Below are 125,637 nucleotides of genomic sequence, written 5' to 3'. Positions count from 1 at the left end.
TGGATTCCTTACTCGCAGGGGAGGTGACTGTCCTGACCCTGGAGGCCACAGCTTGGGCCGGACACACAGGAGCCTCCACCAGCTGTCACTTGAAGGGAGATACTTACCCCCTAGGGAGCAGGGCTGATTTCCAATTGCCCTCGCCAAGGGCCAATGGAGTCCCCACCTCCCCTTCCCACTACTCTTTCACCCCTGATGACATGGTCCTGTGTCTGGGAGGCCCTCACCAGGCAGCACCAAACTCCAGGGAATAGCAGAGCCGCCTGCCAGCCTGCCCTTCCCTGTGGCCTTCCAGAAGGAAGCTCGAGACACAGTATCCCCTGGAGCCATGTGGGCTCTGACTGGTGCCCAGTGAGGCCGACAGTCCCGGCCATGTGGTCACTACCTGGCCACTGGCCAAGCCTGTCTCACCCCTTGGGCAGCCTACCCACCACCCACCTCCCAGCAGGAGCAGTGACAGGGGCAGCTCTCCACGTCCAGGCCTCCACAGCTGACCGGAGGGTGACATGGAGCCGTCACAAGGGCATGACCCCGGGTGCCCAGGAAGGCTGAAGACAGCTCTGGGCCCTGTCTGGGCAGGCTGCGGCCTCAACAGCAGCCCTCAGAGAGGTGATGCCTAAGTGTCTCTGCCTCACCTGGGGATGGCAAAACACCTTCAAGTCGCTGAGCGGCTCCTCGCTGCCTCGGGTAAGGGAGAGGAGCCGGCATGTTATGGGAGGCATGGATGGGCTGGGGCTGGGAACTGCCTCCCCTTGCTCTGCTCTGTCCCAGGCCCCCAATTCCGTGGCAGGTGCCTCGGGACGAATCCCGACTTGGGCTGGTCTGAGGCCCCCTGATCTGTGTCACCCTCAGCTCTGAGGCCCCCTCTTGGCACCGCACTGTGACCGCTGTGCTGGGGACTCAGGAAGGCCAGGGCAGGCACTGGGTCCAGGGCAGGCAGGAGAAAGACTCCCCGGGGGCCCACTGACGTTCATGCTATGGATGGGAACGGTTTTAACATACTGTGGCCTCTGAAAGGGGCAGAAGCCTGTCCCTGTGTGCTTCTCCCGCTGGCCTCAGGCGATGCGACTGCCCTCCCTCCCTGACTGAACTGCAGCCGCAAACCTCCTACAAGCCAGCAGTGCCCAGACTGAGGGGACAGAGAGCGGAGCCCGGACGAGGAGCCGTCCCTGTCACATTTGGCCTGCCCCGCTCCCAAACCCTGGGCCGCCTCCAAACTCTCAGCCCCGCCGAGGACCCGCTCCCAAGCCCCGCGCCAACTCCTAACGCCGAGGACCTGCTCCCAAGCCCCTCGCCAGCTCCCAACGCCGAGGACCCGCTCCCAAGCCCTGAGCCAGCTCCTAACGCCGAGGACCTGCTCCCAAGCCCCGCGCCAGCTCCGAATGCCAAGGGGGCAGAACCCTGTCCCCTCCCGGTTGAACCCAGGCCTCCCGCTGCTGCCGCTCCCAGGAGGGCTGTCAGAGGAAGCCCAAGACCCCCTCCTCAGGACTCTCTCTGTCCCTGCACACAATTCTGGAGGAAGCAAGCATGTCCCCACGAGGTCCCCTCATGGAGGCCACAGGAGAGCTGACAGCCACAGGCCAGCATCCAGGTGAAGGTGCGGCCTCAGCTTTCCTCATGGGCCCAGCCGCCTCTCGGGTGACCTGGTGTCTGGGAGGGTCTGCCCAGGGGAAGACTCCAGAACGAACCTCAGCAAAGTGGGGAACTCAGGTCCGTCAGAGCTCAGCAGACCCTGCCACGGTGGGAGGAGACCTCAGGCACGGAGCAACACCCCTGCTCCATTTTTCTTAACAAAGCCCTAGGTAGAGCCAAGTGTCTGCAACCCTGAGACCCGTGGGGGCTGTCCCAGTGAAAGTGGGGAGGCCGGGTCCCCTCCTACGGCCACACGAGGGAAGTGGGCCGAAGCCCCTCATATTGGGTCGTGGGGGTGTGCACAGCGCCGGAGCCAGAGGGCCACCCGCTCTGACCACAGAGGCCGCGGGAGCTCGGATGTGGACCCACCACTCTTAGGCAGAGTCCTGGAAGCCTGGGTCTCCCTCCCACCCTGGAGTACATACACCAGGGCCTGACAGCGAGGCACAAAGCCAGATAGGGCTCGCCCTGGAGGAGCTGGGGCTCCTGCCCTGCGGGGTCCAGGCCCGTCGCAGACTTGCAGCAGCATGCCCTTGTTTTCACATTATGCAACAGCATGGGGAGCATGAACCCTGCCCCCCAGAAAGCGCATCCAGGTCTCAGGGACCAGGGAACTTCTCCGTTAGAAAGGGGTCAGGTGCGAATGGAGATCCCCTGGCCCCAGGCTGGGCCCCCAAGAAACTGCGGATAATTCTTATACCTGGATCTCAGGAGCCACGACCAGCATTTTGGGCACTCCGAGGCGGCGGCAGCAGGGTGTGGTTCGCAAGACTCAGCCCAGGCCTTTCCAGAACTACAGGTGTGCGCGGCGGGGGCTGCCTCCAATAAGGGGCTTCCCAGCTGCAACTCCTCTACCCCGGGGCCCAGGACACCTGCCGCAGCAGCCTGACCCTCCCAGGATCCTCTGGGTGTGTCTGGGTGGTGCCTTAGGATTCCTCTAATTTGGGGCCACCTGGTTTTAGGCTCCTGAGGCCCTAGGGAAGGAGGCAGAAGCCACTGCTCCTGTTTCATACATGAAAAGAGATATTCAGAAAACCTGCCCCAAATCCCCTGCTAACAAGGGGCAAACCGGGCTGACATTCCACCGCGTGGTCCAGCCGGGGCACCTACTTGGCAGCCCACCTGGAAAACCCCAGAGGCCTCCATGGGGGGCCCCTAACACTGCCCAGGATGTGATGCAGGAAGGAGGAACGTGGGGAGGGAGGGCGCCCTCAGCTACAGTCAGCCTCCTCCGATCCGAAACACCTGGGAGGACCCCGCCCCATCGATGGATGGCCTGAAAAAGCAGTCTCCGGTATTGCTGCCTCCGCCGCCCTTCCTTCTGTAACCATATCCCCAGGGTTCTCCGCTCTCTCAACTCACTCTAGGAAAAAGTGGCCTAAATTCACTCAGCCCAAGGCATCACAATGTCAAAGACACTTTGGTATTTTGACAAAAATAGCCTAAGGAATGCATCTCTAATTATCAGTGGGTTCTCGGGCGCAAGTAGAGATACTTTTGAGAAGGAGTCTCCCAGGTTCAAGCAATTCTCCTGCCTCAGCCTCTCGAGTAGCTGGGATTACAGGCACGCGCCATCACGCCTGGCTAATTTTTTATCTTTAGTAGAGGCAGGGTTCCACTACGTTGGCCAGGCTGGTCTTGAACTCCTGACCTCAAGCGATCCGCCCAGCTTGGCCTCCCAAAGTGCTGGGATTACAGGCGTGAGCCACTGCGGCTGGCTGGAGATCCATTTTTGCAGGGCAAGGGGAGACTCCACATGGCACCCACTCAGAGCCTGGGCCTTGGCAGGTGGAAGCCCCCCCGGACCCTCCGACGTGCAGTCCTGGTCTTGGCCGCGGTTTGGGCTCTTCCCGTGGAGGATGGCATGCTGAACCCGGAGCCGCTGCAGCCCCTGGTGCAGCCCCATCATGTGGGTTTCCCAGAGTCTCTGGAGAGGAGCGGCTGTGGCGCCAGCCCCAGGAAACGGGAGTGGCACCCACGCCGTGCTTTTCTCAGAACCCTCAGTACACCTGCTGTGGGTTTGTGGGGACCGGGGTGTGTTCTGCATGGACGGCAGTGGCCTGTTTCCACGAGCCCCTCGAATCAGGGACAAGCCAGGGCCTGTGGCCTCATCCTGGTCTGGACGCTGGGTCTCCTGGGCCGCTGGATCAAGGGGCCACAACCTGGGGTGCCGAACACAACAGGAGTCTAAGTGTCTCCAGCTCAGGAGGAAGTCCAGCACCCAGGTGTGGGCGGGCTGTGCCATGGGGCGGGGGTGGGGGCCGGGGGCGGCTGCAGCAGCCTGGTGCTTCTTGGCTGGCTCCTGTGGTCAACACACAAGTCCTCTGCACCTGCACGTCACCCTCCCCCTGCGCTCTGAATCCAAGCTTCCTCTTTTTATCAGAGCATCAGTCCTTGGATTAGGGCCCACCCTAATGGCCTGACCTTGATTTGATGGCACCTATGAAGACTCTATTTTCAATAAGGCCCTATGCCCAGAGGTTGGGGGGACCCCAGCATCTTTTAGGGGGACACAGTTCAATCTACAGGGGTGTAGATACATGGTGCCGTCCGTCAGCGCGCTGTCAATGCTGTCCCTGGCATTTCTGCAGGCACTGGGGCTCCAAGGACCCTGCTGATGTGGTAACCCAGGGTGCAGGCCACAGAGAAAGCACCTTCACGAAGGGCCTGTGGAACCCGCTGCTGGCCTGCATCTGGAAGGGACGCCAAGTCCCTCTCCCCCAGGGGTCCCCTCTCCTATGTCTCCCACCCCAGGTCCCCCTGTCCCAGGCCCGCCCCTGTTCGCAGGAGCCCTGGACAGTGCTCAACTGGGTCCCAGTAGTGATGCGGCCCCAGCCCCTTGTCCGGCAGGCATTGCTCCCTTTGTGGCTGGACGAGAGAACACACTCAGTGGGCCTGAGTTCCTCCTTCCCTCAGCTGCAGAGCGTGGCCCCACAGCCTCCCCACTGCCTGCCTCGAGGAAGGTGTCAGCTCCCTCACACGGCAGGTGGGAATCTCAAAGGACCCTGGCAGAGAGCGGACGGCAGAGCTGGAACTGAGCTCAGGTATCCGACTCTGCAGGACGATGCTGGGGACCCCACAGATCCCTCTCCTGGCGCCGGGAACTTACCCGCTGATGCCCAGCCTCCGTGTCACCTCAGAGCAGCTACTGCGACTTCCCACACGCATACGCCCATGGACACACGCACAAACACGCCTGTGGCCTGCAGACTCACATGCACGCTGCCTCGCTGCTTGATGGCTCAATTCTCACCTCATCTGCCGCAGGCCCAAGAGCCCCCTCAGCACCGGTCACTCTCCCTGGCCTATGCTGAGACATTGTACATTTTCATGTGTCTTATGGGTGGTGTGGGCAGGGACTGTTCTAACAGGCAGCACAGCCAAGCCCGCAGCCTGGGCACCGGGAGGACACCACGCTCAACTGCCCATGTCAGTGGCCAGAGATGAGCACTTAGGGGCGTCTCTCCCACCCGGCAGCCTGGGCTCCCCACACTCCCTGCACTTCCTTTAATCAGACCATTCAGGCGTTTGCTCCTGAACCTGCAGTGACCACTCCCCATTCCCTGTGCGTACGGCCCGTTGCCACACACTCTCTTCTCTCTGCCTGACCCTTCACTTCTGCCTTGTGGGATCTGGGGATGGAGGATGGCCGTCCCCACTCCCGGCGCCCTCCCTGCCCATGATCTGTGAGTAGTAAGTCTTTGAACGTGTTTCCTACTGCGGTGGGGACTGAATTTGCACCTTCCACAACGAAGAACCAGGGGCTGCCCAGGCTGGGTTTTCTCGGGGTCGTGGGGGACACAGGGCAGGCTCCCAGCACCAGAGCGATGGTCAGGCAGGCATAACCTGGATGTGAATCAGACACGAGCCACGGGGCGTCTGCCAGTGTGAGCAAGTTTCCTGGAGGGACTCATGGTAGCATGTCAGACAACTAGGCATTAGGCCATCTGCCAGGCAAAAGACATCCCAGGAAAGGCACACGGCAAATACCACGTCCATCCCCTTCATCCCCCAAGAGCACAGGGCTGCCAGCCACCTGGCACTGGCACTGGCACTGGCACTGAAAACCAGTTTTGCTGGGGGCTCTGTCTGCCTCTCAGGACCCCCATATCACACAGGATGTGTCCACCGAACCCCACCTTAAGAACCACCCTTCCTGGCCAGGTGCGGTGGCTCACGCCTGTAATCCCAACACTTTGGGAGGCCGAGGCAGGTGGATCACCTGAAGTCAGGAGTTGGAGACCAGCCTGGTCAACATGGTGAAATCTTGTCTCTACTAAAAAATACAAAAATTAGCCCGGCATGGTGGCACATGCCTGTAATCCCAGCTACTTCGGAGGCTGACGCAGGAGAATCGCTTGAGCCCAGGAGGTGGAGGTTGCGGTGAGCCAAGATCATGCCACTGCACTCCAGTCTGGGCGACAGAGTGAGACTCCGTCTCAAAAATAAAAAAAAAAAGAACCACCCTCCCCCTGAGAATCCGGCCCTCAGACGGTGGTGTGAGCAGCCATAAACAGTAGTGAGTTCCCCTTCATGGAGGGGGACCAAGCACACAGTGACGCCCGGTCTGGCTGGACGTGGAGATTTCAAGCACTGGGTTCACGTTTCCACGGGCCCATGACCTTGGGCCGCATGGGATTGTCCCGAGTCAGGACGTCGGCCTCGATGAACTGCCTCTGCTCCTGCAGAAGGGGCCACCTCTCTGAGTCCGAGGACAACCAAGGCCCAGCTGCCAGGCTCTCCTTTGAGGGCCTGGGTCTTCACCTGAGTGTCTCCACTCGAGACAGACAGGGCCTACGTGCCCCCAGAGCATGGGGCAGGGCCTCTAGAAAGGCCACGCTGTCTGCAAGCTCCTGCTTCTCTTCCATCCAGTTCAACAAGCCCTGCTGAACCCCCAGCACGCACCTGACCACAGGCGGGCATTGCGCAGGTAGCAACGGCTGAGCCCCTCGTGCTCTAGCTCTCAAGGAGTGTGTTCTGATTTGGAGTGAGCGTTTCCAAGGTTTGGGTCATAAAGCCCTATCAATAAAAAACGAGCAGTGGCTCCTGCCTGTAATCCCAGCACTTTGGGAGGCTGAGGCGGGCGAATCACTTGACATCAGGAGTTCAAGACCAGCCTAGCCAACATGGTGAAACCCAGTCTCTAGTAAAAATACAAAAATTAGCTGGGCATGGTGGTGCCCACCTGTAATCCCAGCTACTTGGGAGGCTGAGGCAGGAGAATTGCTTGAACCCAGGAGGCGGAGGTTAGAGTGAGACTCTGTCTCAAAACGACAGTCAATGGTGACAGAGATGTGTACCTTGATGGATACCCGTGTGCACATGTCCAGGCACTATGGTTATATTCACTGGAAAACCAGAAAAGCAGGAAGACATATGCATAGGAAGGATGAAAATGTCAACATAAATGGAACTGTAACGTTTCTGCCCTGACCAGCAGTTCCTGGGGTGGGCTCCCCACTGGAAAACCGCTCTTGGGTGTCAGATGGAGGCAGATGGGAGGGGCCAGGCTGCCGGGCCCAGCACAAGTCATCATCCCGATGTCCTAGATGTCCAGGGAAGGGGGCAAGGACCTGGGCCGCCTGCTGCAGTTCAAGAGGGCGGGACTAGCAGGCAATGGGCCATGGGTTTCCCACCGCAGGGGCACGTAAGTTTAACCCCCAAAGCCAAGCTGCCAGCAATGAGGAACGGAGGACACGGAAAGGGTGGAGACGGCCGCGCTCCCCCAATCCCCATCCCCAAGGCTGTACATGTGGGAAGGGGGACGCTGATGTTTCCCTCTGTGGGGCCTTCTTGGGTCCAGCCTGGACACTGCCCTGTACGTCACAGCTGAAGAGTGAGTGTGCAGCTGACTTGACTGTCCCTGAGGGGCAAGTTGTTGCGGCAGCCCTAGGACCCCACCCCAAAGGTGCTCGCAGGCTCTCTGGGGCGTTCCCAGGATGAGATCAGCCATTCTCCACGGGAGGGCTACAGCAGCCCTGAGTAACACCAGGCTCTAGTTGGGATTACGAGATAAGCTTGCTGGGGCTTGGCGGGTGGCCACACAACGGGTAGGTGGGTGGGGAGGGACGGTGTGGGTGGAGGCTTGGCTCAGGTATCTGCAAGCGTTATCTGTGTCTGCAAGGGAGAGAGAGAAGGAAGAGAGGTTATAAATAGAACCCTTTCCAGGCGAGGAACAGGTGAATAAGCAGAAGGCAGGCATGTGTCCTCTGAAATCCACACTCCCAGCAGGGTGGTGCCAGGCTGTGGTTGCAGGAGAGGCGGGCACCTTCTTCCAGGGACGCCCCCACCGGTCCTTCCACTCCCCTCACCAAGTGGCAGACAAGCTGGAGTATGGCTGGGTCCCAATCCTACTGTGTCCTAATCTCTCACAGCCTTGATCTTCTTCTTCTTTTTTTTTTTTTTAATTTTTTGAGACAGGGTCTTGCTCTGTTATCCAGACTGGAGTGCAGTGGGGTCATCATAGCTCACAGCAGCCTCCACCTCCTGGAGGCTAGTGCAACAAGCAATCCTCCCTCCTCAGCCTCCTGAGTAGCTGGGACTGAAGATGGGTTTAATTAGCCTGGCTAATTAAAACAATGTTTTTTTTTGTAGATACGGGGTCTCATCTTGTTTTTCAGGCTGGTCTCAAACTCCTGGGCTCAAGCAGTCCTCTTGTCTCAGCCTCCCACAGTGCTGGGATTACAGGCGTGAGCTGCTGAGCCCAGCCTCACAGCCTTGGTTTTTTTCATTGGCAAAGTGGGGCTGATACTAGCCCAGCTTTTCACACCCTGGATGTGGGATGTGGGATGTGGGACGCTGGTGTGACATGGCCTTCTGCCCTGCTGTCTGTCCCTCAGAGCTTCCATGGACTCACCACCCCCCACCTTCCTCACCCCCGGCCCACAGAGGGCAAAGGCCACCCAGCTCTGAGGTGGAAGCCCTGCCAGGGAGGCAGGCCAGCGGCACAGCCAGGGACACCCTATGTGCACGCCAGCCCAGAGACGGCCCCACCTGGCCCCCAACGTTATGAAGTGTCCATGTCAAAAGAGGCCCAGACACTGGACACAGCGGCTCCCAGCTCTTTAAGGCCCTGAGGGTTCTACAGGACCACAAAGGAGGGAAACGGCTTGCCCAGGTCACACGTGCAGATGTTGCAGAATTCATCATTCGCCCGTTTTATTAAATTTCCCATAACCATGTCCAATCCCCTGGGAATTCCAGGCCAAGTCCTCTGTCTCCCAAAAAAGAGCTTTCTGGGAGCAGTGGGCAAACTCCTAAAGTGCTGTTTTCAGGGGAGAAATCTTCGGAGACTGCGGCCCATGCAAAAAGGGCCACTCTCTCCAGGGCATCGGTCCCAAGCTTGTTCCAGGGCACTTACTGTGGGCCACTGCTCAGGTTGTCTAGTAGACCCAACTTCCGATTTTTTAAGCCTTCCTCCACCAATCCTGTCGGGCAAGGGAACCATCGTGGCTGAGATAGCGTGGGGGGGAAAAAGAACGAGGGCCGCGCAACCATAAGTATGCAACACTTTATCAAAAACAAAATGTTCATCCAAACAGGGGGCTCACCCGATGCCTATCTTACTGTGTTAGTTGGTTCTCAGCTCGGTTTACCCTCAGCTTTGAACTCTGCCCTTTCACTCACGGCGAGTGGGTGGCCAGGCCCGAGGGGTCGGTGTGTGACTCGGCGGCGCGCGCGCCAGAGAAGTCCCGTGGGGAGGACACCGGCGGCCACGCGCTCCCTGCCCCGCCCCGCCCGCGCACCTGTCCTGGGCGTGTTGCCCGCGACCCCGCCTCGCCCTCAGCTCCGCCCCCCTGGCCCCGCCCCACCCCTGCCGGGCGCTGGTTGGCGGAGGCGGTGCGCTATGCTAATGAGCCTGACCCCTTCCGCACCTGCCCGGGCCGGGCGCTGCCCGCAAGCGCCGGCGGACTTAGCAGTCCGGACCCAGGCGCGCCCCTCCCGCCCCAGCCCACCCCGGCCTGCCGCCCGGGAGGAGAACATGCCGCGCTCCTTCCTGGTGAAAACGCACTCCAGCCACAGGGTCCCCAACTACCGGCGGCTGGAGACGCAGAGAGGTACTGACTACCCGATCCCCGAGCCCCTGCTGGGACTCGACCCTGCGGGGCGGGAGAGAGAGAGAGGCCCCTGGGAGCGGGGGCTGGGGGAACACCTGTTCCAGGTGGGAGAAGAAAGAGCCAGCGCCTCTGCGCAGCGGCTGCGGCTGCAGGGAGGTAGGTGGCCCACGGGCGCCTCCACTGCAGGGCGGGCGGGATTCTCTCCCCACTTGGAGAAGTTTTCTAAGTTTTCTAAGCTCCCAAGTCTCCCTGGAACTCACCCCTTATATACAGCCGCCCGTCCCAACCACTACAGCCCCAGCCAAATGGACCCCGGAGTCATCTTCCCGGCACACACGTTTGGGAGGGGTCGCGGGGTGGTGGAAGGGAGGGAGGGAGGGCCGTCTAGGGCGGCCCGGCTCAGGGACCCCCGGAGCATGCTGACTGGGGGTGTAAGCACAGGGGATGGTGAGAAGGACACATGGGCTCTTTCTGGTGCAAAGGCACTGCTCCTCCTGCATTCAGTTCAGGTGAGCCTCCTCCCGTGGTCTCCCTCCCTCCCCCACCTCCCCTCACCCCAGAAGCCCTCCCGCTCACCCCGGTAGGCTTGCCTGGGCAGGCTGGGCTAAAGGGCTGCAATCCTCCACACACCGGCTAGGCTGGGGAGATGGGTGCCCAGCAACCGAGCTGCCCGTTCATTCCCACTGCCTGCTAGGCTTAAAGACACGAGAGAAGAGGACTCTGTCCTTCAGAGGACAGCCTGCCACGCGGGCAGTGAGAGCCGTCCCCACCTGGCTTGGCAGCTTCTTGGGACAAAGACCCACGGAGGGGTGCCAGCGGACGCAGTGGTCCGGACTCACGCTCTGTGGCCCGTGGGGGAGAGCAGGAAGGGCACTGCTGGGGCTAGGGGCCCCAGCAACACCCCCAAGAGGCCTTTATCCCAGCTCAAAACCCAGAGTTGGGGGTAGGGGGGGATCCCACCTGGACCCACACCCGAGGCCCAGGCTGCCACCAGGGGGTGCCAGCTAGGACCATGCTTTTAAAATGTGCATTTTGAAATCAGTTTCATGAGTCGCCACCAGCAATTTTGTAAAATAAAATAGAGCAGGAACTGTTGGAGTGCCTGGCTCAAGGTGAAGAACACTGGCTTCACTTAAGTGTATGTGGATGCGAATGTAACCACAGATATGATGGAAAACGGAATTTACACGGGTCATAGTTGCAAGTTTCAAAGTATTGCTTAGGGTCCATCCGAGTGTGCAAATCTGGGTAGCTGTGCTGAGCCCAGCGGAAAACTGTCGTGAGTAGCTCTGCTGCCCCGCAGTGCTCTCTGCTTCCCGCCCCTGCTCCCCTCCTCACTGTAGCCCCAGCTGCCTGGCTTTCTGACAGCCGGGGGCCCTGACGACTTTCTGCCAAGATGTTACCCCAGGATAGACCTCAGGTGCTGGGATTTGGGGCCCCTCAATCTCTCCTTTTAAATAAGTGGCTCCTATGGCTCCCCAGGGAACCCCTGAAGCCAGCGAGGTACTTAACAGTCTCTTCAGCTGCGTGTGGTGGCTCACGCCTGTAATCTCAGAACTTTGGGAGGCTGAGGTGGACAGATCACCTGAGGTCAGGAGTTCGAAACCAGCCTGGCCAACGTGGCGAAACCCTGTGCCTACTAAAAATACAGAAATTACCCGGGTGTGCTGGCGGGTGCCTGTAATCCCAGATACTGAGGAGGCTGAGGTAGGAGAATCGCCTGAACTCAGGAGATGGAGGGTGCAGTCAGCCACGATGGCGCCCCTGCACTCCAACCTGGGCAACAGAGCAAGACTCCGTCTCAAAACAAAACAAAACAGTCTCTTCTCCCCAGGATCTGGACCGCAGCGTGAATAAAAAAGCAAGCAAAACCCAGAGAGTATGGGAAAAGCATTTAAAATCCCAGCAGAAACACATGGTCAGCCTGACGGGGCAAGACTGTCTCTTGCCCCATCCTGCCTCTGGGCTCAGCCGCTGGGCCCACAAACAGGGTCCTGGCTCTGTGACAATGCCTGGAGGCAGAAAGGTGGCCATGTCTTAGAGACGGAGACAAGAAATGGTGACTTTCTCCTGCAGAGAGGCCCCAGCAAAGCCGGGAAACCCAGGGCTCCCCCAATGCTGTCTCCCCGGAACTCTCTTGGATGCTGTCTCTTATCCTGTCATTGCCCTCACTTCTGGATGGACAGAAACCTGATGACTCTGTCATCAGGAAAACTGAGGGTGGGAGAAGGTCAGGTCAGGAGACAGTGGCAGATGGGAGGCACTCCTTTGAATCCCCTATTCCTCCTCATCCTCACAGCACTTATTATTGTCTATTGTTTTCAGTCCTACTGGGTGTCAGCATCTCATTAGGATTGCGATTTGGGCTTCCCTGACGGTAATGGCATTGAGCATCTTTGCCTGTGTTCATTAGTCATTTGTGTATCGTCTTTGGAAAACTAGTTATTCAAATCCCTTGCCCAGGCCGCCTGCGGGAGCTCACGCTTGTAATCCAGCACTTTGGGAGGCTGAGGTGGGCAGATCACTTGAGGCCAGAGTTTGAGACCAGTCTGGCCAAGGTGGCAAAAACCCGTGTCTACTAAACATACAAAAATTAGCTGGGCATGGTGGCAGGTGCCTGTAATCCCAGCTATCAGGAGGCTGAGGCAGGAGAATTGTTTGAACCTGGGAGGCGGAGGTTGCAATGAGCTGAGATCGTGCCATTGCACTCCAGCCTGGGTGACAAGAGTGAGACTCCATCTCAAAAAATAAATAAATAAATAAATAAAATAAAAATAAAAGTAAAAAATAAAAATAAAGGGCCAGGCACGGTGGCTCATGCCTGTAATCCCAGTACTTTGGGAGGCTGAGGCAGGCGGATCACAAGGCCAACAGTTCGAGACCAGCCTGGCCAACATGGTAAAACCCTGTCTCTACTAAGAATACAAAAACAAGCCAGGTGTGGTGGCACATGCCTGTAATCCCAGCTACTCGGGAGGCTGAGGCAGGAGAATTGCTTGAACCAGGGAGGCAGAGGTTGCAATGAGCCTAGATCACGCCATTGCACTCCAGCCTGGGTGACAGAGCAAGACTTCATCTGGGGAAAAAAAAAATTAATCAGGCATGATGGTGCACACCTGTAATCCCAGCTACTTGGGAGGCTGAGGCAGGAGAATCATTTCGACCTGGGAGGTGGAGGTTGCAGGTTGCAGTGAGCTGAATTCACGCCACTGCACTCCAGCCTGGGCGACAGAGCGAGACTCTGTCTCAAAAAAAAAAAAAAAGGCGGGGGGGCCAGGTGCGGTGGCTCATGCCTGTAATCCCAGCACTTTGGGAGGCCGAGGCAGGTGGATCACGAGGTCAGGAGGTCGAGACCATCCTGGCTAACACAGTGAAATCCTGTCTCTACTAGAAAAATACAAAAAAATTAGCCAGGCGTGGTGGCGGGTGCCTGTACTCCCAGCTACGCAGAAGGCTGAGGCAGGAGAATCGCTTGAACCCAGGAGGTGGAGGTTGCAGTGAGCCAAGATCGCGCCACTGCACTCCAGCCTGGAGACAGAGCGAGACTCCGTCTCTAAAAAAAAAAAAAAAAAAAAAACCCTTGCCCATATTAAAATTCGATTATTTGTCTTTTTATTGTTGACTTGCTAACATCCTTTATATGTTCTAGTGTTCTAGATGCTACTCCTGATCAGAAGTCTGATTTGCAAATATTTTGTCCTATTCTATGCGTTGTCTCTCTCTACCCAAAGCCTCAGCACGGAGATAGAAACAGAGCCAGAGATCCATTTTAACACATATAGAGTAAGAAAGCAATTGAGGGCTGTTGGGAGATTTTGGCTTTGGGGAAATACGGAGTTTAACTCTTACCTGCAGACTAACCTGTTTATCTGGGGGCTGCTGCCCTTAAGCGGATCAACCATGTGGTGTGCGGTGTGCCAGCCCCCAAAAACAGGAACCACCATCCTGGGAAGGAGCCCAGCCAGAGGTAATTCTGAAAGCCCAGGCCAGAGCACCCCAGCCATGTGGCTCGGCTGTGTTCAAAGCACAGCAGAGTGGGCACTGGTCAGCGGCCAGGGAGGCTTCTGAGCTCACTGCCTCATTATCCACAAAAGGAGATGCTCGAGGGGTGATTGTGGGGTGACTGGAGGGTGATTAGTTATGAGTGGGCTGATTTTACAGTCAGCCGGCACCTTGCTGCCAAGCGTCTGACTGATGGCTGCTGCGTGGGCGCCTGGAGGATGCCGGCCCAGGCTGGGACTTCTCCAGAGGTGGGTGGGGCTCACCAGAGGGGCCCGCCCAGCCGAGGCATAAAGGGCCCTCCTTTACCCACGAGGCCTGTTTCATGTTCCTGAACACGAAGGGTCCCGTCAGATGTTTCTTTGTGTTTAAAGAGGAAGTGAGATTCGCTCTCTAGACCGCGGGGCCTTCTTGTTCTAAATGACTCCACTCCTGGCCACGCCGTCACTTCCCTGCACAGCACCGCCAGCTCCCTTGCAAGCTGGGTCTGCACGCAGGCTCCCGGCTACACCTCCAACGCTAGGCTGCTGATGGGCTGTGACTGGGTCCATGAATCGGAGTTGGAAACACAAAGTGCAGGGGATTCAGTCTTCATCTTTCTATTCTCTCCCCTCCACCCCTCTAGAAATCAATGGTGCCTGCTCTGCCTGTGGGGGACTGGTGGTGCCCCTCCTCCCCCAAGACAAGGAGGCCCCTTCTGTGCCCAGCGACCTTTCCCAGCCCTGGGACCGCTCCTCAGCCGTCGCCTGCATCTCCCTGCCCCTCCTGCCACGGATCGAGGAAGCTCTGGGGGCCTCTGGGCCGGACGCCTTGGAAGTCAGCCGGGTTGACCCTCGGGCCAGCCGGGCCGCCATTGTACCCCTCAAAGACAGCCTGAACCACCTCAACCTGCCCCCACTGCTGGTGCTGCCCACACGGTGGTCCCCGATCCTGGGCCCAGACCGGCACGGGGCTCCAGAAAAACTGCTTGGGGCGGAGCGGAAGCCCCGAGCCCCCGGCGGCTTTGAGTGCTTCCACTGCCACAAACCCTACCACACGCTGGCCGGGCTGGCCAGGCACCGGCAGCTGCACTGCCACCTGCAGGTGGGGCGCGTCTTCACCTGCAAGTACTGCGACAAGGAATACACCAGCCTGGGCGCCCTCAAGATGCACATCCGCACCCACACGCTGCCCTGCACCTGTAAGATCTGTGGCAAGGCCTTCTCCAGGCCCTGGCTACTGCAGGGCCATGTCCGCACCCACACAGGTAGGACAGGGTGAAGGTCTGCAAGGACGGTCTGGGCTGGGGGAAGAGAGTGGGCTGTGGGAGTTAGAAAAGGAGGAGGCATGATTTTATAAACAATAGCATGGGCATTCACATTCACCTTCTGCCTCTTGACTTACCTGTACAAAGTCCCACAGACTAGAGGCCAGGAGTCCAAAATCCAGGTGTCAGCAGGGGCCAGTGCAGGAGCCACACCTGTAATCCCAGCACTTTGGGAGATTGAGGCGGGAGGATCACTTCAGGCCAGGGGTTCAAAACCAGCCTGGCCAACAAGCAAGACCCCGTCTCTACTAAAAATTGAAACAGCTGAGTGTGGTGGCACGTGCTGGTAGGCCCAGCTACTTAGGAGGCTGAGGCAGGAGGATCACTTGAGCCCAGGAGGTTGAGGCTGCAGTGAGCTGTGGTCATGCCACTGCGCTCCAGCCTGAGCAACAGAATGAGACCCCCAACTCAAAACAAAACAAAAAAACCGACCAGGCATGGAGGCTCACGCCTATAATCCCAGCATTTTAGGAGGCGAAGGTAGGTGGATCACCTGAGGTCATGAGTTCGAGACCAGCCTGGCCAACATATGAAAGTCTGTCTCTACTAAAAATACAAAAATTAACCGGACGTGGCAGTGCACACCTGTAATTCCAGCTATTTGGGAGACTGAGGCAGGAGAATCACTTGAACCCAGGACATGGAGGTTGCATTGAGCCAAGATGGCGCCACTGCACTCCAGCCTGGTGACAGAGTGAGACTCTGTCTCAAAAAAAAAAAAAAAAAAAAAAATCTAAAACATAATGCCATTAAAGTACAAAAGTGGCCTACTCTTCCCAAGAGCCAGCCAGCAGCCTCTGCCCGGGCTTTCTGTCAACCTCAGTGTGCAAAGAATAAAAACAGAAAGGAAGAAAGGGCTGCAGGAATAAGCTTCAGTCTCCACATCAGGCCCAGAGGTTCACACTTTTTTTTTTTTGTCTGAGGCAGGGTCTCACTCTATTGCTCAGGCTGGAGTGCAGTGGTTTGATCGCAGCTTACTGCAGCTTCGACTGCCTGGGTTCAAGTGATTCTTCTGCCTCAGCCTCCTGAGTAGCTGGGACCACAGACATGCATCACCATGCCCAGCCAATTTTTAAATTATTTGTAGAAATGGGGGTCTCGCTATGTTGCCCAGGCTGGTCTTGAACTTCTGGGCTCAATCTGTCTTCTCACCTTGGCCTCCCAAAGTGCTGAGATTACAGGCATGAGCCACTGTGCCCAGCTAGTTCACACTTTTTCTTTCTTTTTTTTTTGAGACGGAGTCTCACTCTTTTGCCCAGGCCGGACTGCAGTGGCTCTATCTCGGCTCACTGCAAGCTCTGCCTCCCAGGTTCACGCCATTCTCCTGCCTCAGCCTCCCGAGTAGCTGGGACTACAGGCACCTGCCACCACGCCCGGCCAATTTTTTGTATTTTTAGTAGAGATGGGGTTTCACTTTGTTAGCCAGGATGGTCTCGATCTCCTGACCTTGTGATCCACCCGCCTCGGCCTCCCAAAGTGCTGGGATTACAGGGGTGAGCCACCACGCCTGACCTGCTAGTTCACACTTTTTCTAACTGGAGGTTCCTGACCCCCTAAGTCATGACTCTTGTGACTGGGACCTTCTGAGTTACACCTGGGTGCAGGCCAGAGGGAAGGCCTTTTCCAGGTCTCTGGGAAATCCTTTCTGGTTTTTCTGAACTCTTTGATGACAACCCCCCCCCCACACCCCCTTTCTATGACAAAGGGCCCTGGGGCTTGGTGCCCTCAGCCTGGGAGTGAGGAGTGTGGGGAGGCCCTGCAGGAGGCTAGCCTGGGCAGGAGCATGTCCAGTGTCCCACCAGCAGGAATGCAGGTGCTCTGGGCCCCTCAGGGGCTACAGGCTGCGGTCTCTCAGGACTCTATGGGGCTACAGGAATGAACAAATGATTCCCAGTCACCCTTCGCTTTACAGGTGTTGGGCCAAGGTCCCAACAGGACTTTGTCCAGATCCCCTGTTGTCCTGACGGGAGGTGGTTCCTAAATTCTGCCTCCTCAAGGTCCACAGCTCCGCCCCTGCTCTGGATTCTGCTGGAGCTGGCCAGACCCCCCACTTGCCTGTCGTGGCCAGAAACAGCTGCCAGAGGCTCCCAGTGCTCCCCCGTCCTCTCCCCGTGGCCAAGGCCCCCGGGAGGGCTATCGCGGCAACACTAGGAGATCTAGCACCTGTGGCTGCCTGTGCTCCTGAGAGGCGCTTCAGGTGATGTGTCTCGCCCAGGTGTGGCGTGCCACCCCGTCCCCACACAGCTCAGCCTTGGGTGCTCGGGCTGTGAGCATTTGTGGGGAAGGGATGGGAGTATCCATTGATGGTCAGGGTGGGTGCTTTAGCCTTCAGGCCATCTTCCATGGTGTCACTGGCCCCCTTCTTCCTCCCACAGGGGAGAAGCCCTATGCCTGCTCGCATTGCAGCAGGGCCTTTGCTGACCGCTCCAACCTTCGGGCCCATCTGCAAACGCACTCAGACACCAAGAAGTACCAGTGCCAGCGCTGCGCCAAGACCTTCTCACGCATGTCTCTCCTGGCACGGCACGAGGAGTCTGGCTGCTGCCCGGGCCCCTGAGAGGCACGTGGTCGGCGCAGGTAGGAGGGATGGGCCTCACCCCGAGAGCTGGTGTCCCTCCTGCCGCCAGAGGAGCCGGGAGTCTGAGAGGGCAGGGCCTGGCCTCACACTTGGTGCATACTCCATATCCGTGTCCAATCAGAACCAAAGAAGTCCAGCAGGGCCACTGGGCTGGAGGACACTCACCCAGGCCTCTCACCCCGTGGAGCCCCCTCAGAGGAGACTCCTCTCCCAGGCAAGACTTTCATCAGAACAAGAGCCATGGTTCCATTTCAACATGGTCAGGTCTCTGGGTCTACCCTTCCAAGAGTCAGAGCCTTGGGGAGATGGCCACCAGCGTGGCCCAGCACTGCCGCCTGACGGCTCGCAATGCTGCCTAGTTCCCTTGCGGCAGAAATGAACGGTTCTGACTTACAGTGAGCACGGCCCTGTGGTCCTTCCTCAGTAGGCACAACTACCTCTCAGCCGGCCCCCGCCAGCCTTTGGTTTGGGGTCTGGAACAAGCTGTCCCATGTCACACGTCTATGCACACGTGCACACACACTCCAACATGTACACACACGTGCCCTCCCCACCTCACTAGACTTTCCGGAAGATGGGGCAGTACTGGGAGAGCCCAAGATTGCTGGCTCGGGTGTGTTGGGATGAGGCGGAGTACCTCTGGGATTTGTCCTGCTCAGAGCCTCAGGGGGCTGGGGTCTCAGGGCACTCAGCTTCCCAGGCAAGAATAGCTGTGGGGTAATAAATGGTCTCTGCACACCTGCATGTTCCTTTCTTCGAAGCTTTGAGTCTTGGCCAATCCCCTGGTTCTGTGGAGGAGGTGGGACTTGGAAAAACTCCCTGAGACAGCAGGATTCGGGGATCGCCTGGGGCCTTTAGCCACCAAGTAGGCAGGAGACTCTGGGTCAGGGCCTGCCACTGTGAAAAACTCTTCTGAGAGGTGGGGACTCTGCCATCGGGTGAGCAGGGGCGCCGTCGTGGTCAGAAGCCAGTGCAGGAGTGGGAGGGCATCCCATGGCACAGAGGAATGGCCGAGAGGCTCCGGCATATGCCAGGTAGAGGGCCGAGACCGCAGCTGGGGGCAGTGAGTCCTCCCTGCTGCCTGGTCAGAAGAGAGGACTCAGGCCTCCTGCTACAGCCCTCAAGCGCTGCGAGGGTCTGACATGATCACTGCCATTTTGCAGAAGATCTGGGCCTCTGTCCACCCGTGGTATCTGGGGCATCCGTGGAGTCCCAGACCCTTGCCCTGCTCTGCTGAGACACTGTGCCAAACAGACACGGTTGCCTACGCTCAAGACCCCCCTCCCTGGAGTCCTGCTCCCACCATCCAGTGGGGTGGTGGCATTTCCTTCTTAAACGTGGCCTCTTCTCACTGCCCAGCTGTTGGGCGGCCGCCCACTGGGCTGGTCCTCCTCTTCCCGGCATGTCTCAACCTCTCCAGCTCAACCCCAGGGGCAGCGTCCAGGAAGGAGCAAGAAGGCCCCTCCTAGTCCAACACCTTCGCTGACAAGGACGGTGGAAGGGAGGTTTCTGGGAGGGGACGCCTGTTCCTCAGGAGGGCTGGCCCACTGTCAGCTGCTCTGCTTCTGGCTCCAGCCAGGAAGACATCATTGTCCTGGTCCTGGAATGGAGCCACATGGAAAGCGGCGAGGGCTCCCCTTGCTCCCAGAGCCCGCTGAGCCTCCCGTCCATCCGTCTGTCCATGAGAATATTCAGGAAGGCTCACAGGAACCACACAGGAAGCATCTTGTTGCTCAGCCACTTGGCTGCTCCAGTCCCAACCCGGGCAGCGGGAGCCCCACTTGGGCAGCCCCGCCTGCAGATCAGCCTGGCTAACACCTGCCGGGTGCTGATGGGCCCTTGTGCAGATGGCTTGACGACACCTATTTGAGGAGCCTTGGGGACATCCCAGACGAAACTTGACCTAGACCTTGGACTCCGCTGGATCAAAGGTGACCTTGAGTAAACAGACTCCCCGGGAGAGCCTGGGCTCCAGCCGCTACCAGCCTCCATGTGAGCTGGTGGAGTGAAGACTCTGAGAAAGCCTCTCTCGCATTCCCGGACCGGGACCACTGCCTCCCCTATAGGGATTGGCCGTCCCCAGAGAGGGAGGCACCCACTCAGCAGCCATAACAAAGGACCTCAGCCTGAGTGGCTGAAACAACTGAGTTTTATTCTCCCCCAGTCCTGGAGGCTGGAAGTCCCAGATCCAGGTGTCAGCAGGGCTGGTTCCTTTGGAGGCTGTGAGGGCGGGGCTGTTCCAGGCTTTCTTGTGGCTTTGGGAGTCGCGGGCAAGCCTTGGCTTCCCGTGGCGTCTCCCTGTTGTGTGTGTGTTTCTGTCTCTCCTCTTCTTATGAGGACACAGTCATGTTGCCCTGCTCCAGGAGGCCCCCATCTTAACTCATCACATCTGCAAAGCCTCTATTTCCAAATATGGTCACATGGGGAGGGCCCGAGAATTAGGACTTCAACATACAGAATTGGGGGATGCGATTCCACCTAAACAGCCAGTGAGAACACGGGGCTTTGCCAAGAGTTGCCTTGAGGGTCCTTGCACTCAATGCTGAGGAGAGGGGAGCCTCACCCCCTTCTTTTGTCCCTTGGTTTACAAAGGATCATGAGGGCCGGGCGTGGGGGTTCACACCTGTAATCCCAGCCCTGTGGGAGGCCAAGGCGGGTGGAACACTTGAGCCCAGGAGTTTGAGACCAGCCTGGGCAACGTGGCAAAACTCTGTCTCTACTAAAAATATTTAAAAATGAGCTGGGTATGGAGGCACACCCCTGTAGTCTGAGCTATTCAGGAGGCTGAGGCAGGAGGATTGCTTGTGCCCAGGAGGTGGAGGTTGCAGTGAGCCAAGATCATACCACTGCACTCAGCCTGGGCAACAGACCGAGACCCTGTGTGAAAACAAAAACACACACAAAGGATCACGGGGGACAGCTGATCTTAACCAATGAGGTTTACTGGAAGCATCTCTTTCAAAGGTTACATCCAAGTCACCTTCCCCAGTGGCCATGGCTGTTCCCTGACCCATCTCCTCTCCCTCATCCCCACTGGGGCAAAGGCAGGGGACAGGCCAGCACCCGGGTCTTGAGGAGGAGTAGGGCTAGGAGCCTGTCCTCCAGGGCCCCCTCCCTCCCGACTATCTCCCAGAGCTCTTGCCTCCTCTGCTTCACAGTCAGGCTGCCAGGGGTGAGGGTCTCCAATGGCCTGGAGAAAGCCAAGAGCTCCAACCACACTTTCTGTTAAGTCTCGGCATCTCACAGGAGGGCTTTTTTTTTTTTTTTTTTTTGTAGCATCCAGATCCCTAAAGGAAGCTGTATTGTAAGTTGTGTTCTATTTCTGGGTCCCAATATCTAAATGAGGCGATTGCACCTGTTGGGAATGAAGGACAGGAATTTCACAAGCCGAAAATAAAGCTGAATGTTTTCCCTTCTGTCTCAGCCCATGGAAAATGCTCTTATATTTATATCTGGGCGGGCAGGGGCTGGGAGGGAGAGGACGGGTTGGCAGAGAGAGGGGCAGAGTAAAGGCAGGGCACCTGCCAGGGGCCTGGGGTGTAAAGAATGGAGGAGCCACTCCACTTACGGCAGGTCTGGCCCAAGTCAGAGGCAGCGAGGGCGGCTAGCCCCACCCAGAACACCCCCAGCCACTGCCCACCAGCCCCGCCCTTCACTGCTGGCCTCTCCTCGTTCTGCCTGACCATGCCCAGGTTAACCTGGTTACTTACAATCTGGGCTTCTGGAGCCCTATCCAATACCTGCAGCTTGAGCACCAGGAAGGGGGCGTCTCAGCCTTGCTCACAGTCTCCGGGGGCTCAGGGCCGAGCGAGCTCTTCCCCCCAGGACTCAGGCCTTCCTTTCCCCACCCAAATCTTCACTCATCACGTCCACTCTCCTCCCTCTTCCAGGGGCACTGTCAGAGTCTTTCTTCCGGGTGGGAGGCGGGGCAAGGATGGACAGGAGGCTGCAGGACCTGAGCACATTGGAAGCGGGTGTTTCAGTGACGGCTCGATGATGTCTGGGTGAGGGTGGAAGCCTAGGAAATCCCTGAGGATCCTGGACAAGAGGAAGAGGGTGTCCCGAGCTCTGAAAGGCGGGGGCTGCACCCTCCTCACAGCAGGAAAAGTCCCCTGATGACCTCTCCCCTGATAGCACACGGCAGGCGTCAGACAGGACCCACACCAGGGTGTGCAGGAAGGAAAATTAGTGGGGCCCTGCGTGCCTCTCGCTGTCCTCTGACTCATAGTGTAAAAGCAAAGAGGACGCCTGGCCTCCTAGAAACAGCAGGCCTCTGGGTGACCGGGTCCCTCTCTCCACTCCCCGTTGAAAGAAACTTATCCCGAACGCCAAAAGGCGCGAAGGTTATTGCCTTCGTGTCCAAGAGCCCAGAGCATCCTATAAATATCATTTCGGCCCAGAATAATCAAGGGGGTTCTCTAGGTGTTTGAAAATAGCCTGCTTGCTACTATCTATATTCAGAGAACCCACTCCTGGCCTCCACTCACGTGGCTAAGTATAGCTCCCTGGCAGAGTTCAATGGAACAAAAGCTTCCAGGCGTACACGACCTCGTGGATGGTAGAACATTCCCAGAAGAGCGCCTCAGCTGCCACGACTCAGAGGAGCTCAGAGAAAGGCTGGCGCTGACCTGGTCACCTCCCATCTCCCAGTCTTGAGCTGGATAAATCTGTGGACCTCTCAGCAAACAAGAGGCATTCTTGCCAGACCCAGGAGCAAGGTGCTCTGATGCTAGTTTTGCCCTTCTTGAGGGGTTGAGTTAGTCACAAAGCCTTGGTTTCTTCATCTATAAAAGAGGGATTGTGCGAACTTCTATGTCAGAATTAAAGAGAACTCCAAGTAAACCACAGAAAAACCAAAGGCTGGCCGGGCACAGTGGCCCATGCCTGTAATCTCAGCATTTTGGGAGGCTGAGGTGGGTAGATCATCTGAGGCCAGGAGTTCAAGACCAGCCTGGCCAACATGGTGAAACCCTGTCTCTAATACAAATACAAAAATTAGCCAGGTGTGGTGGTGCGTGCCTGCAATCCCAGCTACTCAGGAGGCTGAGGCAGGAGGATCACTTGAACCTGGGAGTCGGAGGTTGCAGTGAGCTGAGATCGCCCCACTGCACTCCACCTTGGGTGACAGAGCAATACCCTGCCTTAAAAAACAAAAAAAAAAGAAAACAAACAAAAAAAAAACCGAAGACATTTAGGACACCCAAAATAAAACTGCCAACCTAAGGAACACTCTCACCTTTGACCCCTCTTAGGATCTCTATTTCTGGATGCCAGGTTCTGGCTGCAGCGAGTCTGTCTTCACAGCCACCCCTGGCCCGGCCCACAGCACTGCCTGTGAGCTGCTCAGTACCTGCCCCAGGGTTGGGTAGAGCTGTATCATGCGAATGGGCAAAGGCGGCAGAGTTTCAGACCCAGGGCCCAGCCTAACAGGGTAGATAGACACCTATCATCTTGCCAGGGGTCATGTGCCATCTCTGGGAATCCCAAGGAAATGCAGGACCACCTCCCCACAGGATGTCAATCAGCACTGCCACCCCCAGCTCCTTCCCAGAAACCCCCACCTCAAGGCCAAATCTGGGAATCTTAAAGCAGGCCCCTTCTCTTCAGCAGCTCCCCTGCTTCTCCCTCCCCTCCCCTCCTCTGTGCTTGTTCTCTGAGTGAGGGTGAGCCTGTGATACATCCGTAGGAAGACGCAGATCACCGCAGTATTGCTTATCCAGCCCCAAATACCAGCTCCTTTTCCCTTCCCCTGGGAACAGGCAGCGGGGAGGCCCAGGAAACTTCAGAAACGAAGCTGAGAGGCGAGAGGAGGTAGACAGTGAGATCACAGGGCACTTCTCATCCGCACAAGGCCCCTGTGAAACTCCACTGTTTTGCATTGGCCAAAAGAGGGGCTGAGATGGAGACAAAGCCTAGCCAGCGGGTCCTGGTCCTGTTGCCATCCATCCAGCGAGCATCATTTCTGTGGTGCCGTGGACAGGGTGTGCCCCCCGCCACCGCACCCCAGCTGAAGAGCAATGGCACGATCTCAGCTCACTACAACCTCCACCTCCCAGGTTCCAGCAATTCTCCTGCCTCAGCCTCCCAGTAACTGGGACTACAGGCGCACACCACCACACCCAGCTAATTTTTGTATTTTTAGGAGAGAGGGGGTTTTGCCATGTTGGCCAGGCTGGTCTCGAACTCCTGACCTCAAGTGATCCCCCTGCCTCGGCCTCCCAAAGTGCTGAGATTACAGGTGTGAGCCACAGTGACCGGCCCCTTTGACTTGGAAGTCAGAGTAGGGCATCTGATCAGGACAGCAAATATGGTGCTGCTTTTTATATTGGGGCCAGTGTGTGGGGTGATATGGTGGGAGGAGCTGCAGGAAGACAGTGGATTACGATCTGGACTCAAGCAGTCCTGTGGGGAAGCCAGGTTTCTCTACTGACTCTTGTTTAGAGGAGAAGACTAGGTGTGGTGGCTCATGCCTGTAATCCCAGCACTTTGGGAGGCCGAGGTGGGAGGATCGCTTGAGCCCAGGAGTTTAAGACAAGCCTGGGCAACATAGCAAGACCCTGTTTCTACAAAACACAAAAAATTAAAAAATTGGTAGGGTGTGGTGGCTAAGTCTGTAATCTCAGTACTTTAGGAGGCCAACGCAGGAGAATTGCTTGAGCATGGGAGGTCAAGTTTGCAGTGAGCCGTGATCTTGCCAGTGCACTCCAGTCTGGGCAAAAGAGTGAGACCCTGTCTCAAAATAAATAAATGAAAAATAAAAAGTATCTAATGCAGGAATAGAAAATCAAATACTGCATCTTCTCACTTGTAAGTGGGAGCTAAATGATAAGAACTTATGAACACAAGGAAACAACAGACACGGGGATCCACTTGAGCGGGGAGGGCAGGAGGAAGGAGAGGAGCAGAAAAGATAACTGTTGGGTACTGGGCTTGATGAAATAATCTTTACAACAAACCCCCGTGACATGTGTTTATTTATGTAGCAAACCTTCAAATGTACCCCCAAACCTAAAATAAAAGTTAAAAAAAAGTACCGAATTGTCAACCCCTCTGGAATAAACATTTCCTTGTCTTTTCTTAATTTAAATTTTTATTTTTAAAATGCCCATATTCCCTGAGTCCTTGCTTCTTTTTAGCTCTCCAATCGCCTGGCTTGATGGTGTTTCACATTTGCTGACTGCTTCCAGAAAAACATTCCCACTGAAGGCCTCCCAGTGCAAGGCAGATATAGAGCAAGCTAGACACATGCCTTCCTTTCCAGTCGCTTTCTGACTTTTTAAAGTCCCAGATGCCTGGGCTTGGGGAAAGGACAGGAAGCGCCTGGAAGCAGGAAGCCCCGGGGATCAGCAGCAGGATGCTGTGCAGGCTGTGCTCGGGGCCCCTCTGCTGGCCTGTCCAAGCCAAACCCCCAGGGCTGCAGGCCTGGAGCCAGGCAGGACATGCTCAGCCCTGGCTGCGCTTCCCCTCCTTACCCCACGAGCTCCAGCTGCCTGGCTTCCCATTCATCTCCCAGACCCTCTCCCCTCATGAATCAGGGCCACACACAGCCTACCCATACTATACTTAGCAGAGCACCCATGCCTGTGGCTGAAGTGCAGCGGTGTGATCAGAGGTCACTGAAGCTTTGAACTCCTGGGCTCAAGTGATCATCCTGCTTTAGCCTCTCTAGAAGCTGGGAGTACAGGTGTGCACCACTACGGCCACCTAATTTTTAAAAAATTTTTTTGTAGGCTGGATGCGGTGGCTCACCTCTGTAATCCCAGCACTTTGGGAGGCAGAGGCGGGTGGATCACGAGGTCAGGAGATGGAGACCATGACCATCCTGGCTAACACGGTGAAACCCCGTCTCTACTAAAAATACAAAAAAATTAGCCGGGTGTGGTGATACTACTTGGGAGGCTGAGGCAGGAGAATCACTTGAGCCTGGGAGGCGGAGGTTGTAGTCAGCTGAGACTGTGCCACTGCACTCCAGCCCGGGCAATGGAACAAGACCCTGTCTTAAAAAAAAAAAAAAAAAAATTTTGTAGAGATGGTAGAGTCTCGCTATGTTGCTCAGACTGGTCTTGAACTCCTGGCCTCAAGCAGTCCTCCCAAATCTCAAAGTGCTGCTGGGCTTACAGGCATGAACCACCATGCCTGGCCTATTTTCTTTTTGTTTTTTTTTTGAGACGGAGTCTCACTCTGTCACCCAGGCTGGAGTGCAGTGGCGCGATCTCGGCTCACTGCAAGCTCCGCTCCCAGGTTCACGCCATTCTCCTGCCTCAGCCTCTCCAAGTAGCTGGGACTACAGGCGCCCGCCACCACGCCCGGCTAATTTTTTGTATTTTTAGTAGAGACGGGGTTTCACCGTGGTCTCGATCTCCTGACCTCGTGATCCGCCCATCTCGGCCTCCCAAAGTGCTGGGATTACAATCGTGAGCCACCGCGCCCAGCCAGCCTGGCCTATTTTGGACACACGTACAGGCTGAGGTTCAGGAGAGCCTGGGCTACAGGCGTCAGTGTGGGGATCGATGTCTGCCATCTTTCAGAGAGGTCGTTCATCCTAGTTCTCCACTCAGTAAGGGAGTCTGCCCACAAGCACAGTCGGCACCCATTGCTACATGGCTCAACTGTGAGTATGACTTAGATAATTGTAATAATGAAAATAAGGAATGCTGATGGACGGATAGGATAAGAAGGTATGCGATTGGGAGATGGAAGAGAAGTGTTATTTCTATTTAGTCATAATCAATAGAGGTTATCTAAAACTTAAAAAAATAGGGCCAGGCGCGGTGGCTCACGCCTGTAATTGCAGCACTTTGGAAAGCCGAGGCGGGCGGATCACAAGGTCAGGAGATCGAGACCATCCCGGCTAACACAGTGAAACCCCATCTCTACTAAAAATAACAAAAAAAAGTAGCCAGTCATGGTGGTGGGCGCCTGTAGTCCCAGCTACTCGGGAGGCTTAGGCAGGAGAATGGCGTGGACCCGGGAGGCGGAGGTTGCAGTAAGCTGAGATGGTGCCACTGCACTCCAGCCTGGGTGACAGAGCGAGACTCTGTCTCAAAAAATAAAAAAATAATAATAAAAACGCCAGGCGTGGTGGCTCATGCCTGTAAATTGAAATGCCAGTGCTTTGGGAGGCCGAGGCAGGCGTATCACTTGAGGCCAAGAGTTTGAGACCAGCCTGGCCAAACATGGCGAAACCCCGTCTCTACTAAAAATACAAAAATTTGCCGGGCCTGCTGGTGCACGCTTGTAATCCCAGCTACTTGGGAGGCTGAGGCAAGAGAATCACTTGAAACCAGGAGGCAGAAGTTGCAGTGAGCTATGATTGTCCCACTGCACTCCAGCCTGGGTGACACACCAAGACTCTGTCTCAAAAAAAAAAAAAAAAAAAAAGAGCAGCCTGGGCAACACAGGAAGACCTCCATCTCTACAAAATAAAAAATAAAAATTAGAAGCGGTGGCACGCGCCTGTATCACAGCTACTCTGAAGGCTGAAGTGGGAGGATCACCTGAGCCCAGGAGGTCGAGGCTGCTGTGAGCTGATGGTGCCACCACACTCCAGCCTGGACAGCAGAGTGAGACCCTGTCTCTAAACAAAAATAAATTTTTTTTTCTCCTGGACTTAAACAATCTGCCCTCCTTGGCCTCCCAAAGCACCAAGCCTGTGTCTTCTTTTTCATCACAGCTGTGGCAGAAGGAAGGAGGTGAATGGAGGCCCCACTCTCTCTGAATAGCTGAGGGAATACACCCTGACTATAGGCCAAGACAGTCCACATTAGCTCTTCAACAGGATTTAGTGGCTTTGCATAAAATGGAAAAGTGGCTGTGATTGCAAGAGAAATTAAAAATAACAACCATCTGAAATGCAAATTGAAAACAGTGAGACACCACATGTCACTCTGACAGGTGACCCACTGTGCTGGTGAAGGCGTGCAAGCACTCTCAGACTTCCGCAGAGAGACCTGAGTAATCAATTGACTTCCACAAAGGGCGACTTGCCAACAGCTATCACAAGTACTCAGGCACATCCTACTCGGCCCAGCAATTCCACTTCCAGGAATTTCTCCTGCAGAAATACATGTGCACAATGTAGAAAAGCACTGTTTATAGTAACAACCCAACTGTCCATGAGGACAGACCAGATATATTTAGACAACAAACAAGGACGCTTTTTACTAAATTGGGATGATGTCCAAGAAGCACGTACGTAGAAAAAGCCAGGTGGGAGAACACGCTATGTGCTTCTCCTACACACGTCAACGAAAAAATACACAAAGAATTGACAGACCTGGTGGAGTGACTCACACCTAATCCCAGTACTTTGGGAGACTGAGATGGAAGGGCCCCCTGAGGCCAGGACTTCAAATCAGCCTGGGCAACATAGCAAGACCCCCCAACATCTCTACAAAAAAATTAAGAAAAAAATTAGCCAGGCATGGTGGTTCCAACTACTGAGGAAACTGAGGTGGGAGGATCCCTTGAGACAGGAGGTCGAGGCTGCATGGAGCTTTGATCCTGCCACTGCCCTCCAGCCTGAGCAACAGAGTGAGAAAAAACCAGAATTTTTTTCTGTTTATAGAAAAAAATAAAGAATTTATAAGTATGATGGTTCTGGTAATAGAACTAGGTGGCCCGGCAGACTGGACACTTCACACTGCATACTCCCGTATTTTCTTTAATCCGAGTTTTTTTTTGTTTTTTTTTTTTGTTTTTGAGATGGAGTCTTGCTCTGTCACCCTGGCTGCAGTACAGCAGCACGATCTCGGCTCACTGCAACTTCCGCCTCCTGAGTTCAAGCAATTGTCCTGCCTCAGCCTCCCCAGTAGCTGGGATTACAGGCGTGCACCACCACGCCCACCTAATTATTGTATTTTTAGTAGAGACCGGGTTTCACCATGTTGGCCAGGCTGGTCTCAAACTCCTGACCTCGTGATCCACCCACCTCGGGCCTCCCAAAGTGCTGGGATTACAGGTGTGAGCCACCATGCCTGGCCAATCTGAGCTATTTAAAAACTAAAAGCAAAATTTTCAAAGGGGAAGGGGGAAATGGGAAGTTATTGTTTAAAGGGGACAGTTTCTGTTTGGGATGAGAAAATTCTAGAAATAGTGGGGGCGTGGCACATGATTGGAATGAATGGCAGGGAACGGCACGCTTAAATGTTTCCTGTATGTTTCACAGGAAAAGTCAATGCACCCACAAGCGCCACAACCCAGTCCAAGGCTTTGCTTCTGCAGGGCCTTAGAAAAGAGGGGGTGTTTGAGACGCCCACTTTAATGCAGGTTGTCCCCAGCTCCGGGCTGCAGGGCTTCCCCACCCCGGGGTCTTTCGTGTGAGCCCCGTGGGGACACCCTGGCCCAGGATATGGCGCGGAGAAGGCTGTGGGCGGCGGGACAGGGTGCCTTTGGCTGCCAGGTTAAGAGTGGATCCCGGGATACATCCTCCAGCGCCTGACCTCGGGCCTGTGTGCAACCCCACACCCAGCGGGGCCATCCGAGCTTCAAGGAGGGCACAGCGCGACCCGCCCTCCCCTCAGCCCCGCACAGCGCCCCACGGCCCCCGCACAGCCTCCCACACAACGCCTCGCACACCGTCCCACGGCCCCCGCACAGCCTCCCACACACGCCGCCACCGTCCCACGGCCCCCGCACAGCCTCCCACACAGCGCCCCACGGCACCCGCACAGCGCCTCACACAGCGCCCCACGGCCCCTTCATGGTCCCCGCACAGCGCCTCACAACCCGCACACAGCGCCTCACGGACCCTTCACGGCCCCCGCAGAGTCTCCCACACGGCGCCCCACACAGAGCCTCACGGACCCCGCACAGCCCCTCAAGGCCTCCGCACAGCCCCCCGCACAGCGCCTCACACAGCCCTTCGCACAGCCCCCCGCACGGCGCCTCACACGGCCCTTCGCACAGCCCCCCGCACGGCGCCTCACGGGCCCCACACAGCTTCCGCACAGCTCCGCACAGCCCCGCACAGCACCAGCAGACACGTAACCCCATAGGCAACGGCGCCCACCTCGCCGCGCCGACCCGGGAGGGCCGACGAGGACGCCAGGCGCCTGCGCACATGGCGCCTGCGCAGACACCACCCCGCCCCAGGCCTGGCGAGCGCACCCCGGAGGTGGGGCGGACTCACGTCAGCAACCCATCGTCCGATCCCGTCCATTGGCTGAGAGGTAATGCGAGCTCCTGGCTAGCCGCTGATTGGTCGGCGCGCGGGCCGCCAGGCTCGCACGGGCCAATCCTGTGGTAGCGCGTGAGGCAGCAGAGCCCTCTGGGGTGGGATTGCGGGCCGTAAGTGGCTGTGGGGCTGGGGACGCAGCGCGGTGGGACCATGGCCTCGGAGAAGCCGCTGGCGGCAGTCACTTGTACCGCCCCGGTGAACATCGCGGTCATCAAGTACTGTGAGTGCCGCGGGCCGGCCTGGGACGGGGATGGCCGGGAACGAGGCCGGGTACGCGGGGATCGCACGCTGATTCCGCGGCGCGCTCGGTCCTGCCCTCCCAGGGCCTCGACGGACGGGGAAACTGAGGCTCAGGGAGGGGCGCGGCGGTGGTCGGGCGGGGCCGCGCGTGACGAGCTCGGCGCCACCTGTTGCACCGCGACGGCTGCCGCCCCTGCAGGGTCGCCCGGCGCCGGCCCATCAGCGATTACCTAACTTTAGCGAAATCGTCAATCATCGATTCACATGAATCGTAAGAATCCGCCGTGGTGGTGCGCGTTTGTGGCTCCAGCTACTCGGGAGGCTGAGGCGGGAGGATGGCCTGAGCCCGGGAGGTCGAGGCTGCAGTGAGCCGACATCGCGCCACTGCCCCCCAGCCCGAGACCCTGTGTCCCTCCCTCGCCCCGTTTCTCCCAGTGGTAACCTCCAAGGAGCGGTAACGGGGGGCCCGCAGGCCCACATCCGTGCGGGGGAGCCCGGTCCGCACCTGTGCGTTCATAGCCCCGCCCCTCCCCTCGCGCCGGGGTTACCTGGCCGCCACTGACCCCTCATTTCTGTAACGTCATTCAAAATGTTCTGAAACTGGAATCACAGTATGTGGCCCACCCCAGTATCTTTTAAGTTTGTCTTATTTCATTCAGCATAGAATGTGGACGTGCCCCGGGATTGTATCAGTGCTTTGCCCCTCTGTTGCTGAGCCAGTCCGTGGAATCCATGAACCACCCTCTAGCCAAGGCCTCACCCCGTAAAGAGCATCTGAGGTTTTCTTTTTTTGTTTTCTTTTCTTTTCTCTTTTCTGTTCTTCTTTTCTTTCTTGGCTCCGCCACCACGACTGGCTAATTTTTTTGTGTTTCCCTTACCAATAAAGCTGCCATAAAATGTTGTGTACAGCTTTTTGTGTGAAGATACATTTCCATTCTTCTGGGATGAATGCCCAGGAGTGCGGTTGCTGGGCCAGATGGTAGATATATATATGCCTCTCTCTCTCTGTGTGTGTGTGTATACCTATATAGATATATGTGTGTGTGTATATATACATACATATACATATATATATGTTTTTTTTTTTTTTTTAAAGAAACTGTCGAATGGTTTTTCAGAGTGGCTGGGCCATTTTGCATCCCTGCCGTGATGCAGTTTTTCCACATCCTCACCAGCATTTGGTGGAGTTGCTGTTTTTCATTTTAGCCGCGTCCTGGTAGGGAAGTGCTGACAGGGTGCTGTGGTCCTCATTTGCGTTTCCCTATTGGCCGGTGATGTGAAGCATCTTTCTTTGTGCTTATTTGCCATCTGTGGGTTTTCTTGGTGAAATGTCTCTTCATGTTCTGTGTCCATGCTCTAACTGGATGGTTTGCTTTTTTACTATGAGTTTTGAGAGTTCATTATAGATTCTAGGCTGGGCACGCTGGCTCAAGCCTGTAATCCCAGCACCTGGGGAGGCTGAGGTGGGCCGATCACCTGAGGTCAGGAGTTTGAGACCAGGCTGGCCAATATGGTGAAACCCCCGTCTCCACTGAAAAAAAATAAAATATATATTCTAGATATTAGTCTCCTGTTGGACATGTGGTTTGCAGGTATTGTCTCCCAAATTAGCTAATCTTTTTGTCCTCTTAACAAAGAGCCAGTTTTTCATTTTAAAGAAGTTCAGTGTATCAATTGTGATGTCAAGTCTAAGACCTCTTTACTTAGCCCTATGTCCTGAAGATTTTCTGCTTTCCTCCAAGTTGTAAAGGATTGCCTTTTATATTTAAGTCTGTGATCCAAGGTTGTCCAGTTAGCCAAGAAAGGCTATCCTTCCTCTGTTGAATTGCTTTTGCACTTTTGTAAAAAAAAAAAAAAAAAAAAAAAAAAAATCAGCTGGGCATGTTTGTGTGGGTCTATTTCTGGATTTTCTCTTCTGCCTTTTTTTTTTTTTTGAGACAGAGTCTTGCTCTGTCACCCAGGCTGGAGTGCAGTGGCACAATCTCGGCTCACTGTAACCTCCGCCTCCCGGGTTCAAGCAATTCTCCTGCCTTAGTCTTCCGAGTAGTTGGGACTAAATGCACGTGCCACCACACCTGGCTAATTTTTGTATTTTTAGTAGAGATGGGGTTTCACCGTGTTGGCCAGGCTGGTCTCAAGCTCCTGACCTTGTGATCTGTCCACCTCAGCCTCCAAAAGTGCTGGGATTACAGGCATGAGCCACCACGCCTGGCCTTTTATTTTTATTTTATTTATTTTTTTGAGACAGACTCTCACTGCGACACCCACGCTGGAGTGCAATGGCGTGATCTCAGCTTACTGCAACCTCCGCTTCCCGGGTTCAACCGATTCTCCTGCCTCAGCCTCCCGAGTAGCTGGGACTACAGGTGTGCGCCACCACACCCGGCTAATTTTTGTATTTTTAGTGGAGACGGGGTTTTGCCATATTGGCCAGGCTGGTCTGAAACTCCTGACCTCAAGTGATCTGCCTGCTTCAGCTTCCCAAAGTGCTGGGATCATAGGTGTGAGCCACTGCACCGGCCAACAGTGATATTTACGGAAACTTGTCCATTTTCTTGTAACGTTCAGAGACTCTGGTCTTCTTTAAACCTTCCATTTAGGCCGGGCGCGGTGGCTCACGCTTGTAATCCCAGCACTTTGGGAGGCTGAGGCGGGAGGATCACGAGGTCAGGAGATCGAGAACACGGTGAAACCCCGTCTCTACGAAAAAATACAAAAAAATTAGCCGGGCGTGGTGGCGGGCGCCTGTAGTCCCAGCTACTCGGAGAGGCTGAGGCAGGAGAATGGCGTGAACCCGGGAGGCGGAGCTTGCAGCGAGCCGAGATTGCGCCACTGCACTCCAGCCTGGGTGACAGAGCAGACTCAGTCTCAAAAAAAAAAAAAAAACCTTCCATTTGAGCTGGTTTTTGATAGCGCGCTGGTGGAGGAGGGGCGGGGGTGCTGGCTCATGATAAGGAGGCAGAAGTCCAGGTTTGCCTCCCCACCAACGCTGCCCCATCCCCACCAACGCTGCCCCATCCCCACCAACGCTGCCCCATCCCCACCAGGCCCTCAGGAATTCCTGAGTGTCTACTTGGCCTCTGACAAGAGCCGGCAGGTCAGGGGAGTCCAGGCTCCCGTGTGCTCTCCGCTGACTCCTGGGGAGGTGAAAGTCCCTGCTCCTTCAGGGAGGGAAACGGGGCGGGGCACTGTTCCAGCCTGGAGTGTGGGAGGAATCTGTTTCTTTTTTTCTTTTTCTTTCTTTCTTTCTTTTTTTTTTTTTGAGAAAGGGTCTCCGTCTGTCGCCAGGCTGGAGTAAGTAAGGGTGGAGTGCAGTGATGCCATCTCGGCTCAGTGCAACCTCCGCCTCCCAGGTTCAAGTGATTTTCCCGCCTCAGCCTCCTGAGTAGCTGGGATAACAGGCACGCATCACTACAGCCTGGCTAATTTTTGTATTTTTAGTAGAGACGGGGTTTCACCATATTGGTCAGGTTGGTCTCAAACTCCCGACCTCAGGTAATTGGCCCACCTCGGCCTCCCAAAGTCCTGGGATTACAGGCATCAGCCATCGCGCCCGGCCTGCAAAGTGCTGGGATTACAGGCGTGAGCCACCGCGCCCGGCCAGGAGTCTGTTTCTGTGTTGCTAGGCTGCCCTTCCTGGTCCCGCTAGGGAGGGCTGGCTTTGGTTGGCAGTTCCAGCTTCTGCAGGGCTAGGTCTAGGGCAGGCAGAAAAGAAAGCCCGGGGGCTCCCCCTGCACTGTCCTGCAGCCGCCCTCTGTCACCCGTGAGTCTCACCTGTGACGTCCAGGGTCTTAGTCGTCCTCAGTGGGAGGAAGAGGAAGTCCCCCGGCCCACCTTCCTGAAGGCAGAGGTTCGCCCGGCCTGTCAGGGCAGCCGCATCCGCCTGCAAGGAGGGCCGCTCGGTGCCGTGTGTGAAAGAGCCTGGCGAACTGCAGAGCGTGGTTCTCTGCCAGGTGTCCGCATTTATCACCCCTGGAGCTGTCCGCCATCCCCAGAGACCTCCCGTTGCACAAAACCGAGCAGATTGTGTGCTCAGCAAAGACGCCGTGCAGTAAGACTTCAGCTGAAGCGCTGCGCAGTGCTCCCGGGGCAAACATTTCCTTCCGGGCTTTCCGGAGGGTTGACTTCACTTGCTGTCCCATGGCCATGCTGGGCAGAAAGGGTTTATCCCGGATGTTCCTGGGGAATAGGAGCAGTGAGATTTGAGGAGTTCTCAGAGCTGGGCTCCTTTTGTTTGGGAAGATGGAGGGGAGGCAGGCCGCGGTCGGAGCGATCCGCACCTGGGCACTCACAGATGGTGGAGTAGAAGCAATGAAGGAGCTGGGAGTGGGGAGGGAGGTTGGCTGGCCTCCAGCTCTGCTCTGGGAGCCTGAGCTCAGTGGGGTGGGAGCAGTTATTGCAGGCCGGGGTCTAGCAGGAGGGGCACACAGGTTGTGCGGTGAGAGACAGGACAGAGGTGGATGGGGGCCGTGGGTGGGGGGTGGGGGCACCTGTGGGGAACGCTGGGTGAGGGTGGGCCGGGAAGCCCACCGGCCTGGCCCTGGCTGTTCATTACAGGGGGCAAGCGCGATGAAGAGCTGGTTCTGCCCATCAACTCCTCCCTGAGCGTCACTCTGCACCAGGACCAGGTATGTGTGGACTGATGACTAAACACCACAGTGCCACTTCCAGAACGTTTGTAGAACAGTGGGTAGCAGTTGGGTATGGTGGCTCCCATCTGCAATCCCAGCACTTCGGGAGGATCTCCTGAGCCCAGGCATTGGAGACCACAGTGAACCATGATCGCGCCACTGCACTCCAGCCTGGGTGAAAGAGTGAGACCCTGTCTCTGAAACAAAAAAATAATTGGTACCTTTTTACCTAAAGGCTAGGTCGAGATGGCTTAGCGATGGCTCCCAGCCAGCATGCAATGTCTGTTCCATCTCCCAGTATTAGGAGAGCTTAGCACAGCACACACATGCCCCCAGGTCTCCTCACACATGCGCACACCGTGCCCCACGGGCTCCCCTGGGAGTCCCTGTCTCTTTATTCAGGACAAGGCTTGGTTGCTCCACAAGGTGTGGCCCACGCTTTCATCCCCTACGGGCTTCCCCCCTGCCCTCAGCAGGGCTGGCCTTGCTCGAGTGGGCAGCCACGAGGCTCTCTCAGTAGAAAGGGGTACCTGGCTGGCATCAGTCCTCAATGCTGGCCTCTGAGGTGGCCCTGGGTTTCCTTTTCAGTTAAAAACCACCACAACAGCCGTCATCAGCAAGGACTTCACTGAGGACCGGATTTGGCTGAATGGCCGGGAGGAGGACATGGGGCAGCCGCGGCTCCAGGCCTGCCTGCGGGAGAGTGAGTTGGGGTCCCCGTAAGCCCATGCCTCCCTGTTGTCAGCAGGGTCCGAGCGTCCAGAAAGTGCTTCTGCCTCTGTGCCCCTCCTGAGGCAGCAAGCGGCGTGGCTGGGAACCAGACACGCCTGCTGGGCTGCCAGCTCCAGGGCAGTGGCCCACCTCAATGACCAGCTGGGCTTGGGTCGGTCTGGGGTTTTCCCGGGTAAGAAACTCTCCACGAGGAGTCTGGCAGGCAGAGGTCTGGTGTTCCGCTGTGACCCCGGGCAGGTGGGCAGGAGCAGGGCGGGCAGGGTGCTGATGGCTGGGCCACATGCTGTCTCATTGTCTCTGCAGTCCGCTGCCTGGCCCGGAAGCGGAGGAACTCATGGGATGGGGACCCGCTGCCCTCCAGCCTCAGCTGCAAGGTGCACGTGGCATCGGTAAACAACTTCCCCACGGCTGCGGGCCTGGCCTCCTCGGCGGCGGGCTATGCCTGCCTAGGTGGGTGCCCACAGAGACCTGCAGGGAGCCACTTCATGCGCTTCCCGGGTCAGGGAGCCCACTGCTGGGCCTGGCTAAAAGAGCATCCCCTCACCCCAGGCCTCCCTGGCCTCTCTGGAGTTGTTCAGTCACTTCCCAGGGCACATCTGAACATTTTCATCTTCCAGTTGCAGCTGGCGTGGGGCTCTCCCCTGTGATCCCAGTACTTAAGAGGCTGATGGGGGAGAAGCACTTTAGGCCAGGAGTTCAAGACCAGCCTGGGCAACATAGTGAGACCCCCATCTCTACAAAAAATAAAAAAATCTTCCAGTTGCTCCATGTGGAGCCCTGTAGATCGTCAGTGATAGAAACCACTTCAAACGGGCTCAGACCTACAATAGCGGTGATTTTGTGGCTCACATAACTGAGGATTCCAGTGGGCACAGCTGGTGGCAAGCCCTGCTGGACCCAGCTCTCTGCCCGCCCCAGGCCACTTTCTGGTGGCTTCCCACCCAGTGTCAGAGCCTGTCCCCACGGTAGTGGTCTCACACCATCTTCACCCCTCAACTCCAGGGATGATGCTTCCTGGCCCACCTGGGCTCCAGCGCCTTCCCTGAACCACCCTCAGTGACCAGGGCCGTGGGTGACCAGACCTGGAGGTGGGGTTGCCCTGCTGGAGCCCTGTGGAACGAGGGGAGAAGGTGGCCCCTGTGCTGGGTGGAGTCCAGCTCTGTCCTGGCATCAGTCCCTGCCCCATACAACCTTAAAATTCCTTCCCACCCTCAAAGCCTAGCTTGGGCATCCTCAGGGGCCTTTCTCCCCTCTTCCAGGGGGCTTCCTGCTCTGCTGCAGGTACCTTTTGTTGCCCTTGTCGCAGGCCGCAAGCTCTGCAGGCTGTGAACAGAGAGTATCCGAGAGCAGAACTAGTGGAGGTGGGGGACAGATGGCTGGGCCGGTGAATGCTGGCTTCGAAGGCTGATGGCCCGGAAGCCCTGTCATCTGGAAATCCCCATTTGCCGTGGGGTGTGGGACATTGCTGGGGCGGTGAGCTGTCAGGGAGCACAGCGCAGGCAGCTCTGAGGACCCTCCTGAATCCCCATGCCTGCAGCCTACACCCTGGCCCGTGTCTACGGCGTGGAGAGTGACCTCTCAGAAGTGGCTCGCCGGGGCTCAGGCAGCGCCTGCCGGAGCCTGTATGGGGGCTTTGTGGAGTGGCAGATGGGAGAGCAGGCTGATGGGAAGGACAGCATCGCCCGGCAAGTGGCCCCCGAGTCACACTGGCCTGAACTCCGCGTGCTTATCCTTGTGGTGAGTAGGGTGGGGCGGGTGGAGCGGCAGCCAGGTGGCCTCTGTCCCTAGTGAGGGCTGCTGCTGGGAGCAGGAGCGAAGGCATCCCGTCCAGGCTTTGCTTGGCTCCTGGGGTCAGTGGGGGCTGAAGAAACAGAAGCGTGGCTGAGTGCTCAGGAAGCACTCCCTGCGGCGGGTGCCGCCACCCACTGGGATCTAGAAGTTGCCCCTGCATCACCCCTGCTGTGGCCAGGAGGCATCCGTGGTCAGGCAGGTGGCACTGACTCCCACCCCCGCTGCCTGCATTGGCTGAAGGAGGGCCGAGTGTTTGGGGCTGAGGTCCTTGGGGCTGGCCCCTTGCAGGGTGTGGTCCAGGCTGTCTCTCCCTCATGCAGGTGAGCGCTGAGAAGAAGCTGACAGGCAGTACTGTGGGCATGCGGGCCAGTGTGGAGACCAGCCCCCTGCTGCGGGTAAGGCCAGGAGCGGGCGGTCCCAGGGCCCTGGGAGTCATGCTTGTGCCCAGCTCTGCCCTCAGCCTCTGTCTGGGCCCAAGTGTTCTCACACCTGCGGCAGCCCCGCCAAGACCAGGTGGAGAAGCCAAATGCAGAGATGGGGCTTGAGCCGGGCCTCCAACCCTGGAGTCTCTCCTTGAACCCTCTGCTGTCCAGACCCCAGCGGCTCCATGGGAAACACCCTGTGCCTTGCAGTTCCGGGCCGAGTCCGTGGTGCCCGCGCGCATGGCGGAGATGGCCCGCTGCATCCAGGAGCGAGACTTCCCCAGCTTCGCCCAGCTGACCATGAAGGACAGCAACCAGTTCCACGCCACCTGCCTCGACACCTTCCCGCCCATCTCTTACCTCAATGCCATGTCCTGGCGCATCATCCATCTGGTGCACCGCTTCAACGCCCACCACGGGGACACCAAGGTGATGGGGGACGGGAGGGCAGAGGCTGCGCTCTCACGCTGTCGCGTGTCTAGGCTTGTGCTGCCGTGGAGACGGCCCCGGGACTCGCGTGCAGGGCAATCTATGTCCGAAAGCTCGGCCCTGCTGTCTGCGAAGCGCACCGACCATCCGTGTTCTTCTGTTTCATTTTGCTTCTTGACGTGCTCGGGTCACAGCCCCACCACCTTTTTCCTGGGTTCACAGGCAGAGGTGTCAAGTACCAGGCACATGGGGTCACAGCTGCACTCCAGTGTGGCCCTGAGGGCCTAGACTGAGCTCTTGGAGAGCCCAAGGCCCCCTGGCTGACCACAGTGTTGGGGGGACAAGGGCCAGGCACCACGTGAATAGCCAGGGTGACTGCTATGGGTTCCAGGTGGCGTACACCTTTGATGCGGGCCCCAATGCCGTGATCTTCACCCTGGACGACACTGTGGCTGAGTTTGTGGCTGCTGTGAGGCACAGCTTTCCCCCAGGCTCGAATGAAGACACGTGAGTGTGGACCCCTCCCCTCCTCCTTTTTGGGAGACGGTGCCAGGAACTCTGGTCGGAAGAGACGGAGGCACCTGAAGGCTGTGGCACTGAGACGGGGAGTCCCAGGGCAGGCGGCAGTACCCCGAGTGTAGGAGCCACGGGCAGGGTGTCCCCATAGAGCCATCCCACAGCCCACGTCCACAGGGAAGAAAGGCTGCTCACGCGTGTGTGAGCAACGCCCAGGGTCTCCCACCTCCTGAGAGCCGGCGTCCCCTGCAGCTCGGGAGCCCACAGGCTCGTATCCTCTTGAACGGTGGCTTAGGAAACACACACGCACTCCCAGAAGCGAGTATGAGTGTCCGACATTTTGAAGGAAAGGAGTCAAAGCCCCTGATTTGCCTTCTTACCGAAGCGAGTTAGAGCCAGTCAAGGCGGCCGAGTGTTGACCCCGCCCCTGCAGTTGGGTGTCTTTTCTTGGGTGGGGTCCGGCAGCTGCATCTTGGCACCGCAGAGCCCCCATGTGCGCCCTCCTCAGTGCACAGCTTGGCCCGGCCTCCTTACGCCCTGGGCGGTTGACTTCTTCCCTCCTGTGTTTTAATGGTGTCTTATTCTCCATGTGAGAGGTGCCTCCAATTTAAGGGTGTCTGGAAGCGTGTGGGGATGTGCGTCTGTCCCGGCTGGGAGCAATAATACCTTCTAATGGTCAGGGGCCTGCCCTGTGGGATGGACTCAGACCCACACCCCAGGACTGCCCTCCTGGGAAGCAGCAGGCTCGTGGCTGCTGCTCCGGGTGGGGCTTGCAGGCTTCCGCTGTTCTGCAGAACGCAGTGACGAATGCACCAGCTTGAATTGGGCACTTCCCTGAGCTGTTACCCCATGGGGCTTGGCAGCACCCTTGGCCAGATGTGGGTCCAGCCTGGGCATAGCTGTTTACCACATAACCTAAAATTTACTGTCTCAGCCATTCGAGAGCATACAATCCTGTGCTGTTGAGGACATTCACAGGGTCATGTAGCCACCACCTCCAGCCACCTCCTTAACTTTTTCATCACCCCTAACAGAAACCGGTCCTCACAGCCGCCACCTGCTGTCTCCCCCTCCCTGAGCCCTGACAGCCAGGAATGCACCTCCCGTCTCTGGACTTGCCTGTTGTAGATTGTTGCAGACGCTTAGAGAAACAGATGCACTCACCATGCCCCTGCCCGGCTTTTCCAGGTTTCTGAAGGGGCTGCAGGTGAGGCCGGCCCCTCTCTCAGCTGAGCTTCAGGCTGCGCTGGCCATGGAGCCGACCCCGGGTGGGGTCAGATACATCATTGCCACTCAGGTGAGGCCCGGGGCTCAGCCAGTACCCCCGGGGTTTCCTTTCCTGCCAGAGGGGCCCGCCCAGCCCCCAGGGCCCTTGCAGGCTCAGCCCACCACCCTGTCCCTACCGTGTCTCAGGCAGGAAGCCAGAACGCCTTTGTTCATTCATTTGCTGTCAAAGTGGACATTACAGGCCACTGGCGATGCTCAGAGCAGCAGGGCTGTGCTGGGGGTGGGAGGGTGAGTCTGACACAGGCTCGCAGGGAGACAGGTGGGGAGCATCAGGCCCCTGAATAGGGAGCGCCTGGGGTGGGGGGCCCCCCACCCCAACCGCCCCAGCAGACCGGGGTTCCTGCTTTCCGACCTGCTCTGAGGGCCAAGCCTGCATCCAGCTATCACGGCCGCCCGAGCCATTGCCTCCACCTTCCTCTCAGGAGCTTCGTGCACAGGGCTGCCTGTTCCCAGGCTCTGTGGTTCTCTGTCCACCCCGTGACAGAGGCAGTGCCCTGGGCAGGGGTCTTGCAGCTGGCAGGGGCGGCTGTGTCTGCAGGAGCTGCGTGTGGGTGTCACCACTCGGGCGCTTTAGCTTCTGACCAGGACCCACTGGAAGGGCGAGTGCACACTGCTACCCTCCTGTGTCCAGCCCTACAGATGCTGGGCACAGGATGAGGTGCTGCCATTCCTGGTGACCTGACATGGATCTCTACCCCCAGGTGGGGCCAGGGCCTCAAATCCTGGATGACCCCTGCGCCCACCTCCTGGGTCCTGATGGCCTGCCGAAGCCAGCTGCCTGACCGCCTCAGCAGGACCACACGTCGCTTGGAGAAGGGGTGTCCTCGCCAGAGCTAGGGAGCGGGTGTGGTGGGCTGGCCGGACTACTGGGACATGTGGGTGGTGGCTTGACCCCGGGCCCATGGACAGCTTGCTGTGGGGCAGTGCAGGGAGTCCTGCGGCCGCCCAGGTGTCAGGAGAGGTCCCCACCGAGTGCTTCAGCTGCCCCAAGCTGCACCAGCGCTTTGCCAAGATGGGATGGGGTGGTGGTATGAGAACTGGCAGAGCCTCAGTGCAGCAGGGCTGAAGGGCTTTCTCACCCCTGCTCTGGCTGCGCCCAGTTCTCTGAGACGGGAGCTCAGTGGGGAGGTCGTGTCCCTCCGACGGGCCAGGGAAGGGGTCACTGTGCTGGGAGCAGCCTCTTTGGGCCTCAGGAAACCACCATGTGCCTTGGATGGTGGCTGCACACAGCACTTCTGCTGAGACCCTGCCCCAGATCCAGGTGTGGCTGGAATGGTGGCAGGAGTGGGCATCAGTGCGGCCCTGGTGGCCGTGGGGAATAAACCAGCATTGCTGCCTCCTGCTTCCCGCTGTTTTTCTGTTTCGTAAACCAACATCCCGGGGTTCCTGCTCCGAGTGACCCTGGGACCTATCAGGGAGTCCAGGTGTGCCCCATGAGGGCCTGGGGGAGGGGCAGGCTGGGCAGAGCCACAGAGGGGCTCCCCTCAAACCCCACATTGGCTCAGGTGGGACCTTCAGGAGCAGCCCCAGGTCTAAAGTCTTCCCATGGGCGCTGGCCTCACCATCCCCATGCCAGCCCCTGCCTCCCGTCCCCAGGACAGACATGACGGGGCCGTCCCTGCATTCTGTGCTTTCCCAGTTGTGCACATCCTGTCCCCTCCCTCGAGTCTCAGTCACAGTCCAGTGACCTGGTAAGGGGAGGCCCCCTGCAGTGTCTGACCCAGGCCACGCCTGTGCCAGCCCAGAGCCAGGGGGAGGAAATGGGGGCTGGGCCTCTGGTCCTCACAGGGAGGCCACCCTTGTCCTTGGTAGCATCAGGGTGCAGAGGTGTTCCCGGGCTGTAGGGGTGACCCCCCGACCCCCCAAGGCTCTGGAGAGGCCAGTTTGCTCAGGAAGCGACCTTCACACCTTTTTCTGCTATTAGAAGCCTCGTTGACACGGGACCCTCTGTTGGGTCCCGAGCGTTGGGCAAGGGCACTTGTCAGTGCTTGAGAGCTGAAGTTTCGGAAGCCCTGGGGAAGCGCAGGGGCTCCCCGCCTAGGCTGGGGCTGCCGGGCAGGGCCCCTCCTATGCCTCGGCGGGGGCTAGAGAGGGCGGGGGCAGAAGGCTCCGGGACATCCCTGCACCCTACAGACGCGGGTCTCCGCCCAGCCGCGGTCACCTGGGGGGCTGGGGGCGGGGCCTGGGCGGGGCGGGGTTCGGCGGGGAGCGCAGGGGCGGCAGTGCGCGCCTAGCAGTGTCCCAGCCGGGTTTGTGCCGCCATGGGGCAGATCGAGTGGGCTATGTGGGCCAACGAGCAGGCGCTGGCGTCCGGCCTGAGTGAGTGCGCGTCAGGGACGGTGGAGGCTGCAGCCTGGAGGGGTGTCCCAAGACCCCAGCCGGGACCTCGGGCTACTTACAGGGCGGGGAAGCGGGGCGCCAGGCGGGCCAGGCTGGGCCGGGGTCAGGCCAGGAGGGTGCGGGGAACGGGGACGGGAGCCTCAGGCCGCGGGCTGGAAAGAGGAGTTCTGAGACCCCCAGTAATTCCTTTGCAGACCCTGCGGATCGCGGAGCCCCTCCCCCATTCCCTTCTCTCGGTCCCCCGACTTCGCAGAGGAGGAAGTTGCAGCGCAGGGGAAGAGGCGGTTCAGCCCCGGTGGTTTCCGGGGTCACTGCCCCGAAGCCCCCGAGTGAGGGCTCTGGCCTGGGCATCGGGACAAGCTCCCCTGCCCCTCGGTAGCCAGCTGGCCTGGAGGTCGCTCTCCCTGGGCTTGGGGTGCGGAGTGGGCTCATGCCCTGGGGCTCAGCCCTCCACATCGGGAGTCTGCGCTGGAGGCGGCCTGGGATTTCACAAGGCGCTGAAACCACCCAGTGACGGCCCTGCCCAGCCCAGCCGCACAGGCGCTTTGCTCTTGGGGTGGGATGGCACGGCCCCCAGTCACCCTGCTGCGCATTTGCTCAGAGGTTCTGGTGAGGGCAGCAGACTCCATTTGGAAATAGACCCTCTTGGGACCAGGGCCAGGAAGTGTAGGGCCCAGCACGGGTGAGGCTGGGCTCAGGCGGGGTCTCAGGGTAGAGGTACCAGTGCAGCAGCTCCAGGAAGGACCTGCACCGGGGGAGGAGTGCCTGGGAAGGGCCTGGGGGCTGAGGGTGAGGAGGAGGGACCCGCTACCACCACTCCCCTGGGGCTGTGAGCGCCCTCCCTGTTGTCTGGAGAGTGCGTGGCAGCGGGAGTGGGAGCAGAGACCTCAGGGTGGGAGGCCTGGTGCATGGGGCCCTGCAGCCTGTCCTGTGCCCAGGAAAGTCACGGCCTGCTTCCAGTCAGCGGCCAAGAACGCGGTGGGTCAGTTCAGACAGCTCTCCCCAGAGCCGCCCATGAGACTGTCACCCTGCCTGCCCTGCACTCCCTACAGGAAGTAGAGGGCTGAGGGCACTCAGCTGGGAGCCAGGAGACCTGGGCTCTAGTCTGGCCTCTGCTGAAACCCTCCAGGGGCTCCTGGCCGGAAGAGTTAGAGCCGGACTGGACGCCCTGCGCGGCCCGCCCTGTCCTCCCGGCTCTGAGGCCCCCTCCTCCAGCTGCGGTGCTTCCTTTCTGTTCCTAGATCTCCTGAGCATGCCCCAGGGCCTCTGCACAAGCTGCTGCTTCTGCAGAGCCTCATGGCTGTCTCGTTTATTTCTCAGTTCAAATGCCACCTGCTTGGGGAGGTCTTTCCAGAGCGTGCAGCCCCAGGGGGCAGCTGGCCCGGAGACAGCAGGGCTTTGACAAAGAGTCCCCCCTGTACACAGCAGGTGCTCTGTAAATGTGGCTGGGTGCCAGAATACGTCCTCAGACCTCCCTGGTGGCACCAGCAGCAGCTTTGCACCCTCTTTCGGATGGCAGGCTCGGGACCAGGCCGGTCCCCCAAAGATGGATGGACAACAGGCTGAGTAGACTCAAGGACACCGCCCTCCCCTCCTCCGATGCACACAGACAAACCCAGAGAGTTAATGTGTAGCTGGGCTCAAACCAAGAATAGGAAATCTTCAAACGAGACCACGTGGAGACAAAAACAGAATGGCTGGCAGGGCAAGGTGGCTACACCTATAATCCCAGCACTTTGGGAGGCCGAGGCTGGTGGATCACGAGGTCAGGAGATCGAGACCATCCTGGCTAACACAGTGAAACCCTGTCTCTACTAAAAATACAAAAAATTAGCCGGGTATGGTGGTGGGCCCCTGTAGTCCCAGCTACTCGGGAGGCTGAGGCAGGAGAATCGCTTCAGCCTGGGAGGCAGAGGTTGTAGTGAGCCGAGATCACGCCATGGAACTCCAGCCTGGGTGACAGGGCAAGACTCTGTCTCCAAAAATAAGAAAAAGAAAAAGAAATAAAATAGTAGGAAGGACCAGGCGTCGTGGCTCACGCCTGTAATCCCAACACTTTGGGAGGCCAAGGTGGGCGGATTCCCTGAGGTCAGGAGTTTGAGACCAGCCTGGCCCATGTGGTGAAAACCTGTCTCTAATAAAAATATAAAAATTAGCCGGGTGTGGTGGCAGGCGCCTGTAGTCCCAGCTACTCAGGAGGCTGAGGCAGGAGAATTGCTTGAACCCAGGAGGCAGAGGTTGCAGTGGGTCGAGATCGCGCCACTGCACTCCAGCCTGGGCGACAGAGCAAGACTCCATCTCGGAAAAAAAAAAATAGTAAGGGGGAATATTGGACAATACCCCCCCATAAAAATGTGCAGAAATAGCCGTATCAGACGAAACCGAAATTAAGGCGAAACAGCTGACGGGTTAAGAGGAACTCCGTATCAGGAGGAAAGAGACGCTCCCCCAGCAAGATGCAGAAACCACACTCGGCCTGTTGGCTTTCAGCGCATCAAACAAAGACTCGTGGTGACAAGGGGGTCCATTCGGGGGTCCCAGAGCCCACTGGGAACTGCAGGTCGGGCCGTCCTTGGCCACTCCTGGGACCCAGAGCCTGGGCATGTCCAGCACCCCCTCCGCCAGCCCGTGCGCCACAGGCTGTGCTCTTCACCAGCACAGAGGGGTGCCTCCTGGGGGTGTCCCCAACCCTGTCACTGTGCTGTGGGGATGGGTAGGGGGCAGCTCTGGGTGGCCCGGTGGCCCACAGTAGGTAGAGAAGGGGGGTGGCCCAGGCCCCCGGGACGGAAGCCCCACAGTGCCTGATCCACTTCTCCCCGCAGTCCTCATCACCGGGGGCATTGTGGCCACAGCTGGGCGATTCACCCAGTGGTACTTTGGAGCCTACTCCATGTATCCTTCCACGTGAGGCTGGGGTGGGTGGGGAACGCCCAGGGCAGAGCTGGGGAGCCACTTCACAGTGAGCTGTTTGCCTCCGCTCCCCACCAGCGCAGCCAGGCTGGGACACAGGGTGGGCTGTCCATGGGTTGGGCAGCCCAGGCCCCAGCAGCCAGGCCCCTCGCCCGGGCCATGTGGTCAGCGGCAGACCTGCCAGTCTAAGTCCTGGTGAGGGGTGGGCAGGGGGTATCACCAGAGGGCCAGCACTGAGGCCTCCCCGTTGGACTGCTGGGATTCCCTCTGCCCCCTCCTGTCAGTCATCCCCCTAGACCGGCCCCTCCACCTCCTCTGCCCCATCTCAGCCCTGCTGCCCAGCCGGACCTCGCGACAAGGAGCACTGGGCAGAGCGGTGGGAGGGCGCGCGTGGGCAGCCCTGAGTGCCGGACCTGTTGGAACCTCCCGTGGCTGCCTCCTGGCTCTATGACCTCAGGCAGTGGCTGCTCCCCACCTTTTTTGAGACAGGGTCTCGCTCTGTCCCCCAGGCTGGAGTGCAGTGGTGCAGTTGTGACTCTTGGCAGCCTCCACCTGGGCTCAGGCCACCCTCTTACCTCAGCCTCTGGAGTAGCTGGGACCACAGGCACACACCACCACACCTGGCTTTTAAATTTTTTGTAGAGGTGAGGGTCTCACTATGTTGCCCAGGCTGGTCTCAAACTCCTGGGCTCCAGTGATCCTCCCGCCTCAGCCTCCCAAAGTGCTGGGATTCCAGGCGTGAGCCACCGTGCTTGGGCCCCTCTCTGTTGTCTTCAGTAAAGGGAGTTCCCTGTGGCCCCTCAGGCTGAGCCGGGCTGTTCCTTAACCACATGGCATCAGTGTGGCGGGCGTGTTTGTCTGCCTGCTGGAGTACCCCCGGGGGAAGAGAAAGAAGGGCTCCACCATGGAGCGCTGGTGAGTCTCCTCCTGCTCTGGGGTCTCCCGGGGCTGCAGGGCCCAGGCAGGGCTCACAGGGTCGGGGGGAGCCTGGTTCCTCACTTGGAGGCTCCGGAACCAACCCTTGGGTGCTTGTGGGTAAACCAAGGCCGGTGCCTGCCCGGTGTGTTTTCTGGGAGGAAAGAGGCCTGGGTGCCCTGGGGTGGTCAGCAGGGCAGCAGGGGAGTCCTGAGTGGGAGAGGCCCAGCCGCGCTGTCTCCCCTTCCTCCCCCAGGGGACAGAAGTACATGACCGCCGTGGTGAAGCTGTTCGGGCCCCTCACCAGGAATTACTACGTTCGGGCCGTCCTGCATCTCCTGTGAGTCCCCGCCCTGCACCCCCTCTAGGGCTCAGGAGGGCTTGGAGTCGACCCTCCCGACCGTCCCACCGGCCGGGCTGCCTGGACAGGAGCCTCCCCCACTTACTTCGATGTTTTTCCAAACAAAAATTCGGGTCCCCGGCTCTGGCAGGGCCCCCGGAGCTTGTGTCTGCTGTCTAGTGTGCAGGATTTGTAAGGATCCACTCCAAACCTGAGTAGCTCCGATCTGTCACTGTGGTCTGGGGTCAGCAGGCCTGGCTGGGGGGGTCTTGCCTGGGCTTCCTGGTAGGGTGGAGGGTTCCGTGCTGTGTGTCTGGTGGTTGCTGCTGGCCGAGGCCAGGACACCCACACGTGGCTGGTTCCTCCAAGCAAGTGCCCCAGAGCCGCTGGTGTCCACATCAAGGCCGAGAACACCCAGGACCGAAACAAGCCCCGGTCGGCGCACTTCCCCTGGGTCTGCGTTGTCCTGAGACTTTGCAGCCCTGGGCCGCGCAGGTCCCCTTGGTCCGCGGTCTGCCTTGTGCTGAGACTTTGCAGCCCCGGTCCGTGCACGTCCCCTGGGTGTTCCTTGTGCTGAGACTTTGCAGCCCCGGGCTGCGCACATCCCCTTGGTCTGCGGTCTGCCTTGTCCTGAGACTTTGCGGCCTTGGCCCCCAGACCTGGGGCTCCGTTCCCCTTTCTGAATGCCCTTCTGTGTTCCTGCCTCCCACCCCCTGTCCCCCAGGCTCTCGGTGCCCGCCGGCTTCCTGCTGGCCACCATCCTTGGGACCGCCTGCCTGGCCATCGCGAGCGTCATCTACCTGCTGGTGAGTGGTGCCCTCTGAGGTCGGCCCCGGTCACCCCACCCCCAGCCCCTGCCCTGACACCCTCAGACACGCATGGCCCTTGAAGCCAGCTCTGTAGGCTGAGCCAAGGTTGGGAGCAAGTGCGAGCCCGGGCGTGTGCTCAGAGCACGGCGGGGACGCAGCGGTTGCTGTTGCCGTTTTTGGCGTGTCTCGTGTGTCGGGTCATTTCCTTGCATTTCTGCATTAACCCACACCACAGCCCTGGGAGGGGTACTGGGGTCCCAACTTTACAGACAAAGATGCGGAGGCTCAGGGAGGTGCTGTGGCTGGCCTGGGGTCATGCAGCCGGCCGTGCCTGGGCTGGGGTCCCTTTATCAGGCTTTTCTCACCTAAACCCCATTCGCACTGATTCATGGGCGGTGCCAGGATGCAGCCATTTTCTTAAACTGCCGACACCTGGGTTTGGTTTATGAACACAGCACCCTGTTAGAGGGCTGCCCATCCCATGGGATACAGTGATCTTTCTGAGCGGCCAGGGATGGGTGGGAGGACAGGGCGCAGCCTGGCCAGGCCTTGGGTGAAATGCCCTCTGCCTGTCTTGGGCTCCGGAACAGACGGCTGCAGGCCACCTCTCACTGCGGGGGTCTCTGGGTAGACAGAGCCCTCAGACTTTGCTTATTTAAATCCTTTTGTCCATAGAGCCAAGTCCTTCCTGCCTGCAGAGGCAACTGCCGTCCCCTTGCTGTGCGTCTTCTAGTGTGTGTGCGTGTTAAATGTGCAGCACTTTCTGTGTACGCCTTCCGCACGTGGAAGTGGAGTTCTGCTTCAAGGCTCACTGACCTGCCCCCAGCACCGGCAGGACGCTCCTTTAGAATCCCTTCCTGCTGCCAAGCGCTCATCTGGGCTGTTGCTTTGTTCTCCAGGGGCCACCCACATGCCCCCCATCTCCCTGCTGCCACGCACAGCTAGTGGCTCCTGGAGACCTCAGGAGGAATTCCTTGTGCTAAAGCCAGAGAGGAATTGCTGGGTCAGGCATCACCCTCTGCACCGTTCACCCTGCCGGGCTCAGCTGCTCCCCAGCAGACAACCCACCACCAGCCATGCGGCCCTGTCTCCCCCACCGTGCACTAGGCTTTCTCCCACGCTTGCCAGTTTCACAGCACGAGCTGGACATGTGGAGCTTGGACTCGCCCTTCTCTGACTGCGGATTTGAGCTGTTGGAGTTTCTTCTCCCTTGAGTTGCCTGTTCATATCCTTTGCCTATTTCTCTATTGTGGTTTTTGTCTTTTTTTTTTTTTTTTTTTTTTTTTTTTTTTAAGACGGAGCCTCGCTCTGTCCCCCAGGCTGGAGTGCAGTGGTGCGATCTCGGCTCACTGCAAGCTCCGCCTCCCAGGTTCACGCCATTCTCCTGCCTCAGCCTCTCCGAGTAGCTGGGACTACAGGCGCCCGCCACCACGCCCGGCTAATTTTTTGTATTTTTAGTAGAGACGGGGTTTCACCGTGGTCTCGATCTCCTGACCTCTTGATCCGTCCGCCTCGGCCTCCCAAAGTGCTGGGATTACAAGCATGAGCCACCGCGCCTGGCCTTTTTTTTTTTTTTTTTTTTTTTTCTGAGACAGAGTCTCGCACTGTGGCCCAGGCTGGAGTGCAGTGGCGTGATCTCGGCTCACTGCAAGCTCTGCCTCCTGGGTTCACGCCATTCTCCTGCCTCAGCCTCCTGAGTAGCTGGGACTACGGGCACATGCCATCATGCTTGGCTAATTTTTTGTATTTTTAGTAGAGATGGGGTTTTACCGCGTTAGCCAGGATGGTCTTGATCTCCTGACCTCGTGATCCACCTGCCTCGGCCTCCCAAAGTGCTGGGATTACAGGCGTGAGCCACCGTGCCCGGCCTGATTGTGTTTTTCTGAAGTTGTAGGAATTCCACGTATATTTTAGCTATTGAGCCTTCGTAACCTTTAGACACGGGGGATGTCTCCCTGCTTTCCGGTAAGGGTCTGTTAACTTGGCCCATGGAGTCCTTCACTGCACGGAAGAGCAGAGGTTTCCCTGTTCACTTGCTCTATGGTCTGTGCTTTGTGAAAACACCTTTCGCTGGCCCTGGGTCCTACGTTCACGTTCCTGCATTTTCTTCTAGTTTTGCTCTTCAGGGCGGAATGTTTCCGTTTTGGAATTAGCTGGGATCACACATGTCCAGTTTCTCTTTCTGCTTCATGATGTATATGATGCGACATATTTTCTACCAGATATTATGGGATAGAAGATGAAAAGCACACACTCCCAGGTCCACTTGACCTGTTGCAGTGGAACCTCTGGGCCTGGGCCCAGGAGTCTGTATTTTTAGTAAAAGCCAGTGGAATCCTGTGTTCTTCAAGCTGTCCCCCCACCACCCCCATGTGCAGAAATGCCTGGGCACCCTTGGGGGGCTGCCGGCCAGGGTGGGTGAATGGCGCCCACCAGACGGAGCAGGGCCTGCTACTCTCCTGGGCCACCCCTCCTGCTGGGCCTCAGGTGTGCTTCCCTGCCTTCTTTGCCCTTGGTGCTTTGGGGGGAGAATTTGGGCGCTAGAATTTGCATCTGGGAGTGTCCACCAGGGGATCTTCCAGAAGCCCAGGGGTTCCGGCCCCGCTCCTGGTATGAAGAAATAGCTTGGGCTGGTGTCAGGCCGACCCAGGTCCTGGCTGTGTGGCCTCGGGCATGTCACTTAACCTCTCTGAGCGGCAGTCACAGCATCCCGCGTGGGATTCAGACTTGAGCCTGTCCCGGGTCCCCTAGCGGGGTGGGCCTCCAGGGAAGGAGGGCGGACGCTGGGGCGCGGCCCAACCCCTCAGTGCCCCGCAGGCGGCTGTGCGTGGCGAGCAGTGGACACCCATCGAGCCCAAGCCCCGGGAGCGGCTGCAGATCGGAGGCACCATCAAGCAGCCGCCCAGCAATCCCCCGCCGCGGCCCCCGGCCGAGGCCCGCAAGAAGCCCAGCGAGGAGGAGGCTGCGGCGGCGGCGGCGGGGGGACCCCCGGGAGGTCCCCACGCCAACCCCATCGCGGTGACCGACGAGGTGGTGTGACCTCGCCCCGGACCTGCCCTCCCGCCAGGGGCGCAATAAACACAGCGATGCCTGGAGCGCGTGAGCCTCTTGCCTGGGGCCGGTGGGCGGGGCCGGGGTAGCGAAGGTTCCCGAGCCCTGGGCAGGCACCCCGTTTCCTGCCAGCCGGGCCGCATTCCAGTTTCATTAGCATCAGCATCGCCTTCCTTCTCAGCAGCACACGAAATCTCGGGTACCGTATATTCCATGAAATATAGTACCTGGATTCCAGGTGTGTGCCTCCATAGAACGGTCCTCCTGGGTCTGGAGGAGGCAGCGGAGCCCTCCCTTGACAGCTCTTCCAGGCCCTGCAGACCCTCCACACCTAACACCTGCCTAAGGGACTTGGATTCCAGAGGAGGCCACTGGCGTTAAGTGAAAAGGGAACAGGGCTGGAGCCACGTGGTGAGCCTCTACCCTGCGCCTCTTTTCTGTAGAAGCTGGTGGCGGATGTGCCCTTGTTTGCCCCCACACTGATGCTGGGGGGCCTCCAGCTGCCCAGGACACTCAGGCCAAGTTGCAGGGCTTCTGGCCACCCCTTCCGCTCACTTGTGCGGAGGCCGTGGCTGGCTGCACACGCACCTGCCCACAGGTCCTCACCACCACCCCAGCCTGGTGCCCCCAAAGCTTTGCCCGGCATCAGCCACATCCCCCACCGTTGGACTCTCGCCGAGGCACCCACTCCCCTGAGGTCGGAGAAGCCCTTGCCTGCTACTTGCCCACCTGCTCTCCCAGCAACTCACACTTCAGAGCCAGGGTGCTCTGCTCCTGGGGCCTTCAGAATCCACCCCCTACCAGCCAACACTCAGCACCACACAGACGTCTCAATCCAGCCTCATCTCAGCCGTCCCCCCAGGTCACCAAGCTTCAGGTCACCCTTGAAACTCCCACACCCCCACATCCAATCCTGGCCCAAATCCAGACCCCAGCTACATGGGCCATCCCCACCCAGGCCACCTGCCACCTCCTGCTCTGCCCTCACCCCCTGAAACCATCCTGATGCTGCCATTGAAACCCAAAGCCTCACCCCAGTGCCTCCAGCTCAGAATCTGCAGGCTCAGAACCCACAGGCTCAGCTCCCTCCAGTGACAGCCACAAGCTTCTGATGGCCCCAGGGCAGACTTGATCAGCACATGCAGCGCCCTGCCCTGCCCCCGTGGTTGCCCCCGCGGTCCCCCTCTCACCTGGCGTCAGCCACACAGGCCACTCTCTGACCTTTGGACACACCCAGCATGTGTCTTCTCAGGGCCTTTGTGTGGGCTCTTCCTGCTGCCTGGAGCTGTTCCCTGCATGGCTGCCTGGCTCCTCCCCTTCAGGTCTTCGAGGCCTCCCTGACGCTCTGCTTAGAACTGCAGCCCCTCCCCCAGTGCCTCTGTCCTGGACTCATTCACAGACTAAACACTACTTGTTTCATCAGTCGCCGTGGGGGCAGGAGGGCTTTTGACCATTTTGTTCTTGGCCTGTTCCCAGTGCCAGGTGCTTAGTAGAAACTCATATGGCTGGGTGCAGTGGCTCATGCCTGTAATCCCAGCACTCTGGGAGGCCGAGGTGGGAGGATCACTTGAGCTCAGGAGTTCGAGACCAACCTGGCCAACATGGCGAAACCCCGCCTCTACTAAAAATACAAATATTAGTTGGGTGTGGTGGTGCACGCCTGTACTGGGAAGCTGAGGTGGGAGAATCGCTTGAACTCAGAAGATGGGGGTGGCAGTGAGCTGAAGTCACACCACACTGCACTCCAGCCTGGGCAACAGAGTGAGACCCTTTCTCAAAAAAGAAAAGAAACTCAATAAATGTGTTGAATGGAAATTCCATCTCCTGGACAAAGGCCACCACCTCCAGGAAGTCTTCCCTGAGGCCTCCTCCTCTGGGAGTCTGAGTGGAGTCCTTGTTCTTCTGTGCAGCCCCTCCACCCCCATCTCCAGGCACCTGGACGCAGTAGGTGGGTGAGCCAGCGGGCCAGGCAGGGGAGGGGCTAACAACTGCCCAGCAGCCCCATAGCAATGTCAGCCCTTGGGGCTGGGGGCGTAGAGACTGAGACCCTGAGACTGTCACAGGCCTGGGCCCCCTTTCCACGACTGGGGCTGCTCACCTCGGGGCCCCTTAACTAAAATCTCCAACAGAGCCTGGGCCCCGGAGCGTGGCTAGTTCACCTTCCGGGAGGGCGTTTTGGCCTTGGCTGTTGATTTGAACCATGAAGGCTGGGGGCCCTGCCTTCAGCCCACAGCCCTGCAGTTCATCCTCAGAGACTCTTGCCTTGGGGGCCGAGAGGGTGCCCCTAGGCGCTCACATCATTACAAAGCGTAGGGCTCAAGGCTGTGCTTGGGGAGGGAGGCTGGTTCCTGTTCCCAGGGGTGTCCTCAGGGGAGACACTGGGCAGAGCAGGGACACCTGTGCTCCCCCGTGCTAAAGCTCAGCCCCACCTGTATGCACTGCTCGCTGCTGCGTAGACCTTTCTGGAAGGACGCCCCAGAATTGAGTCCGTGGCTGGCCTGGACCAGGGCTGAGCGGGAGAATGTCGCATTGCATGTTGGCCTCTGGGGATGTGTTTGTCAGTTTAATAATACACGTGCACTTAAATAATTGTTTAAGAAACAGGGGTACTTCCAAGGAGGTTGGGAAGAGGGAGGCTGGGGGGCCTGAGGCCAGTGATAGGGTGAGGGAAGCCGGGAGCAGGGCAGGGAGGCCAAGGTACAGGCAGCCGTGTGACACCTTTTCTGTGGCTTTAAGGGCTGGAAGAGGTGCTGAGCTCCTTCTACCCCCAACTACTGAGGCTGGAGATGGGGAGAACAGTGGGGGGCTGTCCTCCAGACACGGGGAATGCCCAGACCCCAAGGGTAGTGTTGGGGGAGGCATATAAATAACAATAAATACACATAAATAGGGGGTGCCGTCTGGGGAGCACGTGTCCAATCTAGGGGCTCCACGGCCTCGGCAGTCACACTGAACGGGGCAGCACGCAGGTGCAGCCGACAGGCACGTGGATGAACTCGGTGTGGAAGGCGAAGGCCCCGGGCGTGGGGAGCCCCGAACCGTCGCGGGAGCAGGGCCGGCGGCGCAGCACCAGCAGGCTCTGAAGCAGCCGCACGGAGTTGAGCGCAGCTGTCTCGCGGCCCGTCCGCGCGTCGATACAGCCTCTGCACAGGCACTCGGCGAAGGCCAGCTTCTGTGGGTAGCGGTCCTCATCTGTGTCCACGCTGCGGACGGGGCCCACAGTGAGTCTCTGGCCCTACCCTCGCCTCCTGGAGGCCCCTCTCCCCTCAGGGCCCCTCTCCGTGTGCTCAGGATGGGACCTGAGGCAGTGAGGGCCGAGCCACACAGGCTTAGCGTGCAGTCTGGCTCACATGTGGTGGTAATCCATGTCTCCCCAGGGCCCTCCAAGAGCACAGAGCAGGGGCCGGAGGCTTCTAGGAGCCTCCCTCCTACTTCATCACCTAGCCCCACTTCTGCAGGAGCTCAGGTGAGGGGCCCAGAATTTCCCCAGGGGACCCTGGCCACCAAGGACAGTGGCAGGGAGGGCACGGCCGGCCGCAAGAAGCAGCTCAGCCGCCCAGCTCAGCAGGGCCAGAGGGACGGAGCTCAGGTGGCCACGCCCACTTGGCAGGTGAGAACCACCAAGGCCCAGAGAGCTCTCCAGGCAGTCAGGGACCGGCCAGGGGAGGGGCAGCCCCAAGCCACAGCAGAATCCCCAGGTCCTCACCGGTATCTCCAGGGTGAGATGGAGCGCTGGTGGGTGTCTGCCTCCAACACCTCCTCTGGCCGCAGCACGGGGCACTGGGTCATAGCTGAGGGCCTCTCATGCCTCCTCCTGTGGCCTGCTGCCTCCAGGCTGGACACCAGGGCTACAGGCAAAGCCTGCCCCCACTTGGCACCTCGAGCCAGCAGGTGTGGGGGGGCCTGGCCAAGGGGCAGTTCCTCAGCCGAGTAGCAGTGTGGGGTACCGTGACTGTGGGGGTGCCCCCTGAGGGAGGGGTCATGGTGGGCCAGGCATGCATGCAGCCAGGTGAGAAACAGGAGGCCAGGGAGGAGCTGGTGAAACAGGCAGGTGGGTGGTTAGGAGGTGCCCGGGGCAGGGGGCACCTCACTTCCACCTCAGCTTTCCTTGTTCCCAGGGGAAAGATGGAGTACAGCCCTCGCTCTATAGATGGGGAAACTGAAGCCCAGAGAGGCTAGCCCTTCAGCCCAAGACATCCAGCATGCCTGGGCTCCGAGGATCTGCAGCTGCCTCCCCTACCCCCAGATTGAGGGGTTTCCCAGACCCCATCCCAATACCCTCATCCCAGGCTCAGAGAACCCCAGCCCTTCCAGGCCAGGCTGCGCATCCAAGCAGCATCCATCCAAGTGGCGTGTGGAGGGGCTCACCGTCATGGTGGTGGCAGCGGGGCAGGCTGGGCTTGGAGCGGCCTGCACACCTGGCGGCAATCCCACAGGTGCACCTGGCCATGCACCTGGCAGCAGCCGCTCTTATACCTGAGGCCACACCTGGGGGAAATTCCGGCACCACTTCCTCCTCGGGAAGTGCCCAGCTGGGTCCCCGCAGCCCCCGCCTGCTGTGCATCAGGACACAGACATGCAAGGAGGCCCCGGGGAGCTCTGTCCTGTTACTCCCCTCCCCTGAGAGAGACTCCACCCAACCTGAGCACCTGCACAGGATGCTGCCTTGTCTGACCTTCTCAAACTTTTTTTTTTTTTTTTGAGACAGGGTCTTGCTGTCACCCAAGCTGGAGTGAAATGGTGCTGTCTCGGCTCACTGCAACCTTCACCTCCCAGGTTCAAGTGATTCTCCTGCCTCAGCCTTCCGAGTAGCTAGCATTACAGGCACCCACCACCATGCCTAGCTAATTTTTGTATTTTTAGTACAGACAGGGTTTTGCCATATTGGCCAGGCTGGTCTGGGGCTCCTGACCTCAAGTGATCTGCTCCCCTTGGCCTCCCAAAGTGCTGGGATTACAGGAGTGAGCCACTGCGCCTGACCTTGAACCTCCTATAAGAGGGTTTCTGCTTGAGTATCCGTCAGCACCTTGCTGATTCAACTTGCAGGTTTTCATCTGGACCTGATGGTGGCGGGGCGCTTTCGCACCCTATACAGTTCTCCGTCCCCTGCTGGTAGGCGCCAAGGGTGGTTCAGTGTTTTAGCTGAGATGATCAAGATCAGGTGAGGCTCATGTGCCCCCTTCACCCAGGTGGGAGAGGTCCCGGAGGAGATGGGGGAGGCAGGCACATCTTCAGGTCTCTGTTGGGCTTCCGTGGTTTTTTTTGTTTTTGTTTTTGTTTTTGTTTTTGTTTTTGAGGCGGAGTCTCACTCTGTCACCCAGGTGGGGAGTACAGTGGTGCGATCTCAGATCACTACAAGCTCAGCTTCCAGGGTTCACACCATTCTTCTGCCTCAGCCTGCCGAGTAGCTGGGACTACGGGCGCCCACCACCACGCCTGGCTAATTTTTTGTATTTTTAGTAGAGACGGGGTTTCACCGTGTTAGCCAGGATGGTCTCGATCTCCTGACCTCGTGATGTGCCCACCTCGGCCTCCCAAAGTGCTGGGATCACATGCGTGAGTCACTGCACCCGGCCTGGGCTTCTGTGGTTTGAGAAAAAAGTTCAAGCTAAAAAGTCTGAGTTGGAGGTGTGAGGAGTGAGGTGTGAGTGAGGTGTGAGTGAGGTGTGAGTGAGGTGTGAGTGAGGTGTAAGGAGGAGGTGAGAGGTGTCAGTGAGGCGTGAGGCATGAGGTGTGACCAGCACACATAGGAAGCTTTATGTAAGCGGGGCCAGGAGCTGCCTTTGGCCTCCTTGCTCGGTGAGGCTGGCTGGGGTGGGGGTGCTGGAGGTGCCTTTGTTTCCCTGGAAAGGGACAACTGCAGCCAGAGCCTGGGAAGTGTTGAATGCCGGGGGTTTGATGTCATCCTGAGGAGGGTTCCCCTGGAGTCCCCAGGGCCCCTGGCCACACCAGAGGTGGGGGAATCTGTCTGCCCTGGTCCCCTCAGCTTCAGGGTGAAGGCGGGAGGGAGGGTGCTTGTGTGCTCCCAGCCTTTCCTCCCCTGCCGTGGTGCAGATGTGTTCCACAGAGGTGTCCTCTAAGCTTAAAACGGTCTCTCTGAACACAAAAGCCCCTAAGTGAGGTGGGGCTGAGGCAGCACTGGGACCCCTGGGCCCTCCAGCGCCTTCTCTTGTCTGCCGTGGGCCTCTGGGGGTGAAGGAGGCTGTGCCCCAGGGTTAACAGTCTGGGAGGAATCAAAGACAGATTGCTGGAGTCCCCAGGGCTGCTCCTCCCTACAGTGCCCCTGCCCACCCACCCTCTGCTTGCATACCTCCTATGACGGGGAGCTCACTATCCGTGCTGGTTTCCTAGGGCTGTGCTAACCATGCACCACAAACTGGGGGGTGCGAAATGGGAGTAGTTTATTCCACGAGGCCGTGGAGCTGGGAGTGTTCAGGGTTGGGTCCTCCTGGAGGCTCTTCCAGCCCTCGGTTTCCCAGGCTTGCGGCTCCTCCTGTGGCCTCTCTGCTGCATCCGCCTTTTCCTCTTCTGTGGTTTATAAGGACATGGGTTGTTGGATTTAGGGCCCAGTCTAATAGATAATCCCTCTCACCTTCTCAAGACGTGGGACCTGCCTTAACCCAGGATGAGCCATCTCAAGATCCTTTCCCTAATTACATCAAAGCAAAAGCCCCTTTTCCAAATGAGCGTGCGTTCACAGGTCAGGTTAGGGTGTGGGTAGAGCCTTTTCCAGGACACAGCAGAATCCACCGCATCCCCAGCAGGACAGGTGCTCCTGCGTGGGTTGGCCCTGCCTTAGGCTGGGCTGATACAGGCCTCTCCGCACGGGTGCTTGGCTATCTCAGAAAAATTCCAGCCCCTCACGGCCCTCCCCAAAAGGCGGCCTGAGCACCTTGAGGGCCACGTCTGTGGCAGCCCCATCTGTGTACTCAGGGCTGAGAGTGGTGCAGGGCACACAAAGGAGGGGGCTTTGTAAATAACACAGAATGGAAAAAGGAGGGAGGAGAGCGGCTCTCCCCATGGGTAAAGTGGGATGACAGCAGCTGCAGTGCCAGGGCTGCCCTGAGGCACATTAGCGTCACCTGCGTGGTTCAGGTGGTCGCAGCCCGCAGCACCTGCTGCCAGGAGGCTGACAAGCACTCTTACTGTTGGGGCACAGGGCGTCGGCAGTGGGGCGGGGGTGTTTGTCTTTTCTCCAGAGTCCACTCAGCCATTCTTCTGGGGACAAAAACTCAAGACCCCCCACAACCTCTGCATGCGAAGCACAGCCCGGGGGGAGGGGGCTGGGCCCCTCCCTGGCTCCGGCGTCTCTGGGGGCCTCCCCTGGGCTGAGACCTACGAAGCAGCCCCGGGTCCCTTCTGCCACAGAGCGAGGCCCAGGGAAGCCTCACTGGAAACGTCCCGAGGGACCTGCAGCTGGGTGCCCAAGATGTTCTGTGCAAACCCTGACGAGTCACCGTGCTCAGCATGGCCAGGCCTGGCCTCCCCAGTGCTCTGCCCAACCTGCCCAGCTGCGGCTTGGGGCTGGGGCTGCAGGCCAGGCAGGGTGGGGAGGGGAGGAGGGTGCCTTCTTGCAAGGTTAGGGAACGCACAGTGTTGGGAGGGAAAAACAAACTGATGTCAGTCCTCGTCCTCTGCTGGGAGTCCTTGTGCAGTGCACGACCTGCTCAACCCTACCCAAGAAAGAGAGGAAGCGGGAGGGGATAGGAGCCAGGAGGAATGGAGGAAAAGGCCAGGAAAAGACGGGGAGAGCGAGAAGCCCTCCACTTCGGCCTAGTGCCCTTGTCCCCCATCCCCAGGTGGAGCCAGTGACCCTCCCTCCTGGCATGGGGAACAGGTCTGTTCACACGTGGGCCACACGCCCTTCCCTCGGGCAGGACCTGGTCGGCCTGATGAGGGCAGCCAGTGCCTGAGGAGGTAAATGGTTGAGTGGAAAAGTTCGGCAGGAGGGAGTGAGCAGAGGGAGCCGGAGCCCTCAGGCACAGGAGTGTCCTCCCCGGCCCCCCTCCCTCGGCTGGGCGCCCCTGCATCCTGCGCCCCGCCCAGGGGAGGATGGAAGAAGGCGGCCCCACCGTGGACTCCGCTCCGCCCCGCCTCCTTCCTCCTCCGACCCGGGGCTTCCTTCTTCCCAGCGGCCGTCGCCCCATCTCCCGCTCTGCTCTGGTTCTGAGGTGGGACGGCCGGACTCCCAGGCACAGGCTGCACCAAGAGAACGGCGCCAGGGACCCGGCCAGCGCCGCGCGTCTCCCCACCTTCCGCGTGCTCCCAGCGCTGTCCCGGGGGTCGCAGGGCCAGGAAGACACACCCGGGGGGACCTGCGGGACCTGCGGACTGGGCGGGGCCCGGGGTCCTGTGGGCGCAGAAGACGGGAGGACGCAGGGCGGCTTGCGCTCCTGCGGATGGCTGAGGCAAGCGCAGAAATACCAGGTTGGGCAAGACTGGAAAAGCGGCGGCAGGAAGGCTGGAGGGCGGCCCGGAGGCGGAGGCCCAGACAGGCCGGCTCTCAAACCACAACCCGGGCCCGCCCCCAGCAGACCACGCTCCCGGACCCTGGTCGGGAGATGCGGAACGAGGGGCTTCAGACACACGCAGGGCCGGGACGATCAGAGGCAGCGCGGGGGACGCCCCCCAGACGCAGCGTAGGACGGACCCACAGTCAGGAGCCCTTTAGCGCCCTGAGCAGGCCTGCGGGAAGAGGGGTGAGGCAGGGAGGGCACTGGACAGGGCGGAAGGAGGCGCTCTCTGCAGGGTCTCCCCCCCCCACATCAAGGCGCAGGTGCACAGTGGGTCACGCGCAGCCGGCTGCCCACAACACAGGTGTGTCCAGCCGAGGGCACTGCTGGCGGGGGTGCAAAATCGTCATGAGACGTTGGCTGGGACAGCAGAGGGCCCCTCCCTGCGGCGCGGCCGCCCCCACCCCCTCATGGGTTTTCCCCGGCAGGAGTGGTCTCGTGTCTCGGCCTTTTCCTCGTCTGTGGATCCCTCTAGGGCCACCGCCTCCAAGCAGGGTCTACGTCTGCCTGCCCACCCAAAGCCCAGCCAAACGGGTGGGTGGGAGCGTGGCTGTGGGGGAGGAGCTGCGGGCAGAGGGCAGAGGCCCTGGGGCACCCCCTGGGAGGGGCTGGCGGGCGGATGCTGTTGCCAGAACCCCACACAGGCTTTCTAGTCACTGCATGGGGAGCGAAGAGAACGTGAGCGCCAGCCGCCTGGAGCAGGACGTCCCTGGAGGGCGTGGACGCCCATCGATGCCTGTCACACAGCAAGGCCGTGCTTCCCAGCTGCCTGACCGAACATCCTCTCCACTAGACCACATGGGGGCAGTCACCCTCCTAGGACAGGCCCCTCTGCACCGGTGTCCAAGAGCCAGAGGGATGGGTAGCCACACCTGGGATCCGCTGCCACCCGGTGTGAGTTCAAACCCAGCTCCAGACTGAGATGCCTAGGGCTGTGGCCGGGGGCTGATCAGCCGCAGAGGGGACCTCACCTGGTCCCAGTCCACAGGTGAGCTGTGGTGGGTTCACCTGTCCACTCCTGGCCGTTGAGCTGTGGTGGGCTCACCTGTCCGCTCCTGGCCGTAAAGAGACAGTCACTGCAGATGCTAGCTTGAGGTGCCCCACACTGGGGGCACAGAGCACCATTTCCTGGCCTCCAGCCCTCATGGTGCAGCTCACAAATGACAGGCTGCAGGCTGGCAACCAGGGTGGCCTGGACTCCAGCTCCGTGGCCTTGAAGACCACCCTTTTCAGAGAATGGGAATTCCCTTTGCACCTGGCTTTGACCTGATGGCAAATTGGATACGCCTCAAAAAATTGCAGCCGGGCGCGGTGGCTCATGCCTGTGATCCCAGCACTCTGGGAGGCCGAGATGGGTGGATAATGAGGTCAGGAGATCGAGACCATCCTGGCTAACATGGTGAAACCCTGTCTCTACTAAAAATACGAAAAATTAGCCAGGTGTGGTGGTGGGCGCTTGTAGTCCCAGCTACTCGGGAGGCTGAGGCAGGAGAGTGGCGTGAACCCGGGAGGCAGAGCTTGCAGTGAGCCGAGATCGTGCTACTGCACTCCAGCCTGGGTGACTGAGTGAGACTCAGTCCCAAAAAAAAAAAAAAAAAAAAAAAAAAAAGAAAAAAATTGCTGAGACACATGATCCGGGCCGCTGGGACACAAGATGAACTGCATGGCCTGTGCTGTGGAGGGAGGTGGACATAAAATGGGAAACGGTCCCGAGGAGCGCACAGGCAGTCCACCTGTGGTGCTCGCTCACGCCCAGCTCCTCTGCCCACACTCTGTCATTTAATCCAGGGGAAGAGTGGCATGGACGCAGGTCGTGCTGGGAGCGGAAGCGCGGGTTGCTGCCTCCCTAGGGCTGAGCTCGCAGCCCTGGGGGAGGGAGCGCACTCTCGGGGGTCTCATCCTGAACCTCGTGTCAGGAAGCAGATGAGGGACACGGGTGGGCCGCAGGCCTGGGCACCACACCGCGGCTACTTGAATCTGATTAAAGGAGGCGCTGGAGGCCCTGGAGCATGCACCTGGGAGGCCTCTGCCCAGGCGCAGGCCTGTGGCTTTCAAGGTGGAGAGCAGGGAGCAGCAGCGGAGGGTCCTGGGGGGCTCTGCCGGTGGCCCCTGCTGTGGAACGTGGCATCACACGTGGGGCCTGGCTCAGCAGGTCTCGGGCCTGCACATGGAGCCGGTGGTGGTCACTGCAGAGGTGGCAGCTGGGCTTGGGGCTGGGAGTCAGTCCTGCACCTCTTCCCCTCCAGCAGCTCCACGGCCCCTGCAGGGAAAATACCTCCACCTCACGGACCAAGGAAGCCCCAACCCAGCCCCCCGAATGGGGAAACTGAGGCGCAGTGCTCTCCTGGGCTGCGTCTGAAGGCAGGAGCTGCTCCACAACCGGCACTCCCGGGGAGGAGGCGCGCAGCCACACCCTGCCCCCCAGCGGCTCCCGAGTGCTGGGCAGAGTGCAGTGCACGACAGAGGCAGCCCCGGCTGCGCATGGGCAGAGGGCGCACACACCACGAGGGCAAGGACAGCTGCTTATCAAAATATTTTATTTTAGGAGACCCCTCAAAAAAAGACCCTCCACATTAGACAGACGCCCCAACACCACCCTTGGCCTTTTTTTGGTCTTTTCTGTATTTTTTCCTTTTTAAATCAACTAAAACAATTTGATGCTTAAAATAAAAGACAGGAAATATTTCCTGATCAGACTTTAGTCGAGAATATAGATATATTTCTGATTCGGGGGCGGGTAATCGGGGGCGGGGGAGGAGAAGAAGGTGCCACCAGTGGTTCTCGAGGTTCCGTTTCTCAGCTCAGGAGGGAGCCTGGCTGCCTGGACCCAGGCTAGGGACCCAGAGCTGGGGCTCCACAGGCCTGACCAGGGCCAGGGAAGAAGACGGTGGAAGAGGAAGAGAAGGCGGGGCTGGCGGCTGGGGCTTGTAATTTACATGAGAACCGTGCTGGTCACTAGCGCTGTGTCTGTCTGTCCTGCGGGACTTCTGCTCTGGGGAGGGAGGCTGGGATTCAGCGTCGTTGTCATTTCCTGTGTGGCTTCTTTTCCAGCTGAGAAACTTTTTTTTCTTTTTTACTTTTTAAAAAGAATCACAGCCAAAATAAGACATTAACTGCAAAATCCAAAATGGCTGCGCTTACCCTATGTATAAAAATGCGTCCAGTCTGGTCGGGGCACGGCCTATGCTTTCCCGGGGATCTTGGCCCGCTTGCGTGCAATAGCATCCTCCACGGCCTTCAGCTGTTTCAGCAGCTCCTCCCGCCGCGACAGCGTGCTGGCCTTCCCTGATTTGGTGCTGGCGGCGCCGGGATCCGAGGCTTTGCCAGGCACGCTTGTGACCTTGCTGGAGCTCTTGGACTGGGGTGACAGCTGGCGCTTCCTACAAGGGGGTGGGGAAGACCTTGAGCCCCCAGAAGCCGCGTCTCCAGGTGGAAGGGGCAGCGTGGGTGCCCTCCCTGTAGGGGAGCTTCCACTGTGTCCTCAGCGGCCACCAGGACAGGCAAGGGGCACCCTGGATGGCCAGGCTCCCACTGCCACAAGGCGGCTGGTCCTAGCCACCGGCTCCCAGGCTTTGTGGAGCAGACTGGGAGGGTCCTGGGCTGGCCCCAACAACCTCCTGTTCTTCTTCCCACCTCTATGCCCAGGGCTCTTTGCCTAAGGGCATGCGGAGCAGACCGCAGCCTCCAGCCTCAACCAGGACAGGAGCGTGTGTGTGGGGGTGTGTGTGGGGGTGGGGCTGCAATTCGCTGTCCCTGCCCCTCACCCCGTCAGACCAGCAGAAGCTGCAGTGATGCCTCCAGCCTGGCCCAGTGCTAGCCCTGCTGCTGCTGGCCTCCCTGGGGAAGAGGCTGGGGCCAGCCCCCTTGGTGTGCCCAGGGCACATGCTGGGTGGGACTCACCTGTCAGCCGGGGCTGCAGGGGCTTTGGAGTTCTGGCCTCTCTGCCGCTCTGGCTTCGGGGAGCCCAGTCTCCCACCTGACTTCCGGTCCCGAGAACCTGGGTGATAGGTACAGAGTGAGACCACCGTCCTGATTTACAGGGGATGGCAGTGTGGGTGGCCTCACTGATGCCAGGGACTCACTTCTAAAGCCTGAGGCTGCTTAGTTCATCGCCTTCATTTTTATAAAGAAATAAAAAGGGGAGAGCCAAGTAGAAGAGAAGAGAGATGTGGGCACCAAGGCATCTGGAAATGAGGCTGAGGCCAAACCTGGGCTCCAGGTTCCACCAAGCAGCCAGTACCTCACGCAGAGAGACAAAACGCCTTCTTAGCTTTGAAGAAATTTATCACATGGGTCTTAAAATATGGAACAACAAGAAGAAAGACATGGCAGTAAAGAAATACAAGTAAAGCTGAGAGACCAGGAGTGTTTCACTCTGGCAATGTTAGGAGGGAGGCGTGGCAGCCGAGGCAGGGTCCACTGCCCAGCGCAGGCCCAAGGCTCGTGCATGAACGAAGGTCCGCAGGACCCCAGTAGCCCTGGCTCCAACCCCAGGCAAGGGCAGCAAGGCTGTTCCAGACCAGCCACACAGGGCACAGGCCCTGGACTTAGGGACAAAGGTGAGCAGCTTCCTCTTCCTGTGCCCGACAAACCCAGAGAACTGCTTGGGAAGGGGTCTGGAAGCCCCCTGCCTGTTCTCTGTGTCTGGGAGTGTCTGTGCGGGTGGCCAGGCCCCCTTGTCCTCTATTTGGTTTGAGCTCCACCCATCAAAGCCAGCCAGGACAATCTCCCTGTCTTTCCACCTGGGCCCCAGCTCTTGGGGTGTGGTCAGGATGGCTTAGGGGTCCCCGAGGCCCTTTCAGGTCTATGTGGCTCAACAGTAACACAGACACTATCTGCCTTGTCACTCAGTCCGCAGGAGCCCGGGAGGATCTGCAGAAGGCACGAGGCATGTGGGTCCAGCTGTCTTCTGTCAGCCAGACTAAAGAGATTTGCAAAAATGGAAAAACCAATGCCATTCCTGCTCATTTGTTGTGGAAAATATATTTTGCAAAAATGGCACGTGTAAAAAAAATACAGTTGCTCTTGTTGCCCAAGCTGCAGTGCAATGGCGCAATCTCAGCTCACTGCAACCTCTGCCTCCCGGGTTCAAGCGATTCTCCTGCCTCAGCCTCACAAGTAGCTGGGACTACAGACGCACGCCACTATGCCCAACTAATTTTTTGTATTTTTAGTAGAAATGGGGTTTCACCATGTTAGCCAGGCTAGTCTCGAACTCCTGACCTCTGATGATCTGCCCACCTTGGCCTCTCAAAGTGCTGGGATTACAGGCGTGAGCTACCGTGCCCGGCCTAATCTTTGTATTTCTGGTAGAGACAGGGTTTTACCAGGTTGGCCAGGCTGGTCTCGAACTCCTGACCTCAAGTATCTGCCGGCCTCAGCCTCCCAAAGTGCTGGGATTATAGGCGTGAGCCACCACGCCCGGTCCTGTTATTTTTAAACAAACATTTGAAACCTTTTCTTCGTTTTAGTTTTCAACACCCTAAATACCGACAGGTGTCATCTGCAAGTGAGATGTTTTCTGGACCCTCCTCCTACTTGTTAACAGCTACGGGGTCTGAGACCCAGCTGCTCAGCATCCCCAGGCTCCCGCCCCTCTGCCCTGCCCCCTAGAGGCTGGGAGGCTCACCTCGGTCTGGAGATGTGTTGGCCCGCTTGGCTGGAGGAGGGCTCGGCCTGTCCTTGTCTGATGGTTCATAGCGCTTCCGGCTTCCTTTATCAGCCGCCTGGGACGAGAGAGAGGCCGATGAGGACGGCAGGGCCAGGATCCAGCAGCTGTGTCCTCACCCCAGAGGCCATGGGTTCCTTGCCAGCAGCCTGCTCTGCTCCCAAAGGTCCCACCACACACCCATGAGACCCTGTAGCCCCGAGTGAGGCCTCCATGACCCGGACCAAGGGCGCCCCCACTGTGCACTTGGGGCCCTTCACGTTCCACGGGAAGCACCCTGCAGGCCTTCCTGCTCCCCACGGGGGCCACTCTAGGAGGACCTGGGACCCCTGAAGCCAGGCGTCTCGGCCGTCCAGCAGAGGACAGGGATGTGTCCTGCTGACGACAGAGGACAGGGACCGAGGCTTCCTGTATTGTGTTGAGACTGCCTGGCAGGGAATGGCGGCCACAGGCACAGAGAGAACACCCTCTCTGTTCAGAGAGAGGCCAGCAGCATCCGAACCTCCCCAGATGATCACACTTCCCGGCCCAGGCCGGGAAGATGGAGTCTCGCTGTTACCCAGGCTGTGCTGACACCTGCAAGGCCCCACTGGCCCTCGCTCAGGCTCCGTCCCCCAAGAGGAAGCTGTCTCAGGAAGCAGATGGACCCAGGCCTAGAAGCTGGGGCAGCCACCAGGAGGGCCCTTGCCCTCACCTTATTCAACAGTGTCAACTTGATCTCCTTGTGGGCCACAAATGTGCCCTGCTGGGGCTGCCCGGGGGGTGCCTGCTGGGGTGTCGAGGGCTGCTGGGAGGACTTCCCCCCTGCTGGAGGTTTTGCAGATTTGGGTGGTTGTGTGGACGAATCCCTTTTCCGCTTTTCCTCTTTAACACCGTCTTCTTTCTTAGATTTTCCTACCAATGATAAATCCGCAGTCATGGGGGTACTGGTGATTTTCCCATGGCCACACCAACAGCCAGGCAAAGTCTGTGCTGATGCCGCCCTCCTCCCCCCCGGGAGCTGCTCCCAAAAGGTACCAGGGCTCCTGAGTACCTTTCTCCTTCCTGGTCTGGGCTGGGGCCGGGGACCGAGAGCTGGCTGAGGACACGGGGCTAGCCAGGTCCGCGTACATGTCCTCCGAGTCCACGCTGTGTGCAGAGCTGCTGCTCGACGTAGCACTGGACACTGAGGAGACGCTGCTCACGCTCAGGGACCTGGACACACAAGCACATCTCACCACAGCCCAACCAGACTGGAGGGAGGGGCCGGCGGGGGGTGCTCCATGGTCCACTTTTACCCAGTGTCCATTTATGGATCACGTACCCACAGAATGTGCGATTTTGGGGGGCACTGGGCAGTTCCAGGGTTACACAGTAAGGGATGTCCCCATGGCTGGGCCAGGGCCCCATTTCACTAACGAATCTCAGGTTGCAGCCAGGCACGGTTGCTCACGCCTATAATCCCAGCACTCTGGGAGACTGAGATGGGCAGATCTTGTCATGAGCAATGGGGTCTGAGACCCAGTTGAACTGACGTCGGGAGTTCGGGACCAGCCTGGCCAACATGGTAAAACCCCATCTCTACTAAAAATACAAAAATCAGCCGGGCATGGTCGAGGGCGCCTGTAATCCCAGCTACTGGGGAGGCTGAGGCAAAAAAATCGCTTGAACCCGGGAGGTGGAGGTTGCAGTCAGCCGAGACCATGCCATCGCACTCCGACAAGAGCGAAACTCCATCTCAAAACAAACAGAAAACAAAACGAATGTCAGGTTGCTTGCTGGGAAGGGAAACAGGACTGAGCCGACCCAACAGTGGCAAGGATGGAATTGAAGCAAAGTCCCTGGCTTAGACACCTGTGACACAAGGAAGACAGCCTCAGCCCACAGGGAGACTAAAAACGCAAGGAGCAATTCCGCAGTCTCGGGGAACGCCTGAGGGCCACGTGGCAGACACACTGCGAACGGCAGGTCTGTAGCTCCACTGGAGTACACTCAACATGCACACACAGCACACAGGACTGGCACCTGAGTCTGCCCTGCCCATATGCTGCTCGAGAAAACACCAACGAACCACATCTTCTAGGTACGTTGGGTACCGGAGCAGGGAACGGCGGAAGGTAAGAGAACCATTTTTTTTTTTTTCAAAAGTCAGGTCTTTAAAACATTTCAGACCTATTAAGAAACATTTAGGCCAGGTGCGGTGGCTCACGCCTATAATCCCAGGAGTCTGGGAGACCACGGTGGGAGGATCACTTGAGCCCAGGAGTTTGAGACCAGCCTGGGCAACATAGCAAGACCACGTCTCTCCAGAAACAAAACAAACAAAAGAAAAAAAAAAAGTGTGACAAATATATAAACCACCTGCTGCCTGGAAATGAAAGAGCTCTATGCAAGGAATCCAAGGACTGATTTAATACTTTCTTTTAAAACAACTAAATAGCAAGAATCCTTTTTTTTTTTTTTTTTTTGAGACAGGATCTCTTGTTGTCCAGGCTGGAATGCAATGGCGTGATCACAGCTCATTCAATCTTGACCTCCCAAGTAGCTGGGACCATAGGCACACACCACTATACCCAGCTAATTAAAAAACATTTCTGGGCTGGGTGCGGTGGCTCACACCTGTAATCCCAGCACTTTGGGAAGCCGAGGCGAATGGATCACCTGAGGTCACGAGTTCAAGATCCACATGGTAAAATCCAGTCTCTACTAAAAATACAAAATTAGGCTGGGCACGGCAGCTCACACATGTAATCCCGGCACTTTGGGAAGCTAAGGTGGGTGGACTGCCTGAGCTCAGGAGTTTGAGACCAACCTGGGTAACACGGTGAAACCCTGTCTCTACTAAAATACAAAAAATTAGCTGGGCGTGGCAGCGTGCGCCTGTAGTCTCAGCTACTCGGGAGGCTGAGGTTGAACCCGGGAGGTGGAGGTTGCGAGATTGCGCCATTGCACTCCAGCGTGGACAACAAGAATGAAACTGTCTTAAAAAAAAAAAAAAAATCTTTTACTGTGGAGATGGGGTCTATGTTGCTCAGGCTGGTCGTCAAGTCCTGGGCTCAAGCAATCCTCCTGCCTTGGCCTCCCACAGTGCTGGGATCACAGGTGTGAGCCCCCGCGCCTGGCCCACAAAGCTTTTCCATGTATTCTCTTCTCAGATGTTTTTTATCGGCTTCCCCACCTACTCAGGCCGGTGCCCTCGACAGGTGTGATAGGTCGCGCAGGCCCAGCCTCTGCCCCTGCTGGGCTGGAAGCTGCTGGCTTCTCCCCAGGTGCAGGTGCTCTCTCAGGGTGCTGGGGCATCAAGTCAGCAGGGCAGAGGCACCTCCTCCTGACCTGACTATCCCCGAGTTTGTGAAGCTGTTTTTGTGGTGGGAGGGGGTCTCCCTATCACGAGTCCTGGCCCATTTTCTCCTGTGTCAAAGCTTCAACCACAGCCTTCCACAGCCCCAAGGTGATTCAGATCCAGAAGGGCCCCAGCCCGCCTGTGGGAGACAGCCCAACCCACACTGGCTGCTTCTGAGACTTCCTGGCCCTGACGGGGAGGGAGAAACAGAGGCACAGGGTGACGGGGATGACCTGGATCGGGAGCTGGAACCACTATAGCTGCTGCCACTGCCACTGCCGCTGCCGCTTAGCGTCCGCCTGTAATACAAGCAACAGCGGGGCTCAGGGGACGTGGCCTCCGCAGCCCCTCGCGGCCTCCCCTCCCCACCAGCAGCCCTGGCTCCAGACTGGCCTTGCTCCGCCTTGGAACAGGGCCTGGGCCTGTCTTCCTTTAGGTGCAGTGTTTTGTCAAAAGATAAAAAGTGCAGTCTCTCAGGGGCAGCACCTTCCAGTGCAGACAGGGGCCGTGGCGGGAAGGCCTGTGCTCCCTGCCACGCTGTCCCTTCCCCTTCATGCTCCACGAACACAGGCTCAGGGAGGGGACACGGCAGGTTCCCGGGTAAGGGCTCACTGGGTACTACTGCTCGGCTGGGGGGCGCCTCCCACCACCCGGCTCTGGACCCTGGCACTCTGGATTTCCAGCAGTGCCAGCATCACAGTGGCACCAAGAACACGGAAAGCCCGAGGGCCCCGGACGCCGGAGTGCTCACCTCCTGGGGGGGGTCCTGGCTGGCCGCTCCTTCCTCCTGGCTTCCCGAGGGTCTCCTGGCTTCGTGGGCTCGGGGACAGGAGCAGTGGTTTTGGTGGCCTGTGGTGGGGCTGGAGGCGGGGCCGGCTTCTTCACTGACTTCTCCCTGTGAGACAGGGAGGTTTGAGCAGGGCAGGGCTGGTGGACGAGGACCCACTGGCCTACATCCCCTTTAAATGTACCCACACCTCGGGGAACGACACTGCATGCCTGTGACGCTAAGTGAGCACGCTCATGCCTGGACATGGTTCCCCACCCGTTGGTGTCAGGGTGCTTGGGAACGGCTTCAAAACCCCCAGCAGCCCTTCCGGGCTCCCCTCTAACAGGCAAGAGCTACAGGCACCGTCAGGCAGTGGGGAGAGCAGGCTAATAGGAAGACCCCTTAAGAACACCCAGCTGCTGCCATGTCCCCAGAGCTGTGCTCCGTCCCCAGGGCTCCCGAGGAAGTGCTGCTGTGTAAGGGCGGCCCGTGAGAACAGGGGCTGTGCCCAGTGCCCCCCAGCCCAGTCACCCTCTGGTGCCAGCCCACTGAGGCATCCTCACCTCTTTGGTCCCGAACACAAATGAGAGATAGAGACGGAGGGAGGAGGCTGCAGCCTCTGGAGGCCTGGCCGGCCAGGACTTGCCCACAGGCCGGGCACTCACCCTGCTTTCCCGGGCGGCAGGGCTGGCTCTCCCTTGGTTCTGATGGAAGGTCTATGCGGGGAAGGTGTTGGGGACGGGGACGGGGACGAAGAGAAGGACCGGGACCTAGGGGAGTGAACAAAGGTGTCAGAAAGGGCCTGGGGGTGTCTCTTCACCAGCCCAAGCCCACTGAGGACCCACCCAGACCCATGGAGAAGGCCACGAATTTCCATTTATGTGCCTCAGGTTTAACTTCAGTTCTGGACTGTTCTGTCATCTGCTAAAAACACAGGCCCAGAGTAGACTGGAGAGTGTGGAAGGTGTCAGCATCCACTGGCAGGTCCTCCGGGAGGCAAGTGCCATGTTCATGTCTGTGCAGGACAGGAGGAGACAGGCTCCTTGGCAGTGGGGCAGCAGCACAGCTCCCATAGAAACACCCGCAGGACAGGGCTGGGTCTGGCCCCTTCCTCGGCCTGTCCCCGGAGGACTGGAGTGCCTCAACTCGAGGATCACAGGCTGTGGCCCTCAGTGACAGCACGCCATCTACACAAGGACAAGGGCCCGCAAGGCTGGTGTTTGGCGGGGGACACAGGATGTGACCCTCTGGCCATCCTAGTTCAGTTGCCAGCAGGGACTTTCAATACCCCAAGGGGCTACTGGTGCCACAACTAAAGCCACATCCGCAGATGCCCATGCTCACTGCACCTGCCAAGGGCCCTTCATGGGCCCTGGGGACATACCTGGACCGGCTTCCTGAGAACGAGCTGTGTCTGGAAGAGCGGCTGGAGTAGGAGCTGTAGGATGAAGACCGGGATCGTGACCGGGAGGAGCCGGAGCCGGAGTAGGACGATGACCGCGAAGATGACCTGGGGTGGGCGGGAGGGAGCATGGCGAGAAGTGAGAAGGGCCCTCCCTGCCCCACACGCCCTGTGCTGACCTGCTGCTCTCTGGCACAGACCTGAACGCAAAGCTACACACATGCACACAGACGCACACATGCACAGCTACACACGCACACAGCTGCACACGTGCACACAATGTACAGCTACACACACGCGCAGACGCACAGCTATACACGTGCAACAGCTGCACATGCGCACACACAGATGCACAGCTACAAACGCACCCAGACGCATACAGCCTCCCCCAGACACTCTTCAGTCCCATCCCTCCTCAGTGGAGGACGGCGTTTAGAAATCAAGACCTGGGCATGGGGTGTGCCTGCTGTTACCGGGTGACGCAGTCTGACTGGACACAGCCAGGATGTGTGCGCTGACCCAGCTCACATGGGTCTGTGTGTGTGTCTAATTGTCCATCTGCGTCCACTTTCAGTGAAGCCTGGCCTCCTACCCACACCTCCTGTTCTTGCTGAGCATTGTGGGGTCTACCCCGGCCCCCTACTTTCCGTCATCCCTCACTCGGGAGCCAGGCTCCTGTGTGCTGAGACCAGGACTGTACATGGAGGGGCACAGCTTCAGGTCCAGTCTGGAGGAACAGATGGACTCAATGGGCCCCAGGTCTGTGCGTCCTCCCGCACCCAGATGCCCCTCCCTCCCTGGGAGCGTGGCCTGCAACTCCCTGGGAGCAGTCGGGCTCAGTCGCCGGTGTCTGTGCCCCATTTGGGGTCACTGCATCAGTCCTACTTGGCATTGATGCTCTTTGCTGAATGTATAAACGCCGGGTTAGTCTCACTGACTGGTCTGCAGGTAATGACGCCACAGCAAACAGTGGGGCTGGGGTATTCCCCACCTGACCCAGTGAGGTACACAGTGTTCAGCTGACGGCTCCAAGGTGCTGACACCCCAGCCTTTCCACAAGCCCTCCTTACCTGGAGGAATTAGAGGCAGAGGCTGACGAGGCTGATGTTTTCCGACGCCTTCGAGCCCGGCTCGGGGAGACCGACACCCCGAGTTTCTTCTTGGGAGACTTGGATCGGCGCCAAGGGTCTTTCCACTCATCTGCTCTCTTCACCTGCGGCCCCGCGGTGGCGGCCTCCTTCTTGGGTGGCTCAGCTTGGCGGCTGAAATCACAGAGGCATTAGCAACTCTCGGGCCACCTTCCACTTCACAACAATGCTGTGTGTGACAGCAGCGGGGGAGACTATGGATCTCACACCTGGCTTATTTAAGGATCACCTGAGAAACAAAGGGTCCTAACGGGAAAACAGGCCACTCACAAAACCCATCACCACACGGACTTGGGTGATGTCCATGGCCCTTGGCCCAGTGTCTGTTATTCAGGGGAACACCCAGATTTCTCCTGAACCAGAATGGCAGTTACTTTTTGTGGGTGTCATTACTTACTTAATTTCCATCTTCCCAACTACACTGTCAGCTCTAGGAGGGACAGAGATGGTGTCTGCCATGTCCAATACTATCTCTAGTGCTGATATACTAGTAGGTTAATAATAAATACTTATGAAAGAAGCCCGGGTATGGTGGCTCACGCCTGCAATCCCAGCACTTTGTGAGGACAAGGCGGGAGGATTACTTGAGGTCGGGAGTTCCAGACCAGCCTGGCCAACATGGTGAAACCCGTCTCTATTAAAAATATAAAAATTAGGCTGGGCACGATGGCTCAAGCCTGTAATCCCAGCACTTTGGGAGGCTGAGGTGGGCGGATCACGAGGTCAGGAGATCGGGACCTTCCTGGCTAACGTGGTGAAACCCCATCTCTACTAAAAATACCAAAAAAATTAGCCAGGCATGGTGGCAGGAGCCTGTAGTCCCAGCTACTCGGGAGGCTGAGGCAGGAGAATGGCATGAACCCAAGAGGTGGAGCCTGCAGTGAGCCGAGATGGCGCCACTGCACTCCAGCCTGGGCGACAGAGTGAGACTCCGTCTTGAAAAAAAAAAAAAATTAGCTGGATGTGGTGGCGGGCGCCTGTAATCCCAGCTACTTGGGAAGCTGAGGCAGGAGAATTGCTTGAACCTGGGAGGCAGAAGTTGTAGTGAGCTGAGACTGAGCCACTGCACTCCAATCTGGGCGACAGAGCAAGACTTCTCTCAAAACAAAACAAAACAAAAATTAGCTGGGTGTGGTAACACGTGCTTGTAATCCCAGCTACTAAGGAGTCCGAGGGCAGGAGAATCGTTTGAACCCAGGAGGCAGAGGTTGCAGTGAGCTGAGACTGCGCCACTGCACTCCAGACTGGGCAACAGAGGGGATTCCATCTCAAAAAACAAAAAAATCCAAACACAAATGATATTAAAGTGACCCCTTATACATAAATCTTTATCTGACTTTTTAAAGGGTAAACTCCTGAGCAATGGAATTAATGGGTCAAAGGAGATACACATTTTACACGTTCTTGGTAGGTTATCAGATATTTTTTCCTCATTCAGCCAGCAGCGTGCAGTGCCAAACCTGGGCTCGGTGTCACCCCTAAGAACCACAACCACCACCCAGACACAAACTAACCCAAAATCCTGGCAATTGTATAAGCAGAACGTGGCTTTTTTTCTTTTTTAGAGACAGGGTCTTGCTCTGTTACCCACATGGGCTGGAGTGTGGTGGCATAATCACTGCAGCCTTGAACTTCCAGGCTGAAGGGATCCTCCCACCTCAGCCTCTTTTTTTTTTTTTTTTTTGAGACGGAGTCTCGCTGTCGCCCAGGCTGGAGTGCAGTGGCGCGATCTCGGCTCACTACAGGCTCCACCCCCCGGGGTTCACGCCATTCTCCTGCCTCAGCCTCCTGAGTAGCTGGGACTACAGGCGCCCACCACCTCGCCCGGCTAATTTTTTGTATTTTTAGTAGAGACGGGGTTTCACTGTGTTAGCCAGGATGGTCTCGATCTCCTGACCTCGTGATCCGCCTGCCTTGGCCTCCCAAAGTGCTGGGATTACAAGCATGAGCCACCACCCCCGGCCAACCTCAGCCTCTTGAGTAGCCAGGACTGCAGGTGTGCACCACCACACCCAGGTCACTAAACATTGATTTGAGGTCTCCCTGTATTGCCCAGGCTGGTCTTGAATTCCTGGCCTCAAGTGATCCTCCCACCCTGGCCTCTGAGAGTGCTGGGGTTATAATCTTAAGCCACCATGCCTGGCCTGCAAACACATTTTAAAAAGCTGTTTTGGTTCCTGTGTTACTGTGAGTGGGATTCTCCGCCCTACGTCTTGCTCACCTCTGGCTCTGCTGTGCTAGCATCTGCTTACGTCACACGACAACACATGAAACCACCAAAACCATCAATGTTTTCAGAGCTTGTTTAACCAACCGGCTGGGAAACACGCCTGCTATCTGCTGAGAATGCAGGACGGGGGCAGCTCCCCACTTAACACTGTCCTAAGGACACGGACACGCAACATCCCAGCTTCAGCTCCTGTACGTCAGCCCAAAACCCCAAGAGCTATTGCCACATCTGGGTGTCTCCTGGAAAAGTAATCCAGGAAGGAAGCAAACACCTGTCTGATGATCCTCCCTGTCACAGGCTACTAGAGAGCTACTTTCACCTTTATACTTCCTGTATAACTCTCATCCTAAAAACCCAAGAGGAAACGGAGCACCAATGAGTCACAGGGACGGTGCGGCCCTTCCAACACAGGGAGAGGGAACGGGCAGAAGTCAAGGCGTGGTCGGGACCACCTCTTCTTCGGGTGAAGCTGTAACAGCATGTGGAGTCCTTGCTGCGCTGAGGGGGAAGGAAAAACAGCGTCTGCTTGCCCCCTGTCATGGCATGGAAATAAAACCAGCTGAGGTCCAGAGAGGCGGGCAGTGCAGGCCTCCACGATCTCAGGGCAGCTGGTGCTTGCCCCCCAGAAAGAGCTGCTCATTCCTTCTGGAGACAATGATACCAAATTTCAAAATGAAGATGGCCAGAGGGAGGCCCAGCAGGGGTCAGTGAGGTCTCTCCTTCTCTGGGCCAGGGCTGTGGACGGGCCTGTACCATCCTGTCACTGCACAGCGCGCTTCCGCTGCTGCCGGCTGCACCACCTTCCTTCTGAAGTAGCTGCTTCCAGGCCCATGGAGCAAGGAGGTCCTATCCAGCAAGTCCATGTTCCCATGTGTGGGACATGGTAGTACTGATTTTAACCAGGATGCAGATAACCATTTTTTTCCTTTTTCCTTTTTTTTTTTTGAGATAGTCTCTCGCTCTGTTGCCCAGCCTGGAGTGCAGTGGTGCAATCTCGGCTCACTGCAAGCTCCGCCTCCTGGGTTCACACCATTCTCCTGCCTCAGCCTCCTGAGTAGCTGGGACTACAGGCGTCCGCCATCACGCCCAACTAATTTTTTGTATTTTTAGTAGAGACTGACTGGGTTTCACCGTGTTAGCCAGGATGGTCTCGAACTCCTGATCTCGTGATCCGCCCGCCTGAGCCTCTCAAGGTGCTGGGATTACAGGTGTGAGCCACCGCACCAGGCCCATTTTTTGTTTGTTTGTTTGTTTTTGTTTTTGAGATGGACTCTCGCTCTGTCACCCAGGCTGGAGTGCAGTGGCGCAATCTCGGCTCACTGCAACCTCCACCTCCCGGGTTCAAGTGATTCTTCCACCTCAGCCTCCTGGGTAGCTGGGATTACAGGCGCCCGCCAGATCTGGTCTGGCTGATCTCAAACTCCAGACCTCAAGTGATCCACCCACCTCGGCCCAGATAGCCATTTTTACTTTTGACTTTATTACTACAGTGACTCACCAGGACAAATGATCTGGGATCAGCTTTACCGTAATGATGTAAAATTTCCTTTTAAAATGTGTTTAAGTTTAAAAAGTAGACCAGATGCACTGGCTCATGCCTGTAATCCCAGCACTGTGGGAGGCTGAGGTGGGAGGGTCGCTTGAGGCCAGGGGTTTGAGACCAGCCTGGGCAACACGGCAAAACCCTATCTCTACAAAAAATACAAGAATTATCCAGGCATGGTGTTGTGGGCCCGTGGTCAGTCAGGGGCTGAGGCAGGAGAATCACTTCAGCCTGGGAGGTCAAGACTGCAGTGAGCTGTGATCGTGCCCCTGTACCCCAGCCTGGGCGAAAGGGCAAGACCCTGTCTCCAAAAGAAAAAAGAAAAAAGAAAAAAAACAATAAAAGTATTTAAAATATGCAAATACATAACAAGCAGTATCTGGATACAGAAAACTATGCAAGTGGGGGCCAGGCACAGTGGCTCACACCTGTAATCCCAACACTTTGGGAGGCTGAGACAGGCAGATCACTTGAGGCCAAGAGTTTGAGACCAACCTGGGCAACATGGTGAAACCCCGTCTCTACTAAAAACACAACAACTAGCCAGGTGTGGTGGTGCGTGCCTGTAATTCCAGCTGCTCGAGAGGCCGAGGCATAAGAATTTCTTGAACTTTGAGGCCAGGTGCGGTGGCTCACGCCTGTAATCCCAGCAGTTTGGGAGGCCGAGGCAGGTGGATCACGAGGTCAGGAGATTGAGACCATTCTGGCTAACGTGGTGAAACCCTGTCTCTACTAAATATACAAAAAAAATTGCCCGGGCGTGGTGGCGGGCGCCTGTAGTCCCAGCCACTCTGGAGGCTGAGGCAGGAGAATGGCATGAACCTGGGAGGCGGAGCTTGCAGTGAGCCGAGATCGTGCCACTGCACTACAGCCTGGGCGACAGAGCAAGACTCTGTCTCAAAAAAAGAAAAATTATGCAAGTGGCACAAGAATCGGATGAGTCTGGGAATTGATCTGTGTTGTTAAGTCACATCTATGGATTCCGAGAACCAAATATAAATGAACTGTGCCCCAGCTGGTGTCTTTCTCCAAACCATGAAGATGGCTTTGGTCATGTGTGCACAGCTCTGGCGGTCAGTTCCAGTGGCATGTGTCTTGGGAGGCTGAGCGAGTGCTCATCCAGAAAGCTCCACGTGCGAAACGGTCATGTGACGCTGGGGGGAGGCAGGGCCGGGCGGGTCCGAAGGGCAGAGCTGGTGCCGGGAAGCAGCTCCAGCCTGGCCATCTTCCTCATGCTCCCTTCTCCTGCTTACAGTTTCCCAAACTTTACAAAATCATTGTGTCTCACATTTATTACAGAAAACATCTCAAATGTTATTTAAGGATTTTTCTATTTCTGTAAAGAAAACCATTTAATGGTGTTAACTCCTACATGGTCTCAGGAATCTTCTAATAGTTTTTTTTGTTTTTCTTTCAGACAGAGTCTCGTTCTGTCACCCAGGCTGGAGCTCAGTGTCGGCTCACTGCAACCTCCGCCTCCTGGGTTCTAATGATTCTCCTGCTTCAGCCTCCTGAGTAGCTGGGACTACAGGCATGTGCCACCACGCTCAGCTAATTTTTGTATTTTAAGTAGAGATCAGGTTTCACTGTGTTGGCCAGGCTGGTCTCGAACTCCCAACCTCAAGTGATCCACCCACCTTAGCCGAAAAAAGTGCTGGGATTACAGGCGTGAGCTACAGCGCCCGGCCTTGTAATTGTTTTTATGGTACATTTTCATCTCTTAGGAAAGGTCTGGCTGATCCCAGGCTGGAGGGAGGAGCTTGTGGTGTCAAGACTCAGCCAGGAGGTGCAAGGAAGAGCCCTGTGTGCACCAGGACGCCATAGGAGACGGCTGGGATGGGAACCACGACGAGAGAGATGGGCTCAGGCCGTGGTGCTCTGGAGTCCTACTGCAGGCCAGCACCTCTGACCACTGTGCCTGCAACCTTAGTCCTATGGTGGCTAACAGGTTGCACTTGGGGCAATGGGGCTGGGACCATTGGGCGTTATCTCCACTGTGCTTTGATGACGAGTCTCCAGGCCCCAAGGCTGCGGCAGAAAGCAAGGCTGAGCACTGGCTTTCCACAGCCCAGGGACCCGAGGCATGTGCCCTTCTCTCGGCAAAGGATGTCACCCCAGGGGACATCCTGATTAGACTTGGAAAAACCAGGCAGATACCAAATAAACTAAACCAAAACACACAACACGGGTGCCCCAGGACAGCCCACCGTGTGCGGCTCAGCTCCTTCACAAGTGGGGGCCTGCACGGACAGAGCCAGTGTGGGCTGAGAACGCTCGCAAGGGATGGCCCAGTCAGGAAGGCCCACCTCCACGCTGGGCCAGGACAGATCTGGAATTTGCGTGAACACTTCCAACCGGAGGGAAAAACCCTCCAGATGGCCTCTGACTAAGGAAGCAGCCTTTCCCGCAGCACAGGGCCTGCGCTATCATCTGGCCCCCATTCCCCGCTGAAGGCCACAGGAGACTCTCTAAGGGGCAAAGGTCAGCTCCACCACCAATGCAAACATGCCAGAGGCAGACAAAACCAAGGGCCCCAGGCTGGCACACTCATAGCTCACGCCTCACCGATGCCAGCAGCCACACGAGGCGCCACAGACGCCAGGCTGCTACAGGCCACGTGTCCAGAAACTCCAACCCGAGCAGCTGCCAAGTTTGGGGTCAAAGGTGAAAAAAGGATAAAAACGCATGAAGGTTCTTTCCTCAATCAAAAGAGCTAAGCATCAATATCAACAAGGGAAAAGGGAGATGGGAGCCTACGGGCCTCCTCGGGCTGAGCCTGCTCAGAGGCAGCTCTGGGAGCACCTCCACAGCAAAGCTTCTCTTCTGGCTTGTTCTGTGAGTGCCTGTGGAGCATTTAGCTACGGGCCACATGCTCCGCCCACCTCCCTTAAAACGGAACAGAAAAAGCCCAACGCAGATCTGGAGTGCCAGCCTCATGTCTTTACCTTTTGCAAAAAAAAAAAAAAAAAAAAGTGGAGTCCAATGTATGGCCTGAGTGGCTGTCACCTTCTCTGTGACCTGTGCAGAAGGCCACACGGCCTCACTCACACCTGCAAGAGCCAGTCTCAGGGCAGAGCAGATACAAACACCAGCAACTGCGCCTTCTGTGCGTTAAACTGCACATGAAAATCCCTAACTCCACTAGTCCCTTACCCAGAAGGTTGGTCTAAAATAGGGTTTCTTAACTTTTTTGGGGGAGTCACAAATCCCTCTGAAGAAGACTGTGTAGCATGGTCCACTCCCAGCAGAGATCTTGAGACTCCTGGGGTGCCTCAAACTGGCAGATGAGAGGGCTCAGCCCAAATAACTGAGCATGGAGCAGCGGCCCAGGAAGCAGGCGCCCACTGGATGGGCCGCGAAAGTGGCGCAGACACTGCGGTGTCCAGAACTTACCAGGGAAGAATGAGAATGAAGAGCCTGGGGTGAGTAGGTGCTGGGGGGCGAGTGCTTCCCATCTCAGGGGTCCACCCCACAACCCCACCGCAGGAGCCTGCCTAGCTCAAGCCCTGAAGGGGCACCCAAAGCTGCAAAGGTAAACCTGGAAGTTGAATAGCGTGGAGACAGCAGGCAGGCCAGACAGCTCCTGCTGGAAGGTCCCCAGTCAGTGTTTACATTTCTAATGACAATGACTAGCCAAAGAGCATCGCAATGACGTGCCTCGGCTGTGAGCACACCCATCAGCCTAGCTATAAAGATTAGAAGTAGGTTTCACAAAAGGGACTGCCCCCTTAGCTCTACAGATGCAGTTGATAGAATTGATTGAAAGGTTCTGCTCCAATCATTTTAAAATAGCCCAGATGGAGGAGTGGGTAAGCCTCAAAAGGCAAACCAGGACGAAGAGGGCACAGCTCCACCTCCAGCTGCAGGTCCAGGGGGAGCTGGTCAGGAAGTCCTGCCAGAGATCCCTACGGGGACAAGCTAGCCAGTAACTCCCAGAGCCAAACAGCTTAGGCAGTAAGACAGAACCTCAGGAAAGAAGGGTATTAGGTTAGAGATAAGGAAAAGAAAGGGCTCCCCCATGGACAGATGGCTGGCCATCAGATGGCTCAGGGCGGCGTTTCCTATTGCGGCTCAGCATTCTCCTTCCCGGGGGAGGCCCTCAACTCTACCCAGGACACCCACGGCACCCAAACAGTGGCCGACTCTTGCTCCTCCCGCTGCATGACCGTGCCCCCTCTCGTGAAGCTAGGGGTGGTGAAGTGTCTGCTCTAACGAGCTTGGGCCGCACTGTAGACGAAACGAAAGTGACTGCGCTTCACTAGGGTGTAGCCCCCATGCAAGGCCTAGCCCCAGTGCAGCCGTGCCAGACACTGCAGAGCCCCTCGTTCGTGTTCTGCTCAGTAGCTGAAGGCAGAATCTTCCCAAATGGATCTCCCTGGGTAAAACTGTGTCATTTTCTTCCAGTTTAGGTGAGAAACGTTCTTTCTATCCACCTAATGATTACAAACTCCTGCCAAAGGCCCACCCATTCAATACGTGTATTATTGCAAAGGGAATTCAGCTGCTCCTGAAAAGGCAGCCAGGCCAGTTCTGGCTGATAAGGGAGAAGGAAGCAGGAGCACTGGCTGGAAATTCTGCGCTGGGGAAACCCTTGTCCTCCAAGCAGGTAGCGGGCCTGGCAGGGCTCCCGCAAAGGTGAGTGAAGTGAAGACTGGGGACTTCCCAGCACCCGGAAGCCAGCTGAATGAATCCAGGCAAGTGACGCAGAGAACGTCGGCCCTGTTGCTGGCAGCTCAGAGAAGGGGCTGAGGGCAGCCCCAGGAGCACAAGCAAGTGCTTCAGGAAGGAAAGGACGTGAACCTTGCAGAAGGGAAATGAACCAGGTCAGACACAGGTGGCAAGAGCTGCTCGGCCTGGTTTGGTGAGAGTAGCTGTGTTTGATTTTAAGAAAAACTCATTTAGTACAGAGTTTCCTGAATCCTAGCTGTGAGCCCAGATCAGGCCAGAGAACGTCTGAGCACCTCCCAGTTCCTTCCCGAATGTGAGACTCCTCTGTGAAGCTGAGGGCTCGGGGGCTGGCGATGGCAACCTGCTGCCTGGTGGCCATGCTGGCAGAGGTATCCTCTCCAAGCCTCCTGGTAGCCGTCACCCGCTTTCCTCTGGGGAGGCTGAGCAGACAGGACAGAGGGGCACGGCAGTCGGGAATCTGCCCTCCCATTCCAGGAGTCACTAACGCGCGGGTCACAGCAGAGGAACACAGTCACCTTAGGCATGACGGCCCTCTAAGACGTACCCCAAAAGTACATTCTTGTACACAGAAAACATCCCTGAGTTGGAATTACAGACTCCTGACTGGGAAGAGCCCCCGGCTCCTTGGAAGCAGGCAGAATACATGACTAGGGGTTGGGGAAGGGGGTCTGTGGCCAGGCACGCGTGCCCATAAGCCACCCAAGTGGACATGCTGATGGACTCATAAACCCAGAGCCACACAGCACAGTGACCTTCCACGTGGATATCACTGCCTTTCTATGTCTCTGCTTCTAAAACCAAGGATCTGGGTGGCGGGAAAACCCCTATTTTGTGAATCTGGAAAGCAGACTGAGCTGGTTCTGTTTGTAGAAATCAATCTGCAATTTTAGCAACCCTGTAACAATCAATTATGACATGCAGGTAAAAGTGTAGGCTGATACCAAATCCAAAACTCATGTACAGCACCCCCAAATGTAAATGACCACCCCCAAATGTGGGTAAGCACCAACCTGTGCGGGACTGTGGGACAGGCACAGAGGCTGCAACGGGGAGCATGGCAGACGTTGGTGCCCCAGGACCACCTGCTGAGAGGGCTCCAGATGGGCACTGAGGGCCATGAGGAACAAGAAAGCAGGCTGGCAAGCAGGAGGGGATGGGGAGACTTCCCTGTGCAGAGGAATCTGAGCAAAACCCTGGAGGAGGTGGAGGCAGCCCGTCCAGGCAAAGGGAATGGAGTAGGTGGGGGCAGCCTGTAAAAGGCAGAGGGAATGGAGGAGGTGGGGGCAGCCCGTCCAGGCAGAGGGATCGGCTGGGGGTGTGTGCACACACGGGATGTGTGCACGGGGTGCTGGGCCGCACCTTTGCAGTGGGGTCCCAGGGGAGAAGGCAGCCTTAGGCTGAGAGCACACTGAAAATACTGTGTGCTGTAGGGGAAGGGCTTCTATCCAAAAGGGCTTGAAAGGCTGAAGGCGGCGGCACGATGTCAAGGTCAATGCCAGTTTCCCCGTTTGGATGACCATATAAACTTCAAAATAACTTAGAGATTACTGTAACATAAAAGGATTAAAAGCATCTGAAATATGTCACTTATTCTGAATGTTCTTTAAAAAGATTACTTTGCCTAATGTTAGGAAAGTATGACAAAATACAGCACATTTAGGGAATTCCATTCATTGTGAGCTGGAGAATGAAAACAGTCAAAACTGGCGCTTGCCACCGGCTAAAGCAGCAGCTACAGCCATGAGTGACCCTGAAACAAAGGCCTGCGAAGTCCTGCCTGACAGCTGACTTTCAGAAAAGAGTAGACGACTTGTGTTCCACTGTACACAAGAGCAGGTGTCGTCCAGCCACACGGACAAGATGATGAGGACAAGGGGCTTGTTTTTGTCCCACGGTGAAAAGCACATCCTTTCAGAGCCACAGTCACAAGTACTGATGGCTGCCAGGTCTCTGAGGGGGGAGCATGAGAACTGTGGCCCCTCCAAGTGTGGCCACTGCGTGGCTCCAGCCATGAAGCTGCCCACGCCTGCAGGTCTAGCAGAGTCCAGCATTATTGGAAGGTGTAGGCCCAAGTGTGGATTTCTATGAGAACCAAGTCAAATAACATCGCTGAGTTGGAAGTACAGACTCCTGACTGGGAAGTCCTGCAGGCCACGGCCCTGGAAGGGTCTCGGGGTGTTTCCCAATAAGGAACTGCCTTGAGCCCTCCTTGCATTTCACCCCCACGGGAACGCTGACACAAACCAGCCCTGAGACGGAGCAATGTTCAGGCTCTCATCGACCCCCCCGCCTTTTTTTGAGACAGGGTGTCTCTCTGTCACCCAGCCTGGATCAAAGACCTATGTGTAAGAGCTACAACTATAAAACTCTTAGAAGAGAACACGGTAGTAAATCTTTATGACCCTGTATTAGTCAATGGTATCTTACATGACACCAAAACCATAAGCAACAAAATAGAAAACATTAATTGGAACTGCACATCATAAACCTGATAAGGAACTTGTATCTGGAATACATAAAGGACCCTTACCACTCAATAATAAAAAACAAAAAATGAGCAAAGGATCTGAACAGGCGTTTCTCCAAAGAAGATATACAAATGGTCGATAAGCACAGAAGAAGATGCTCTCATTATCATCCATCATCAGAGAAATACAAATCTTAACGGCAGGGAGACGTCACACCCACGAAGACGGCTGTCATCAACAAGACGGACCACAGCAAGTGTAGACATGGATGTGGAGGGATGGCGCCCTCCTACGCGGCCAGCGGGAATGTAAAAGGTGCAGCTGCTGTGCACAACAGTTTGGGGGTTTCTCAAATAGCTAAACATAGAGTGACCACATGATCTAGCAATTCCACACTGAGGTATATGCCCAAGAAAAACGAAAATCTATGTCCACACAAAAACTTGCACACAAATTCATATTCACAACAGCCAAAAGGTGGAAACAACCCAACGTGCATCAACAGACGAACAGAGAAATGCAATGCGGTATATCCATGGAGGAATAAAGCACTGACTCACGCTACAACGTGGACAAATGTTAAAAACGCTCGAAGTGAGAGGCCAGTTACAAAAGGCCACGTACTGCACACTTGTGTTTCTACAAAATGTTCTGAATGGGCAGATCCCTAGAGACACAAAGCTGCTAAGAGACTGGGAAGTGTGGGGAAAATGGAGAGTGACTGCTAATGGGTACAATGTTTCTTTTTTTTTATTTTGAGACAGAATCTTGCCCTATTACCCAGGCGAGAGTGCAGCGGTGCAATCTCGGCTCACTGCAACCTCAACCTTCTGGGCTTAAGCGATCCTCCCGTATTAGCCTCCCGAGTAGCTGGGACCACAGTGGTGCACTGCCACGCCCTGCTAATGTTTTGTATTTTTTTGTAGAGACAGGATTTTGCCATGTAGCCCAGGCTGATCTCAACTCCTGAGCTCAAGCAATATGTCCACCCTGGCCGCCCAAAGTGCTGCGATTACAAGAGAGAGCCACCGTGCCCAGCCTAGATTTTTTTTAAACAATTTTTAATTTTTTTTTTTTTTTTTTTTTTGATACAGGGTCTCACTCTGTCATCCAGGCTGGAGTGTAGCCGTGCAATTGTGGCTCATGGCAGCCTCCAACACCTGGGCGATCCTGTAATCCTCCTGCCTTGGCCTCCCGAGTAGCTGGGACCACAGGCTCATGCCACCTCGCCCAGCTAATTTTCACTTTTTTTCTTTTTAATAGAGATGGAGTCTTGCTTTGCTACCCAGGCTGGTCTCAAACTCCTGGCTTCAAGCAATCCACCTGCCTCAGCCTCCCAAAGTGCAGGGTGCAAGTGTGAGCCACCACAAGGTTTCACTTTAGGAGGCAAAAGTGCTCTCATGTTGATTGCAATGACGGCTGCACAACTCTGTGAATATTCTAGAAACCACTGATTGTACACTTTAAATGGGTATGTTGCACGGTACACTAATTATATTTCAATAAAGTTGTAAAAAACACCCACCAAAAACATCATCCAGTACTCTAATGCCCACTGAGGCCCATCCATTCTGCTCTAATAGTCAAGTATATCTGAGGGAAAAAAGGGCGGTCGTGAGCCCCAGCGCCTGCCTGTCTCATGGGTCTCGGCTGTGCCCCCAGCAGCTGGCAGCAAGGATCATTCTGCAACCAAGGCACCCACTCCGCCAAGGAAAAACAGCAGCCCGCCCGGCCCTCCCCTGCATGCTGGCTGCTAGAGTGCCTCACCCTGACCAGCAACACGGACGCCCCACAGCACCTGAGCCCAGTCCCAAGCTCTGGGGGCCAGGCGTGCTTTGGAATTCAGAACTCTCCTGAGAACAGTAACATGCTGCCCAGGGTGTGAGTTACACACCGTGCATGGTATACAAGGGCAGCGCCTATTAAAACACACCAATGTTTGCACGTGGACTGTAAGCATTTTCACATCAGTGAGGTCTTCGAGAATGACAACAGCCTCCCAGGAGCTCAGGGCAGATGTCACGGCCTTGGGAGTTTCACAGAAAGGCCCTGCGTCGGAGAGCTCTGGGTTTGGAACCATGGGCTCGGGCCGTGGGCCTGCACTGGTCCCCCGGGCTCCAGAGCTGTGGGCAGCAAAGCGGAAGCGCAGGCCGAGGGGACTAGGTACAGAGCTGCATGCCGGACCTCCCCCACGCCCCTGGGCTTCAGGAAGCAGGGTCTACCTTGGTGGCTGCGGGGAGCGGGGCTTGGGCTTCCCCTTCTCCTTCTCCCGCTCCTTCTCCCGGTCGCGGTCACGGTGCTGCCGGTCCTTCTCGTCCCGCTTGGCTCGCTCACGCTCCCACTCCTCCTTCCTCCGCTGCCGCTCCTTGTCGCGCTCGCGCTCCCGCTCTCGCTCGCGCTCCCTCTGCCGGCGCTCCCGCTCTCGGTCCCGCTCCCGCTCCCGCTCGCGCTCGCGCTGTCTGTTCTCTCTCTCTCGCTCCCGCTCCCTTTCCTTTGTTAAAAAGCCAAACACATGGGGACACCGTGCGTTATTTGGGTGACAGAGGCACTGAAAGCCTTGGCTCCAACACCACGCGATCTGTGTCACAAAATCACACCTGTACCCCACAAACCTACACACAAAACACCAAGTGCTCCCAACTATGACTGAACTCTGTGCGGTGGAGTACAGAGGAGATGGCAAGAGAGAGGCACGATCAGGGAGCACCCTCAAGTGGGGATCTCATTCCCAACTCTCTCCTGAAAACACAATATTAAAAACCGGGTCAGAGGCCAAATTAGAGCAAACACAAACCAGGAGTGAAATCATCCCAACCGCCAATTCTAGACTAACTCAAGGCAGCAATTCTGCAGTCATAGCCCAGTTCTAGACTAACTCAGGGCAGCAATTCTGCAGTCATAGCCCGGTGTCGTTGGCACAAATGGCCTTCTGCCGTGTGGCCTGGGCAAGTCCATTCGTCCATCCAGAGACGGGAGTTTGAGGCTTGTCCCGGGTGGGTGCAGCTGCAGCAGAGCATATGCCCTGCCTCTGGGGCAGAGTGGGCACCCAAAAGGCTGCTCCTGTTCTTCTAGTACAATCCTCGGATGCCCTTTCCAACTTTTCCTCTGCTCTTACTCATTCATTTGCTCTAATATTCAAGGTTAAAACTGAATAAAGTCCAATCACAACACACCTGATGGGTTTCAGGCTTGAGGCCTCTGCTGGGGAGATGCAGGGTGCACCCTGAGCCTCCCTGCTGCCCCTCCCTCGGACACAGCAGAGAGGAACGCAGTGGAAAGGGATCCCTGGGGCTTTCTCCCACCTTCCAGGGTACCCTGCCCAGGGGTAAGGAGCAGGACCCTGCAGCCCACCTGCAATGAGGAAGCTGCTTTATGGAGAGATGGGGCACAAGAGGATCGAGCAGGGGGACTTTTCCGGCACGATGGGGCCCTCTTCCCTCTGCAAGCTCACCCTGATGGGCTCCTGAGGAGACAGTTGCACCCGGTCCTCAAAGCTCATGACTGTCCCCGCAGTCACAGAACAGGAACTACACAGCAGCTTCTAACTGACCCTTCCCTGGGGCAACTTTGCCAAATCACCCTAACAGCTAAGATGAGGAACTCACAGTCTGAAGCACATAATTCATCAATATGCTAAACTCTGAGGCTCAGACCAGGAAGATTTCCAGGGAGGAAATCTCAGTATAGACCAGTCTTCCATGAGAGCAGTGAGGTGCAGCAGGCCCGCAGGAATAGACTTAACAAGCTGGCTGAAGTAGAGGAGAACAGGTGCCACATCCTAAATGGGATCACTGAGGGGCGGGGAAGAGTGACATGCCCGAGCAGGGAGACGCAGGCACCCCTGGACATAGGCATCAGTAAGTATACAGGCAAGTCTCATTTTCAAAACCAGGCCGAGCTGGGCACAGTGGCTCACGCCTGTAATCCCAGCACTTTGGAAGGCCGAGATAAGCAGGTCACCTGAGGTCAGAAGTTTGAGACCAGCCTGACCAACATGGCAAAACCCTGTCTCTACTAAAAATACAAAAAATTAGCCAGGTGTGATGGTGGGCACCTGTAATCCCAGCTACTCAGGAGGCTGAGGCAGGAGAATTGCTTGAATCTGGGAGACAGAGGTTGCAGTGAGGTGAGATCACACCATTGAAATCCAGCCTGGGCGACAGAGTTAAACTCCGCCTCCAAAACAAACCAGGCCGGGCACAGTGGCTCATGTCTTTAATCCCAGCACTCTGGGAGGCCAAGGCAGGTGGACTGCTTGAGCTCAGGAGTTCAAAACCAGCCTGGACAACATGGTAAAACCCTGTCTCTACAAAAAAAATACACAAAAATTAGCTGGGCATGGTGGTGCATGCGTGTGGTCCCAGCTACTCGGGAGGCTGAGGTTGGAGAATCATTTGAACCTAGGAGGTAGAGGTTGCAGTGGGCCGAGATTGCACCACTGCACTCTAGCCTGGATGACAGAGTGAGACCCTATCTCAAAAAACAAACAAACAAACAAACAAACAAAAACCACACAAAAAAAAAAACCATAGCAAGAACCAGTTTTCAGGCAAGTCTTTGTTCAAATGACCATTAATTTAATCGCTGGCTCTGAATTATTTCTCCACAATTAATTTGGTTTTGAAATTGGTACATTGTGCTGACTCTATAAGCTCATATAAAGCCCTATTTTTTTTTACTATAAATAAAAAGGGATGACTTTATTGAGCGGATCATGAAGTTCATATCTGGATATTTAAGTCATACTTACTCGGTAATTATGATACGGCTCTGTTTCTGTATACTGCACCCTGAAATTCTCATACTGTCCGCCACGCCAAAACCGCTCAATTTCATAGTCATAATAAGGGTCCGCATAAGGCTCGAGTCTGAAAAGGGCCAATGAAAAAGAACTCTCATCACTTAGGAACACTGGTGTAAAAAGACAACATGAAACATTAGTGACAGAAAGTAACAGACCGTGACTCAGTGGGGTTTACTCCAGGAGTGCAAGGTTAGCTCAAGGTTAGGAAATCCATTCACAAACTACATCTAAGAGCAGGCCAAAAGTCAAAGGGTTCTATTCACAGATGACAAAAATGTCTGACAAAAATTCAATAGCCTTTTTGATAAAAATATTCAAGAAAACAGGAAGTGAGGGCCAGGTGCAGTGGCTCATGCCTGTAATCCCAGCACCGTGGGAGGGGCCGAGGCAGGTGGATCACCTGAGGTCAGGAGTTTGAGACCAGCCTGACCAACATGGAGAAACCCTGTCTCTACTAAAAATACAAAATTAGTTGGGCGTGGTGGCGCATGCCTGTAATCCCAGCTACTCAGGAGGCTGAGGCAGGAGAATCACTTGAACCCAGGAGGCGGAGGTTGCCATGAGCCGAGATTGTGCCATTGCACTCTGGCCTGGGCAACAAGAGTGAAACTCCGTCTCGAAAATTAAATAAGAAAAAAAAAAAGAAAATAGGAAGCGATACTTTAGCATGATAAAAATATACTGACACACTTTGGAACTAAAGTCAGCACCTTACTCACTGGGGAATACGAGGAGCTCCCCCAGGAGTCTCCGCAACCACCTGTCCCTGTGTGGAGGCACCCCCTGACTGGACAAGGGGAGCCCACTAGAGGCACAAGAACACGAAAACAACCAGCAAAACGAGCTCAGATTTGCAAAATGATATGACACTATACATGAAAAACCCAGAGACTTGATAAAGCCAATTCAAACAAACAAAAAAGAAGCTTGGAAAGGCAGAGGATAAAAAAATTAACATAGAAATCAGTGTCTTCACAGACACTGATTATAACCAGTTAGGAGGCAGAGTGGAGAAAACCGCATTTACAAGAGCAAGAAGGAAGAAAAAAATATTTAGGAATAAAATATCAATACATTTCACCAGAAACGTGCAGAGCTAATTCCTGAGACACAAAGCGTGTTTGAATAAATGGGGAGACGCGTGAGAGACATGAAGCGTGTGTGAATAAATGGGGAGATGCCTGACAGGAAGCGTGCGTGAATAAACAGGGAGACGACTGAGAGACATGAAGCGTGTGTGAATAAACGGGGAGACGCCTGACAAGAAGTGTGTGTGAATAAACGGGGAGACGCCTGACAAGAAGTGTGTGTGAATAAATGGGGAGACGCCTGAGAGACATGAAGCGTGTGTGAATAAATGGGGAGACGCCTGAGAGACATGAAGCGTGTGTGAATAAACGGGGAGACGCCTGACAAGAAGTGTGTGTGAATAAATGGGGAGACACCTGAAAGACATGAAGCGTGTGTGAATAAATGGTGAGACGCCTGACAAGTGTGTGTGAATAAATGGGGAGACGCCTGACAAGAAGTGTGTGTGTGAATAAATGGGGAGACGCCTGAAAGACATGAAGCGTGTGTGAATAAACGGGGAGACGCCTGACAAGAAGTGTGTGTGAATAAATGGGGAGACGCCTGACAAGAAGTGTGTGTGAATAAATGGGGAGACGCCTGACATGAAGCGTGTGTGAATAAATGGGGAGACGCCTGATAAGTGTGTGTGAATAAATGGGGAGACGCCTGACAAGAAGTGTGTGTGTGAATAAATGGGGAGACACCTGAAAGACATGAAGCGTGTGTGAATAAATGGGGAGACGCCTGATAAGTGTGTGTGAATAAATGGGGAGACGCCTGACAAGAAGTGTGTGTGTGAATAAATGGGGAGACAGCTGAAAGACATGAAGCGTGTGTGAATAAACGGGGAGATGCCTGACAAGAAGTGTGTGTGAATAAATGGGGAGACGCCTGACAAGAAGTGTGTGTGAATAAATGGGGAGACGCCTGACAAGAAGTGTGTGTGAATAAATGGGGAGACGCCTGAGAGACATGAAGCGTGTGTGAATAAACGGGGAGACGCCTGAGAGACATGAAGCGTGTGTGAATAAATGGGGAGACGCCTGACAAGAAGTGCGTGTGAATAAATGGGGAGACGCCTGACAAGAAGTGTGAATAAATGGGGAGACGCCTGAGAGACATGAAGCGTGTGTGAATAAACGGGGAGACGCCTGAGAGACATGAAGCGTGTGTGAATAAATGGGGAGACGCCTGACAGAGGGGTGAAAAATGGGAAGCGAAAAGTGTGTGAATAAATGGGGAGATGCCTGACATGAAGCGTGTGTGAATAAATGGGGAGAAACCTCTGACACGAAGCGTGCGTGAATAAACGGGGAGATGCCTCTTGCACTGGGACAGGGCAGCTCGGAATCGCCCACAAGTCAGTCCTTCCTACGCTGACTGATAAATTTAACACAATCCCAGCAAAAACACCAATGAGCTTCTTTACGGAGCCAGACAAGCTGACACCCAAGTTCACATGAAAAATCGCACCCCAAGAGCAGCCAAGAAAACCCTGGAAATGAAAAGACGCCAGACACGCCCTCTGAGACATTAAAACATCCTAAAAAGCCTGTGTAATTAAGCCAGTGCCATCGCAGCACACGAAAACCGGCGGCGGAAGGAGGATGCAGGAGGTCCAGACACAGACCCAGGCACGCCCAGAGAGGTGGCATCTCAGGGACAGAGGGGATTCTTCACTGAACAGGGAGGGGACGACTGTCCAGCTGCTGGGAAGGTCAGGCTCTCTTCCCTGCTGTGCACAGGGTGGGGGGGGTCTGCTCTAAACTCCTGGCGGGGCCCACAACTCTGCATCTCCTTCCCTGCGGAGCAGAGGAAACAAAGTGTACACTAGCAACAGGGGGTCCCTGGACGCCCCTCCAGGGTATGTCTCAGCCCCAGGCCAACCCTCTGCTTCGGGGAGACTGGGTGGGAACCTGAGGCATCATGGGCTTGAGGTGGCTCCAGCGATGGGTGGCTACGAACACCCTCCAGGCCTCCTCAACTCTCCACATGGCCGAGAACTGGCTCTCCCAAAGGACACAGCTTCAGTCCGTTCCCATTAGTTGGACACCGTTCAATCTAACGTGCACACTACTCAAATCACACTGAATTACAACACTCAGGAAACATTTGTAGAGACCGTCATGCTACATAAGAAAGAAGAGGAAGCCTGGACAGCATGCGAGACATCGTCTCTATAAAAAAATACAACACTAGCCAGGTCTGGTGGCGCACAGCTGTGGCCCCCGACTACTCGTAAGGCTGAGGCCCATTGCGTGAGCCCAGGAGGGTGGAAAAGCCTTTCCCAACACGAGCGTGAGGCGTGTGTTCTCTGACAAGAGAGCTGTGCTGGCAAATTTGTTTTTGGGAAACTGGACTTAAGCAAAATGAAAAGGCCTCTTTTCTGCAGGCTTTCTGCAAGTCATGGGTGAGCAGACAGGAATGAGGCACACAGCATTTCCTCAGCCTGGCTGCCTCGGAACCACCTGCTTCACAGCATGCGTTCGAGAACGTGTCAACACAACATGCCACCAGGAACTGCAACCATGCCGACAACGGACTCCTCAGGACCAACTTGAAAAATTCTGAAACACTCTTCAAATGAATTTGGAAGGTATTTAATTCAATTTAAAAATAAATGCTACTGGGCAGTATCACGGTCTGCACAAACACTTCCCAAACTGTTTTAGGGAACCCAAAATGTTAATGGGCCTTTTGAGAAAAGGGTTCTGTGGTCAAGCAAGGTTGGGCAAAGCTGGCTCACAGCAACTGGGAGGCTCGCGCCTCGTTCTGCAGTCACCACTTAACCAGCCAACACCAACAGTGTCCTGTGCACACACATGGATTCTGCACTCCAGAGGCCCCGTGTCCCCAGAGGTCTGGGCAGTATCAGACTCAGCACTGGCATGTGGAGTGGACCTACTCCTCGCTGGAGAGGAGAACCTGAGGTCCTGGCTGAGGGGAACCATTGGACATGCCCATCAGGGGCAGGTGGTTTCTGCCCACAGCCCTGCCCAGGGAGAGGCATGGCAGGGGAAAAGTTGAGCAGCGTGAGACTCTCCAAAAAAAAAAAAAAAAAAAAAGAGTTCTCACATATGTAAGACGTTAAGAAATGAAGTGATGGTCGGCCACGGTGGCTCATGCCTGTAATCCCAGCACTCTGGGAGGCCGAGGCGGGCAGATCACGAGGTCAGGCGATTGAGGCCACTCCTGGCTAACATGGTGAAACCCCGTCTCTATTAAAAAATACAAAAAATTGGCTGGGCATGGTGGCGGCCACCTGTAGTCCCAGCTACTCGGCAGGCTGAGGCAGGAGAATGGCGCGAACCCAGGAGGTGGAGCTTACAGTGAACCAAGATGGCACCACTGCACTTCAGCCTAGGCGACAGAGCGAGACTCCGTCTCAAAAAAAAAAAAAAAAAAAGGAACAACAATTTTCTTGTCCTTTATTTCCTCAAGACTTCTCGAACAGGCCTCATATTCCACCGGTTCTACAATGAAGTGCCTAGAGCTCCATCCTGTAGTAAGCAAAGCCTGCCTGCATGAAGGTGCTTCTATGACAATTATTTGCAAAACTCAACATCAGGTGGCTAACGTCTATATTCCCAGCAACTTAGGAGGCTCAGGCGCAAGGACTGCTTGAGTCCAGGAGTTGGAGACCAGCCTGAGCAACATAGCAAGACCTCATCTCAAAAAACCAACAGAAAACTCTCAACATTAGGAAATAAAGTAACGTGGTATCTTTACAGAATTTATGTCCCTGGAATTACTTAAAATCAATGATTCTCAAACTTTAATATGCATCAGAATTACCTGGAGGGCTTGTTAAAAACAAACCACGGGCCTGGGCTTTCCCTGGAGTTTCAGACTGTCTGGGGTCGGGCTAAGAATCTGACCTCTCACATGCTGCGGGGGGCAGATGCGGCTGAGGTTGAGGCACCACACCAGGAGGTCACAGCTATCAATCCAGGTTGCACTCTCCTCACCTGTGCAGCAGGGACATGGCCCTGACCTCAGCCTGCTGTGACCCAAAACAGGTCAGGAGCACCGGATGAGAAGCCTGTCATGCAGCAGATTGCAACACGTGAGTGCTGCTGGCTTGGCCTCTTCTGTGCCATTAAGGCCCTGGAGCCTGACTGCCAACTGGGCTGCCAGCCACCCTCCTGCACTCCCTACAAGCTGCGGCCTGCTTTGCCAGCTGTTCCAGGTGAGGCCCAGCCTGCAGCAGGCACAGGTAGGACTGAGAAGGCTGGGTGACAAGCGGACCCCCTCCTGCCAACAGCACGCACCATGACACCTGCACTTGCAGTGCAGCTCCTTCCTTCCCTCCGGGTCTCAGCAGCCCAGCTGCACTGGCTCCCTCCACTCACTGTTTTCCTCTGCAGCCACCTACCTGGTGGACCCACCTTTCCCTTAGATGCTCTTTGTGACAATAATAGGGGGGTCTCCACCCTCCTGGCAGAACCCTGACTGACAGTTCTTTCCACTGTGTCTATCAGAAACAGCCAGGGCACCTAGCCACTGTGACACATGCACCCTGACCCTGTTCCCAGAGATCCTGACTCACCAGGTCTCGGGGGGAGGCCTGGCACAAAAGGCCTCAGGTTAACTGTAACACACACAGAGGCTACTCTATAAAAACAAACAAAATACAAACATACAGAAAAACCTGGCTCTCAGACACCAGTGAAAACCTCTCAGCCCTGACTGCCAAGGCTTTAACATTTGGGGGTCCTGCAGTGTTCCTGGGAGAGAAGCTAGGGAGCCAGGAGCCAGCTTCTGTCACCTGGTGCCAGGATGGGAGACACCTGTTTCCGTAACCAACACTGATAGGCAAAACACACACAGAGGGCACTCCAAAAAACCTCAGAGACCTGCTGAACCACTTCCAAGCAGGCAGTTTTCTGGTCCCTGCTCCGCCCAGGGAAACTGGAAATAGAGTGTCAAGGATCACACCCAGGTTCTAAAATCCATCCTTCCCCACACATATTTATAGAGACCTCTGTGCGCACGAGCTCTGGGGAAGGAAAGAAGATATCCACATCTAACAAAAAAACACGAAGGCCTCCAGAGCTTCAGGAGACACCCCCGACGATCCTGCAGAGTTCTGACTCAAATGCTCCTTTCTGTGATCTGAGACTCCACAAGAAATTTAATTAGAAAATGTACACGTTAACCAAGTCTTTAAATACCTATCCCTTCAACCTCTAAGCTCTCACCTGCTGGGGCAGGTGTGGGCCACTGGGGCTTCCTCCCCCAACTTCCGCAGGCAGAAAGCCCAGGGGAGCCTGCTCGCAGCAAGAAGGCCTTGAGAAGGGACTTGCAGGGCCAAGTCAACAGGACCGAATCCTGGAGTGCAAGCACTGCACGCCTTCCTTTTCTGTGCACCGTTTACTGTCACTCCAGATAGAAATCATAGTGATTATGATTCCCTAATAGCAAACAGAAATGTACAGGGCTGCTAAAGCCTCAGTATAATGGAGCGCCAATTCAGATGTGACCAAATTATAGTCCAGTTCCCCGCCCTGAACCTCACCGTGCCATCCACAGGCAGAGGAAAACAGCACTTTGTATGCCACGCAATCCCCCAAGATCTGACGTCCACCCTTCAACCCAGGCACTTCTTCTTTAAGACAGGATTTTTAAACACCAGGCAGAAATGGGCTGGGTGCAGTGGTTCACGCCTGTAATCCCAGCACTCTGAGAGGCAGGGGTGGGTGGATCACTTGAGGTCAGGAGTTCGAGACCATCCTGGCCAACATGGTGAAACCTATCTCCACTAAAAATACAAAAATGAGTTGGGTGTGGTAGCACACACCTGTAGTCCCAGCTACTCAGGAGGCTGAAGCAGGAGAATCACTTCAACCCAGGGAGGTGGAGGTTGCAGTGAGCCAAGATTACGCCACTGCACTCCAGCACTCCAGCTTGGGCGACAGAACAAGACTCCATCTCAGGAAAAACAAAGACCAGCCATCAAGGCCCTGAGGAGAAGCAGAGAAGGCAGAACAGCCCTGACAGAGGAGGCCGCAGCTGTTGTGCTCCTGGCTTGTGGCAACCTCCACACACTTCCTGGCTCCTGGGTAATGTGGGCGGGGTGAGGCGCCAGAAACACAGGCTTGTGGGGCCCTAGAGGCCTCAAGGACGGCTGCAAAAACTCTCAGAGTTCAGGAACCACAGCGCTGTGAGCGCTGCCAGTCAAGGCCCACAGCACAGAGCCGTAGCGCTTCCTTTCTAGAAGCACAAAACCGAGATGAGCTCTGAGAACCGCGCCTGAATGCTCTCAGGAACGTCACTGCGACTCCAGTGAATGGGGCTGGGCCTCAGCCGAGCGGACCCTGGGGCCCTGCACACGGCTGCTCTCTCCGGAGCGTGGCCACACGCAGGCAGGAAACGGAGGGGCAGGCGGGGCCGTTCCTTACACTGTGTCTCTGACATCTCTCGGGATCCGAGAATTCCAATCTCGAAAAACTTCATTTTCTTTGTCAAATTCCCGTTCGTCTTCGCCAATGGTCACCGTAAACCTTTTCTCTTCAAAATCAGGCTCCTGTTCTTTTCGGATAGTTGCTTTTTTTAAAACCTACCATTGTAAGAAGAAAGAAGTCAACACGGAGCGGAATACCGGGTGTCGCTGTTAGGAAACACAGAGGGAGCCGTCCCACCCGACCGCAGCAGCCCCGCAGGAGCAGGAGCTGCATGCTGCAAGTGCTTGAGGGGTGAGGGGCGGACATAGCACAGATATCTTTCTGGGGAGGGCAGTCTGTGCCCGTCTCTGTACAAACAGCTGCTCCCGGCCTCCGTGTGCCCACAGGAGGTGCTCATCACTTCCTTCAACTACCCCTGGAACTGAATCCAGGGTTCGGTCACTCAGTGACAAGCAGCAGGTGGAGTGGCTGGAGTCTCAGAGGGAAGGAGGTGACATGCCGAGGGAGTGAGGAGGAACATCTTGTCCATCATTTCCCAGCAGAGGCTGACCAGGAAAATGAGGAAGCGGGGCTGGGTGCCGGCAGAGTGGTCCCCAGAGCTTAAGCTCACACATTGGGGCCAACGTGGGCCTAGAGGGAGGAAGTATGCAGTGACGGGGCCAGAAAGCTCCAAGTTTTCTCCAGGAAGAGCAGACACTGAGTCTCAGGAGCGTGGGGCGCAGATCCTGGGGGTGCGGCTCGGGCAGCCCCGCCAGGCTTTCTATGAGTGGCTGGAGACTGCACCCTGCGATCCTGGGCAGTGCCAGCTGGGGTGTGGCCCAGTGCCGATCCAGCCCCATGAAGACAGTGGGTATGCCCTGGACTGAACTCCCTGGCCTACTGGGCTGCTGCCTGAGACGGTTAGATATAACTCTCCATCCTTCTGGGACTGGTGGCACATGCCTATAATCCCAGCTACTTGGGAGGTCGAGGCAGGAGAATCACATGAACCTGGGAGGCAGAGGCCGCAGTGAGTCGAGATTGGGCCATTGCACTCCAGCCTGGACAACAAGAGTGAAACTCTGTCTCAAAAAAATAAATAAATAAAAAATAAAGACACCACAGAAACAGACCCCTAACTTCAGAGCTTTGTGGGGCTTTCCGTGGCTGTCTCTGGACCGAGGAAATCCCAGTTTTGTCAAGAACCGCTCCTGTAACAGCATCTTTCTTGTCAGGATTTCTACTGAATTCTGTTACCTCCTTTGCGTGCCGGAGTCCTCGTTCCCAGGCACTCTCTGTTGGGGGCTCTGGAGGGGGTGGAGGCAAAATTTCATCAACTACCGGCCCACCCTATTGAAAAATGAGAAGGGAGAAGGTGAGAAAGTAAAACTTTCAAGTGTACGGAGAAACCAGACAGTAAAAACAACTACAACACAAGCCGGCCGCGTTGGCCGCTCTCCTTCCACCAAGCCTCACTCCGTCCTCGGAAAGCCGAGGCCTGCTTCCACTCGGGGGTACTGAGCCTGCGCTAAGGCACAGTGACTTGTCTTAAGCTTGAGATTCAGGCAGAGCTCAGCTGGCTGATGTGCTAACAATGAAAGAAGAGGCATCACGCACCCAAGGGTTGGCGGGCATCAGCGGGTGAGGTCCGAGAGGCGGGGCGCCATTAGGCGGGAAGGGGTCGGCTTTGGTGATTAGGGAGTAGTTCCCCTTGTCGTTCACTCCAGGGTGTATAAACCTACAATTCATTCCCCAGGTACAGTTCCCTATGGAAACAAAAGTGAGATCAGAAAGGGTCCACAAGAGCCTAATTGCACAAGGGCAGCTGCTGGGGTGGGGGGTGGGAGGGGGCAGAGGCCATGTTTACCCAGGCCTGATGGCGAGCCAAACACTAGTGGGGACTGAACGGGGAGGTGGGTGGGATGAGCCTGGAGAGGCTGAGCCAGACAGCTGCACCTGCCCAGGCACGGCAGTTCCCCAGAGGCTGCCAGGTACCCGTGGCACCTCGGTCAGAGGAAACAGCTTGTTTCAAAGTCACTTTGTGGAGAGTTCACGCATATCAACTGTCTGAGTATTAATCTTCCCCTTAAACCAGGAAAGCCCCAGAGCTTTGCTTCCAGCCCTGGCCCAGGCTCATCTAGGTACAGCTGGATGTTAATTGCATTTGTGCTGAAACAGACACGAGAAGCATTAACAACGATGAGAAGCCTGCAGGAGTGCTCAGGATTCCCTTGGCCACCTCTGTACGCCTGCATTTCTCTCACAGAGAAAACTCTCACAGAGCATTTCAAGATATTACTGAAACTTAAACAGGGCTTTTACACTTTGCTCATAAACAACAATCACAAACTTTCATCTTCAACAGAACATCCGGGTTAGTAAAGGAAACCTCGATTTTAAGTGCAGAATATAAGACATCTAAGTGTCTGACTCAATTACTGAGTGAATCACTTTTTAAAAATGTACTTTTTTTAGTAGATAATATGTATACACTGTTTAAAACCAAATATGGCATATGGTATCTAAGTAGTTTTAAAATTTTTTTCAATGGGTTAATATAGAGTTAGATTCCAAATCATTTAAAATTTTAACCTTAAACATCATGAACACTTAAGCTTGCATTAAAACCAACTCAATACAACATAATAACAATATAAATCCAAATTAAACATGAAAGAAAACTTAAAACTGCTTCTCTGGGAATGCAAAAATGACAAAGTAATTTTTAAAATTTCTAAAAGCGTTTCAGAGATCACATATAAGTCAAAAGAGGTTGGGAGGCCAGGCGCGGTGGCTCACGCCTGTAATCCCAGCACTTTGGGAGGCCGAGGCAGGTGGAACACAAGGTCAGGAGATCGAGACCATCCTGGCTAACACGGAGAAACCCCGTCTCTACTAAAAAAATACAAAAAATTAGCCGGGCGTGGTGGTGGGCGCCTGTAGTCCCAGCTACTCAGGAGGCTGAGGCAGGAGAATGACGTGAACCCGGGAGGCAGAGCTTGCAGTGAGCCGAGATCGTGCCACTGCACTCCAGTCTGGGCGACAGAGCGAGACTGTCTCAAAAACAACAACAACAAAAAACAAAAGAGGTTGGGAAATGTTATTCTATGCGGGTTCATAAATCCAGAGCCTCAGAGAGATTTAAAGAAAAACTGACTATGCAGTCATCCATCTAAGAGACTCAACACACTACAGAGCTCTTCATGGTTTGCCTCTGAAAATACTCATGCAGTATTCAAAATCACGTGTGTAACTAAACAAGTAACAAAAGCTCATTGTAAAAAATGTCCAAGTACAGAAAAGTGCTGACAATAGAAACCACAGCTTTTCTGTACTTTTTCTTTTTTTTTTCAGATGGAGTCTCGCTCTGTCACCCAGGCTGGAGTGCAATGATGCTATCTCCGCTCACTGCAACCTCCACCTCCTGGGTTTCAGCAATTCTCCTGCCTCAGCCTCCTGAGTAGCTGGGATTACAGATGGGCACCACCGTGCCCGGCTAATTTTTATATTTTTAGTAGAGACGGGACTTCACCAAGTTGGTCAGGCTGGTCTCGAACTCCTGACCTTGGGATCTGCCAGCCTCAGCCTCCCAAAGTGCTGGGATTATAGGCGTGAGCCACCACACTCGGCCTCTGTACTTCTTTTTCATCTAAAATATGTATCTGGGTGGTGGCTAAATGTTATTGTTCTTTTCTGTATTTACGAAAATTTTTAGGACATCATCTACGAACCTACAGTCAAAAAAGATCCTTTCTCACTGATATTGGCACGGGGAGAAAAGAGGAACAACGCAGAAGAGAACAAACCAGTGAGCACCAAAGACCAAGCCGAGGAGGTGAGCGCGGGGCTGCCGCTAGAGACCAGACGCTGGTGGGTGACAGTGTTCAGCTCTTGGGGGCCACGTGCCTGGGGGTGCTGAGCGCTGTCCTGCCCCTGGCCAGAGTAAAGGGGAAGATGGCTCTGGAAAGCAGCACAGTTGGTCTGCACGTGTAGCTGGGACACACATCCAGCAGATGTCAGGCAAAAAGAACACCGTTGTCCCATCTACCTTTTTGAAATGTGAACTTTTATCTGGGTAGGAACACACCCAACTGTTGGGAATGTGGGAAGAGGCTTTAGATTTTATTTTCTTGCCTTCTGCCAGCCCATATTACTTTCTTTCCTTTTTTTAATTTTTTTTTTTGAGATGGAGTCTCACTCTGTTGCCCAGGCTGGAGTGCAGTGGAGCGATCTAGGCTCATTGCAACCTGTGCCTCGCAGTTCAAGCAATTCTCCTGCCTCAGCCTCCTGAGTAGCTGGGATTACAGGTGTGCACCACCATGCCCAGCTAATTTTTCTATTTTTAGTAGAGATGGGGTTTCACCATGTTAGCCAGGCTGGTCTCAAACTCCTGATGTCAGGTGATCCACCCACCTCAGCCTCCCAAAGAGCTGGGATTACAGGTGTCAGCTACTGTCCCCAGCCTTACTTTCATAATTTAAAAAGCAATTTGTTAAAAAAACAAAGAGATTATCCAGAAAATAGAAGCAAAAATAAAGATCTTCTGGTTTACAAATTGTATAGTCTTCTGTTTCTAACTGGGATTTCAAACCCAAAATTTATGTGGATTGTGATTCTAGCAGGATAAAGACAGTTCTGCAGATACTGTGCACACAGACATGGCCTGAGGCCAGAAGAGGACAAGGAGGGACAGAGGCCACTGGAGCTGGGTGGAGGCGGCTCCTCCACTGCTGAAATGTCTAAGTACTATTTCTGGCTTCAAGACAGGATGATGGTCTTTTTCTTAACTGGAATGTCAGCACAGCAGCAACTGGTTTTTGTTTTGTTTTGTTTTTGTTTTTTTGAGACGGAGTTTCGTTCTTGTTGCCCAGGATGGAGTGCAATGGCACGATCTCAGCTCACTGAAACCTCCGCCTCCCAGGTTCAAGTGATTCTCCTGCCTCAGCCTCCCGAGTAGCTGGAATTACAGGCATGCACCACCACGCCTGGATAATTTTGTATTTTTAGTGGAGACGAGGTTTCTCTATGTTGGTCAGGCTGTCTTGAGTTTGCGACCTCAGGTGATCCGCCCACCTCGGCCACCCAGAGTGCTAGGATTACAGGCATGAACCACCACACCCGGCCAACTGTTTTATTCTCTTATTAATCTTTACGCCTGTGTAAACATTGCATTATTTTAAATATATGAAATATTTCATAATCAAATGAAATGCCTGTAACTAAAAAATACCCACCCACTCTAAAAGGCACACTGTGAAGTCGACCTCCTATCCCATGCCTCCAGGGCCATTCCCAGAGGCAGTTATCAATATACTGGGGCTCTATCCATCAAGCATTGCCCCCTTTTACCTGAGCATATATATTATGCTCTGTGTTGAACCTTGCTTTTTTTTACTAAACAATGTAACTACAGAAAGGGAACCTGCATGCTCACAGCAACAAACCCAAACTGGATCAGGGAAACAGACAGGAAACAGATAGGAAACGTGGAAAATCCGGCAACTAAACACAGAGATGGCAGAACTGAGGCTCAGCTCATGCTCCAGCACAGCCCACACATGAAGTACCTTTAAATGTCTTTTCTGATTTTGAATACAGTAAATATCAATTCCCTGTGTTTACTTGGTTTATATGGGTCATTTCTATTGATACGTATGATATTAGAAATTAAGAGACATTTAAAGATATCTCATTATTTAACAGTAACAGGATATCCAATATATAGTAACAAATATTTATGAAACTGTTTCCAAAATATTTGGTGACAGGAATGGCATTCTTTGCCTTTTTGCGAATCTCTTGAATGCTGACCCTGGAAAACCCCTGGTCTCCCATCCGCATGCGATCGACCATGAAGGGCTGCTGTGGCTGAAGCAGAAGAGGACATTACAGCCCCACACAGAGACGCAGCTAGAAAGGGAGGGGCATCTAAAAGCCTTTTCAGATGTGCTCAGAGCTTCTTCCTGACACCGCACTCAGCAAGGGAAGGCTCCTTACAGTGAGCTGCAATTGAACCCTATCACCACACTCTTCCAGCTTGTTTCTTCTGAAATCCATTGGTCTATTTTGAACTTTGAATGGGTCTTTTACCCAGGCATGATTCTGTGACATCCTGCAATGGTCACCTGAGAAAGTCCTCACACACTGAGAAGCTGGTGAGCACACAAAAGTCCAATTTTCAACTGAAAGCTCCAATTTTAATACTGCTAACACTGTCCGTTGTTCTCCTTGAAGCTGCAGGCTCACTCTGTTCCTGCCAGGACCCGGATCTGCATTCCCTGGCATGTCTGCCAGTCTTTCTCATGAATGCGTGCTCCCCGGAGAGCGCACAGGGTCAGCTGCAGCTCCAGCCTTGCATGTGCTGCCCCTTGAGGCCGCTGGACTTGGGTGCTGGCAGGGGCTCTACCCACGCGGCCACTCCGCCACGATGAGTACTAAGACATGCACAGCAGGACCTCTCCTCTGCTTTCTGGCTTTCCACAATTTCAGTTACCTGCGTCTGAAAATATTAAATCGAAAATTCCAAAAATAATTCCTAAGTTTTAAATGATGTTCTGTGCTGAGTAGCGTAATGAAATCTTGTGCTGACCTCCTCTGTCCTACCTGGGACAAGAATCATCCCTTTGTCCAGCAGATCCATGCTGTCCACGATGCTAACTGCCCACTAGTCACTTAGCAGCCCTCTTGGCCAACAACCGTTGGGGGTACGGCGGTGCTGTGCTCACTGTGGCTCAGTGACCCAGGATTACTGGGGGCAAGTGACCTTCCTTCTGATGCACTGGCAGGAGGTCAAGAGGGGCCCAATGCTAAGTGGCAGGGCCTCCGTGTCATCACGCGAGCATATTTCATCCCACGTCATCAGATGGCTGAGTGCAATAAAGTGAGCTCTTCTGAGAGACCACATTCACATTTTTATGACAATTGTTCTATTTTATGAGTGGCTATTGTTGTTAATCTCTCACTGTGCCTAACTTATAAATTCAACTTTATCATAGGGATATGCTTATATAATCATGGAACTGTATACATAAAATGGGTCAATTTCATGGCACATAAATATTACTTTAATAAAGTTTTTTAAAAAGACCTCACAAATAATAAAAATAAAACGTCTGTACTCAAGCGTAAGATTTAATTAAATTATAGTTCTTACTACTACAGCACAGACATGAAGTAAAGTGGCATTTGAAATGCCAGTGCATGATGAATGCCTTGCTCAGCCTTACTGTTATTATAAATATAGTTTCGATTTGGGAGGCCGAGGCGGGCGGATCATTTGAGGTCAGGAGTTCGAGACCAGCCTGACCAACTGAAATACAAAATTTAGCCAGTACTAAAATACAAAAATTAGCCGGGCATGGTGGCATGCACCTGTAATCTCAGCTACTCGGGAGGCTGAGGCAGGAGAATCGTTTGAACCCGGGAGGTGGAGGTTGCAAGTGAGCCAAGATCACGCCATTGCACCCCAGACTGGGCAACAGAGGAGACTGTATCTCAAAAAAGTAAAATAAAATAAAATAAAAATAAAAATAAAAAATATAGTTTTGACCTCAGGGTCCCCTGAAAGGGTCTCAAGGACTCCCAGGGGTTCACAGACGACACTCAGACCTGCTGCTTTAAACACAGTTTTGCAAGGATTCAAAACTGAGCAAAAGACATTTCTCCAAGAAGATATACAAATGACCTAGTAAGTACATGAAAAAAGACACCCCACCACCAATCTTCAGGGAAGGCAGATCAAAACCCAGTAAGATATTACCTCCCACCCACTGGAATGGCTACTATCCAAAAACACAGAGAACAGAGTACTGGTGAGGACGTGGAGAAACTGGAAGCCCCCGCACCGCTGCTGGGAAAGTAAAACGGCGCAGCCACTGTGGAAAACAGCTTGGCGGCTCCTCAAAAGATGAAACATACAACCACCACGTCATCAGAAACTCCACTGCCAGGCACGTGCGAAAGAGCTGAACGCAGGGTCTAAAGAGAGATTTTTACACCCACGTTCACAGCAGCTCTATTCACAATCGCCTAGAGGTGGAAGCCAACCAAGTGTCCATCCCCAGATGAGGGAACACCCAGTGCACCTGCTCCATACTAACAAATATTAGTCAATTTTTTTTTTTTTTTTGAAACCAAGTCTCGTTCTGTCGCCCAGCCTGGAGTGCAGTGGCGTGATTTCCACTCACTGCAACCTCCGCCTCCTGGGTTCAAGCGATTCTCCTGCCTTGGCTTCCCGAGTAGCTGGAATTACAGGTGTGCTCTACCATGCCCAGCTAATTTTGTATTTTTAGTAGAGACAGGGTTTCACCATGTTGACCAGGCTGGTCTCGAACTCCTAATCTCGGGTGATCTACCCACCTCGCCCTCCCAAAGTGCTATGATTACAGGCATCAGCCACTGCACCTATTATTCAATCTTAAAAAGACAGAAGGCCAGGCGCGGTGGCTCACACCTGTAATCCCAGCACTCTGGGAGGCCGAGGAGGGCGGATCACAAGGTCAGGAGATGGGAGACCATCCTGGCTAACACAGTGAAACTCCATCTCTACCAAAAACTACAAAAATTACCTGGGTGTGGTGGCAGGCACCTGTAGTCCCAACTACTCAGGAGGCTGAGGCAGGAGAATGGCATGAACCCAGGAGGCGGAGTTTGCAGGGAGCCAAGATGGTGCCACTGCACTCCAGCCTGGGCGACAGAGCAAGACTCCATCTCAAAAAAAAAAAAAAAAAAAAAGAAAGGTATTCCACCACAACTTTAAAAAATTGGGGGGAGCACAGCCAAGGAGATCAGACCCAAAAAATGGACTGGGATGCTTGTTCACTGAGGGATAAATCAGAAGCCCAAAGTAGGGGCTGGGTGTGGTGGCTCACACCTGTAATCCCAGCACTCTGGGAGGCTGAGGTGAGCGGATCACCTGAGGTCAGGGGTTCGAAACCAGCCTGGCCAACATGATGAAACCCCATGTCTTCTAAAAATACAAAAATGAGTTGGGGGTAGTGGCAGATGCCTGTAATTGCACTACTCGGGACTCTGAGACAGAAGAATCGCTTGAACCCAGGAGGTGGAGGTTCCAATGAGCCGAGATCCCACCAGTGCACTACAGCCTGGGTGACAGAGTGAGATACAGATCGAGCCACTGTACTCCAGCCTGGGCAACAGACACAGCGAGACTCCGTCTGAAAAAAAAAAAAAAAAAAAGAAACAAAGCTATCAGTAGCTGGACGTTAAGAAATGGAGTCCAACTCCTCAATACAAACTACCAGCTTAAAGGGAATACAGAGGCACGGACACATGTCGAACAGTAGCGGGGGCACAGCTGGCTACAGGGGAACAGACTGGTTTCCTTTGCTAGAGGGGAAAAAAGGATGAATAAGAAAAGTGTAGATTAAAGAAGACCTGACTTAACAAAAAAAAAAAAAAAAAAAAAGAAAAGAAACCCAAGGTGGGACACAGTTTAAAGAAGATGCTACTTACTCCTCTGTGGACAGAACTTTGTGTCCTGATGATCCAACACAGGCCCACGAGAGGTAATATCCCATGAGGAAGTACAGCTCCAGCTGTAGTTTATGTGCTGTGCTGCCGGGCAGGCGTACACGAAGCACTGATCTCTAAAATGTGAGCAAGTTGTGTTCCCAGTGTATTTTGTTGTCAACTGGTCACAAATCTCAACGTGTCCACTAAGCGATTAAATGATTAATCTCTACATCACAACGTGTCACAGAGATAAAGCTAACAGAGGCCAGAGCAGTGGCTCATGTCTGTCATCCCCATACTTTGGGAGGCTGAGGTGGAAGGACAGCTTGAGCCTAGTATTTGAGACCAGCCTGAGCAATATAGTGAGATCCCGTCTCTACAAGTAATTTAAAAAAGAAAGATGAGCTCTTGCAATGTTGCCCAGGCTGGTCTCAAACTCCTGGGCTCAAGCGATCCTCCCCATTCAGCTTCCCAAAGTGCTAGGATTACAGGTATGAGCTACCACGCCCAGCCACCGACTTTTTTGTAAGAAAAGAATTTTCTAATTGTGATACAATTCACATAACATAAAATACTCCTATTTAACGTGTAAAATTCACTGGTTTGCAGTATATTCGCAAAGTTGTGTAAGCATCACCACTAGCTAGTTCTGGAACATTCCATCATCCCAAAGAGGAAATCCTGTACTCACTAGCTATTACTCTCCACCCCCAGCCCAGGCAGCGAGGAATCAATCTACTTTCTGTCTCTGTGGATCTGTGGCCTTCTGTGCTCCCTTCTGTCACTCAGCACGTCTTCAAGGTTTGTGCACATTGTGGCGTGAGCCAGTGCTTCATTCCCTTTATGGCCAAGTAGCATTGCACTGCATGGACAGGCCACACTTGTTTATCCATTCCTCACTTTTTGGGTACCTGGGTTGTTTCTTTTTGGTTACTGCAAATTATGCTGCTGTGAACATTCATGCACAAGCTTTCATATAAATGCACACGTCCGCTTCTCTTGGATGCATACGTGGAGTGGAAGTGATGGGAGCTTCTGAGGAACTGTCTCCTGAAGCAGCTGCACCGTTTGACCCTCTCATGAGCAGTGAATGAGGACTCCAACATCTCCATACCCTTTCCAACACAACAAACTTCATTTTGTTTACAAAATAACTTGTTGTTATTGGAGGGATCACAAACTGATGAATTTCAATTTCATATAAACTACAGGTAGGCAGAAACATTTAAGTCCAAATTTCTCATAACAAAGAAGCAGCAGAAGACATGATCTAGAAAACGATAAGAATCAGCCACTTCCTCTGTACCGTATCACCTCACTCTACAGAATAAAAATACTTCTGAAATGAGTTATCGATAACACCTGATTAAGCCGCAAAAATGCTGCCTTATCTAGCTTCTGATTTTTCTTTCTTTCTTTTTTTTTTTCCAAGAGACAGAGTCTCACTGTCACCCACGCTGGAGTACAGTGGCACGATCATGGCACAACTGCAGCCTGAACTTCCCAGGCTCAAGTGATCTGCCCCCCTCAGTCCCCACCCCCCACGTAGCTGGGACTACACGTGCATGCCACCAAGCCCTGCTAATTTTTCATTTTTTGTAGAGACAAGGTCTCACTATGTTGCCCAGGCTGGTCTCAAACTCATTTCTTGACGGTAGAAACCCTTCCACATGGTCTCACTCGCTGAAACCCAAACTCATTACTTACTCTAACCTTGGGGGCACCACCTTCCAATTCTGACCAACCCATGTGATGTGCAAGGAGACAGGATCCTGTCTGTGTTCATCCAGGCATCTCCCAGTGTAGGGAATGAAGAGTTTCAGTAATGATCTCTCTTTGTCTGTTTTGTGCTTCTTTTGTTAAATTCTGGAACTAGCTCAGCAGTGAGCCCCGAGCTCCTGGTCCAGAGTCTCCCTGCCCTGGTGGATGCTGTGGCCTCCTGCAGTTGGAACCATCAGGCCAACACCGACCGGCTGGTCAAGCTTCCCAGTCACACTGCCACCCACAGACCAGGGCACTGCATTGTGATGGGTGCTGATTCAAAATGACCGCAAATGTGTACACGTACATATGTACAGACTGTTCTCCATCACTTTCATACAGAAACTGGAGACACTGATGTTGTTAATTCCCACACTATTATAGAAAAGAGGTCTTCAGCTTAAATTTCAATTTTCTGAAATACTGACACTGTAAATACCAAAGCTTTTCCAAAATGTACTGCACGTTTCTCTGCATTCTTAGGAGCGTCTGTGACAATCTACGGCTCTAAGTCTACTGCCCTCACAGGCTCTCCCCAGTGGGGGCCCCTCACATGCACGTGTGACTTGGACATGTCAACTGTTTTTGCTTGGCAAAACCAAGCAAGCACACACCTACAGGAGCGTGCCTGACCCGGGGTTCCCATGAGCCCCACAGCATCAGGTCATCTCTTGCACAGGGGCGTTCCCGGCTGCTCTAAGAGCACAGCCTGCCTCTGAATGATGGGACTCCGCCACACCCCAAGGGTGTGTCCTGACTGTCCCCGATGCTCGACTGGCTCACGTGCCTCTAAGGAGGAGGTTCCGAACAGCTCTCTGCCCCTCAAAGACCCCCTTTCCTTCTGGCTTCACAGCTGTGTTCTGGATCCAGGAGAAGGAAGTCTGGCCTCTGGAGTAGGGGGACTTTAAGGTACTGAAGAGAGTGAATATAGCGTATTTTGTACCTTTAACCTGGCCTCTGAATGGTATGGAATTGGATATTGGTGGAAGAAGAGTGGATAATGGTGTCACAACATCTGGAAAAGAAGTACAGGAAGCTCTTGTGAGCTTTAGATGGCACACACAGGCTGGCAGTGACAGTCATCTATGGGCTTACAGCAAAATTAAGAGAAAGAGAACAACATCTTCCCACCTTTCCAAGGGGAACGCTGAATTACAAGAAATAAGCCAAAACTACTGCTGCACATCAAAGATACCCTTACAAGTTGGAAATTCGCATTTCCATTTCCGAATCCCCCAAGACATTAAGCAGCGAAACAAAAAGCCCTAACATCATCAGGCTAGAGTTCTGCCATATTTTAAAATGGGTCAGCCCAGATTTTTCTGACACTTTCTTACACTACCCCCTGCTGCAGCTCCTGAACTCACACCATACCTTGTATAGGAGAGAGCCCTGCTGCCTTCAGCGGCCATCTCTGGCCGTTTCGAAATCCATTCCACAAGAACAAACGCTTCGGACACACCTTGCAGGAAAAGGGGCCATCTCTACAGAGGTGGGGAAAATGCTAATTCTGGTGTCTAGAACATTTGGCCTTATGAAAAGGACCACTTTGAAATTTCAATGACTGATGCCATCTGCATTATAGTTATGGGTCTGCTGCAATCGGAAGGGCCTGGGACCACCAGTGTGAGAATCAGAATGACCAGGCTGCTGGGCCTATTGTTTACTGTCAATACTGCTGCCACCACCACCATCACCACCACCTAGCCAGTCTTGCCCAGAGAAGTGCCTTGAGCAGAGCAGGGCCTGCCAAGGTGAGCCAGCACCACAGCCCCAGAAGCTGGGGCTCCACACACAGACAGTTACCTTTCATGAAGAACCGGCAGGTGGGACGAGGCCTCACCTTCCTGTCACTCGGATCCTTCACTTCACCTTCTTCCAGGTCATCATCCTGAAACAGAGAACACTGTCTTAACGTGGGGGAGGCATCTATCAATCAGCACTGCTTTCTCCAAACCAGAAGGGGCAGGAAGGTGGGTGTGGAACCTGGATATTGTCACAGGAATTGAATTCACATCAATTTTCCAAATCTTAGTTCCCAGATCTGCATAGCAGGGATGATCAGAGCGTGCCCGGCAGCTCTAAACGTCCCACCGCAGCCCAGGGAGAAGCCCAGGGAAGGGAGAAACACAGGGAAGGGAGAAACACAGGGAAGGGAGAAGCCCGGGGAGAAGGCCGGGGAGAAGCCAGGGAGAAGCCGGGAGAAGCCAGGGAGAAGGCTGGGGAGAAGCCCAGGGAGAAGGCCGGGGAGAAGCCCGGGAGAAGCCGGGAGAAGCCGGGGAGAAGCCCAGGGAGAAGGCCGGGAGAAGCCCGGGGAGAAGGCCGGGGAGAAGCCCGGGGAGAAGCCGGGGAGAAGGCCGGGGAGAAGCCCAGGGAGAAGCCCATGGAGAAGCCCAGGGAGAAGCCAGGGAGAAGGCCGGGGAGAAGCCCAGGGAGAAGGCCGGGGAGAAGCCCGGGGAGAAGGCCGGGGAGAAGGCCGGGGAGAAGCCGGGGAGAAGCCCGGGGAGAAGGCCGGGGAGAAGCCCGGGGAGAAGCCCAGGGAGAAGGCCGGGAGAAGCCCAGGGAGAAGGCCGGGGAGAAGCCCAGGGAGAAGGCCGGGGAGAAGCCCAGGGGAGAAGGCCGGGGAGAAGCCCGGGGAGAAGCCCGGGGAGAAGGCCGGGGAGAAGCCCAGGGAGAAGGCCGGGGAGAAGGCCGGGGAGAAGCCCGGGGAGAAGCCCGGGGAGAAGGCCGGGGAGAAGGCCGGGGAGAAGCCCGGGGAGAAGGCCGGGGAGAAGCCCGGGGAGAAGGCCGGGGAGAAGCCCGGGAGAAGGGGAGAAGGCCGGGGAGAAGGCCGGGGAGAAGCCCGGGAGAAGGCCGGGGAGAAGCCCGGGGAGAAGGCCGGGGAGAAGCCGGGAAGCCGGGAGAAGGCCGGGAGAAGGCGGGGAGAAGCCGGGGAGAAGCCAGGGAGAAGGCCGGGGAGAAGGCCGGGGAGAAGCCCAGGGAGAAGGCCGGGGAGAAGCCGGGAGAAGGCCGGGGAGAAGGGGGGGGGGGGGGGGGGAAGCCGGGGAGAAGGCTGGGAAGAAGCCCAGGGAGAAGGCGGGGAGGGGGGAGAAGGCGGGAGAAGGCCGGGAGAAGGCCGGGAGAAGGCCGGGAGAAGGCCGGGGAGAAGGCCGGGCAGCACTGTGTACAGCACACGGGGCAATTCACAGAGTGGGCTTTCGTGACATTTCTCTTAACTATCAACGCTGGGCAGGAAATAGTAACACTTCGGGGTTTTAAAACTTTTAACATTTAAATAAAATTTGGAGAACAAAATATTTTATGTCCCTTAAACACAAACTTCCTCTAATTTACAATTCTTGAGGAGGGGAGGAGTTGGGTGCCTCAGGGCAGTGATGCCAGCAGCCGGGAGTGGCCCGCCTTGAGGCTCATCCTTAACCAGCTCCTCACCCTGGCTGTCAAGTCTTAGAACCACCCAGGAGCTCTAAGCTGGGCCTCACCCACAAGGACTCGGATGCACAGCCAAACCTGACCCTTGCTTGGTGCTCTTCCCAAGCCACCCACTGTCCCAGGGCCTGCTCCCACGGATGTGCAGCTGAGACCCCTCCCTAAACCACGCCAGCCCACGTGGGCACCAGCTGCCCACATGACATCCCTGACACAGGACCATCCAAGATGGAAGAACTCGTCATCCCGATCCAGGCCTCTTCCAGCCAGCCCTAGCGTAACCCATCTCACCGGTCCCATTCGGCCCTTCTTGATCCCCCTCCCCATCTACTGCACTCTGCACCACTGCTCATCACACCCAACCTGGTAAAACCACTTTATTTCTTTTTTTTTTTTTTTTTAGACGGAGTCTCGCTCTGTCACCCAGGTTGGAGTGCAGTGGCGCCATCTCGGCTCACTGCAAGCTCCGCCTCCTGGGTTCATGCCATTCTCCTGCCTCAGCCTTTTCGAGTAGCTGGGACTACTGGCGCCCGCCACCACGCCCGGCTAATTTTTTGTTTTTCATAGAGATGGGGTTTCACCGTGGTCTCGATCTCCTGACCTCGTGATCCGCCCACCTCGGCCTCCCATATTGCTGGGATTACAAGCATGAGCCACCGTGCCCAGCCACTAAAACCACTTTCTAACTGACCTCTCTCATTCCCTTCTCAACTCCTCCAGTCTTGCTTCACAATGCGAAGCGCCCTTTTCCAATTCCAGGCCTGACCGTGTGCTTCCCTCTCCTCTTCCTGATTATTCAACTCACTTTCAGATGGAAGCTTGAGTCCCCTTCCTTGGGGTGGCTTTCCCTGAGCTCCCCCCACGACAGGTCCTCGCACCCCCAGGCCCTGCAGGTGTTGCAGCCACACCTGAGCATCCTTGTGTTGACGACACCACGACCTGCCTGGCTGAACCCTGTGCCCCACCAGGGCAGGCCCACGTCTGCCAGGGCAGGCCCATCACCAAGTTGCTGGGTCCAGGCAGCATCTGGCTCACAGTAAACAGTCCGTAATTATCTGTTGAATGAAAAAATGCTGAAACCAAACCCTGGATTTACAATAACCTAAACTTTCACAGCTTAAATATTTGCATCATTTTTTGCCTCAAAGATATTTGCTTATTAAAAAGTACTTTATAAGGAAAAGAACAGATTCCTGAGAGTTATACCCTTTAAGAAATCCAGCAGAATCACTTTTTAAAGAAATGATCAAATATAACAAATTGAAAAAAAAAGAAATGATCAGAGAAGGCATGTTTAATTTATGCCAAGTGACAGGATGCCTCTCTTCTCTGGTCTTTTAGTTTGTGTCTTCTTTTTACTGCTATTCTTACAGTAATGAGCACCACACTAAAATCTTAACGTGGTATTCTAGGTAAGCTCAAATCTAAGTTGAGAACACATTCTTTGTTCCCATGAGAAAAACAAAACTCATTTGGAAAGTTCAAATCCATTCCAATCTTCCTGCCTTACTTGGAAGTGAGTGTGCAGGAGTTGAGGTGGTGAGAAGGGTTTTTCTGCATCAGGATGAATAGGAAACAAACTGGATCACATGTAACCCTGTTTCTGCGAACATGTAACCATCAACATTCACAGAAGCGAAAAAGGAGAACAATGTAACCACCTTAAGATTGGAGTGAGGACCCTGTAGCTACTAAAGGTGATCAGTAAACAGACCAGAGTTGCATTCTGAAGGTGCAAGACAACATTTCAACCCAAAGAACACAGACTAGCACCTACACACTGACCCCAGTCACCCAGCCTCTACACCCACAACGACCAGGGGCTGTACATATTGGTGTGCTGGGCTATGGCCCCTCTTTTAGTTAAACAAAAAAACAAACAAAAATAATCCACCAATCACTCAGCAATATAATATTGTGAATTTTCAGCTAACCACCATTTAGCACAATGGTCTTTTAAATAATGGATGATTACTATGCTTTTTTGTTTTTTTGGAGACAGAGTCCTGCTCTGTTGCCCAGGCTGGAGTGCAGTGGCATGATCTCGGCTCACTGCAACCTCTCCCTCCCAGGTTCAAGCAATTCTCTTTGCCTCAGCCTCCTGAGCAGCTGGGATTACAGGTGCCCGACATCATGCCTGGCTAATTTTCTCATTTTTAGTAGAGATGGGGTTTTGCCACATTGGCCAGGCTGGTCTTGAACTCCTGACCTCAGGTGATCTGCCTACCTTGGCCTCCCAAAGTGCTAGGATTACAGGTGTGAGCCACCATGCCTGGCCTCCATGCCCAATCTTTATTCTTACTTTATATGTGTAAATAACAAAATATTCAACCTCCCAAAATAAATAAATAAATAAATACATAAATAAAGGATAATTAAAACAAGTTCTTAAATTGTAAGAGTACCATGCAAAGACAACTCAAGACAAGGACCCAGAGCTGAAGTCATCCGAGATTGTCACACCAAGTGTCTGGCACGCAGGAACTCCGGGCCTCCTGGTTTCCGCCACGCCGATGGCCTTCTGCTCATGTGACCCAAGCCACAGAGAGTAGGAAGCAGAGGACAAGGAGGGGCCTGAGTGGACCAGCTAGCTGCAAACTGGCCTAAAAATGGATGGTGCCCGTGGGACTCTCAGCATACACCACCTGGGACAGGCCAAGTTGACGTGGACACTGAGGGTGAGTGTGAGGAGGCACACAGGCCTCAGTGCAGCCATCTGAGGCTGGGTCTCCATGCTGGCACATGCCTGCTTTCTCACTGCAGGGGAAAGACACGTGGATACAGGACACCAGGCTGAGGGCATCTTCTACTCTCAATTTTAAGAGCCTTTATAAAATTCACATGCAGTGGAGGAAAAGGCCCAGGTTCAAATCCTGGGTCCAGGCTGTTGCGACTGTGAGTGTGGACAGATCACCTGATCTGCAAAGCTCGCCTTCCCCTTTGCACAACGGGACAGGTGCCCCAGAGCAGGCTGACATGGGCCGAAGGAAAATGCTGCACCGTACTTAAAACATGAGCAGCAAGTGCTCAGCAAGTGCGCATGAGTCCCCTATTTCAAAGGAAACACCTCACTGGTAATGTGCTAAACAGGATTAACTCGGAGCAATGATACAGGTGATTTTTGCTTTCTTCTTTGCGCAGCCTTTTCTTTTCCTTTCTTAAATAGAAAAAAAAAAGAACTCTGTGAACATATATTACTTACACAACAAGAAAGAAGTTATTTCACACTGGAGCTTCTGTACAAAGGCAGATGCAGATAAGGAAAGGGGGCCACTGCGTGGAGCTGCTGTGCCACAGGAAGCCGAGCAGCTGGGCCCCGGGCCCAACCTGGCATGGCCACTCAGGCCAACCACAACTTCCTGAATCCTGGGCGTCTTGTCTGTAGGATGTGGGTGAAAATACGGGTCTATCATTCCTTATTTGAAACCTGTGGGGCCAAGTGTCTTTTGAGAATTCAGAAATATTCTGGCTTCAGAAAGGTGACAACACAGGGACTAAAACAGTAGCCTGTGAGTAACACTGCAATCCTGTGCAGAGGTCTCGGGACCCCTCCCACAAGAGGGGAGGCACGAGGCTATGAGCAGCCTCACGTCAGCTTGGGCCAGGTCTGCCACCAGGTAAGCAAAAGGTTTCAGTTCTCAGAGCTGTAAGGATGGTGGCCTGCGCTTTTTCACGTGGCTATGCGGAACACTAACCATGCTAAGGGGCACAGAAGGCCTCTGAGCCTACTACTGATGCTACAGGAGCCCTTTTCCCAAGTGTGGTACAGGCTGCTGCTTCCTGGGCTTTGGCAATAGAATGGGTACACTTGGCACCTTATCAGTGACATGGAAGAGAACCCCACTTGGAGTGGAAACCCACGGCCATGAGGCTCGGTGGAGAAGCTCTTCCGCAGAAGAGCTCATGGATCCAGACATAAAAGGCGGATGGATCACGAGGTCTGGAGGTCGAGACCAGTCTGGCCAAGATGGTGAAACCCCATCTCTACTAAAAATACAAAAACCAGCTGGCCATGGTGGCCGGTGCCTGTAATCGCAGCTACTTGGGAGGCTGAGGCAGGAGAATTGCTTGGACCCCGGAAGCGGAGGTTGCAGTGAGCCAAGATCACACCACTGCACTCCAGCCTGGGCAACAGAGCAAGACTCCGTCTCAAAAAAAAAGGAAAGGTAGATTTGAGCAGGAGAAAATATTAAAGACCATGTGCAAAGAAAATGCTCCAAAAGGTGGACTGAGAGCTACCAATTACGACAGGAGTCATGCGGCCCACCCACTCAGGACAGGGTCCACTGTGCTGCTGGCTGGCTGGGAGGCCACCCTACAAATGTAGGAGGTCCTCAATAAGAGAATGGAACAAAATGGGAACCCTACCCTTTCCCAGGACCAGTGTGCTCCAGGTGATGGAAGGTCTGCTAACCAAATGACAAGTCAGATATAAACATGGAACATGGAGTGAGCAAAAGAGTGGGCAGACAGACCCAGGCCAGGCCCCTCAACTGTAACGGCAAATCACAGCCTCGCCAGGCTGGAAGTAGCTTGTCAGCTCGCGGCAGGAAAGGTGGTTCTGGGGAGAGACTAGACGTGTAGGAGAAAGAAAGGAGAGGCTGCCACATGGCATGAGTGGGTCACGGTGGGCTGCACACACTCCTCAGGGGACGGCAGGAGCAGGAAAACAAGGCCTGCTGCACCCAGCTCTCTACCATGCCGCTTCCGGAACAGGTAAGAGACCGGTGACTGAGGGTCAGCTCGGTCAGTGACGCCCTCACCCACACCACAAATGAGCCAGGCGCTGCAAACAGCTGGTCCCAGCCCCGTATGGAAACTTTCCTCCCCACCACGCAGGCCAGCGGCACTTCCAGAAGATACTTGTATCTGAGGGTGTTCTGGCAGCAAACCAAACACAGACTCAAGGCCTTAGGCACAAGCTATGTGGTTTAGACAAAGAATTTCAAGGGCTTATTGTACAAATTGATGTCCCAATCAAGGAAAGTGTACCCCATAATCAGTTCACCTGTCCCAGTGACCCAAAATCTAAAAGGGACATGTGCCCTGAAAGAAGAGAAAGTGCTTCTGAAAAAGAATGATGAATGAGGCCAGGGACAGTGGCTTGGCACTTTGGGAGGCCTAGGTGGAAGGATCACTTGAGGCCAAGAGTTCAAGACCAACCTGGGCAACATAGTGAGACCCCATCTTTGTTTTTTAAATTAAAAGCAATAAAAATTAAAAATAAAAATTGAGAAAAAAAAGAAAAGAATGCTAAATCAAATGGCTCCCGACTTTGCCACTCAGTTGTTCCAGGTATCCAGTAGACCGGGGTGCCAAGGGGTAGGCCACGAGGCTGCAGGCATGCAGGGAAAGCCTCTAGGCGAATCAGTCCCTCTCCCGACTGGGCCGGTAAGACCATGCTGGGATCTGGAATGCTACGAGGCCTCAGAAACATCCATTTGCGAAGGTACAGGCCAAAGAGCGTACTTCTTCCACAGAGAAACATCCGAGTAGTTGACCTGACACCAGGGCTCTACTTGAAGGCAATGAGAAAAATGTCTTCTAGAACGGACACTTTCCACCACACGCAGAGGCTGCTTTCCAGGGACGAAAGGGGACCGGGTGAAAGGCCTCGTGGGAAGCTGACTGCTCACGGACCCGGCGCACCCCAGGGCTCCCAGTCCATCAGAGAAACGCAGCTAGAGACAGGGAGCAGGGCGCGGTGCAGGAATGCACCAGGGCCTCCGAGAAAGAGGCAGGCACAGGAGGTGTGCTTGCTGGAGATGTGGCAGAGATGCAAGAGTGGACGACAGGCTTGGAACTGGGTCTGAGAGGAGGAAAAAGCTGGAAGCAGCCGGAGTGGCAGGTCTTCATGCACAGGATGGCGTGGCGCGTACCTCTGCTGGGTCCTTCCCCCAAGGGTGGAGAGCTGGTGCTGCTCACGTGAACTCCCCTCCATCTGTGACTGGCTCTTGAGTGTGGACCTTCCACTCACTGCCACTTCACATTACAAAGACTCTCACCTTCAATGTGCCCCGGGCAAGTGGGATTCCTCTACCGACTGGCTGCCCACCATGTGCCAGGCCCCAGGGAGATAGGGGAACCAGCCTGGTAACCCCCAGTCTTAGGAAACATGTTCTTGGGAGTAGGGGAAGCAGCAGGCAGACACACACACACACACACACACACACAGAGATGAACCTGTGTCACGACAGAGAGGCAGGGGCAACAGAGAAACAGCCTACTCAAATGCTGAGGTTGACACATGAAGGATGGAGGAGCCTGAGACGCCGCTGGGCGTGGGAAGAGGAGACCACGGGAGCTCCTGGGGCAAGCAACCCAGTGGCCTGAAGTCAAATGTGCCCTCATGGAGGCTGAACCCACCATTCACAGCACCGCCCACCTTGCTTAAAGGCCTGCTGCCCCCACAGCAGGAGCGGGCTCTGCTCTGCCCAGTCACACTCAGCGTGTGGCACAGCAAGGTCCACCTGTGCTGGCGTCCAGGAGCACAGACCTGTGGGGGATGTGGGGCGCTGGAGGCAGTCTGTGCGGTGGAGGAAACCTGCCTTCCCGGTTGCCAAGGGAGCTGTGCTGGGGTTTCCACAGCGGCAGCCCGTTTTCAACTGTGGGTCCCCTCACGAGACGGTGCCAGACAGGGCAGGCAGGGTCTAGGTGGGCAAAAATGGCAAATGGGGTTTTTCTTCCATGCGCTGTATCTACGGGAAACCAGCACATCCAGGTCCTTGGCAGCCAGGGCCATTCTCCAGGGCAGCTGGGTCCATCACCGCACCGCCCGCGTCCATGGTGTAGCACTGAGAACTCACAGTACGCCGCACAGACATGGCCTTTCAGGACCACTACGGGGACCCTTGACCCGTCTGATGAATCTCCCCTAAGACTTGAGGGTCCGCAGCCAGTCCTCTTAAGAGGAACTAGAGCACACCAGAGCCCTGGGTGCAGGGCCTGCTGCACTCCCAGTGGTGGTACAGACAGGGCTGTTACACCCAGGACACAAAAACTCAATCTCATGGGCATCCTCACCCAACCAGTTCCCCCAAATTGATGAACCTGAATCTCACCATGTCTCCTTTCCCTCTGCCAGCCCTGGGGTAGGTCTCCTCTTGCAAAAAGCACTAGCTGAGGACACCACTTCCTACACTTCATTGTGAAAAGATGAAACATCTAAAATTCTAAGCTTGTAGGCGCACACACGTCCCATAAAGTTACATGAGCAACACTTCAAACCCTATAAATTAGTCAGCACTGCCACAGCAATCAGCCATGGCCAAAAAGTCACATCCAAATGTGCACTGAGAGCACGCACACCAGCACGCACACTAGCACGCTACTGGAGAAGCAAAGCACTCGCCGGGCGTGGTGCCTCACGCCTGTAATCTCAGCACTGTGGGAGGCTGAGACGGCCGGATCACCTGAGGTCAGGAGTTTGAAACAAGCCTGGCCAACATGGCGACACCTCGTCTCTACTAAAAACACAAAAATTAGCCAATGGTGGCGGGTGCCTGTAATCCCAGCTACTCAGGAGGCTGAGGCAGGATAACTGCCTGCACCTGGGGGGCAGAGGCTGTAGTGAGCTGAGATGGCGCCACTGCACTCCAGCCTGGGTTACAGAGTAGACTCTCTCAAAAAAAAGGAGCATGGCACTCAAGGCAAACCGGTGGTTACACATCTAACTGGCAGCCTTTACCTGCCTCAACCCAGAACATGAAATCAGAGAGATGCTCTCTGCAGACACCCTTCACTGCAATGACTCCCCATAAGCACAATCCCCTTCCCCGGGATTTTTGAAAAAAAACAAAACAAAACGAAACAAAAAACACAACAACAAACAAAAACCCAGTTCAGTTCAACTGCTCTGTCCCTTGCTCAGCTCCTTTGAGTTCAATAGCTCTGGAAAGTATCACTCAGGAGGACTTTGGGCTGTTTCTCCGGAAACACTCATAGTTTTTCCAATGGCATCAACTGCCAAGAAAACCCCACCTACCCACATCTAGGATCACAGATAGTACTAGCTTCCCCTCAACCTGAAGGCCACATTAATTTAATGTACAAAAAAGTGTGCTGGCTTTGTCAGAAGTTGAGGTGCCCACCAGTCTTTTCAGGGATACGTCCAAAGAGGCCTGGCCCAGCCGGTGCCCTCTCCAGACGTCAGGCTCTAGGGCCAGCATAAAAATGCCTAGAAGAACATCCAAAACCAGATGGAAACTTTCCTCATTCTTTTCAGTCCAAAAACCTGACAAGAGTGGAAACCCACCCGGCTTCTGGTTGAGTGCTAACTTGAGTATCACTTGAAGACGGCAAAGACAAGGGCAGACATTACCCCTTCACTCCTAGAACCTAGAAAAACTGGGCGCTAGATCTTTTACTACAACCCAAACAATCCCACCAGCTGGGTGGCCGAGGGCCATGGAAACTCTGCTGGCAGCTTCTGGAGCTGCCTATTCTCATTCTCGATTTCCAGCTATTTCTCTCCAATCACTATGGGACTGACCCCAAAACAAGCCTCTCATTCTCCTGCACCATCCCTAGTAACAAACCACTAAGTCAGTCCCACAGAGTCCCTCCTTTCCAGCACCGGTCTGTGTCAGGCTGCTGGGCAGGACGCCCTGCGACGCGCTGCTCCATCATACTCACGTCTATTTCCCCATCATCGATTTCTCCATCGTCGTCCTCTTTCTTTTTCTCCTTGGTAGCCTCCGGGGATTCCTTTTCTCCCACACTCTGAACACCAGCCTTCCCCTCCTCCCTGGGAGCGCCTTCGCCCTTCTCCTCATCATCCTCAGCCCCCGCTTTCTCAGCCTCGTCCTCCTGGACGGCGGGAGCCGGCTCCTCGGGGACCTCCTCATCGTAGTCTAGCTCATGCTCATCCAGCTCCCTGGTGACTGAGGAGGCCTCATCCCTAAGGTCGCTTGTCCGGTCTTCCTCCCCTTCGTCCCCCTCCTCCTCGCAGGGGGAGCTGGTCGGGCCCCGGCTCAGCTCATTCACCTCTGAGTCCTGGTCTTGGGATTTAGGCTCACTTGCCCGGTCCTCCTCGTCTGAGTGATTATCTTCCTCCTGGCTCGGCCCCCTGGCTGCAGTTTCCTCATCCTCCAGATCAGAAGCCCTCGCCCCCGCCCCGTCCAAATCCTGATCGGACCCGCTGTCCCTCAGAATGTCATCGTCCGAGAGCCCCTGTGGCTGCTCTTCATCCTCTGGAGAGTGAGGATCCCGTTCAGGGCTCTCGGCCACATCCATCGGTACCCACGGTTCTGCAAAAGAGAGAATACAGATTGACAGCCTTTAGCAAAATGGAAAACAAACCTTGTCCCCACTTTCCTGGCCTGAAGAAGCAAGACTTCCACCTTGCTTCGCCCCACACGGCCCTTCCCCAAATCCCACACTCCACTCTGCAGAGAAAGACAGGCCAACTCCACCGCACATGGCTAGACTGCTCAGCCAAGCTGGGTGTTAAGTGCCTCCCGTTTTTGGCAATCTGGCAAAATGAGATGTGGCAGAACGAGACGTAGCCCGGCCTAGCCCTTCCCCGCTGAAGGGCAGCCCACACAAGTTAACAGAAAGTGAGTAACAAGATACGGATTGCAAAGGACAGCTGTTTGAATTCTTAGGACTATTTACTTTTGAAATTAAAGATAAACTGTATCATGGAACGAGGCGGCAAAACTGCAGGCCCAGGTCTCACCATTTTTCTGGAGTCATCCTGAAGCAGGAACCTGGGCCAGCCTTCGGCAGTTTCCAAGTCTGGAGCCTTTTCTGTTACTGAATGCACTTCTCAAAGGCCGGCCTCTGAGGGCCTCCCAGAAGCCCTCGGCTGCCCTTTAGCAATGCAGGCTCAGAGCCCTGCCTGCGTGTTCAATGGCCCCTCCAGCACGTGTCGAGAGGGCCGTGTTCACCTGCTCAGCAACTCACACCCCTAGGCTGAGAACCCCTCTTCCCGTACGGGTAGCTGCTGTAGAAAAGAACTCCGGCAGGAAACTTTACACACTTAAGTACCGTGCGTATGTAAAAGACGAGGCTGGCCAGGTACGGTGGCTTGCATCTACAATCCCAGCACTTTGGGAGGTTGCAACGGGAGGATCATTTGAGCCCAGGAGTTCCAGACCAACCTGGGCAACATGGTGAGACCCTGTCTCTGCAAAAAAAAAAAAAACTAAAATTCAGGCCAGGCGCAGTGGCTCACACCTGTAATCCCAGCACTTTGGGAGGCCGAGGCCGGTGGATCACGAGGTCAGGAGATCAAGACCAGCTTGGCTAACATGGTGAAACCCTGTCCCTATGAAAAATACAAAAAATTAGCTGGGCGTGGTGGCAGGCGCTTGTAGTCCCAGCTACTCGGGAGGCTGAGGCAGCAGAAAGGCGTGAATCCGAGAGGTAGAGCTTGCAGTGAGCTGAGATCGTGTCGCTGCACTCCAGCCTGGGAGACAGAGCGTGACTCCGTCCCAAAACAAAAACAAAAACAAACAAAAAAAACTAAAAGTCACAGGGTGTGGTGGTGTGTGCCTGTATTCCCAGCTACTTGGGAGTCTGACGCAGGAGGATTGCTTAAGCCCAGGAGGTGGAGGCTGCAGTGAGCCGAGACTGCACCAATGTGCTTCAGCCTGGGCAACAGAGTGAGACCAATCTCCAAAAAAACTCAAAAAACAAAAAAAGACAGGGTCATTTCAGATTTCATTCCTATTTTTACTAATCCAGATTTAATTATAAAGTGAATATTTTCTAGTTTCCCACCTCGAAAACTCGTACAAAGTACACTGCTACCTATGCTTTAAAAGTGGACAGTGTAAGATGGGTAGGAAAGGTGTAGAACAGCAACACTTGCCTGGCAAACACTTGCCACACCACCACTACCAGGGCAGCTGGTCACCACCAAGTGAGTGTGGAGCGGCAGGGACAGTGCCAGGTTAGCGGTCACTTGACTCTTCAGTCTGTGAGGCTGTTAAAATAACGTATGTCACGGTCACACTGCTCGGCAACTCAGCAAGGTCTGGAAACAGATTATTCATCTCAAGATAACTACAGACGCAGCAAGTCATACCCATGAACATTTATATGTCTTGTATCTCAAATACCCATAGACACTAAAGATAAAAATATGCATCTTTTAAATTTACACTTTTAACACAACCTGTTTAAAGATGCACAGTATCAAGAGTTGGTATCAACCTACAGTTAAACATTTTTTTTTTCTTGCTGTTAATGGAAATCACTAAGATTAAGTACACATTAGAGGCTGGGCACGGTGGCTCATGTCTGTAATTCCAGCACTTTGGGAGGCCGAGGTGGGCGGACCACAACGTCAGGAGATGGAGACCATCCTGGCTAACACAGTGAAACCCTGTCTCTACTAAAAATACAAAAACAAAATTAGCCGGTCAGGAGTTCAAGACCAGCCTCGCCAACACAGTGAAACCCGGTCTCTACTAAAATACAAAATTAGCTGGGCATGATGGCAGGTGCCTGTAATCCAAGCTACTTGGGAGGCTGAGACAGGAGAATCGCTTGAACCTGGGAGATGGTGGTTGCAGCGAGCCGAGATCACACCACTGCACTCCAGCCTAGGCGGCGCTAAGCGAGACTCCGTCTCAAAAGAAAATCAAATGATTTAAAATTCATCACTTTATAAAAACTAAATGGGCTCAGGGTGGTGGCTCACGCCTGTAATCCCAGCACTTTAGAAGGCTGAGGGGGGTGGATCACCTGAGGTCAAGAGTTCAGGACAAGCCCGGTCAACATGGTGAAACCTTGTCTCTACTAAAAATACAAAACATGAGCTGGGCGTGGTGGCGGGCACCTGTAATCCCAACTACTCGGGAGGCTGAGGCAGGAGAGTTGCTTGAACTCGGGGGGCGGAGGTTGCAGTGAGCCAAGATTGTGCCATTGCTCTACAGCATGGGCAAAAAGAGCGAAACTCCGTCTCCAAAAAACCCTAAATGGTTAGCAGTAACACAGATTTACAAACCAACCAATCCATTCCAAGTCACTTAAAAGCAGACAGTTCTGAAAATGATTCACTTTTTGGTTTCCTAACTACACTATTCCGTTACTATCCAGAGACAGGACTACTGGGAGGAATTATTAAAAAGTCAGTCCTAAGCCAGGAGTGGTGGCATGTGCCTGTAATCCTGGCTACTTGTGTAGCTGAGGTGGGAGGATCACTAGAGCCCAAGAGTCCAGCCTGGATAACATGGTGAGACCCTCGTCTTTTTTTTATTAAAGGTAGTCCTAAACTGGTAAACATTGCTGAAAATGGGAAAGTCAAGGAGCCGATCCCCAAACAGTATCACAGGGGCAATTGCTGCACAGAGCATTTCTGCAGCCCAAGGCAACAAAAGCAAAGATGAAAAGCACCAAGGCTGCTAAGGCCTCTACACTTTCACTGTTCAAGACTGGGAGTCTGTGTGGGGTTGCAGCAGTAAGTCACCGGTGGCAAACTGGCAATTCTCTCTCTTGCCTAGCTACTGACATTAGTAACATCCTATACTATCTTTGTACACTTTTTAATACAACGTATAAACATCTTCCTCATAGAAGGGCAGGTAGTTCACATCTCCCCAGCTGCCTAAGCGGAGCGCCTGGTACCCAGTAGGATGCCCCAAGCTGAACCCAGACGTGAAATGTGACAAATTCTGATTCTCATGTTTTATACTCTAATGTCAACCTTGGAAACAAAGTGATCTCTTAAATAAACCAACTTTTATGCAAAACTAAATGTCCCCTCTAACTAGTTTCAAAAATCACACAATTGGCTGGGTGTGGTGGCTCATGCCTGTAATCCCAGCACTTTGGGAGGCTGAGGCGGGAGGATCACGAGGTTGGGAGTTTGAGATCAGCTTGGCCAACATAGTGAAACCCCGTCTCTACTAAAAATACAAAAATTAGCCGGGCATGGTGGCACGTGCCTGTAGTCCCAGCTACTCAGGAGGCTGAGGCAGGAGAATCACTTGAACCCAGGAGGAGGAGGTTGCAGTGAGCCGAGATCATGCCAGTGCACTCCAGCCTGGGCAGCAGAGTGAGACTCCGTTTCAAAAAATAGTAATAAGGTGCTAGGAAGGGAAACGTAGCCTCTTAAGTGTAGACAATGAAATGAGAAGTGTAGACACGGGTGTCAGTAGATGAGTCTGAACTGATACCCACGTTTGCAATTTGTGCTCAGTTTGGTCTTCTTACACTATCTATAACTGAAGATTTTCAGCACGATTTAGAACTAAATCCTTAGTCCTCTGATCCACCAGATGGGTGAACTTGCCTAAGGAATGAAATAACAAGTGCCCATCGTCCTGTCTCTGTTGCTTTCTGCATTTGGCAGATGACACTTGATAGATATTTGTTGAATACATGACAAAAAACTCGTTACTCGAGGAACTACCTGTTGCCTACCAGAAAGGAATTTAAAATAAGTGCCCAGGAGGAGGAGGTTGCAGCGAGCCGAGATCGTGCCACTGCACTCCAGCCTGTACTGTACTCCGGCAACAGAGTAAGACTCCGTCACAAAAAATAATAGTAATAATAAAGAGTAGGCGCTACCTCCCTTCCAAGCAGCCCCTCTGGGAGGATGCATAGACTCCAATGGCACTGCTGAAATGCAGAGCATTGGGGGACCTTCTCATTTCGAATGACCTTCCAAGCCTGAAGAAGTCTTCTGGTATTCTTAGTGGTGGCAAGTCTTCCTCCTCTCAAGCTAGTCACTTTGATAAAGTGCTGCAAGTCAGAGTCTCACCTGATAAGGTGAGCTACCAACCACGTAAGTAAACTTTTGGTCAAACCTGGAGGGTGACTATTGAATAAGACTGATTTTCCCATATGACTACATTTTTACTACCAAAACAGGAGTTCTAAAGAGGTTCTGGCAAAGAAGCACCGATGAAATACAAGCACATTTTGGGACAATTACTTTCAACAGAGCAGTCCCTATTTGAATGCGTAAGTTCTGGTACATCTGATTAAAATTCTGACTCATAACCTCATGGACTTAAAATATCTAAATGAAGGTTATCGAGGTTGGTGACAGACCTCACGTGCAAACTGACCAAGCGTGACCACTAAATTCCTTGATAAGGAGGTACTCACCTTGAGATGCTCTGTAGCTGTGACAAAATACAAATCTCTTTAAACACGATCCAGGCCACTGGTTAACTTACCTGATTGCTTTCTGGAGTGACTCCACAAAGCTTTCTTACAACATTTCAGCATGTCTCACCTAAAACGGGAGAGGAGTTTCCGGCTTTGGGACACATTTGACTGGTTCCAGGGCTGGCTGGGCTCCATACTGCCCTTAGATAGTAAAATTATCAGGCAAAGACTCTTCCCAAGGCTGGGAAGCGGGATTCAGCCGAGGTCAAGGCCCACCCGGAGAATCCCAACTACTGAACGGGCAAAGACTACTCTACAGACAACAGGCTGGAGGTGAGTCTCACAGGAGAAATGATGAGCACCTTGCTACACCCCAAACGGTACTTCAGATGCCAAACACTCTCTTCTTCCATTTTCCCAAATGGGTCTGAAGAATGACCTACTCTTGCAAATGAGTTAGCGTTGTTCGAACAAAGCTTATTTAAAACGGCCACTCTACCCGGCAAACTCAGCTGTCATAAAGTATTCAGGAAAAAATTCTGGCAGGAGCAAGGCTGTAAGTTTCAGTTCTTCCAGCATTATAGCTGCAGTTGGTGTATACAAAGGACCCAACACCTCTGATCTCCTAATCCAAGGGGCAAGGAAGTTACATACTCCTAAGAGATCGGCGCGCGTCTTGGGGCAATCACTACGTCCAAACTGTGCACACTTTGAAGCTGCGGAGCAAGTTCCAGGAGGTTCATAAAGAGCTCAAAGTTCTCCGAAGAGCCCAGCAACAGCCCGGGCTGACCTACTCCGGAGGTGAAGCTGGGCGCCTCTCACTGCCCCTTAGCGGGTGGCACACATGTGCCACGCGAGTGGCCCGGAAGAGAAATGACAGCTTCAGGAAAATAAACTCTGTCGCGGGGCGCGGAGGCAGCGCGCGAAGAGCTCGGGAGCCCAGGGCGCCCCAGGACCGCGGGGCCGGCTTACGGACGGAACGCGGAGTGGTGCCTGTCTCAAGGTCCCCCCTCCCAGGGCCCGAGGGCCATGCTTCGGCCGGCGGGTCCGCACGGCCGGACGCGCGCCGGGCTCCCGGGCCTCACTCCCGCCGCCGCCGCCGCCGCCTCGGCGGCCTCCTCCTCCCGCCGCCGCCGGCCCGGCCTCCCGCCGCCCGCTCGACCCCAGCTAACCTCAGCGCTAGGGCGGAAAGGGGGCCACGGCTCCGCTGGAGTCGGAGCGGCGTGGAGAAGACGTCCCTTGGCCCTTCCGCTCCTCACAGGCTCTGGCTCCAGGCTCGACGCGGGCGGAACAAACGGGCTCCACTACCCGCGGGGGCCGGCCATTGTGCGACGTCATCAGGCCGCGACGGTCGTCCTACGGCCGGCGGGCTTCCCTCCCTCGCCCCGCCCCCTCTAGCTTCCTTCCGGCCTCCGCGCGGTTCCGCCCCCGGCAGCGCGCGCCCGGACCCGCGCTCGCCCGCCGAACCCCCACTACAGCGCAGGCGCCACGGGGAGTTTGCTCCTCGAGCAGCGGGCGTCCGGGTCCGCGCCTGCGCACAGGGCTCCCCGCGGCCGCCGGGTCACGTGACGGGGCTCCGGCTCGGCAGGCGGGTTCTTCATCCCTGGGGATGATCGAGTTCATCAAAGCGGAAAACTTAAGGCGGTTTTCGTCGGGCTGATACCTCTTGCTTTATTGAATGTTGGTATTAAATGCTTAGCTCCGGAATTATTTTTTGAGGTATCGACTTTAGATTAAAAGCCTAACAATTCTTACCTTTCCCGTGGGCTGCCTGGCTCCCCGCGCGGTTCAACGCGAGCAGCGCCAGCGAGGGGACCTGTCGCGTGTCCTGCTCAACGCGGTGTCCGCCGGGCGCGTCCACAGCCCGGGGCGTCCAGGGGCTGCAGCTGTGCGAGCTGCTCTAGAGACGGAGGGCCCGGCCGGAGACCAGGGGCCGGCGGTTTCATCCTGCGCTGGCCCTTGCCAACGATGTGGCTGGTCCTGGGAATCATAGGGCTTCGCTCACCCCATCTTCCTGCATACAAGGGGGCGAGATGTCCACAAACTGAGTAACAGACAAACAAAATGCGGGCTGTCCACGCAGTGGAGTGTGAGTCAGCCATCAAGAAGAGTGAAGTTCAGACCCATGCCACAACATGGGTGAACCTTGGAGACATACTAAGTAAAGTAAGCCAATCGCAAAAGGACAAAAACTGTGCGACTCCATGCTATGGACCGACTTCTGTCCCCCTAACATTTGTATGTGAAGCCTTAATCCCCAGTGTGACTGTGTTTGCGGAAAGGGCCTTTAGAGAAGTAATTAAGGTTAAATCAGATCATAAGGGTGGGGTCCTCATCTGATAGGATTAGTGTCCTTGGAAGAGGTACCACAGGCCTGGCACTGTGGCTCACACCTGTAATCCTAGCACTTTTGGAGGCCAAGGTGGGAGGACCACCTCCTCCAGGAGCTTGAGACCAGCCTGGGCAACAAAGCAAGACCCCTGTCTCTACAAAAAAAATTAACAGGGCACCGTGGTGCGTGCCTGTAGTCCCAGCAACTTGTTATGATTATGTAAGAGAAATGTGAATTCAACCCTGGTGATTTTGGGTCGCGTCAGGAGCAGCCCTGCGACACCAGTTGGCACCTTCTGCAGGCTCTATGTTTCGATAAGACAAGGTCCCACCCAGCAAGTGCCCCTTGGTCAGTTGATGAACATAAGCCTGCATGGACCTTACTGTCCATGTAAAGGAGCGGCC

General features: G+C 55.3%; 5 protein-coding genes and 1 long non-coding RNA gene across 12 annotated transcripts; 3 read left to right on the top strand and 3 right to left on the bottom strand.

Annotated features, from left to right (window-relative positions):
• Positions 1–9,544: 9,544 nt before the first annotated feature.
• Positions 9,545–18,303, top strand: SNAI3 (snail family transcriptional repressor 3). Its single transcript, XM_003281834.4, has 3 exons — positions 9,545–9,689; positions 14,314–14,934; positions 17,370–18,303. The coding sequence occupies exons 1-3, from the start codon at positions 9,614–9,616 to the stop codon at positions 17,549–17,551; spliced, it is 879 nt and encodes a 292-aa protein (XP_003281882.1). The 5' UTR covers positions 9,545–9,613; the 3' UTR covers positions 17,552–18,303.
• Positions 18,304–20,479: 2,176 nt separating this feature from the next.
• On the bottom strand, positions 20,480–29,645 carry LOC115836949. Of its 2 annotated transcripts, XR_004031960.1 has the most exons (3): positions 29,583–29,645; positions 28,831–29,020; positions 20,480–22,356 (listed from the first exon to the last, which is right to left on the bottom strand). It is a non-coding gene; the product is annotated as an uncharacterized LOC115836949 (long non-coding RNA). The 2 variants fall into 2 exon arrangements; XR_004031959.1 differs by lacking the exon at positions 29,583–29,645 and having other exon boundaries at positions 28,831–29,125.
• Positions 29,646–29,841: 196 nt separating this feature from the next.
• On the top strand, positions 29,842–41,138 carry MVD (mevalonate diphosphate decarboxylase). 5 transcript variants are annotated; one of them, XM_030820202.1, is made up of 10 exons: positions 29,842–29,970; positions 34,548–34,618; positions 35,210–35,324; positions 35,657–35,803; positions 36,891–37,090; positions 37,465–37,539; positions 37,777–37,995; positions 38,387–38,502; positions 39,700–39,808; positions 40,500–41,138. In XM_030820202.1, the coding sequence occupies exons 1-10, from the start codon at positions 29,901–29,903 to the stop codon at positions 40,578–40,580; spliced, it is 1,203 nt and encodes a 400-aa protein (XP_030676062.1). In that variant the 5' UTR covers positions 29,842–29,900; the 3' UTR covers positions 40,581–41,138. The 5 variants fall into 5 exon arrangements, with proteins under 5 accessions (XP_030676062.1, XP_030676036.1, XP_030676044.1 ...); XM_030820184.1 differs by lacking the exon at positions 40,500–41,138 and adding an exon at positions 30,190–30,261 and having other exon boundaries at positions 29,879–29,970; positions 39,700–40,486; XM_030820176.1 differs by lacking the exon at positions 40,500–41,138 and having other exon boundaries at positions 39,700–40,486.
• Positions 41,139–41,989: 851 nt separating this feature from the next.
• LOC100595279 (cytochrome b-245 light chain) lies at positions 41,990–50,207 on the top strand. Its single transcript, XM_003281833.4, has 6 exons — positions 41,990–42,117; positions 44,961–45,030; positions 45,889–45,963; positions 46,220–46,303; positions 47,028–47,109; positions 49,930–50,207. The coding sequence occupies exons 1-6, from the start codon at positions 42,060–42,062 to the stop codon at positions 50,149–50,151; spliced, it is 591 nt and encodes a 196-aa protein (XP_003281881.2). The 5' UTR covers positions 41,990–42,059; the 3' UTR covers positions 50,152–50,207.
• Positions 50,208–52,707: 2,500 nt separating this feature from the next.
• IL17C (interleukin 17C) lies at positions 52,708–54,601 on the bottom strand. The gene is made up of 3 exons (XM_012505429.2): positions 54,532–54,601; positions 53,870–54,198; positions 52,708–53,366 (listed from the first exon to the last, which is right to left on the bottom strand). Exons 1-3 carry the CDS (start codon positions 54,535–54,537, stop codon positions 53,108–53,110), a joined length of 594 nt encoding a protein of 197 aa, XP_012360883.1. The 5' UTR covers positions 54,538–54,601; the 3' UTR covers positions 52,708–53,107.
• A 6,595-nt stretch (positions 54,602–61,196) lies between these two features.
• On the bottom strand, positions 61,197–124,278 carry ZC3H18 (zinc finger CCCH-type containing 18). 2 transcript variants are annotated; one of them, XM_030820138.1, is made up of 19 exons: positions 124,074–124,278; positions 117,469–118,082; positions 107,215–107,299; positions 106,352–106,423; positions 95,791–95,939; positions 95,431–95,523; positions 94,192–94,349; positions 86,666–86,783; positions 84,138–84,406; positions 70,908–71,099; positions 69,820–69,945; positions 69,101–69,205; positions 68,418–68,561; positions 67,900–67,965; positions 65,378–65,538; positions 65,039–65,238; positions 64,306–64,402; positions 62,577–62,673; positions 61,197–62,056 (listed from the first exon to the last, which is right to left on the bottom strand). In XM_030820138.1, exons 2-19 carry the CDS (start codon positions 118,066–118,068, stop codon positions 61,858–61,860), a joined length of 2,931 nt encoding a protein of 976 aa, XP_030675998.1. In that variant the 5' UTR covers positions 118,069–118,082; positions 124,074–124,278; the 3' UTR covers positions 61,197–61,857. The 2 variants fall into 2 exon arrangements, with proteins under 2 accessions (XP_030675998.1, XP_030676004.1); XM_030820144.1 differs by lacking the exon at positions 106,352–106,423.
• Between the last annotated feature and the right edge of the window lie 1,359 nt (positions 124,279–125,637).

The sequence above is a fragment of the Nomascus leucogenys genome, chromosome 2, assembly GCF_006542625.1.
Source record: "Nomascus leucogenys isolate Asia chromosome 2, Asia_NLE_v1, whole genome shotgun sequence".
NCBI lineage: Eukaryota > Metazoa > Chordata > Mammalia > Primates > Hylobatidae > Nomascus > Nomascus leucogenys.
Note: the sequence above shows the minus strand (reverse complement) of the source record. Positions and strands in the feature narration are given on the sequence as shown.

Excerpts from the sequence above, each read along its gene's own strand:
- SNAI3 (XM_003281834.4), top strand. The coding sequence starts at position 9,614 with ATGCCGCGCTCCTTCCTGGTGAAAACGCACTCCAGCCACAGGGTCCCC. Across the intron at positions 9,690-14,313 it reads GCGGCTGGAGACGCAGAGAG|AAATCAATGGTGCCTGCTCT; the intron begins GTACTGACTACC and ends CCACCCCTCTAG. Across the intron at positions 14,935-17,369 it reads CCATGTCCGCACCCACACAG|GGGAGAAGCCCTATGCCTGC; the intron begins GTAGGACAGGGT and ends TTCCTCCCACAG.
- MVD (XM_030820166.1), top strand. The coding sequence starts at position 34,451 with ATGGGGGCCGTGGGTGGGGGGTGGGGGCACCTGTGGGGAACGCTGGGT. Across the intron at positions 34,619-35,209 it reads TCACTCTGCACCAGGACCAG|TTAAAAACCACCACAACAGC; the intron begins GTATGTGTGGAC and ends TTTCCTTTTCAG. Across the intron at positions 37,091-37,464 it reads TCCGCGTGCTTATCCTTGTG|GTGAGCGCTGAGAAGAAGCT; the intron begins GTGAGTAGGGTG and ends TCCCTCATGCAG.
- LOC100595279 (XM_003281833.4), top strand. The coding sequence starts at position 42,060 with ATGGGGCAGATCGAGTGGGCTATGTGGGCCAACGAGCAGGCGCTGGCG. Across the intron at positions 45,031-45,888 it reads TACTTTGGAGCCTACTCCAT|TGTGGCGGGCGTGTTTGTCT; the intron begins GTATCCTTCCAC and ends ACATGGCATCAG. Across the intron at positions 46,304-47,027 it reads CGGGCCGTCCTGCATCTCCT|GCTCTCGGTGCCCGCCGGCT; the intron begins GTGAGTCCCCGC and ends CCTGTCCCCCAG.
- IL17C (XM_012505429.2), bottom strand. Across the intron at positions 53,367-53,869 it reads ATCTCACCCTGGAGATACCG|CGTGGACACAGATGAGGACC; the intron begins GTGAGGACCTGG and ends CCCCGTCCGCAG.
- ZC3H18 (XM_030820138.1), bottom strand. The coding sequence starts at position 118,068 with ATGGATGTGGCCGAGAGCCCTGAACGGGATCCTCACTCTCCAGAGGAT. Across the intron at positions 69,946-70,907 it reads TCTGCCTCTAATTCCTCCAG|GTCATCTTCGCGGTCATCGT; the intron begins GTAAGGAGGGCT and ends CGCCCACCCCAG. Across the intron at positions 68,562-69,100 it reads CTGCCGCCCGGGAAAGCAGG|GGAGAAGTCAGTGAAGAAGC; the intron begins GTGAGTGCCCGG and ends CCTGTCTCACAG.